The sequence below is a fragment of the Lacerta agilis genome, chromosome 11 (genome assembly GCF_009819535.1).
Source record: "Lacerta agilis isolate rLacAgi1 chromosome 11, rLacAgi1.pri, whole genome shotgun sequence".
NCBI classification, from domain to species: domain Eukaryota; kingdom Metazoa; phylum Chordata; class Lepidosauria; order Squamata; family Lacertidae; genus Lacerta; species Lacerta agilis.
The window spans coordinates 44,671,731-44,815,909 of NC_046322.1; the positions used below are offsets into that span (position 1 = coordinate 44,671,731).

The 144,179-nt window shown below is 42.3% G+C and overlaps 2 protein-coding genes across 2 annotated transcripts; both read left to right on the plus strand.

Moving 5' to 3' along the window:
* The first annotated feature begins 3,603 nt into the window (after positions 1 to 3,603).
* Positions 3,604 to 73,863, plus strand: HSD17B4 (hydroxysteroid 17-beta dehydrogenase 4). Its single transcript, XM_033163746.1, has 24 exons — positions 3,604 to 3,745; positions 10,764 to 10,817; positions 17,139 to 17,246; positions 19,524 to 19,583; positions 21,086 to 21,107; positions 21,203 to 21,249; positions 22,027 to 22,111; positions 23,018 to 23,205; positions 27,535 to 27,626; positions 28,525 to 28,549; positions 29,277 to 29,405; positions 36,414 to 36,520; positions 38,317 to 38,553; positions 40,325 to 40,376; positions 40,842 to 40,913; positions 41,935 to 42,038; positions 43,943 to 44,008; positions 53,452 to 53,521; positions 57,209 to 57,315; positions 57,932 to 58,018; positions 60,824 to 60,901; positions 62,332 to 62,470; positions 72,369 to 72,496; positions 73,442 to 73,863. Exons 1-24 carry the CDS (start codon positions 3,688 to 3,690, stop codon positions 73,529 to 73,531), a joined length of 2,205 nt encoding a protein of 734 aa, XP_033019637.1. The 5' UTR covers positions 3,604 to 3,687; the 3' UTR covers positions 73,532 to 73,863.
* A 10,895-nt stretch (positions 73,864 to 84,758) lies between these two features.
* LOC117054945 (DCN1-like protein 5) lies at positions 84,759 to 85,620 on the plus strand. Its single transcript, XM_033164196.1, has one exon. The coding sequence runs from the start codon at positions 84,759 to 84,761 to the stop codon at positions 85,461 to 85,463; it is 705 nt and encodes a 234-aa protein (XP_033020087.1). The 3' UTR covers positions 85,464 to 85,620.
* The last annotated feature ends 58,559 nt before the right edge of the window (positions 85,621 to 144,179 follow it).

Sequence of the window (144,179 nt, forward strand, 5' to 3'; positions counted from 1 at the left end):
GTGTCAGCAGAACAATACTCCCCCTAGTGGGGAGGAAATCAGATTCTGATACAGTATTCTTATCAGAGAATATGCAGCTCTCTTTTTTGCAGGATTACATATATCCCTTACACGTCCTGTGTTGGGGACCACCGGTCTCGAAAAATGCAAAGACCCCCTTGTGTAGTTTAATTTAATTTTCATTCGTTTTCAAAAGTTTCAATAGTGTGTGTGTGTTGCTACTTGTATGGCTTTTTGAGGTTGACAAATAGAACATTAAAAAGGTTTTGAGATTTATATTACTGTGCAGGGAGCCTCGGAAAAAAGGCCTGGTTTTGGGTTGGGAATAATTACAAAAGCAACAGCACGAGCATTCCTGGCCATATGCAGAGGGCAATCACCCCCCCCCTTTCCATGTCCCCATGAGGCGGCCGCAGTCATTCCCCTTCCTCCTCGTCGCCGCCAGCTGCGTCCGGGCAGGTCGCGTTTCCCACACCTGAAAAGAGCGTGCCCTGCCGGCCGCCGCCGCGCCTTACCCATTTGACTCACAGAAGACGCCTCAGCAATAAGAGACGCCATCTTGTCTCGCCGACAGAGCCCTCGAAATCCCCGCGGCCCGAGCGAGGAGCGCTCCCATTGGCTAGCTGGGCGGAAGAACTCGGGAGGTCACGTGCTACCCCAACTGCCAAATACGTCGTTTCGAAGAGTAACTGCGCATGCGCTCTCTCTCTCTCTCTCTCTCTCTCTCTCTCTCTGGCTTCTTTTGCAAGAAAGCGAGCCTCGCGAGATTTGAAAGTCATTTTTGCAGGCACTGTTACAGAAAAGTACCATTGCGCTGCTTTTAAAACACTGATGGGCGGCTAGTGCATTACCCCCCCTTTTTTTTTAGAACTTCCGGAGCAGCTGCCGTAACCTTAAAAGATTAACCGGTTTATTGTGGCACAACCCTCTTTGTACGAGGCTTGGGTTGGGCTTCTCGGTATATAAAGAAAAATCTGCAGCGTCCTTAACAAACGACAGTGCCCAGAATTTGTTGAGGGAAAGACTGTACTGTATTTCGAACGGATGGTGGCTTTTCGTCCCAGCAGTAACCTGAAACTTGAATAGACTTGGTTATGTTAATAGCAAATAGTCTCCAGTTCAGACAGCTTAATGACTAACATATGGATTATCACATAAGCTTTTGTGGACTATGTAGTTCACTTAACCGTATGCATGCATCTAAATTTCCATATGGAAATTAATTAGAGTATTGCTCTACTATCTCATTCTGTGACTAAATATATAGTCTAATGTTAAGCCAGCTTCTCTCCCATGCAGCCTAATAAGAGAACAGAGGAACACTAAAAGTTGGCCCCTGTTTTGTTACATTTCAGTTGGTCTTAACAAATATTGTCTGGCCATGAATTTTGGATAGTCTTTACTTTTATCCTGCATCTTTCACTTCTTGGCTACGAAGAGAACGGATGGACCCCATCTTCCAGTTCCACAAGTAGTAAGGCATGCCTCATACCAAGCTTTGCATCTCACATTTCTTAAACTTTTAACATCCTCTGGCGAACCGAAGTTTCAAACATCTGTAGGTCTCTTTAACTGAACAAATTGTCCCATGACCCAGCCAGCAGAGTTGACAAGATCAGAGATGCCTTTTCTGTTTCCATTTGAAAAGATACATCTGCAGTGGTTTCAGTAACCGTGAACTTGAAAAACTGCAACATAGCAATAACTGAAAGCATCTGGCAAAGTTTTATTTATTTATTTATTTAAAAGACTGCTTCAGTTCAGGAGACTTTTTGCCTTCTCAGAAAACACGTGTGCAAATTAACAGAATGCTGCTGGTATTCTTTTATAAATAAGTTTTCCCAAGCCTTCCTTCCCCTAGAACTAAAACAGCACAGGAGTTTGATGCTGCAATTCTAAACCCACTTACCCAAGAGTAGGTAAAGGTAAAGGGCCCCTGGATGGTTAAGTCCAGTCAAAGGTGACCATGGGGTGCGGCACTTGTCTTGTTTCAGGCTGAGGGAGGCAGCTTTCCGGGTCATGTGGCCAGCATGACTAAACTGCTACTGGTGCAGGTTGGACCGTGACATATGCTAGAGCACACTGAAATGCCATTTACCTTCCCGCTGCAGTGGTACCTATTTACCTACTTGCACTGGCATGCTTCCGAACTGCTATGTTGCCAGAATTTGGGACAGAGCAACAGGAGCTCACCGCTGTTGTGTGGATTCGAACCACCAACCTTCCAATCGGCAAGCTCAAGAGGCTCAGTGGTTTAGACCACAGCGCCACCCATGTCCCTTTTACCCATGAGTAAGCCCCATGGAACTTTGGAGTAGACATGTACCCTATTGTGCTGCGAGGCACAAATGCAACACACATTTCTATCCACAGCATAACCTACACATCCTTTGCCCTACCTATAATTACTTTTACACCCATTGCCAGTTTCTACTCCAGCCTTTCCCAGCCTGGTGCCCTCTGGGCTACAGCTTCCATCAACCCCAGCCAGATCAACCATTGGTGAAGCATGATGGGAGTTGTAGTCCACAACATCTTGCCGACAGAAGGTGCGCTTCTGCTCCTCCATGAACCACCTTGCTGCATTTACAAGGAATCAGATTTCTTGGTTCACATGGGTGCTGCCATTTTTAAATATCTCCTGGGGCGCAAGTGAGAGCTCAGCTGCTGGTTCAAAACGGCCCTGCCACTTACGTTTTTCATTCCTGAAAAAGGGGAAGGCTTCTCTGCTTTTACCACCTTTTGTTTGAAAGTGCTCAAGCACCTCTGCATTTAACTTTAAAGGGAAGGACCTTCAGAGGGTCTATGCCAGTGATGGCCAAACTTGGCCCTCCAGCTGGTTTTGGACTACAACTCCCATCATGCCTAGCTAACAGGACCAATGGTCAGGGGTGATGGGAATTGCAGTCCCAAAACAGCTAGAGGGCCGAGTTTGGCCATCGCTGGTTTATGCCGTTTCCAAAACTTGGATCTCGGACTACAATTCCCATCATTCCTGATCATTGGTCTGCTAGCTGGGGGATGATGGGAGTTGTAGTCCAAAACAACAATAACACGGGGATCTAAGTTTGGGGAAATTATGGTCCATTGAAACCGATCGTTAGTACTGTACTGCAGGCATGTCCAACAGGTAGATCAGGATCTACCAGTAGATCACTGGACATCTGTGGTAGATCACCAGTAGATCAGTGGCTCCCCCCAAAGAAGCTAAAAAACTTTGGCTCCCCTAAAAAAAACTCAACATCTTTGCCCTGCACCCCTAAAATGACCTGAACCACAAAAAACAGGGCTTTCCTTCTTTAAAAAAAGTTCAATGTCACTTTCCTCCACCCTAAAGAAGCCCAACAAGTTTTACGTGAACCCCCCAAAACAGGGATTTCTTTCCTTAAAAAAGCTCAACAACTTTGACCTGAACCCCCCAAAAGGGGGTAGATCACTGCTAGTTTTTAACTCTGCGAGTAGATCGCAGTCTCTTGGGAGTTGGCCACCCCTGCTGTACTGTATTTAAGCTGCGCGGCTCGGAGGAGGAGGAGGAGGCGGCTGCTTGCTCCATCGAACTACAGTTCCCAGAATGCAACGAGCCAACTCGCGCACGCGCTCTTCCCTTGCCCTTTGGCCGGCTTCTTCCCCGCTTACCCTCTGCGCTGTGCAGCTGGGGAGGAGTGTCTCTCGAGTTGCTGAAGCAGCATGTCCGCTCCGTTGAGGTTTGACGGGAGGGTGGTGCTGGTGACTGGCGCAGGGGGAGGTAAGCAGCAGCGACCTCGAGGGCTTTAAAGGTTGCTTCTTACGGTAGCTACCTGCCCGGGTGCAGGTAGGAGGGGGCTGCCTGCCTGCCTGCAGGGTCTGCAGGCGCGGGTCCCAGGCTGCTAGGTGTGTGCTGTCAATAATAGGCTGCAATTTCTTTGCGAGCTTCTTTTTTGGGGTCGGGACTAAAGCTGTACCCTCTTACCTGGGAGCAAGTCCCGCTGGGATCTGCATTTGAGTAGACATGTATTGGGCTGCAAAGATCCTCTATGCACTTGCCTAGATTTCGTTTTTGAGTAGACACTTTTGTACTGGAAGATCAATCTAGTTTCTGGCAGTGTCCACGCAGATTCTTCTGGAAAGCTCACGCACACAGTCTCCTGTCGTTTGTTCCCAGAATTTCTTGTTCAGTGAGACCCCTTTTATATGCAGCTTTTTTTTCTTTTTTCTTTTACCTGATAGGCATTCATAGACCGTGTGTGTTGAGAGTGTCAAACTAGGACTGACAATACCCAAAATCAAATACTCAGTGATGAAGTTCCCTTTCAACTACTTACAGCCTCAGCCTAACCTGCTTCACAGGACTGTTGAGAGGACAAAAGTAGGGGAGAGGTTAATTATGCTCATCTCTTTTAGTTCCTGGGGGGGGGGGGAATATAGGTAACGAAATAAATAACAACCGCTAAAGGCTTTGCTTATCGCCACATCGGTTTGCAGTGAATTACGCAAGTTAATGATGTAATTGTTGCTGACATACGACTGCAAAATGGGATATTCTGGTCCTTTTACCTCCCCACCCTGCAAAACAGCTATTGTGACAATAATGACAATTTAAATTTTTTTGGAGTAAGTTCTTAAAATTCTTAAAAGGGGTAGGAAGTGTTCCTAACTTCACTTCAGAATATTGCCTAGATCCCTGAGATTGTGGGTGGAAATACGTGAGTTTCAAAACCTGCCCACTCACAGATGAAACAACTCCCAAGGAAGATGATAAACATGCATAACAAGCCAAGCCTGTATCTGAAGAAGTGTGCATGCACATGAAAGCTCATCCCAAGAACAAACTTAGTTAGTCTCTAAGGTGCTACTGGAAGGATTTTTTTATTTTTTATTTTGTTTCGACTATGGCAGACCAACACGGCTACCTACCTGTAACTGAAGCCAAGCCTGTGTTTTGCAGTATGTACTGCCACTAACTTCTTGAACCAGTCAAGGTGCCCTTAATGCAAAGTATTCTGATTCTAGAGTTAGTACCAGTGTTTTATCCTTCTATATTAGAATAATAAAATCATCGAATTGTACAGATGGAAGGGATCAAGGGTCATCCAGCCTGAGATTCAGGAATCTCAGCTAAACCATATATGATTTAATGACTTTGCTATCATATCTTTTTCAGTTATTATTAAAGCCATGTATCTGAACAGCCATCTTTTCAGAGTCAATGATTGCCAGCTTCTAGTATATATTCCTGTTATTGCTTAAAGCATAAGGGAAGATTTTCCTCCTCTATGGGCTAAGTGAAATCCAACTATTTAGCCCCACTACCTTGCCTCAGAGGACTTGAGTGGGAAGACTCAGGGAAGACGTGCCTCCTTTACCTCAGATAATACTAAATAATATTTTTGTTATTTGTACCCTGCCCATCTGACTGGGTTGCCCCTGCAACTCTGGTCAGCTTCCAACATATATAAAAACATAACAAAACATTAAACATTAAAAGATGGCTTCAGTGGGCTCTGATGCTAGGTAGGCAGAGGGTAAAATGCATAGGCTTGCCATACGTCAGGAAAATTCCTGGCATGTCCTGGTTCTTGGGTGTAAAAATGGCATCAGGGGAATTTTTCCAGGGAAAACCCGGGTGTATGGCAACGCGATGGGAAAAGCAGCAGAAACAGCTCACTATTTGGGGAGTAGGTCAACAATCTGGGTTTGTTCCTAAAAAAATAGCTCAACATTTTTGGCGTCTTCCTAAAAAAAGCTAAACAAGTAAGCGTGCGTCAGGAATTTTACTTTTTGAAATATGGCAGCCCTAAAAATGCAACACCTGGGAAGACCAAGAATGAGGGCAGGAAATGCCCTGGCTCTAATAAAGTACTTTAGTGTTTGTTTTGTGAGCAATTTTTGTAAGGGACTTTGAGAGCTTCTCAGGGCTATAAAGTGCACGGTAAGTATTCTTAATCCACAAAGCATTTTATGAACTGGCGCGTTTAGTCATTCAGTTCTGGCTTAGCGTCAGCACCAAGCATACTGGGACATTGGATAGTGCCCATGTGCCCTGGCACAGCCCACCAGGGCTGGTGCCTGCCTTGGTGGATGCCCTCAGTGCCCCTTGAGTCCCTCAAGTGGAAGTGCTGCTAAACACATGCCAATCTCCTGCTTGTGCACACTTGTGCGCTTACCCAGAAACAGCGGTGACACTGCTGTATTGTGAGTTAATTCTTTAAAGCATTTCTAAGTTGCTCTTTATCTTAGGGTACAGAAATGGCTCCCAGCCCATTTTAGTGCCATTGCCACTGGGTAAACCAGTAAAGGAGAGGAGGGCATTTATAGCCTAGCTGCTGGGGGGAGTGGAGTGGAGGCACTGGAGAGGGCTGATGGCCCCCACCCCCTGCCTATCCAGGGCCTCCCAAAATCTATAGCTAGGTCTGACCCAATTAAGCAAATTGCAATTAATTGTGTGAGTTTAGTTGATTCATTAATCACCTGAATCTTACTAAGTTGCTGCATGAAACTGCCCTGGATCTTTTTGCACGTGAGGTGTGGGAGTGCAGGTTTGGAATAAGGAGTCCTGAGCAAGTTGTTCAGCTAGATAAGCCATGCAAAAGAGGAGTTAGAAGAAACCGAGGGAGGGACATGAATTGTCCTTAATTAATAACTGGCTTGAGATACGAGTTTCGTCAAAGTAAAGTACGTTTTGCCAGGGCTTTGTTACCAGCTTTGGCACAAAGATCAGCTGAGGGAGAAGGTGTCTGTGTATCAGGCCACTTCAGGTTTGCTAGCAAGTCACATTAGCTAGTTATTTGGTGCCCATTGACTAGACAAACCATGAAATTGATGCATGCTTCAAGAGGGATAATGTGTCGCAGCAAAAAGCTCAAAGAGTCTCATGACACTGGAGTCTAACAGACCTATTGTGTCATAAGGTTTTTTAATGCATTTTTCAGTTTATACTTTGCCGTACATACATGCATCATCTTATCTTACTTCCCAGCCTATCCCTCATTGACCTCCTAGCACATTTTCTTTGATTCGCTATGTCGCCTTTCCTTTTCCACCTTTTCCAGCCCTACAATTCACTTACCTCCCCCCCCTGCTTTATCCCCACTTGAAAGTTTGCCTTGATTCCATCTCTTTTTAAAATATTCTCGAAAGCAATCGCACTCGCTTTTTTATTTCACTGTATTTTCACCCCAGTTTCTTATTTTTGCCGTCATACTCGCTAGTTCCACAAATTCTATTAATTTGTGTAACCACTGCTCCTTTGTCGGAGTAATCCTTTCTTTCCAGTTCTTTGCGTAAACTATTCTTGTGTCATAAATTTTTGTAGAAGCATTTGTTTGCTGCATTTAATTTCCCATTGAACTCACTGTTTACAGTTCTCCTTGCATGCACCATGTGTATATATTCTGAGTTATAGGCAGTGCTTTTTTTCTGGGGGGGGACCCAGGAGTACGCATACCCCTAAACATTTTGTGAATTTAAGTTTGGCCTCATTGAGGGGGAGTATTTCAATATGAGTAGGAAAATGAGAGTAGCCCTAAACATTTTTTTAAAGAAAAAAACCCCTGGTTATAGGTATAGAATGTATCCGATGAAGTGGACTATAGTAATAAGGACCAAAGGAAAATATCATAGACCAAAGCAGATCATTGATATGTCTAGCTCAAAATTGTCTATGCAGACTGACTGTTGCTCTCCAGGGTTTCAGATCGGTCCTACATGGAGATGCTCTGGACTAAACCTGGTATGTTCTACGCGCAGATAAGATGCTCTGATCTATGGCCCTTCCTGAAATGTTCAGGAAGTCCACAAAAGTTTATGCCATAATAAATTAGTTTTTTAAAGTTGCACAAGGCTCTTTGTTCTCCAAGATGCATATAAATGTTAAAGCTGCCAGTGTCGCAATGCACTCGATAACTGAATAGGGCATTGATTCTATTCACAGAGCATTTGTTGGGAAAACAAGTTCCCACACATACGCTGCACTGGTCACTTGCGAGTAACCGATTCTAATTTATAAATGCTTTTAAGAAACCTTAGATTTAAGAACACTGCACTACCAACTTATCTTTGTTGTGGGGGCCATCTCAAGAGTGATCTCATGAATTAGCCCAACAGTTGGGTATTGTGGGTTGTTGAAGTTGTATGTTGCTATTTTGCTTAGCCAAGTGCCTGTTCAAGTTTGTTTTTGAAGCCACTTCATTTGTATGAAAAAGGGCTTCAGGTTCTGTCTTTGCATTCTAAAAACTTTTTACAAGGATCAATTCATTCCCCCCCCCCCCACTAAAATGGCCTTTGTATCGGTAGTTCAATTTTGTAGTTCAATTGTCTATGGGATCAAGGCTGAAATAAAAATAGGAGAAGGACAATTGGATTATGTTATGGTGCAGTTGTGTACATGTTGAACAAATGGCCCTTACTGAAGAAAGAGTTTTTGCCTTTAGTGCAATATGAGGAAGGCAATCTAATGCTCCAGTCCTAAACTCCCCTACCTTGAGAGTAAGCCCCAGGACTTACTTCTGAGTAGACCTGGTTAGGATTGTACCATAATGAGATGAAAAGAATGCTTAGATACTCCTTTAAAAAAACACCAGAAGGTTTCCTATTGGGAATAGTACCAGGCAGTTTAAAGAAAGAAGATAAAACATTATACTTATATGCAACAGTAGCCGCAAGGTTACTGATAGCAAAAAATTGGAAAAGTGGCGTAATTCCAACAAAAACAGAATGGCTTGCCAAACTTCTAGAATACCACAATATGTCTAAAACAATGGAAGAAATTGGAAGGACCACAAGAGAAAGGGCGGACAAAGATTGGAAAGCGTTCAGATGATATTTGCAAAATTAAGTTGAAAAGTTAAATCTCCTATTATAATAAACAAGTTCCGTTATAACTATTGGATATTAAGCAAGTTAGACAACAAAGGGGAATTGCAAATAAACAAGAAATTGGAATAATAGTGTGTTAGAAGAAAGAAAAAGGATAAATGGAAAGAAATTACAGCTGAGTTGATTGGAAGTCAAGCACAGGGTGGGGGGTGAGGTGTTGAAAGGTGGTGGGAAGAGGCAGTAGAGTATGATGATAAGGAAGAGTATGATGGAGTGTTTGGTTTTTAAGATGTCTAGAAAGAATGTTTGTATGTTGTGTATGTCTTGTCTGTAATATGTGAGTGTATTATAAATTGTAACAATAAAATAAAGTATTTATTTAAAAGAGAGAGAGAGAGAGAGAGAAAGCCCCAGGACTTACTTCTGAGTAGACCTGGTTAGGATTGTACCGTAAGGTTGCAATCTCATACCCACACAGTCAGTGGGATTTCTGTGTAGACAGGTGTAGGATTGCACTGTCAGTTTATTTGTTGGCATCCATCTGTCTTGAAAGACAATGGAGTGTGCCTCTGGGGGTGAAGTCAAATTGCTGGAGTTTCACAGCGGCTGCTGCGGCTGCAGAGACTGGTAACTCGTAACTGCTGCCTCTTGTGTTGTTTTTGCTGCGTTAGCAGCATCGAAGTGACCTCTCTAGAGTGTAGGCCTGGGCAGTGTACATGGAGGTCCTGGGCTGCTCAGACGGCAGGACCCATCTCTTGGTCTTGCTGATGTGGTCCAAAGGAAAACAGAGCAATCATTTGGATGCGGGTAGCGCTGTGGTCTAAACCACTAAGCCTTGGGCTTGCCAATCAGAAGGTCGGCAGTTCGAATCCCTGTGATGGGGTGAGCTCCTGTTGCTCGATCCCAGCTCCTGCCAACCTAGCAGTTTGAAAGCACGCCAAAAAGTGCAAGTAGATTAATAGGTGCCGCTGTGGTGGGAAGGTAAACGAAGTTTCTGTGTGCTGCTCTGGTGTCGGTGTTCCATTGCGCCAGAAGCGGCTTAGTCATGCTGGCCACATGACCCGGAAAAACTGTCTGCGGAGCGGACAAGCACCGGCTCCCTCGGCCTGTAAAGTGAGATGAGCGCCACAACCCCAGAGTCGTTTGCGACTGAACTTAATTGTCAGGGGTCCCTTTACCTTTACCTTTTTACCTGGCTGCAGGAGTTGCCAGAAAGAGGCGTACAAGATGCCATCCCAACTGTCTTAGGGACTCTGCTCCAGATTTGTGTAGTGTTTACCCTTCAACCTTTTCACAAAGATGTCTCACAAAGCAGCAGGTACGGATTTTTCCTCGGGGTTTACTCCCAAAGCCTTTCTCACGAATGAGTATAGCTGCTATTTTGGGTGAAGATGAGCATACATGCCTGGAAATGAACATACACTTGCTGTATGTTCAGAAAACATATGCATCAGCATACGTTTTCAAACTACTTCCCCCACCACAGTCTCCATGACGGAGACATTTTCTAAAATGTTCACTGATGTTAAACTTAAACTTGCAAGGCTACCATATTAACTTGGGAAGTAGTAGATTAATCTACCAAGTTTATTTTCCTTCACTCCATCCATCTTCCCAGAATGAACCATGGCTGCCTAATTTCCTTCTCTACTGCACAGCTTAGTTACATAGATTGTTCCAAGTATTTCTGCAGATGAAAGGACTTAAGCGATTAGCTTCTTCTGGGATAGCCCTCCTGGGAACAGGATCAGCAAGTAAGCCAGGAGTACTGATGACATTCGATTTGGATATCTCTCTCTGAGCCTCTGCTTGATTCCTTTTATCAGATGATTGCACAAAACATGGATGTGAAACAACCTCAGAATAAATGTTCCTTCTCTTGTTGGGTTATCCACACACACAAACTCGACTTCTTTTTCAGTTTTCAAACTGTTGAGATTCTAAACGAACTTCTTTTTAATCCCTGGTAGGTCTGGGCAGAGCCTATGCCCTGGCATTTGCTGAAAGAGGAGCTTCTGTGGTTGGTAAGTTATTTACTTTAGTTCTTTTGCCAACAACCTTTGCCATTTGTGATTTTAAAACGCTGCAACTTGTCCCAGCAACCTTTGCACTTCATTTATTTATTTATCTATTAATCGTTGCGTTCCTTACTTGTGGAGATCCACTGTTAAGCTTTTCCGTTTTAATTTCTCTGACCTAGTTTCGATGGCAAGACAGCTAGGGGTTTTACTTCTTGCCCACAGGCACTACATGTTTATGGGGAACCCAGTGTTAAGTTGGAGTGGTAGCTAGTTGCTGGTAAAGAAATGTTTCCTGAAAACAAATGCACTTGCGGTTCCACAATGCCACATGCAATATTTTAGAAGAGTGTTGTGTGTGTGTAATTTCTTTCATTTCATGTTAATGGTGCTCATGCAACACTGCTGGACTTTAGTAATTAATTGGCTTGTTTTTCATAGTTGGGCAACAGCAACTTCATGTGATTCATTAAAGGGAACTAAGCAGTTCCTGAGTGCGCATATACGCACATAGGTTAGGAACATACTGGAAACTCTGGAATGTGTTTAATATATTGGAGGATAAACCAAGTTATGGAAGGATCTAAAGTCAACAGCAATATAAATGTGTGTTATGGATTAAGTCCTCTTTAGCTAGCGACACTTCAAGGCTTAAGACTGCATACTAAACTAGGAAATAAAACTCACTGCATTCTGAGTAAATTACTTCTGAGTGAAAGGCTTAGTTTTGGCCTGATAACCACTTGCGTTCCATCTTGAGTCGGCAGCAGCAGACTGCTCCTTCTACTTGTTGGGGCACTTTTCAAATTGCACAACTTCTAAGTGTGTGTTGAGTTTTCACGTAGCTTTACATAATTTGAAACCTTGAAATCTGGAGCAAAGCTCTTAACACATGGCCAGAGAGCTCTTTCAATGAGTAGCTGTAGTTTCCCAGGATTGCACTTAGATGCCATTTCAATGCCTGTTCAGCAAGAACATTTTGAGCTTCGGTTTTAGCGGCAATGAACAGAAGTTCATGAATTATGCAACATTTTTAGAAAATGCTATAGCGGGAGTGAGTTGAGCACATTCTATTTAATACTCCACTCTGTGTGTTAAATTTGTTGTTGTTGTTCAGTTGTTCAGTCGTGTCCGACTCTTCATAACCCCATGGACCAGAGCCCGCCAGGCACGCTATATGCCTGTTGCCTTTGTCCATTGAGTTTTCTTGGCAGGGATACTGGAGTGGCTTGCCGGTTCCTCCTCCAGGTGGATCACATTTAGTCTAAACTCTCCACTATGACCTGTCCACCTTGGGTGGCCCTGCATGGCATAGCTCATAGCTTCCCTGAGTTATTCAAGCGCCTTCGCCACGACAAGGCAGTGATCCATGAAGGAGATGTTAAATTTAGCTCATCCTAAACTGATATGGGTGCATAGTGAGTTGCAAATTTGCACCATGTATCATTAACCCTGATTAGGGTTCGCTTCAAACCATCATGTATGATTTTGGTTTGGAAGACAACCATAACCACAAGGCTAACCATAGTCAGGCCATTTGAACATCACAGCAAACTGCAGTTAGTGCTAAAAACAAGAAAATGAAAGGGAAGGAAGATTGGAGGAAAAGGAGGTAATGTCTGAGGGGATGGCAATTGATCATGAATTGAGTCAGTGACAGAAGTGTTGGTGGACCTGAATTAAGGCATAGAGAACATGTTTTTCAAATGTTTAGATAGCTCAGAACCAAGCAGAATTGCAGGCTTCGTTAGTGATGTAGCCAGGAATTGCTATCCTATTTGCTAATGGCAGTGGGCAACTCTAGCAGTTGATAAATGGCAATCAGGAAAATAATATATATCACTCATATTCTGATTTGCAGCTCACAAATTCACAATACAATCTAAAAGTCCTGTTTCGCATTGCAAACTGCATGTTGCAGCCAGGGCTTCCTTTCTCCATCGTTTCCACTGCCGCAGCTCCAACAACCAGTGCGACAAGCTGTTTAAACCAAGCAGTTGTCAAAGCAGCTACAGCACAAACTACGCTAAAAGCTTCAGAAATGTGCGCCAGTTCCTTTTCATTTTAGCTAACAGCTGCTCTGAATTACGGCTTTTATTCTGGAAGTGGTTAAAGTTGTTTGAAATGCGAGCCCTAGTCATTTTTAATGTAAGAATGTTCAAAACATACTCAAAAACAGAGGCTTTGCAGCAGTTAGAACAGAAGCCTAGTGAACCAGACCCTTCTTAAGTTGGCATCGTATTCCAACTTCTTTTGTCCTTGTGATTCTCAAGTCTTTCAGTACAAGGTTTCCAGCCACTTCAGTCTAGTTTAACATGATACACTTTCAAACAATTGTTAGCCTTGGGGAAATAATCCTAGACATTTGCAGCAGAGACGACTTGGAGATCTATTGTTATTACCTCAGGTCCTGCCTTTAATGCCATATGTTTTCTGCATAACTGCCAATGTTTTATAAGTGGAAGACCAGAATACTACAAATATATTCAGCGCATAGTTTCTATATATGCATAGTTCATCTGTGAGTTGTGCAAGTCTCGGTCTGAAGGCACGTGAGGCCTTGCAACACTTAAGGAAGTTTAGGACTGGCTAGTGCCTGGTTGGGTAACAGCTGGGAATCCCATGTATACAGCCTTGGGGTCAGTGATGGAAGGCAGGTGGCACCATAAACATAAAAATGAAATAAATAAAAATAGTCTTTCAATGTGGCTTTCCAGAGATGCCAAGTATACAGGCCCTGTATACATGAAGGAGCGTCTCCACCTCCGTGGTTCAGCTCAGACACTGAGGTCCAGCTCCGAGGGCCTTCTGGCGGTTCCCTCACTGTGATATTACAGGAAACCAGGCAGAAGGCCTTCTTGGTAGTGGCACCCTCCAGGTGGAATGCCCTTCCATCAGATGTCAAGGAGATAAGTAACTATACAACCGATAGAACACATCTGAAGGCAGCCCTGTATAGGGAAGTTTTTTAATGTTTAATGTTTTGCTAGGTTTTTGTATAAAGGACGTGGGTGGCGCTGTGGGTTAAACCACAGAGCCTAGAGCTTGTCGATCAGAAGGTCAGCAGTTCGAATCCCCACGATGGGGTGAGCTCCCGTTGCTTGGTCCCTGCTCCTGCCAACCTAGCAGTTCGAAAGCACGTCAAAGTGCAAGTAGATAAATAGGTACTGCTCCAGTGGGAAGGTAAGCTGCTCTGGTTTGCCAGAAGCGGCTTAGTCATGCTGGCCACATGTCCCGGAAGCTGTACACCGGCTCCCTTGGCCAATAAGGCAAGATGAATGCACAACCCCAGAGTCGTCTGCAACTGGACCTAATGGTCAGGGGTCCCTTTATCTTTAGATTTTTGTATATGTTGTAAGCCGTCCAGAGTGGCTGAGGCAACCCAGTCAGATGGGTAGGGTACAAATAATAAAATTATTATTATTATTATTAAGATGGCTACTTGAAACTGGCACGAAACAGAAATATAATCCTTGCCTGTCAGTCCATCTGTCTGTCAGCTACAGAGCTTACTGTCCTCCCTGACTATTAATCAATACCCATTTTGACATTTGTAATGCTAATACAGATATGCATGTTTAAGCCTTGTACAAGCAAATAACCACCCACCCCTTCACCCCCAGTTTTTGATGTTAGAAGTATTTGTAAAAATAGGAACATTCAGAAAATCTATTCATTAAAAAATAATAACGGTACCCACTTGTAATTGGTATCTTTCTGCTGTTAGGGAAGGGCCCTTAAATGAGTTTGACTAGAGGTCTGTTCGATGTCTCCTGTGAAGTCTCCTTTTTTTAGCTTTTGCGATCTGAACATGTATTGGAGCTTCCTCTGACATGACTTTCCTTATTTCAACTTCAAGGCTACTGCAGAATGAATTTTGCTGTGGGGGAAAAAATAGGGTGTGAAATCAAGAATTAAAATTGGCAAGGCTCCCTCTTCCAAGCTCTGTTACAGAGGACATTAAATCTTCTCAGTCTCTGGAAACTGCTTTGATTTTTTTTTTTTTGTCATCGCATTAGAATTGGTAGTCATGAAGACTCTTCCCTTCTCCTTAGATATCTGTGCTTTTACCCAAGGCAGTATGATTCTGAATACCAGAATGCAATCCTATACCCTCTTACCCACTGAAGTCAATGAGACTTGCACCCGAGTAGACATATATAGGATTGCGCTGTAATTAAATTTGAGATACAGACTTTTTTCTTCACTCTACCCCTCTCTCCTCTCCTTCTATCACAAGTGAAAAGAGTGAACGATACAACCGGAACTTTAGCTTACTGTAACATTCTATAGGTTTCCCTTTTGTTTTATGCAATTCTAGCTGCTGCTGTCTGTGGAAATCTGCAACTCACGCACCTCACTAGAGATCTCAATCTGTGTAACTTGTAACATGCATGTGATTCCGTCTACTGTTGGATCAAAGATTACTCTCCCTTCAGTAAACTTGTTTGTGAACGCCTGGCTTAAAATTGTGCTACTGTGCTCCACTTCTCATTGATGAGCTATATTCTTTATTGGTTTCTAACATCGTCTACTTGGAAGTAAGTCCTATTGAATTTAGTGGAGCTTTAAGGTAAAGGTAAAGGTACCCTTGACCATTAGGTCCAGTTGTGGACGACTCTGGGGTTGCGCGCTCATCTCGCTCTATAGACTGAGGGAGCCATCGTCTGTCCGCAGACAGCTTCCGAGTCATGTGGCCAGCATGACTAAGCTGCTACTGGCAAACCAGAGCAGCGCATGGAAACGCTGTTTAGCTTCCCACTGGAATGGTACCTATTTATCTACCTGCACTTTGACGTGCTTTCGAACTGCTAGGTGGGCAGGAGCAGGGACCGAGCAACGGGAGCTCCCCCCGTCACGCGGATTCGAACCGCCGACCTTCTGATCGGCAAGCCCTGGGCTCTGTGGTTTAGACCACAGCGCCACCCGCGTCCCTTAGTGGAGGTTACTCTCAGGTAAAGTAGGGTTGGGATGCAGCCTTAGCCAACACTTAGACTAGTAAAATGATTTCAAACAGACCATGAGGTGTCTGCATAAGGATATTAATTTTATGCTATCCCCTGATTCTGTGTATTTTTCAGAACAAATTTTTTTATGGACACCTTTTTAATGTACTTCATTAACCCTGAAGAATTATTGAACGCAGAGGCAAATTTCTAAATTGCATTATTTAGTTTGACCACATGGGGGTAATGCTGCTTCATAAATATGATATATATACATATCCGCAAGCACAATTTGCTTTCCTTTTTGAGCTCTCCTCCAAGATGAGCTGCTTTGAATTATTATTACGTAACCTGGATTTTCTGCATGCTCTTGTTTTCTGTCTGAAAATATGCAAATAATCCATGCATGTTTCCTACAGTTCAAAAGCACTGAATTGCAATGATGAAAATAAAACTGTCTCAGCCTGTCTATGAAGTCTAATTAATGCACTGCAGGGGAAGGGTAAAAAAAAAAAAAAAGATTTTTCAGAATAACTGCATACATCCATGATATTGGGGGCTCTTGTTTTAAGTACTGAGTGTGCTTTTTAAACAGAGACTGCCAATAGATTGCCTTCATATGGTCCTGAAATACTTTCTCTCACCCTGTAAGCTCTTGTTGGGTTTCTGACAATTTCAGCTCGTAAGTTTATATGTAGTCTTAGCCTTCCCTAAGGTATCTGATTACAGAAATGCTCGCTGTGCCAGAAATATTACTTTAAATGTCCCAGAGGCATCTGCTCATGATTTTTCAGTCTAGGAAGTGTTAGTTTAAATAAAGGACATGGAACCTGTGACCCTCCTGATGTTGTTAGACTCCAGTCCAATAACATCTGGAGGACCGCAAGTTCCCTATCCCAGATTAAAACTTAACATTGGCAGACTAAATGCGTACTTATTCTGACCCATATACAATGGTACCTTGGTTCTTGAACTTAGTCCATTCCAGGAGTCCGTTCGATTCCTGAAACGGTTCAAAAACCAAGGCACAGTTTCCGATTGGCTGCAGGAGCTTCTGGGTTTGCAGCTTTCGGGCGCCAATTTGTTTGACAACTAAGCCATTCGGGAACCAAGGTATGTTGGTAGGTATGTATGTACGTTAGGTATGGCTCACACATCTTGATAAGTATGACTTTCTGGCATGTTTGCACAGTCACAGTTCCCATTGGGGAGTTCACTCTTGCTTTGCTCCGACCCCTGAGCTTTTTAGCTTGGCGCAGAATGCCAACTATGCCAAGGTTTAGCTATGCGTGTCATCTGAACCCAGAGTCATGGTTAACATACTGTAGGAGCCAACAGCTGGTCCTAACTCTCAATACAATCTTCTCTGTTTTTTACCCAGTGAATGATCTCGGAGGTGACTTCAAGGGACATGGAAAGAGCTCGTCAGCTGCTGACAATGTTGTTGAAGAAATAAGAGCCAAAGGTGGAAAAGCAGTGGCCAACTATGGTATGTTTCTCCCCTCTCATCTCTATCCTCCCTTCCCCCCCACCAAGAAAACATATGCTGACAAAGCTACTATTTCTAACTTTTGAAATATGTAAATCCAGGTGAGGTTCTTAGAAGGGTCTGACATTTTGGCAAAATTATATAAAATCATAAATGAAATTTTAAATGACTATTGCACCATTCTATTGACCATTCTAGTGGTTACCTAGAATTTTGCTTGACAATTTTTTCCTAATCTCAGAACTCGAAAAAAAAAGTTTAAAAAAGTTTGGGAATTATTGCCACCCAGCTGAAAAGTTAAGAGTAAGGTAAAGGGACCCCTGACCATTAGGTCCAGTTGCGGACAACTCTGGGGTTGCGGCGCTCAGCTCGCTTTACTGGCCAAGAGAGCCGACGTACAGCTTCTGGGTCATGTGGCCAGCATGACTAACCCGCTTCTGGCAAACCAGAACAGCGCATGGAAACACCATTTACCTTCCCGCCTGAGTGGTACCTATTTATCTACTTGCACTTTGACGTGCTTTCGAACTGCTAGGTTGGCAGGAGCTGGGACCGAGCAACGGGAGCTCACCCCGTCGCGGGGATTCGAACCACTGACCTTCTGATCGGCAAGCCCTAGGCTCTGTGGTTTAACCCACAGCGCCACCCGCGTCCACTGCGCCACCCGCATTAAGGTTGAGAGTACACAATATTATTGGGTCTGTTGTACCACCTGTGACTAGGTGGTCAGAATGTGGAGCCATGAACCATAAGCCCACGCATTTTGGAAAGATTTAAAGTTATGCGATTCATTGCGGCTTTGTAAGTGTGATTCACTTTCCGGCGATTGTCGTTTTTGCAGCCAGTGCTGTTCAGAAGCATGCTGTACGCTGTTGCATTAAATGAAGACGTACACTTTTAGCTTACCTGGTGCGGATCATGAAGGCTAATATTTATGCTGAGTCCTTAAATGGTAGCTCCCTTTCTTTATTCTTTTAGCACCTGGGTGCTGCTTCATTGTGATCTATCTGGTAATTTCTTAGTGGCCAGGGCTGAGCGTACTGTTCTCTATTCGCAGCGCACACCGCTGCCTTTTGAAAGTGGTTTCCAGTCTTGAATTTTATAAAAGCTTAAGTCCACACACAAATGTAGCTGGCACAAGGCATGCATGTATTTACCCGCAGCTCCCATCAACTTGCACAGACTATGGCAAGCGCTGTGAAATGCATGTGCAACTGTGTGATGTATGATGACCCTTGTGTCAGAAAATAACCTGCAACGTGTCGTGAAATTTATTGATCGATGTCCTTCTAGCTTCAAGGCACAGCCAGGAAACTGAAGATCACGGTCTGGTGCTTTAAATGAGCTTAGTGTTTTGTCCATCTGACACATGCAGTTATCCTTAGATACTAAAGCAATTTGTTGCTTACTTGACTTTAGATCAGGCTTCCTCAACCTCAGCCCTCCAGATGTTTTGAGACTACAATTCCCATAATCCCTGACCACTGGTCCTGCTAGCTAGGGATCATGGGAGTTGTAGGCCAAAAACATCTGAAGGGCCGAGGTTGAGGAAGCCTGCTTTAGATTGTGATGTCTGAAGCCCAGGCATTGGAAGATATTTGATGCGTTAAAAACCACTCAAAATGCTGCTTGTTCCCACACTTAAGCCTTTTCTCTTCTTTTTTGGTTCAGGGTCTTAAATATGTGTTACCTTCCAAGGACATGTGCACATACAGTGGCTTGGATCCAGACAACAGCAGTGCACATTGTGCCATATGCAAAGCAGGGTTTTTTTTCTGCTCCATACCCCCTAGTGCCTCTCTGCAAATTTACTTCTGAGAGCCAGGAGACCCCTCTGGAATGGCATGTGCCGGAGGGGCTGCAGCTGGGATGGGTATTGGCACTCCCTGCTATGAACATGCAGAAGTGGCTTCCACTCACCCAAAGAGCACGTAGGATCCAAGCCAGTGTTTTCTTCCCCATTTCGGCTATTCTGTCTATCCACAGGTATCTATTTGTGCGCGTAATGTCTCTGGTAATCATGAATGCAGCAGGAAGAAATTGCAGTAGCTGCAGTCGCAGGAGTTACTGCTGTCTGTGGTAATCAACTTGTTTATGCAAATGCATAGCCCAGATAGTTTGTGCGTGAGCAAAATTTGATGTGTAAGGGCCTCTAGGGATCACATTCAGGTTTTCTAGTGTCCTGCTTTCCACCAGCATGGGTGTATTCGTATTTAACTAGAATGTTATCATTGCTGATTGAGGTTTAAGTTCTTTTTCTATAACTTATTCCTGCAGATTCGGTGGAAGCCGGCGAGAAGCTTGTGCAAACTGCACTGGATGCTTTTGGGAGGATAGGTATGGTTATTTTTTTAAAAAAAGGCAACAGAGCACTTCTGTCCTAAATGGAGGTTCAGGACAAATTTAGGGGATTCTAATTCAATTAGAGGTAGGAAGTGATTTTGGGTTTCCACCTCAAAGCACTGCTCAGCATGGTCACTCCCTCTGTTCCGGTATGGCTCCAACCTTGATAGTTTTGATTTAGGGGATGATAGGGGCTCGTCAGAGTCTCTCAAGCGTTTGTTCTGACCCATACTTTCCTCAGGCCAGGGATTATACGATTATTAAAATAACATAACACTTAACACACAAATAAGATATTTAAGACCACCAGAAGATGGCACCGCGGGTGAAAGCTCCTTGGATGGATACTAATAGTGAAGTTTTCCTCTCCACTACAGTAAAATCCACTTACAACATCAGTCTTTCGTGGACACCTCACACCCAGTTTGCTGAAGCTTCTTACAAGGGAAGTATTGAGATGTGTCAGCCTCAAGATGTCGAGGGGGCAGGGTGCCAATTGTCCTGGCTCCACTGGCCTCTCACAGCCCTCTATGACAGCAGCCTGGGCACAAACAATGTCTTATCCAGGATTTCTAGCTGCCCTGATTTGTCGGATGCAGCTCATGAAAAGGTTTCTGTATCCACTTGAGTGGCGGACAGCTGCATGAAGGCAACCTTTTGTCATCAAGAACCACCCATGGTATTGATGAGAAGAGGGAGGATTCCGGCTCCCCTGGGAGCACCATGCGGGCATCAGGGCATTTGAGGAGTCCTGTCCTAAAGCTACTGGGATTAGGGCCGGACTCTTAATCTCTTACTCATTAGGGGCCAGCCATGTACATTTTTGAATGTCACTACACAGGTGCGTGAAACGGCAAGGCAAAGTTTATGGGGCCACTTCAAAATACGCAAGGAGTATTGAATTTGAATTAACTCTCTTTTTCACGTTGCAGCAGCGTTATATATTCATGCTAAGTTGTCTGGTGGCCTGAACCTTGGACTTTCTGTTCTAGCAAATGCTTAGGAAAGCATGCATCAGCAAGTCCTTGTCCTTTGTCTGAGAGGCATTGCTTCATTTAGATATGCAAGTGGCCCTGAATTTGAATGAGGCTGCTAGGTCAGTTACGTTCCAAGAAGCGCTGTGTTTGCCCAAATTTTAGTAAGTGTTCATTCATTCGAAACAAAAATGTGGGGCGCTCTTTTCTCTCTTGCCAGTCTGTTACAAGTGGCTGGGGCAACCCAATCAGATGGGGAGGATACAAATAATAATTTTGTTGTTGTTGTTATACCAGTCTAATGTGCTGCAGCCAGAGACCGGAGTCACTTCCAGCCTTTAACAAGTGCAAGCATTTTGCATTTCTGAAATGTACTCTCTCTCTATGTCTCAGGACTGGCCAGATTTGCTAAAGGCAAAATTAAATGCAACTCAAGTAGTAGTAAAGATTTTAGCATGCATATCAAAACTATGTATAGAGTGTATATATCTATATAACATTTTGTGTGCATTTATTTTGCAGACATACTTATCAACAATGCTGGGTAAGTAGATCTGAATGACAAAAACCCTTTCTTCTGCCACAGATTCATTACGTTGTGACTGCTGTGATGATTTTGCTTCCTTTTCTTCTATTTAGGATACTGAGGGACCGTTCATTCGCTAGAATTAGCGATGAAGACTGGGGTGAGTTGACTAAGTAGCGAAGCTCAATGACGTGGATCTGTGGTGGGGAACAGAATCTGGTCGGTGGGGCATATAGTTATCTCCCAACATCCTCCCACCACCACCATGTTTGACAGGTGGGTGGACCAGCCACCTGTCAATCACCCGATGCAACAGTGATATCAGGTGACCCATTTTTGCCTACATACTTTGAAATGAAAGAGTGAGGCTGAAGGCACAGCCTGCAAAGTGCCATAGGTCAGCTGATCATTGGGCTCTTCATAAGACCTGATAACTTTCTAGTGTTTAGCACAGAACTTTCCAGGTGTTGCTGATCATCAGCACCTGTAAATCTCTTTGGGCTGAGCCATGTATTTACCTGCCGCACACCTGATGTCGTATATGGTGTTGGGTTTGGCTGAAAAGACGTAGCAGGCCAAATGGGACGCTTTGGTGGGCCTAATTAAAATCACAGACTGAAGGTTCATCCTGTTGGCTTAGATCCAAACTGAGGTTCCATTGATGGAGCAGAGCAGACCAGAGTTCCACTAATAGGATCCTTCTTCCAACAGAAGCTATTATGGTAGTTTTTGCAGATCTTACCTTTCCTCTGCAGACCCTTTGAAAATCTGTTCTGAAGTGTTGGGGGACCTACCGTAGCTGCACAAGAGGGGGCACAGAGGGCTAGTCAGACTCCAGGCCATTGTTCCAAAGAAAAGCATCCATATTGCGCTTTAGAATTAACTGCCTTTACTCATTCAGGAAACACATGCATTAAACTGCTTGAATTCCTTCTAGATATAATTCACAAAGTTCACCTGAGGGGGTCTTTCCTGGTAACCCGAGCTGCATGGAACCATATGAAAAACCAGAACTTCGGCAGGTGAGTAGATTGGATTGGTCATTGAACATACTGCCGGAGGGATCCAAGACTCTGTTGAATTAATAAGAGTTGAAGTACTCTGTGGTTATGTTACCACCTGTTTCTCTGTAAAATCCATGATACTTTAATCTTAAAAAAGAGAGAGAGAGAGAGAGATTTCACCTTTCTTTTTAAAAAGGAAAAAGAACCCTAAGGTGGTTGACAACCATCAAAACCATGATGTAATGGTCATTAAATATCAGCAGTAATAGTTGTTGTTGTTCAATAATACTAACAATAATGCTTAATAGCCGTAGAGCACTTGCATGCGAGGAACCTTGAATACTGGTATTATCTTGTTGCCCTCCATACAACAGCCCCCTAAGGGATAACCAACATAGTCCCTTCCAGATGTTATTGGACTACAATTCTCATCCCTGCCCATCGGACATAGTGGTGTAGGAATGATGAAAGTCGGCAACATCTGGAGGGCACCTTCTTGGCAACCGCTGTACTAAGGTTAGCCAATATTATTGCCCCAAATGGCCAGGGAGGGGCGTGGGGCTGAGTGAGAATAAATTTGCTATGAGCAGTCATGGTAACATACCCAAGTGTCTCTCTTAATCGTTGCCATTTCAGTAGTTTGTGGGACACTACCCTGAGATAGCAGAATACCTCCTATCTGCTAGTCACTAACTTGCACTTCCAAAACCTCGCTACAGTAAATGACTTGGCTGTTCTCTTACTTGATAAGAGGAGAAATCATTTTGCCGCTATGTGAAAAGCCCGGTGCTGTTTGCTGACTTGCCCCTTCGCATCACAGCATTCATTTCCCTTGCTTTTACTGGCCTAGTCCCCTTGTCCCCTTTCAAAGTGTTTTCTTCCACGACATATTGATGCAGGAATTCACTGCTTTTTGTTTTCAAGAATAATTATGACTTCCTCTGCTGCTGGGATATATGGCAACTTTGGCCAGGCAAACTACAGCGCTGCCAAACTTGGTCTTTTGGGTCTTGCGAACACACTTGCAGTCGAAGGCAGAAAGTACAACATCCATTGCAACACCATTGCTCCCACTGCAGGATCTCGGCTGACACAGACTGTCATGCCTCAGGGTAAGCAATTTAAATGTTAGCAAAGTGGCCGATTTAATATCTCAGAACTGCTCAGCTACTTTTCTGTTCCTGACATTTCTTCCATTTCAGGTGAGCTTTGGATGTGTCGTTAAATCACTGAAAAGCTGACAAAATTACATAGGATCACAGAGTCAAATGTTTTTCCTTTTCCTTTTCTTTATTTGTTATGTTAGTAATATTCCACTTCTCCTCTAAGGAGCTCAAAGAGGTGTACATAATTCTCCCCATGTTATCCTCACCACAACCTTGTGTGGTAGGTTAGAATGTGAGTTGTTGACCGGCCCAAAGTGACCTCATGGCTGAGTGGGAATTTGAACTGAGAACACTAACTACTGTTCCATGCTTCTGGTGTGTCCCTAACTACCCTGAATCAAGAACAGACTAGAACTTAAAATGTTATTTGTTTTGACTGGTCCCCAGCAAGTGCAGATTTTTTTGAAAAGAAGGAGAGAGAAAAAGAACGGGGGGAAAATGTAACAGAGAATAGATCTACCATTGGCTCTTTGTCATAATATTTAAAATCAAAATTCTGGACCTGGTCGTTTAACTTTGGGTGACAAGAAATTTTGCACTAGCAGCATGCCTGTTTCTCTTTTGCAGTAATGATACCTTTTCCTGGATCACTGGACAAGCTGTTGATGGCAACACAGTGTCTGGGATTAAATGGAACTGTAAACTAGATTAAACTTTTGGTCTAGTCCTTCAAGGAACATAGAGATGAGCTGATTCCGGTTTCCCTAGATTTCAAAGGGAACAAATTTATGCAGCCCACTCACCACAAGTGCTGCATAAGAATTTTAGAGAAGCACATGATTTTATTTTTTCCAAACAGCAACTGAGGAATGACTCAAAACATATTCTCACAAAGCATACTGGGAATTAAATAGGCCTAGGCTCAGTGAAAGTGAGGCGAGGCCTGAGAAAATTTCCCGCCCCCTATTTGGGGACACACCCCTTTTGACCACCTCTTGCCTGGCAGTGATGGATTTGACTGCTTCTGTATGAGACCACCAGTGCTGCTGATTGTGGGGTTTTCAAAGCGCCTTCCGTTTGCTTCATTGCACGATGCTTGCGATGCTGGAATAGATGTGCTTGTGTGTGAAGCTCATTTTAATCCCGTATCTTCATATCGTTCCTCTTGTCTTCCAAAGACACACGCAGACCGCTAAGACTCGGAATCAAGCTTTTGGTCTTTGACGTGCTGTCACTTGAACTTATGCATTAAGCGCAACATTCTGCATTGATGCATTTTGGAAATATATTTCTTTCATATCTTGTATTAATAATTCAGAGCCCAGTTCTTAAATGAGCGATTCAGCCCAGTGGCTGCTGCAAACCTTCCAATATCTCCCTATTTAAAAAAAAAAAAGAGTTTAATTTATTTACCCTTTGGACGTGTGTGTATTTCACCACTTTTAGCAGTATTGTTTCAAGCACATCCACAAATACAGCATACAGTGCTTCTTATGAACCAATTTAATAGTTGCACGATCCATTAGGAGAAAACAGTTAAAAGCTCTGCATCTGATGCAAGCAAGGTTATCCGCTCATAAATGGGGAGAAAAGACTGTTCAGGACAGAGTGTGCGAGATTCACCCTCCTGAATTGTAGCAAGCTACGGTTGTATCATCTTTAACTGGATATGACTTTCTGCCTGTTTATGGCCTTTGTTCTAAAGCTAGGAAGCAATATGAGATACAACGGCATTTGTGAAGTCCCAATTCCCTTTCTTCCCCCAGTCCTAAATATATTAATCTTGAAGTGTTACTTTGTCATCTTTCCCCACAGATATTCTTTTAGTGTCTTGCACAGACTCCCATTTCATTTCTGATTAAGGTTAAAGTTGACATTTACTTGAGTGTACCAGGCATAAACATCAAACTCTTAAGTGCTCAGAAAAAAAACTGTGCATGTTTTATATATAAAAAAGTAGATGCCAAAAATTTTGTTCATCACTTCACTTAATGCCACATGGGTGACTTCTAATGTGAACCTGTAAGGGCCAGTATATTTTATGTGAGCACTATGTTACTGAGCTTTTAAACTGAAATTTCAGTTTTCAGCATGCGTTCTTCCAAAGTGACAGTGGAGGTTTTAGGGCACTGCAGCTGGTTCCCTTGCACTGGGTGCTGAGAGGAGGGCATCCCATAAACACTTGCCCGGCTACAGGAAAGAGCTGTAAAGGCTCTGACAGGGTCCTAGAGCCCTTCCACCTTCTTCCCAAAGCCTAGTTAGTTCTTACCCAGCTTTGGGAAGGAGGTAGATGGGCTTTGAACCCTGCTGGAGCCTTCATGCCTCCTTCCCAAAGCCTGGCATGGCAGAAGTGCCTCGCCGTCTCCGGAGGAGGAAAAACTTAAACACGTTGCAGAGTTTCCAAGAAAAACGTTCAAAGGCAATAGTACTTCATCCAGCAGAGCTTTACTGCTACTGAAGGCAAATGAGCATAATGGTCACAAATCCAGTACATTCAGGACTGGCAGAGTCCATAAAAATCCAGTTGCAACACTTACAATAAAACTTACATTACTTATAATAAGACTAAACCTTAATGCTGTAGCACACAGTACAGAACACCAGAACAAAGAGACGGAAAAGAGAAAGTAAAGTGAAGCCCAGGCTCCTTCTGGCTTATTATAGTCAGCATGACCTTGACAGAAAGATAACAGAACCAATTTAAACCAGCTGTACTCAGCTTCCCAGAAGAAATAACCCAAACAAGAACCTTCTGCAAGATTCTCTCACACAGAAAGAAACTTTCCAGAACACTCCTGAATTAACCAGAATAGGAAAGATCTATGTGCATCAGATCAATACTTTCTGTTCTAAGAAATGCAAACTGACAAAGATGGCTGCTGGGGAGGGTGCCAAATTTTGACCTAGCTTAGGGTGCCACAGTACCAAATTCCGCCACTGAAAGTATGTATGTTAAACATGTTAGATGTATTTGCCGAGAGTGATGATGTTGCATCGCATCGCATTGCAACAGGAACAGCAAGAGGAGATTGCATGCCAGACTAACATTGATACAGGCAAAGCTAATTTGGAAGGGTTTTTTTTCCCTCTTGGTGCACGTGCAGCAACATTTATTGAATTTGTCAATATACTTCATAAGCTACTTGCTCCTGCAGCAACCATATTTCTTGACTTCTATAGGCTTGCCTCACCATTTCTTGCCTCTTTATGGCATATCTGTTCTTCCCATGGATCTTTGTAAAATCCATGCGGTATATGTAATAGTTAGGGTGTCATACTAGGACCTGGGAAGGTGGGACTCAAATCGCCACTCAGCCATGAAGCTCACCGGGTGGCCTAGGACCAGTCACGGACTCTCAGCCTTACCTACCTCACAGAGTTGTTCTGAAGATAAGGGGATGGGGAGAGCCAGGTATAGCTCTTCGGAGGAAAGGTGGGATGATACATTGAAATGTGTCCCAACTTCTATCTCTGTGCCATGATGCCTGGATGAAAACTCCATGCTGGGTGTCTTTGGACAGCAAGTTATCACTTGCAATGTTTTATTTTGTACACCACATAACGCTCTTAAATTCTGAAGGCAGGAAGAGAGGCAGTATGTTTTCGAGCACAATTCAAAGTGTTGGTGCTGACCTGTAAAGCCTTAAACGGCCTCGGCCCAGTATACCTGAAGGAGCGTCTGCACCTCCATCGTTCAGCCCAGACACTGAGGTCCAGCTCCGAGGGCCTTCTGGCGGTTCCCTCCCTGCCAAGGTTACAGGGAAGCAGGCAGAGGGCCTTCTTGGTAGTGGTACCTGCCTTGTGGAATGCCCTCCCTCCAGATGCCAAGGAAATAAACAACTATCTGACCTTTAGAAGACTTCTGAAGGCAGCCCTGTTTAGGGAAGTTTTTAATGTTTGATGTTTATCATGTTTTTATTATCTGTTGGGAGCCACCCAGAGAGGCTGAGGAAACACAGCCAGATGGGTGGGATATTATTATTATTATTATTAATGCCCTGCCCAAGGAGGTTACAGTCTAAAATTATGGGGAAGTGAGGAAGAGAAACAAGGATAACAAAGGATGGATGTGAGCATGCACTTACAAGTATCAGTTAATCCTGGTATTTTATCTCTTTGTATGCAACCAGGATGGGGAAACTTGGCCCTCTAGATGTGGTAGGACTCCAACTCTTGTCTGCCCTAGCCAGTTGTGGATTATGGGAGTTGTAGTCCATCAGCACCCCGAGGACAGCAGTTTTTCCATTCCTAGTGTGCAATGTCTGTTCTAGAGTGTATAGCATTTATTTATTTATTTTTGTAAACTTACGTTATTTTAAACTCCATCTAACCTAGATATGCTGGATGCTTTCAAGCCAGAATATGTGGCTCCTCTGGTTCTTTGGCTTTGCCATGAAAGTTGTCAGGAGAATAGTGGACTGTTTGAGGTAAATATCCCTGTATTATCCTTTCCCAGCCACAAATTGTTCACATGGTCAGCTGTGAATCTTTGAGAAGCGAGAGTTAAAGTGAGGTACATGTGTGTGTGTGAATTAGGGTGAATAAGCTAATCAGTGGGGAGTGATACCTGAATTTACATTCCCAATATTGGGTTTGCCTACCCACTTAACAGCTCTCTTGAAGCTAGGAAAATAATATGTTAGGATTAAAGATACATGTGAAAGAAACAAAATGCAAAAAATTAAGGGCAATGTTCAACCAAGTTGTACTCAGCGTAGACCTGTTGATATTAACGAACCTCACTTAGCCATGTTAATTAATTGAATACCACACAAAGAGTATACTGTATACTGTAGCTGTTTGACATATTGGCTACGTTCTGATTATATCTCAGCTTAATACATAGATAATGAATAAATCTTTTGCTTGCCGGTTCAGCTCCCCAGTTCTTGCCTTCACAACAATCAAACCAAGAAGCCTCATATTAACCATTGTTTCTTGTTCCATCAAAACCAGGAAACTATGATTAGCTGCTTTGGAACAGACTAGGATGTTCAACCAAGGTTTGAAGCTGGTTTAATATTATGACTTGTTACAAAGTGGTAACCATAATTTCCCATTTCAGACAAAGCAGGTGATGATAGTTAATTAGAGGCTTCTTGATTAGATTAGCTGGAAAAGGAGGACTGAAGAAATTGAGTGGGTGGGCAAAAGTTCTATTCATATAATCTCCTTATTGAACCAAGATATGATCATCTGAATTGGGCTATTGTTGTCATCCCTATTGAAATGAAACATACTGCTCTCTCCAGTATGGCTAGAAGTACAGTTCTGTCACTGCTTGCTTTTTGAGGTTATATTAACTTTTAAATTTTTATATTGCAGGTCGGAGCTGGATGGATTGGAAAACGTAAGTGGTCTTGTACAATCTGGTCTAGTACTTGCAAAAGAATCTGAATTTAATACGAAATGAAATCTTTATGTTGTCATAAAATAGGATATGGAAACTTTAATTTGTTGCCTATTAAGCCTAGGGGTATTTTTAGCCATTTTTAATCTACTTTAGCAGTACCACGTTTTGGTAAGTAACTGTGGATTGAGCCCACATTTATACTACAAAGGCATATAGTATTTATTAAGAACAACCCAATAACCCCTCCAACATGTTTTAAAAGTGCATATAGTGGGGCAGTTTGCCGTACATTCATGAAACAGTTCCTCAAAACCTCCATCTCTCTTAACACTTTATGGGTGTTTTATGGGCACCTGCTGTTTTTGGTAACTGAGGGCAAGTGATGGTGTGTTTTTATCAGGTCTTATTTGAAATTGAATAAGGGGCTTTTATCATTCTTACAACTACTGTTCTCTTTAAGATTTCAAAATGATGCAAGCTAGGAACGCAGATGAACAAAATGGCAAAAAGCCATATTCAGCGAAGCTCTCTTACTTAAAGGTCTGAGCTAGAATTTCTGCTCAATGTGGGGGTCTGAATTATGTAAAAATCAGGTTCCGCTCTTGGCAGGGAGCGATAATCTAGACTTTTGGTTTGATGGGAAAGGCTACTACTTTTACAAGGAAGCAGTGGTCCTGCAATTTCAACAGTTGATGGCTATCTCTTCCTATCACTGTTTGCTTAGTACGCTGGGAGCGATCGCTAGGAGCCATTGTCAGACAGAAGAACCAGCCAATGACACCAGAGGAAGTGCAGAATAAATGGGAGAAGATCTGTGACTTCAATAATGCCAACAAACCTCGAACTATCCAGGGTAAGGGCACTTAAAATTCACTATACTTTCTCAAATAATGGTGTGGTCTTCTTTTCATTGAAGAACCAATTTTATTCTTTAAAAAAAAAAAACCACCCAGCTAGACATCATGGTACATGACTCATGTTGCACTTTTGGAAGTGTCAGGTCTTATCATAATGCATATTAAGGGAAAACATGAAACTCTATTTCTTTCCCAGGAGTTTCCTAGCTTTCTTGAAGAGTAGTCTTAGATATTTGACACTTGTGCTTGGGTTCTGATAGATTGGAGTAGTCTGGCAGTGAGACTCTTAGGAGCTCAGTTTGCACTAGGGCTGAACAATGTATTGATATATTGTCCCAAACCACTTTGAAGTCCATATTGTGATATTGGTTTCATAATTTTTGACCTGGCAATATATCGTGAATCATAAGGTGTGTGTGTGTGTGTGTGTGTGTGTGTGTGTGTGTGTGTGTGTGTATGCTATGCAAAAATCACAATGTGAGAAAAACCGTGAAGCCAGCCAATTTTACATAGTTCCATCCTTATTTCAGACATTGTTCTATATCAGAATATTGAGATATTTAGCTAGTGATATATCATGATGTTGAAAACCAGATATTGCAAAGCCCTAGCTTGTACCTGTGATGAACAAATTGGTGGAGCTAAAATAGTCTAGATATGGCAATCAGAAGATATGGTACTCGGCATTTTAACATTGCAAGTAGACTTCTTCATTTCAGAGCATATACTCTTGATTCTAGGAATTGAAAGCAGCAACAGACAAATGAAACATTTAGAAGATATCCCTCCCCCCCAAAAAAACTCTTAAATACAAATTGTACAGTGCTAAGTCATACTTGGAAGAGACTTGATGGGCCTTTAAGTTTGTCAGAATCAGGAATGCTACCCTTTTTCAAGGGAATGTTCATATCTGATTCCAGTGAAGATGATTTTTGATGATATATTTATGAGTGGTGGTCTAGTTGATCAGATCCTAGAAAGTTCAGGTTTTAGCTTTTACCCTTCAGCATCATCATAGGCTCAGTTGTGGACCGTGTTGAAGTTTGTAACCAAGTTTTACCTTCTAATAGTGTGGAGGCTCATGGCTACTAACTAAAAATAAAAAGTGGAGTTCTAGCTACACATCCCAGCCTCTCTCAAAATAGCTTATTAATATGCCCCATGCTACTGGTACAGCCTTAACAGATGATGCTAACACAGGGATGCCAACTACTAAAGACTAAGGGAAGAGCAGTTGGGTAGATTTAGAAGGAGAGTAGGATGCTCTCCTCTCTTGATCCCTCAGTTAAGTCCAGTCAAAGGTGACTATGGGGTTGTGGAGCTCACCTTGCTTCCAGGCCAAGGGAGCCAGTGTTTGTCCACAGACAGCTTTCCGGGTCATGTGGCCAGCATGACTAAACCGCTTCTGGCGCAATGGGACACCGTGACAGAAACCAGAGCACATGGAAATGCCATTTACCTTCCCGCCGCAGTGGTACCTATTTATCTACTTGCGGTGGCGGACTTTTGAACTGCTAGGTTGGCAGGAGCTGGGACAGAGCAATGGGAGCTCACCCTGTCGCAGGGATTCGAACCACTGACCTTCTGATCTTTAAGCCCAAGAGGCTCAGTGGTTTTGACCACAGCGCAACCCACATCCCAGCAGACACTCTAAGCCATACGATCCCCCTAGTGCAGCACCAGATTATTTTTTTGCCAAGCACTCATTTCTCAAACTCACCCCGACTTCTCTCTTCCATCCCTGTGAAGCCAGGCTGGTCCCTAGAGGTGGGAATCGGCCATAATGTCGTTACTATTTTCCATATGGGCTGAGCGGCTGATGTCTTGTTCATAGAAATAATAATATAAGTATGCGTTGAATATTCTGATGGAATAAACTCCACCCAGGAGCTACTCTATTTTGCTTGCTGAAAGATAAACTAGTTGTTAACATTCCAAGGGGAATATAGCATGCTCGATCCAGTGTGCTGTTACATTTTTCTGCTGGGTGAAGAATTCAGTTATGTTCTTGGCTGTGGTTTGGATGAGAACGTGCCTTTGATTAATCTCTCATCTGTGAGAATTAGCAGAGAGGCTGGTAAAATGCTGCTGATATCTGACATCCTAATTCATTTAATTTTTCAGTGGAACGACATTAGAAAATTTCCCTCGGTAAGAAAGCCCCTTTCCTTAGTGCCTCAAGGCACCGAACTGTTAAGTAAGGAAAACTAATTAGAGTATTCACATTTAAAAAAATGAAAGCTGTGTTACTTTATATCTGCAAGTTCAAGCTGTCCCCAGAGATTTCATTAAAAACTATTACCAGCATTAATGTAAGTAATTTGATGCTGTGAAAACCTATTATATACTAAACTATCATATATAATTATACAAAAAAATGCCAATTAGTGTAATCATTTACCTATCATTTGCGAGAATAGCCTAGAATTAGAACCACAAAATGTGGCTTGTAATGAGGTGTGTGGCTATTTAGATGCTGAGTGTGTAGGCCTGATTTTCATTTACCCCAGATTAAAAAGCACTGAAATTTGAGCTGTATCATTTTCAAAAAGTGATTTCTTCCTCTATAATGATCTTACTCTAATTAGGCTTAGGTCTTAGTCGAGGAAGGGCAAAACGAGAGGGTTTTTTTGTGTATCTTTGGCTGGAGTTACAGCATATTTGCCTCCAAACATTATTAAAGAAACTAATAATGAATTCTAAATTAATTTATGGTTGACCCCCCCCCCCCCATTTAGATTGAAGCTGATTCGATAGCTGGTCCTCTAATGACCTTCCAAATTTATTGAGGCAAAAAGTTTGGGCGGCAGTATGCTATGTTGGTGTGTGCATGGCAAATGACGTTTTAAAAGACTTCTAGGCTCTGATGTTCACATAGCAGCTTCTGGCAAGACACTCTATGCTTGTTCAGGCATTTGCCTAAATATGTGAAGCATTAAACTGGGATAGGGGTAAAAGGTAAAGGTAAAGGACCCCTGACAGTTAAGTCCAGTCACAGACAACTCTGGGGTTGCGGCACTCATCTCGCTTTACTGGCCGAGGGAGCTGGCGTTTGTCCGCAGACAGTTTTTCCGGGTCATGTGGCCAGCATTTCTAAGCCGCTTCTGGTAAACCAGAGCAGCACACAGAAACGCCGTTTACCTTCCCGCCAGAGTGGTACCTATTTATCTACTTGCACTTTGACATGCTTTTGAACTGCTAGGTTGGCAGGAGCTGGGACCAAACAACGGGAGCTCATCCTGTCGCGGGGATTCAAACCACCAACCTTCTGATCAGCAAGCCCTAGGGATAGGGGTACACCCCCCGAGTCCCACCCCTTTCAGACCTTTCTGCTAATTGTGGGGGGGGGGGCTAAGTGTAGCTGGCATGCTTGGGGACATGGAGGACAAGACTTGCATACGCTTCACTAGTGCTCTAGTCCTCGGTTTAATGGCCCGTCTTGTTTCCTCATGAAGGGACCAGGCCCTTGACAAGTAGAGGTCGACAGGGAAGCATTGTACACCTACCTTCCAAAAACTGAGCATTGCTGTTGGTTAGGAGAAGGATGAGGTACAGGGAGGGAGGCATGGAATGGGCAGGATTATTGGATTCGCACTGTTACTGTGCTGGCACTACTGCCCACCCTTTTCCCTCTTTGGAACTGGCAGAGACGCTCAGAGTTCAGGAGGCTGGCGAGAGAGAGAAACACACACACACACACACACTTTTCAAGTTTATATATTTCACTAATTTTATACAATTCACTAATTTTACAGTCATTTTGACATTTCGAAACTTGACTTCCTTCCCCCTCTTTCTGCGGTTCCTTAAATTAATTTTTAATATCTTCTGCATATCCAAATTAACTTAATTTATTCATCTTCTTTAAATATATACTCTTATGAAGCTGCAGGTTATTACAATGATCCTACCAATATTTTTATCTGTTTACAATTTATATGTAAATATTCAAGAAAACATATATATATATATATATATATATATATATATATATATATATATATATATATATATATGTATGTATAGTTATCTTGATTTTTTATTTTATTCTTCCGGTAAGTTTCGCCATTTCTGCATGTTCCATAAGTTCTTGTATCCATTCTTCCTTTGCTGGGACTTCTGCTTCTTTCCATTTTGGGGCAAGTCACATTCTTGCTGCTGTAGTAGCATACATGAATGGATTTCTATACGTTTTAGGTAGTTCTGTCCCTATAATTCCCCGAAGAAAAGCTTCTGGTTTTTTAAAAAAACAAAGGTTATTTTAAACATCCTTTTCATTTAATTATATATCATTTGCCAGTAAGAGGAGGCCGGCAAAAGATGTTGTGCGTTGACAGCCACTGCCCTTAGAGAAATGTCCATTATACAGTATAGGCATAGGCTCTCAAAGTTGTGAAACAAATCAGAAATTTCCCAAAATGTAGATGTGAAAGTGGAGAAACAGAACGACAAACGTGGAAGGCTGCGGTATGCTCAGTTTCCCTGCCCCTTTGTCGTCTTGTCCTTCTTACAAAGGGCTAAGTTTAGCCTCATAAGCGCTCCATGAGGGAGGTAGAGAGAAAGAAAGAAAGAGAAAATGCTAGGTGAAATTCAAACCGCTATTCCCAAGGTATAGCTGTAGCCATCATACTGCATTGCTAGTTCTGCTGTATAGCTCCTTTTGGGAAGAACGGTGGTTTAATAGATACTTTTAACAATCATCATAATAATGCTCATATCTGGCTTTTGCCTAATGCACCAGTAGCACTTCTAACATAGTGTATGGAGTTTGGTTACTGCTATGTTTTTTACTTGTCAGACTGTTAATGCCCAGGCTTGATAACCCCCACAGGGCACTTAAGTTTTAGGCAATTCATGTAATCCAATTTCCTTAGCATCTTGGTTGGAGACACTGGAAGTGTGACCTTGCATAACACAAGTTGCTCAGCCTAACTGCTAAAATATCATTGCAAATCTAATGCTGGAGGTTGTGACTGGAGTTTCCTATGCCAGGCAGCAGAAGGTCAGCGCTCTGTGCTATTGCAGTTCAACCCCCCCCCCAGCCGCCCCCTTTCTTCTTGTTTGTGTTCCCTGTGAGAATTAATATATAGGAGAAGATGCTCGCAAGAAGCGGAGAAGGAAATTGCATACCAGACAATCGGTAGGCCTAGACTGAAATAGAATAGGTGACAGATAACTATTTGCACCTGAAGTTGTGCTTTTGAATAATACTGGAAGGAGTCATAGCTTACTGAGAGACTTGGCATCAAGAAGGCTGCAAGTTCAGTCATTGACATCTGCAGGTAGGGTTGGGAGAGACACCTGTCTGATCCCCTGGAGATTCCCTGCCATTTAATGGAGATAATACTAGATGAGCCAGTAGTCTGGCACAGATGCAAGGCAGCTTATTGTGTTCTGAAGTTATATGTGGGGGAAAGAATAGAAGTTGATAGAGATGCTAAACACAGGGGGGGGGGAACCTTAGACCTTTGATGTAAGTACTGGAAGACTAAAAATATACCAGCTTTGGAAGAGGTGTTCAAATACTTTGTGGTGCTAAGCTGACACCTGGAAGTATTTTTAATTTGCCATTTCAAGTACACTTTCTCCTGTGTCTCGATTACAAAGTTAACACTGATTGTTTCTGATTTTAATTTAAGCAATATTTAAAGGGTAGTGGGGCATATTTCGAGAGCTCTTTTTGCAAACTGTCCACTCTTTTAAACAGTTAGCAGGTTGTGAGGAAAGGGTGTGTGTGTTTGGGGTGAGGTGTGCTGTGGGTGACAGCCCTAAAATGGCTGCCGGGGGGGGGGGGGGTAGGTGTCGCAACTCCGAATGAAGGTGGTGGGATGTGCTGCATAACACAAAATAGCTGCTACATCTAAAAGAGCATGCACGGGGGTGGGGAATCATAGGACCACGTAATCGCACTGGCATGCCCCGCCCCCCATCAGTGGGGGAAAAGGCATCCACACCAGCCACCATCATTCTTGCTCACAGAAACAAGAGAGCCAGTGTGGTATAGTGGTTGAGAGTGGTAGACTCGTAATCTGGTGAACCGGGTTTGCGTCTCCGCTCTTCCACGTGCAGCTGCTGGGTGACCTTGTGCTAGTCACACTTCTCTGAAGTCTCTCAGCCCCACTCACCTCACAGAGTGTTTGTTGTGGGGGAGGAAGGGAAAGGAGAATGTTAGCTGTTTTGAGACTCCTTCAGGTAGTGATAAAGAGGGATATCAAATCCAAACTCCTCCTCCTCCTCCTCTTCTTCTTCTTCTTCTCCTCCTCCTCCTCCTCACATCTTTCCTCTGTTCAAAACAACTAAGGGTTGGTGTCCAATTGTGTAACCCAGCAAAAAGTCGGCATGTTTAAGGGGAGATGGGTTGATCTATGTTGCAGAGGCCAAGCCAGTGGAAACAGGAACTGAGCAGAAAGAGCAAATCGTATCTCTCATATTGTGGATTTTTGAAGGGATATTTACTGAGACCTTTCACAGGCCCTGTAGGAAGTACAGTCGTACCTTGGATCCCGAACGCCTTGCAAGTCTAACGTTTTGGCTCCCAAACACCGCAAACCCGGAAGTGAGTGTTCCGGTTTGCAAACATTTTTTGGAACCCAAACATCCGACAGGGCTTCCACGGCTTCTGATTGACTGCAGGAGCTTCCGACAGCCATTCAGAAGCCGTGCTTTGGTTTCTGAACGTTTTGGAAGTTGAATGGACTTCTGGAACGGATTCCGTTCGACTTCCAAGGTACGACTGTACTGGCAGGCACTGGAGTCCACAGGCAGCATATTGGGAACCTCTATAATTACTATGTGAGGGTTTGCATTAACAAGTGCAATGTAAAGCATGCAAATGGTTATGAGGCACTGTGTTAACTTCAAGAATAAGGGACTTCGCCAAAAGTGAGGTTGAAGTGCCACGTTAGCATTTTGTGACGGTTGTATTTTTGCTTGGAACGAAGCTGTGGAAGGACTTATTTTTGTTTGTGTGTGGTTTCAAAACCATTTCCCCTCTGTATTTCCAGAATCAGTCAGCATGCTGAATGATGTGTTAAGTCAAATAGAATCCCAAGATGTCTCCCCCAATCCCACAAGCTACAGTGCATCAAGATCCTCTACAGACTTTGACCCTGTAAGTAAAAAATGCTTCTGCAAGGTACTTGGCTTGAAGATATTCCGTTGCCTGGAGCCAGGAAAAACTACTGTGACACATGAATCGGAAGATGCAGTGTACTGTCTCAAAAGGTCAATTTTAAAATGTGAGCTGGAGAAGGCACTGCTCCCCCCCCCTGTTCCCTTGTATGCTATTCCATAGTGTAAAGTAACATTTATGAGAACTGATTAGACTAGAGAATTTGCTACTTCTTCTCCGAAGAATCCAGACACTCTAGTTCTGCAGGTTTGCTAGTCAGGTGTAATTTCTCTAGGCATTGGTCTGTAGGGCAAAGTAACATCTCTTTCAAAAAGTTAAAAATAAATGGTCCCTCTGTTTTGTTTTGTACCGCAGCTGCTAAAATCTAGCGTCACATTTCTCTTTAAGTGTGTGTATGTGTGCAGCAAACATGCATTTTGAAAAGCTTGGCATAGTTTGTGGACAAAGATATGTGCTGCCTTAAGGTTATTAGTCCCTAATGGGCTGCTGTCTCACTGGGGAAAGGGGAAGGCTGTAGCTCAGCGCATCTGCTTTACATGCAGAAGATCTCAGGTTTACCGTAATCCCCAGCATCTCCAGGTAGGACCATGTATGTCCTCTGTCTGAAACCTTGGAGTGCTGTCGACAGTAAAGTGTAGACAGTAGCAAGCTTGAAGGAGCAATGATCTGCATTGGTATAAGGCAGCTTCCATTTTTTCTCTACAAAATATGACCATGGGGGGGGGCGGGGAGTGGAGTTTTGGATTTCCGGGCTGCCCACTGGCTTGAGAGCAGCTTCTCTGAGTTCAGGGAAGGCTTGAATGGAGTAAAAGTGGGGTAGTGAAGGCAATGCCCCCCCCCCAAAAAAACCCACCCCGAAGTAGTGGGGTGATGAAGACAAGCCACAGCTATGTTCTCCTTCACTTGGATGGAGTTGGAGGACCCTGTTTCAGGCAAGTGGAGTGGCACCGAGTTTTGAAATATCCTAGATTTGCGATACCCTGGAGCAGTAGTAGTTTAGACGTGCAACAGTTGTCCTAAAAGAGAATCGGTACAAAATATTTAACTGGCCCACGGAAGGGATTAGCTCTTCTCAATTTCCCGTCACCATTTTGAAGGTCAGCTAAGAATGATTTGCTGCGTTCTCGACTGGTATTCAGGTTGAGATATGTGTCCTTATATGATATATAAAAGAAAGGAGGAGATAGATACATTTTCTCACACATCCTTTACCTTTTCCCAAGTTTTGATATCAGTCAGTGGTGTGAAGACTTTCCTCTTTCGGCTGACCTATTAATGGTTGAAATCAAATTTAGTACGTTTGTATGAGATTTTCACTCTGCATGGGATTGAGTAAAAATTTTTTCTTCCTATTTATATTTCAGCCATACATGTGAACCCATAAAAGTTACTAGACTGTAAAACAAATGAGCATCTTATAAATTGGAAGCAGCGACAGGCGTCATGTGACACTCGTAGATGTTGTTGGATGTTCAACTCCCAACATACCCAGGGGTCAAAGATTATGGGAATTATGGTTCCACTGCATCTGGAATGGCTACAGATTCCATCTCTGGTTAATACACATTTGTGTTTATTTTATTTTATTTTTAGCATGCATATGGCCTGAGAGAAAATCCAATGCCTTCACCTTTTATAACAGCTTTCTCTCTTTGCCTTGAGGTGCTTCTCGTTCACCAGAGACAACTTGTTAATCACTCTGAGCTTGCTTTTGGTAGGAATGGAACATCTAAATTAATAATACTAATGTGCGCTCCTGTTTTCAATACCCACAGTCGCAGAGCATTGGCCAGAAGCTGCCTTCACTGTCTTATGAGTACAGTCATTTGCAGCCCATCTTGTATGCACTTGGCGTGGGCATGTCGACAAAAGATCCAGACCACCTGAAATTCCTGTTTGAAGGAAGCGAAGAGTTTTGCTGTCTTCCAAGCTTTGGAGTTATACCAGCTCAGTCCTCTATGCTCGGTGGTGGATTGTCTAGCGTTCCAGGACTTAATATTGATTTCACTAAGGTGAGTGTGAGCAACAACAATTGAATTGAATTGATTTTATGAATCAAACTGTTAGCAAATAAAACAAGCATGCATAGCAGATCCAGATTTAGCAACAGAGGGGAAAATTTTGGATATGCTAAAATCTAATGCATTAATCAACGGTAGTAAACATGGAGTCAATATAGCTTGGCTTTGAAATGAAGCAGCCTGCTTTGTCCTCATTTGCTGTTGCCTCAGATGATAGGTAAAGGTAAAGGTAAAAGGACCCCTGAGCATTAGATCTAGTCGTGTCCGACTCTCAGGTTGCAGCACTCATCTCGCATTACTGGCCGAGGGAGCCGGCGTACAGCTTCCGGGTCATGTGGCTAGCATGACACAGCCGCTTCTGGTGAACCAGAGCAGCACACGGAAATGCTGTTTACCTTCCCACCGGAGCGGTACCTATTTATCTACTTGCAATTCGACGTGCTTTCGAACTGCTAGGTGTTCAGGAGCTGGGACCGAGCAATGGGAGCTCCCCCCGTTGTGGGGATTTGAACTGCCGACCTTCTGATCCGCAAGCCCTAGGCTCTGTGGTTTAACCCACAGCGCCACCTGCGTCCCTGCCCCAGATGATACATTCCCTTAAAACTTTAGACAGTGATGAAAACTAGAACCTAGCAAGCCCAGCTGACTGCAACACATGGCAAATTCCAAATGCCAGTGGTAAAGAAATACTTATTACCTCCTCAACATCTCAACATTCCAATGTCAATCAAGATACAAAGGAGAAGCAAAGAAACTGAAAATAATGTGCTATGCATTTCACTTGCATTAGAGTAGGGGAACTATGATCCTTCCAGATATGGCTGGGCTACATTTCCCATCATCCCTCACAATTGGCCAGTCTGACTGGGGCTGAAACGGTGTGTGACTCTAGCGGTATCTGGAGGGCCTAAGGGAGTGGGTGGCGCTGTGGTCTAAACCACTGAGCCTCTTGGGCTTGCCGATTGTAAGGTCGGTGATTCGAATCCCTGCGACGGGCTGAGCTCCTGTTGCTCTGTCCCAGCTCCTGCCAATCTAGCAGTTCGAAAGCACACCAGTGCAAATAGATAAATAGGTATTGCTGTGGCAGGAAGGTAAATGGCATTTCCCTGCGCTCTGGCACTTGTCATGGTCCTCTGTGCACCAGAAGCAGTTTAGTCATGCTGGCCACATGACTCGGAAAGCTGTCTGTGGACAAACGCCGGTCCCTTGGCCTGAAAGTGAGATGAGCACCGCAACCCCATAGTCAAATTTGACTGGACTTAACCATCCAGGGGTCCTTTATTTGGAAGGCCACAAATTCTTCACCGATAACTTGCATCATGTTTCTCCTATGACGCATGAGAAGCCTGGGGAAAGTATCCAGAGACTTCAAACCTTCTTCTTTAATAGTTAAAGGGCAAAAATAATGTTAATGACCGCTCCCCACCTCAAATGGGGGGCACTTTTGTGGGGTCGCGTGCAGCCACCTGATCCTACACGATCCCCGGCAGTTCAACCTGGCTTCGCCTCCTCAAGCTGGATACCTGGAGGTTCCCGCCTAACCTCAGACAGTTAAGCAATCCCAGCCGGGGAGGTGTTGCCGGGGGAGTTGACCAGGTAGGGTTAGGACTGCCCTGCACACACAATAGAGGGTGGAACTTACCTGGGAGTCCTCAGTTGGCTCCAGAGCTTGATCTCTTTATTTTATTTTTAAAAGGGCAGCAGTATAGACTGCAGTTTTCTGACAGCAGTGCAAATGACGCAAATTTATGTCTTATTATAGGTGTTACATGGTGAACAATATTTGGAGCTGTATAAACCTTTGCCAACATCGGGTAAGACTTCAGCACACCTAATTAATGTGTGTGTGTGTGTGTGTGTGTGTGTAAAATCACATATATGGTGCAGCACTCTGTTGTTGTTTTTACCAAGAGTAATTAGTATTATTCTTCATGATCTCTGTACAGTTTCACGTGGAGTTTCTCTACCTACAAAAAAACAGCCCTCACCCCATTCTTTATCCAGGGAACTGATTCTCATATCCTCTCCCTTCAAGGGGAGGTTTTTTTTTATTGTATTATGCATTTGCCTGGGGCCAAAGCTCTGGTCCCACCTTCCAGCTCAGTTCTCGCTATTTAGTATGTTCTGCAATATACTTGATCCAAAATTCAAATCGTGCCATGCTATTCTTGAGCGTGTGGGGATTTGGTATTGCGAACTTTAGCTATTGATTTTCTTGGGAGGCCTGTGAGTATTTCTGTATTACTTCTGTGTCATTTCTTTTTCTTTTTCAATTTTAGGAAAACTAACTTCGGAGGCCACTATTGCTGACATCCTAGATAAAGGCTCAGGAGCGCTTATTCTCTTGGATGGTAACTCTCCTACTATGTGTTAAGAGCAAATGGGCAGAGAAATGAGTCTTTGAAATGGAATGAACCTTCCTTGAAGCCATCTCAGAGGAAGGCTTTGTAACAGCTGCTGGAGTCTTGTCTTGCCTTGAGGGCAATTTCAATATTATCTGGGTTTGCCACGCATCTAAAGACGTAGCATACATGAACTGGCCTCGATATTTTGCCAGCCTAGTTTAAAACCCCAAAGAGTGGTTAGTGTGCATGTTCTGTAATGCATTATAGGTTTAGGATATAAGAGTTCGGTTGTTGTTTTTCCAGAGTGAAGACTTTGTGGGGCCTACCCCTCCCCACAGCCAATCCCATATTTATTGCATTTACTCTGTATTCACATAGCTCGTATTTTATTTCAAATATCCCTATGCCACTGTTTAGTAGAGATTTCTAATGCAGCTTGTCATGTAAAATAGCAGAATTGCAGAAAATAGAGGAGCGTGGGTGAAGGATAATCTCAAGACAAGTGAAACAAGGCATATAACCAGCTTATATTAAAATGACAAAAGCCCAGGGAAATGAAATTGTCTGTGTATGGGCCCAAACTTAACTTCAGAAGGTAGGGGGACATGGAGGAAGACCCCTTAGAAAATGACCGCAAGGTTCAGGCGGCCTCATGCGGTTAATAAACTTGGGTCAGGGCAGTGAAAAGGAGGGACGTTTCAGTAGTTTTTAGACAGAAGCAAGGCTTTTTTTTAGAACTCATTTCCAGCACCTCTCAGGTGAGCGCCATTGCCATTCTAACTGAATGAGGGAGGTGTCCATGGTGAGTTCTGGCACCTCTTTTTTCTAGAAAAATAGCACTGGGCAGAAGGAATAGAGTAAAGGAACTTTTACTCTTCTCACCCAGTTCCCTGAAAATTTAAGTCAAAAGTTCTCCGTTGATTTCTTAGTTTCGCTCAACACTACATTAGTTTTTACTTTAGCATGCTGTAAACAGAGCCGCAGCTAATACCCTAAAATGCTTCTTTTTTGGCCTGATCTTGTCTAGTCAACACATACTCTGGAAAGGACCTCTTGTGCTATAATCAGTTCTCTGTCTTTGTTGTTGGAGCTGGCGGTTTTGGCGGGAAACGCTCATCTGAGAAAGCCAAGGTAATATGAGCTTTAAGGATTGGGCAACATGGGTAATTTGTGAATGAATTCAAAATGTATTTTGAACCAGGGATAGACAGCCTAAAGCCAGAGCATTCCAAATTGTGTGTCGCGACACATTAGTGTGTCGTCTGCAGTGTGTTGCGCGAACGCTCCCCACACTCCTCCCGGGGCTGGAAAGGGATTAGTTTAACTTCCGGTTTGCTAGTAAAACTGAATTACTGTGTTGCGAAATGTTGCATGTCTTAAAAGTTTGTCAACAACAAGAAAAGTTTGGCCTAAGGCCTGGAATCTGAATGTGACCCTCCAAATCTCTCTTGCCTGGCCCTCAGAACTCTGCCTAGGCCAACTTCCCTCAGGAGGGATGATCAAGAGCGTGTGGGATTGTGCGTTGAAACCACTGGTCCTAACTCTATAAGGCTGAGGTGTCTGGCCCACTCCATATCTGTGGGGAGGGGGTCAGGCACCCTCAATGTTGAGGGGGTGGAGGAGGCCAAGTGTAGCGCATCTTCAGTGGCCAGCTCCTTCTGAGCAATGGAGAGAGAGGAGGAGCTGCTGGCCATTGAAGCCTTGCCGTGCCGAGCTCCTCACGATGATGTGATGTCACACGTGCATGATGTCACACACATGGAATGCACGATGTACACATGACATCACACACACACATCGCACACATGATGCCATACGTGTGACATCACTTCGGCTCCCATCCCCCACTGAATTTTTTTCCAGCTCAAGTCATGCCCTCTCAATAGCCATCTCCTCCCCTTTTCATAAAACCTTCTGAGGCACGGGTGACCTGTTCATGCCTGGAGGACTGGCAGGCCTCATGATTAAGTCCTCATGATTGTTGTTGTTGTTGTTGTTGTTGTTAAAAATATTGATACTTATTCAGAGAGATACAAAAATACATGCCCATTACAAAATATATATTTTATAATCGGCTGATGTAAAACAACTACAGTGGTACCTCGCAAGACGAAAATAATTCGTTCTGCGAGTGCTGTCGTATAGTGAATTTTTCGTCTTGCGAAGCACCAACGGGAGAATAGCGGTTTGACGAAAAAAAGAAAAAAAAAATCGGAATTTTTTTCGTCTTGCGAGGCAAGCCCATTGAAAAATTCGTCTTGCGAGACAGCCTTCTGCTAGCGAATGCCTTTCGTCTAGCGAGTTTTTCGTCTAGCGAGGCATTCGTCTAGCGGGGTACCACTGTACTTAAGTCTAAAAAAAAAAAAGAACAAGGGCAGAAAGGAGAAAAGACAAGGGAAGGGAAAACCTAAAGAAAGAGAAAGAGAGAGAGAAAAAGATTAGAGAAAGATAAAGAAGAATAAAAGGAATTTTGGCGCTCTGCTAGAGCTAAATAGAGTATTCACTCCTTAAGATCCAAACACCCTATCTTAAACCAGTATTTTTTCACTCTTAAAATCCAGCTATGACAAGTTGGTTTTTTCTTTCACGCAAAAAGTCCATAAGAAATTTCCAATCCTTTGTAAATGTCAGTAATGGTTTTTCTCTAATTAGACATGTTAACGTCTCATCCTTCTCAGCCAAGTCCAATAGTTTTATCAGCCATTCTTCTATAGTGGGCAAGGCTGTATCTTTCCACCTTTGTTCATATAGCAAAAGGCAAGAGAAGTTCTCAAGCATCTTTGAGAGTGACCATTTCCACGAAGGAACATAGAATTGGCCTAGCAGCCATTGAAAACTGTATTCCCTATGCTGCTTGGCATTAAAACGTACTCTGTTTGAGCATCTGGGCTTGTAGTACTAGTCTCAGCGGTTTTGGCTGGTGGTGCCTGGCTCCTTTAGAAAGACTAGTCTCAAAACTGAGTAACATACAAAATAACCAGACATAGAATGTCACTAAGAACAGGGACATAGTGCTTATTTATCTTTATTTCCAGGTCACGGTGAACCCACCCAACAGACCACCAGATGCTACTGCCATGGATCTTACTACAGGAGATCAGGTAAATACTGTAGTTTAAAGGTAAAGGTACCCCTGACCGTTAGGTCCAGTTCCGGACAACTTGGGTTGCGGCGCTCTTCTCGCTCTATAGGCCGAGGGAGCCGGCATTTGTCCGCGGACAGTTTCCGGGTCATGTGGCCAGCATAACTAAGCCGCTTCTGGCGAACCAAAGCAGCGCACGGAAACGCTGTTTACCTTCCCACCGGAGTGGTACCTATTTATGTACTTGCACTTTGATGTGCTTTCGAACGGCTAGGTTGGCAGGAGCTGGGACCGAGCAACAGGAACTCACCCCGTCATGGGAATTTGAACCGCCGACCTTCTGATAGGCAAGCCCTAGACTCTCCTGCTAGCTATATATATATATATTCCTGTGAAGTTGGAGGTGTGGTATGGAGTCACCTGGTCGCCATAGGTCATAGGGATTTCAGGCAGGCGGGTGAGCAGGCTGATGGAAGAATGGTGAATCGCTTTGCTGCTACTCCTTTAGCTCACTTGGTTTCCATGCTAGCTTTTCCCTTCCAAACATGCATATTATGAAACAACTACATAGTCTACTTTCTTTTTTCCTATTCTCTGCACAGTAAGTGTTCTCTTCCATAAATCTTTGAGTAAAAAGGAAGTGTTGACAGAAGATCAAAACCAAGTCCAAAAGCATTTAAATTGTTAGCAGTTTGTGGAGAGATGAATGAATTAATTTCAGCTCTACAGGGGGACTTTCTACGTGACTATGGAGTTTAAAAGATCATCTCATTACTCTTTCCTGCCAATTATCAGATTGATGTTTTAAATCAATGAACAAAGAATTGTTCTGCTGAGGGATCAATCACACTATTGAAATAGGTGTTCAGTGACCCATGTCCCTCCCGACTGATACTTCTTTTTTCTTGTTAGCCCTTTCCCAAAATGTGTATTAAGAAACATTTTTCATAGAGACCAATGGAGAGAACCCTCAAGTGGTGATTTACAGTTTTTTTTTAAAAAAAAAAAAATACAATGAAGAAACTATCACTATCTGGCACCCTGAGTACAGAAGGAAATAGTGTGTCGTCGTAACACATGTCTTCTGTGATATTCTGTGTTTCTCCTAGGCAATAGGTTTGCGCTTAATAGAGCTTTAATTAACTTCAGTAAGTGACTTTTTTCGCAACTTGCAGTATTCGTGCTGGTTGTAAGAAATAGTGATAAATTGGGATTTTCATGAATATCACTTCAGTCTTAACTTGTTACCTTTGTTCTTTTCATTCCTGATTTTAATACTTCAGGACTTTGTTCTGCTTATTACTGCAATCAGACCTAAGAAGCCTTAACTGGCAAAATCTCTCTCTCTCTCTCTCTCTCTCTCTTTCTCTTTCTCTCTCTCTTTATGTTTAGAAATTAACTATGCTTCACGCACTGTAGTTATGCAACATCCTGTGAATGTATGGGAATATGCATAGTCTCACTCAAGTTGTGGTTGAATCTAGTTTTTAAAAAAAGAGGATTTTAAATATTGATCACAACTTTTCCTTTATATTCGCTATAAAACCACACCCAAGATTCTGTAAAGTGCAGAGTTTACACCAGCTTTGCTGGCTGCCTCAGACATGCTTTCGCCTCTTTTGATTCTTTTGCTACCTCAAATGCCCTTTCGTGGGGTTTTGGAGTTACACAAGAGGACTGGCCTTAATTCACAACGCTGCTTCTTGTTAATCTGGCAGATAATCTTGTGTGGGGAATTAATCCCATATTGGGCAGAAGTAATTCTATCTTGTACACACTCAGTAGAGTCCCTTGGCCTGCCACTGATTGCCAGATGATGGAAAAACACTGAGCCTTGGGAGAACATTTAGTCCCTTGTTCTTTTCTCCTTTGTTGAAGGGATAGCCATCCAGCAATTCAGTTCATCTTTATAGATGCCTTGCTCTGCTTCAAGTCCCTTACTACTACTACTACTACTACTAATATCCCACCCATCTGGCTGGGTTTCCCCAGCCGCTCTGGGCGGCATTGAGAACATATAAAAACATAATAAAACATCCAACATTAAGAAGTTTCCGATACAGGGAAGTTTTTGTAACAATTTTGAATGCAAACATTCCTGGCAAGGTCACATTTGTGTGTGAGAGCTTATTAGTAGTCTCACTCACATGCGCACACACCACACTTTTGTTGTGTATAGCTGAAAATTCAGGAAGTCCCTTGTGCGTGAAGTTAGATAAATTTGCACATTTTTAGGCAACACATGTCCTTTTCAGAATGCACTGAAAAGTCAGGGGTTTGTAGCCTTTCCCCCTTTCATGCTAAGCACTTCCGAATTTAGTATATGCAGCTATCTGATGTAGCATAGCGGCAAATTGCATAATCCTCAGCATATATACTCGGAAGCAAGTTCCACCTTGCTTCAATGGGATTTAGTCCCTAGAAAGTGTGTTTGAGATTCCAGGCTAAGAGTGTGAGGTTTGAGCCATGAATCCACTGCCCCGCATCCACCCCAATCAATTATTTTTGCCTCAACAACAACTTTTTCAGGGCCCAGTAGGGATTGCAGAGAAAATGTGTGCGAAGCTCTCCGTAGAAGTAGAATTCCTCCTCGGGAATGTAGAAATCAAACCGTGGACACAGTTTTATTACTTTACTCTCTCAGTCAATAAAAAACTTGATACTGCGGACTGCTTTGAGCCTATTTAATAGTCATTTTCTAATACGAGGGCCTTAAAATACGTTATCAGGGTAGCTCGCAATAAAGTATTGTATGCTGTGAAATAACTAATACAATAAAATAAGCTAAAAACCGAAATTCACTAAAATCAGCCTCTTGGATAGCAAATCAGTGTTTTGCTATCAGTGTTTTAAAGCCCAACAAAAGTTTTAAAAGCTGAAAGCCTGTTAAACAACAACAACCAATGCTTTCACTTGGCACCAGAAAGAAATTGGAGTGAGCGGGCCAGTATTTTAGATGCAGTCTTTAGGTATCAGAACCCTTTTCTGGGTTTCCTTGCTAAGGATTCAGAGTACCGACAAATACCTGTCTGGACCCAACTGGTGCTTCAGGTAACCTGGTGCTAAGCTGCAAAGGGCTTTAAATGCAAAAGCATTTTGAATTTAGCTGGAAAGCTCTGTTTTGGTTCTACAGCAGGGATCGCCAGCAGGGGCGCTTCTGTTGTGGATAACAACATTATGGTCTTTGGCCAGGGGTGGTAGAAGTTGTACTCTCCAACACCTGGAAGATGCTGCTTTGATTCCCCCTGTTACGCAGCAATTGCATGTGTTTATTGTTCTTGATGTTATTATTATTATTATTTGAATTTATATACCGCCTTATACCCGGAGGGCTCAGGGCGGTTCACAGAACAAAATCAAAACATAAAACCACAAAATATATAAACAAAATAAAAGCAACAACCCATTGACCCCCCCCCCAAAAAAAACACCATCCCACCACATTTTAAAAGGGCATTGGATGTCAATCAAACCAGCCAAAGGCCTGGTTAAAAACGTTTTTGCCTGGCGCCTAAAGGTGTATAATGAAGGTGAACTTCCTTTGGGAGAGCATCCCACAGACGGGGAGCCACTGCAGAGAAGGCCCCGTTCTCGTGTTGCCACCCTCCTCGAAGAGGAGGCACACAAAGAAGGGCCTCAGAAGATGATCTCAGGGTCCGCATAGGTTCATATGGAAAGAGCTATTGCGGCCCTGATAAAGGAGGAGATGTGTGATAGAAGTATACATAGTGTGTAGAAAATGATCAGAAAGAGGGTTTTCTCCCTCTCTCATAGTACTAGAATCCCAGGGCCATCTAATGAGGTAATAATAATAATAACTTCGATCAGGCATCACTCTTTATGTTGTGAAGTTATTATTTTGAGCCCTAATATGCAGGTTTCTCTGGTGTCTTTGTTAACAAAACTATTTGTTTCTGAGAAACACTTTCCTAATATGTAGCAGGCCCCACCTTCCCACTTCCTTGCAGTCCTTCATTTCGTCATCCATGATCCACAATAGCCATGATTAGAGGGGAACTTGCAACGGACAATCCCATTCAACAGCCATCCCTTTACGCCTATTAGTATCGGCTTTTGTGACAGCAATAGAGTTACTAGCACCAATAGAACCCAAAAGAAAACGGGGGGGGGGGGGGATGCCTCTGGTTAGTACTTGGCTGCATGTAGAAATGCACAATTAATCCAATTTAGAACATTGTAATCGATATCGCGGCCATTACTTTGCTGCTTCTCTTTTGTGTTGCTACTCCGAATCGAGAGATAAAGCTTATTTTGATGGCGTGGTTTCAAGTGCTTGCCTTGGCAGAACGTAGTGGAAAAGAATGAACCACTTTGAATTTATCTGAATGGGAACAGCAGATGCAGCAATCACTCAGGCCTGGAATATACAGATCATAAATACAAAGGTTTTGCTCGCGTATGGAATCGTGCACAGTTGGTTTCTGGAATAAATCTTAGACCAAGAGTGTTCATTTCATCCCAGTGCAGTGGAACTTGCTACCAGACTGCCGCTTCTTGCAGCCCAAGGTAAAGTGAGAAATCTTGGACAGGAACATCTTGCAGCTCGCTCCAATTCCTGTGTTAACTCTTTGTTTGTGAAAGAGTTGGTGCTGGCATGGGAAGTAGCTGCAAGTTGGGCTCCTCCTGTGTATTACGGGCCTTCTCTCATTACCTTGCAATGCAGGTTACGTGCAAAACAGCTTCCGTGCCGACACTTGCAGGCTATGAGAACTGAGAGCTGTTCTGTGCACTGGCCAAAATGAATTGTTTGATGGAGGTGACAGAGTTTTGCACTGTACCACTTTGGCCTGCCAGTTTGGAGACGGGTGGATTGCACTTTTCACTTCTCTTCCTGTATACAGGCGAAACTCAAAAAATTAGAATATTGTGGAAAGGTTCATTTCTTTCAGTAATTCAACCTAAAAAGGTGAAACTAATATATGAGATAGACTTGTGACATGCAAAGCAAGATATGTCAAGCCTTTATTTGTTATAGTTGTGATGATTATGGCGTACAGCTGATGAGAACCCCAAATTAACAATTTCAACTTTGGGGTTTTCATCAGCTGTACGCCATAATCATCCCAATTATAACAAACAAAGGCTTGACATATCTCGCTTTGCATGTCATGAGTCTATCTCACATATTAAACTCCAGTAGCTAATGAAAACAATTGCTTACATAAATGGACTTTTTCATGATATTCTAATTTTTTGAGTTTCACCTGTATTGTAAATGAGCATATCAGAAAGAAAATAAAGCTTTCACATAGCATTCTCCCTGGTGTGCTAATTTTACTACATGCTGAAGCCTTGTTATGCAGGGAAACATTCACTCTGAACTGCTTCTTTATAATGTCAGGTATCTACCAAAGATGTGTCATTTTAGGCTTTTATGCACCTCTTGCCTATCTGTTGTTGGTTACCCTTGCCCTCTCCCTTCTATTTAAATGCTGACAGTGGTAAAGATTATAAACTCCTTGGAGCCAGCCTTTTTTTCATTGTTAGTCCATTTATTTATTTGCTTGTTTGTTTGCCACCCATCTGACCGGGTTGCCCCAGCCATTCCGGGAGGCTTCCAACAAACTAAAACATCAAATACAGTAATAAAACATCAAACTTTAAAAACTTCCCTGCCTTCAGATATCTTCTGAAAGTCAGATAGTTGTTTATTTCCTTGACATCTGACGGGAGGGTGTTCCACAGGGTGGGTGCAACTACTGAGAAGGCCCTCTGCCAGGTTCCCTGTAACCTCACTTCTCACAGTGAGGGAACCGCCAGAAGGCCCTCGGAGCTGGACCTCAGTGTCCAGGCTGAACTACTGTGTCATATACACTGGTGGTACTATATTGGACCCCTTACAGTTTGACAGTTTTCTCTTCAGGAAAATGTCACAAAGATAAAATTAACATATCCACCCCCCTTCAAGTTCTAGTCCCAATCAAATTGACACACAATCTTTTTTTTTGGGGGGGGGGGCAAAAGTTAAAGATACAATTCTTTTAGTTGGGTCCTCTGCCCCTGAGTATCTGTGTTTTGTTACCAAAGTATTGCATGCTTTTCCAGAGAAAAAATATTTTCAGTATGGAGATAGATTGTATTGGAACACCTGCTATTGTGACAGACCCCACCCTACCCATTCATAAAACACTATATAAAATCAAAAAATCCTTCCAGTAGCACCTTAGAGACCAACTAAGTTTGTTCTTGGTATGAGCTTTCATCTGCATGCACACTTCTTCAGATACACACGAAAGCTCATACCAAGAACAAACTTAGTTGGTCTCTAAGGTGCTACTGGAAGGATTTTTTTGATTTTATATTTTGTTTTGACTATGGCAGACCAACACGGCTACCTACCTGTAAATAAAACACTATGTGATTGTATAACAAGATTGCTGTTTCCCTTAGTTTTGCCAGTGACCTTTATTGTTGACAGCAGGCAAGACTGAAAAATTGATGCCGACAGGTTGAATATTGCCTTTCCTCTTTTGATCTGGCAGAACTCCTAAATTGTTAGGAAATAAAACTTGACAATTTGTGTTATTAATTGGCGAGCAATCCAACCATATTATGACCAACTTCAGGCTAATGCTGCTAATCAACTGACTTTTGTTATGGTCTAAAGATGGATCGGTTTTTATATGCTAATTGAAATAATGTCATTGTTGGAGCAGTGCAGAAGTCAGAGCTTTTTGCATCTCTGCCTTTGCAAAGTCTTGTATTTTTTAAAGACTATTTACTTGTTGAATTAAGACACAGTTCAGAAGATTTCATTCCCCATATGGCATCATTGGCATAGCTATAGTCGAAGCATAAAGAAGAAGTAACCAGTTGGGATATTGTTAAGTCTAGGAGATTTACTAAATGCCTGTTGCCCTGGTAGGAGTTCTGTCCATGTGAAACAGCTGTTCTGTGCCTGCATCCTCACACTGGCTCAATCTCCAGAGGCAAGTGTGGATTAGCAGTCCATCCACCCTCCAAATGCAGAAGTTGCTGCTTATATGCTTCCATGGTGGGCAAACTGAATCTGGACTCATAAGCAGACAGGGTATGCAAACTGAGACCCACTACACTGTGTTCGTAAGCCAGAGTCAGGTCACACCAGCACAGAACCTATGAGTCCTCCATTGCTCTGTTCCTGTGACCCCATTTCATATGCTGATGTCTCTGTCATTGCACATGTCATTAATTGTACATCAACATATTCTGTATGAGGGTTTCTGGATTTGCTTCCTAGCACAGGTAGGGGCGACATAACAGACACAATCTCATCTTTTCTGGTTGTTTATACCGGGGATGGTGAACCTGCTTGGACAACTGCTCTCACAATCCCTGACAGTTGTTCATGCTGGCTGGAGCTGATGTGAATTGGAGTTCAACAACTTCTAGAGCCATGGTTCCCAATGTGGGGCACATGCCGCACAGGGAGGCAATTTTTTAAGGGGGGCAATTTGAGAATGAGTTATTAACAGTTGAAGCCCTTTTAGTCTTCCTCCACGTGAATAGGAGTTTACTTTTTGAATAATAATTATATGTCACGGGGGGGGGAGCACCAGGATTTTAGAGATGCTTAGGTGGAGCATGGCCAAAGAAAGGTTGGGAAACCACTGTTCAAGAGGGCCACACATTCCCATCCTTGCTATTAATAAACAAATAGAGAGGGACAGGGTTACTTGTGGAATGTCCCCTGAATTATCGATCTTGAGCCATGTTCTCACTGTGGAGAGTATCAGAGCCTAAAGAGTTAAGTGCTCTGCTGTGACGCACTGGTCACTGTGTGGGCAGTTCACATACGGGCTTTTGGTCTTTGTCTGTGTGTGCTGTTTTTCTTGGTTTCGTTTTCACCAACCAGAGCAGTCATGGAACTGAGCACTCCGGGAGAAGATTTTTTTTGTTTTTGTAAATAAACTCAGCTAGTTAAGAAGACAACGCTTCTGTGAATTATTGCTGTGCTGCCTTGGCAGTTACACACAAGTTTCCGCTGTGGCTTTGAACTCTGCTAATAGCCAGGAGTTGGCAGGCACAGAAAGCAAAGCAAAGCAACGCAAGCCTGCCGGACCCTAGTAAACGCTACAGATTGTGGAACACCCAATTTCACAATCTAGCACTCACAGCCTCACTGACTTGACCCTTTCGAGTCAGTATAACCTTGTAGTGTGAGTGTTTATGGATGTTAAAACTGTAGTTTAGACAGTTTGCGTGTTATCTGTCCATTTGACCCCGGAGTCACAACTTCCAAAAAGAAGGAGAGTTTCTGAAAAAGTCAGAAATGATGTGCTCGTAGCTCTCTTTAAACTTTGCAGCAACAAAAAGCATTTGTACTGTGGTGAAGAAATCCCATGCATAAGCTTGAGTTTTGTTCAGTCACACGTGTAATCAGGTAGCGTATGGGAAAGCGTACAGTGTGCATACAGACTACGGGCTGCCCAAAGGATCGGTCTGAGGAGTGAAAAGCAATAAGAAGTGACGTGAATGAATCTCTGAATGCTGAAGGTTTCTGTGAAAGTAACAAATACTGAAACTCTGTGGCTCTCGGCTATATTTAAAATATCTCCCTTGATTTTGAAGAAGTGTCTTTAAATATGACTTTGGTGCAACCACAAAGCCGTGCACACACACTCACGCATATGAATTCTATCCTATGTACAACAGCAAGCTCTCATTTTCTTGGGTGCTAATCCTTAGGTAACCCAAAATGGGCACTATCCACACCTGCGAGAGATGGCAGCAAGTGTGTAGAACCCTAATGTTTGCAGAACTAATAAAAACATTTTAAGACAAAAAAGGTGGCCTGAGCATGTGCTCAGTAGGCTGACTCTTTGAAGGGGAGCCTGCGGGGAAGGGAATGGAATGGCTGGCTGGAAACCCTGAGCAGCAACATTTTGTTGCAGACCTCACCTAAAAACAGAGCTCTGAATTCAGTTCTTTATTTAAGATGGACACAAATGGCATGTCTTGTTTTACTGGATTGCTAGTAGTTGTGAATCATTTGAGCAGATGCTTTAAAACGAAGGTTGCGTTTCTCCACCGCCACTGCCCTTCTGCCTTGGCACATTCAGGTGGGCATTTATTTGGGCACTGCAGTATGGAGGAGTTATGGGAAATGGTAATTCCATGCCCCCCCCCCAAAAATCTTGTCTTCAGCCTAGCCTGTCTACTGGGTCAAGGAACGCAGCTGTGCTGAGCTCATTATGTTTTATTATGGTGTCTTATGACAAACATCTCCTATCTGTGTTTTGCTTGCTGCAATTCATTGTGAGGTTCTTTGGATATTAATTGTTTTGTTCTGTGATGCTGGCCATAACATTTCTTGAACATTTCTAGGCAGTATGGAAAGAATATCAATTGTTTGGCATATAAATGAATAAAACTGTGCTCCTGGCAATGAAAAAAAAAACATGTTACAGCTGTTTTCAGTTGTTTAATGATTCCTAATATTTTTTATTTTTTTATTCATAGGCTGCTTTGTATCGCCTGAGTGGAGATTGGAATCCTTTACACATTGAACCTGGTTTTGCTGCCCTTGGAGGTAAGTTTGAAGGAGCTCTCTTTTGCTTTATTTTATTGATAGGAGTCACAAATGCCTTTTCAGCTTTTTCAGCAATATTCTTTTTTTTTAATTGCATTTAAGGTTTGAGAATTAACAACTGCTATCCTGAAATAAAAAGTTAACCAAATGTTGAATTTTCAGCTGGTAACTGGTATTTTTGAAGTATAGGTGGCTTTCCCATAATTTTGAGTTCTAAACCAATTATTTCATTATACCACTTTCCAGGTGGTAAGATTGCAAGTTGTAGTTATCTTTTTTAAAAATATATTTATTGGTTTTTATAAAGCAAAAACAACTACAATGCAATCAAACGTAAACACAACAATACAAACAAACCTACAATAAAACATACCTACAATAAAAACAAACCTAAAACGACAACCACAATACAAAACAAAAAATCCATTAATTATAACTAATAACTGTCCTTAACATTGTATATTGACTTCCTCCTATCTCCTCTTCCTGTGTTCTTTGTCTATCACCTTTAGTAACTTCTAAACATCTTACATAACCTTTTTTACTATAAAACTTACCTAATTAATTAATCTTATTATCTTAACTCTTATTTCATCTGTCTTAAACACTTAACCTAACTCTACGTCTACAGTCTAACTTTCCTTCCAAATTATATCTAATTTTCAATCATACAGTAATTTTTAAAATACAGTTTAAATTTCTTCCATTCTTCTTCCACCGCGTCGTTCTTCTGGTCGCAAGTTGTAGTTATCTTTTCCTGCCTTTCATTTAGCTTACTTTGGAACCTTGCTCCCATGAGGCATATATAAACCAAAATTCAAAGAGATACTCTTAGGCACTGAGCGTGTCTGCTGCATTTTATTTAATTTTATTTAGCTTTTTTTAGCAATGGCACATCAGAAACAGTTTAGGGGATGTTCACACATTACATTTAACAAGTATGCAATCTGTGTACAAAACAGTTGAGCTGTACACTTGTATAAGTATTCACATTTAACGTTGAAAAAGTAAAGAATCTTTGTTCATGTGTACTCAAGAACTGAGCTGTACAAGTCAGCAAACACACACTCTTTCATATGTACAAGGGTGAAGGCAGCTTTTATCAGTGAACAAAGCTTTTCAAATGTGGTTTTCTATAAAGTATAGCAAGAAATAGTATAAAGTTTCTATAAAGTATAGCAAGTCCAAAGTCTGCTTGAGTATACTGAAATACCCTGTGTTCCTGTGCGGCAAAAATTGACCTCTTTGTGCCTTGTCGGTCCACCATATGGAGAGTTGCCAATGCAGCACACATAATTACAATGAATGTAAACATAAAACTAACTATGCGCTGGCAGGCTATATTTTCTTGGTTTCTTGCGGTAGGTCATTTTCATACTTCTGTTTAAATTTCCTATCGATTTTTTTAAAAAAAAATACAGCGGTGGTCACAGAGAAGGCTGTAAGAATGTTTCAGATTTATAGGAGCTGGTATCATGTTTTGATAATTCAAAACTATAAAGCATCTTGTGGCCTGTTAAAAACAAAACAAAAAATGTTATGAATTGATGAGGTGGGCTGTGGTCCGTGAAAACTGATGCCAAAACAGATTTGTTAGTTTTAAAGAGGCCACAAGATCCACTGCTGCTTTTGCTACCCTTCTGGAAAAGGATTAAATTTGAAAGCAATTGCATATGGTTCCCTCACTTTGCTATATATAGGTGCACGCAGATTGAGCAAAAGGTTAAATCTTCCCAGCTATTGTGACCCATCATTATGGCTGATAGGTACCTCAGATTCCATTTTATCCATATTTTTTTCTTTCCCCTCTTTTCTTTGCTCCCACACCTCCCTTTATCTGAAGATCACATTTGTATTCCACCTTAATGTTGTAAAAGCACCAAGTGCAGCTGTCCATGATAAACAAAACATATAAACCAATCCAATAACAAAACTAAACAAATTTTGAAAACCGACTAAAACAGCAGAAATAGCAACACTAATTAAATCAACCATCAAGCACCTAAAACACTGGGGAATTCAACATTTTACTCAGTGCCAAATATGCTACAAAACTTGTGCCATTCAGGACTTACTGGGAACAATGTTCCATTAATGGGAAGTCACTAGACACTCACTGTCTGTCTGTCTCACTCACTCATACACATAGGCTGCTATATAACTACAGTGGTACCTCGGGTTACGAACTTAATTCGTTCCGGAGGTCTGCTCTTAACCTGAGGTACCACTTTAGATAATGGGGCCTCCCGCTGCTGCCGCACACTGGCACGCCATTTCTCTTCTCATCCTGGGGCAAAGTTCTTAACCTGAGGTACTACTTCCGGGTTAACGGAGTTTGTAACCTGAAGTGTTTGTAACCCAAGGTGTTTGTAACCCAAGGTACCACTGTACTCTACAAAGATTAATAATAATAATAATAATAATAATAATAATAATAATAATAATAATAATAATTTATTTATACCCCGCCCATCTGGCTAGGTTTCCCCAGCCACTCTGAGCAACTCCCAACAGAATATTAAAAACACGATAAAACATCAAACAAAAACTTCCCAATACAGGGTTGCCTTCAGATGTCTTCTAAAAGTCAAATAGTTTCCTTGACATCTGGTGGAAGGGTGTTCCAAGAAGGCCCTCTGCCAAGAAGGCCCTCTGCCTGGTTCCCTACAACCTCACTTATTGCAGTGAGGGAACTGCCAGAAGGCTCTTTGAGCCGAACTTCAGTGTCCAGGCTGAACGATGGCAGTGGAGACGCTCCTTCAGGTATACTGAGCCGAGGCTATATATATGGGGGAATCCAGGAAAAGGTCTCACAAGCTGATCTTAAGGAAGAAGAGAAGAAGAAGAGAAGAGTTTGGATTTGATATCCTGCTTTTCACTACCCGAAGGAGTCTCAAAGCGGCTAACATTCTCATTTCCCTTCCTCCCTCACAACAAACACTCTGTGAGGTGAGTGGGGCTGAGAGACTTCCGAGAAGTGTGACTAGCCCAAGGTCACCCAGCAGCTGCATGTGGAGGAGCGGAGACGCGAACCCGGTTCCCCAGATAACGAGTCTACCGCTCTTAACCACTACACCACACTGGCAAACTTCAGGTGCTAAGAGCAAAATCATCATTTTTGCATTGTATCTAGAATCAAACCGTGAGCCAGTGAATATATTTTTCTCCCTAGCCAAATAGCCCCTTCTTAATAATCGGTTTGCCTTTTGAAAAAAAAATGAGGTGAAGTGTCTCCAGACTTTATAAAGGTTGTAAGAGGATGCGATACTGCGGACATTTTATCTGAGCATCTCTGCTTACCCCGTTTTTGGTTAACATCCTCTTCAGGTGTTACTGGCTTGGAAAGGCCACAGGAGTAGAACGGGACGTTGGAGCCACAAATTTAGCCTCACCTTCAAAGTTGTGCAAATTCTTCCACTCCCTTGCATGGTGAATATGAAGTTCTGCAGTGGCCTTTTCTATCTGGAGGCAACTGAGAGCCCTGGAATATTTTGGTTTTCCTCATCATGAGAGTGGCTGGTAGAGTCATGTGACCTTTGGGGCACCTGTATTGCCTCTTCAAGCCACTAATTCCTGAAAAGGCCTTTAGCAGAGTATGAGTTAAATGCAGATGATCTTTGGAGTGCATTTCTAAATGTAGACAAGTTGTGTAAGAAATGCAACACTTTTTTTGTATTCTCTTAATAGGATTTCAGAAGCCCATATTGCATGGACTTTGTTCTTTCGGATTTGCTGCCAGGCATGTTTTGAAACACTTTGCAAATAACGATGTGACCAAGTTCAAGGCAATTAAGGTCTGTTAATGCTTCTCCTGGGATGTTTTATGTTCACTGCGAGCTGAAGGCTAGTTTTCTTAATTGCACTTAAGATGCAGACATAAAATACGATTCGTTGTGTCACGTTGACACTTGATTTGATGTTACCTTACGTGTTTTACATACACTGTATGTTTTCGTTTGCTGTTTATGTACATTAGAAACGCCTCAATTACACTGTCTGTTTTCTTGTTCTATTTATTTGCAGTAAGTATTTGTCATTTTTCAGCCACAAAGTTTGGGAAGCAATTTACATAATGTAACACAATTTGCGTAGTGGCTTACAAACGTATTTTAGAGAAGTTGTTTACAGTTCCATTGGGGCAGGCTTGCATTTGTTGATGCTGCCCTTAAAATAAAGGGAATCGGCTCCTACAGCTCTTTCCACGTTCTTAATGGTCTTTAGAGGATGGGGTTTGTCAACTTCGGTGGCAGTGCTTAAGCTGAGTAATCCAAACTTCATCTTTCTACAAGCAAACACTTAAAGCGAATGTGAGGGATAACAGCGATAACAGCCATAGCAAAGTGTTTTTAATATTTCATAGGATCCCTCCCCCATCCCTGTTAAAGCATACCTATTCTTTCCTTGTGTTAGGTTCGTTTTGCAAAACCAGTTTACCCGGGACAAACTTTGCAAACAGAGATGTGGAAGGAAGGAAACAGGATTCATCTTCAGACCAAGGTCAGTAGGGTGAAACCAAGATTTGTGGCAGTTAAAACAAAACAAAACAAAACAGTACCCTAGGATGGATCTCTTTCTGTGTGCATAAATCCCATTCATTTCGTTGGGGATTGAGTGGATGGAATTGTATGCAGCTAACATATGATTCCCCCATCTCCCCGGAGAGTATCTGTAAAGATCCCATGTCAAATAACCACACAATGTCTTGCTAGAGTGGTGCATGCCCTGGTTATCTCCCACTTGGACTACTGCAATGCGCTCTATGTGGGGCTACCTTTGAAGGTGACCCGGAAACTACAACTAATCCAGAATGCGGCAGCTAGACTGTTGACTGGGAGTGGCTGCCGCGACCATATAACACCAGTCCTGAAAGACCTACATTGGCTTCCAGTACGTTTCCGAGCACAATTCAAAGTGTTGGTGCTGACCTTTAAAGTTCTGAACAGCCTTGGCCCAGTATACCTGAAGGAGCATCTCCACCCCCATCGTCCAGTCCGGACACTGAGGGCCAGCTCCGAGGGCCTTCTGGCAGTTCCCTCACTGCGAGAAATGAGGTTACAGGGAACCAGGCAGAGGGCCTTCTCAGTAGTGGTGCCCATCCTGTGGAACACCCTCCCATCAGATGTCAAGGAAATAAACAACTACCAGACTTTTAGAAGACATCTGAAGGCAGCCCTGTTTAGGGAAGTTTTTAACGTTTTATTGGATTTTTAATATTCTGTTGGGAGACACCCAGAGTGGCTGGGGAAATCCAGGCGGATGGGTGGGGTATAAACATTATAGGAATAGGAATAGGAATAGGAATAGGAATAATTTATTATTGGCCAAGTACATTTTCCAACATACTTGGAATTTGTTTCGGCTACATTGCAATGTAAACATACAGACACTGTTCCTCTCACAATACAAAGAAGTAAAGAAACCCCACCCATATTTTACCTCCCCTTAAGCTATACAACTATGAATTTAACAATTTAATGGCACAAGGGAAAAAACTATTCTTGTGCCTGGCCGATTTTGTATATGAAGTCCTGTAGCGACGTCCAGATGGAAGTAAATCAAGCAGATGATGACCGGGATGTAAAGGATCTGCTACAATTCTCTCTGCTCTCTTCCTTACTCGGGTAGCATAAATTGTCTCTATTGAAGGCAAGCTAACACCAATTACCCTTTCTGCAATTCTTACAGCTCGTTGGAGCTTTTTCTTGTCTCTCTTAGAGGCTGTACCGTACCTTTATTATTATTATTATTATTATTATTATTATTATTATTATTATCATCATCATCATCAATCATCACTACTATATTGTCCTTTACCTCAGGCAGCAAAGGGTCTTGGGCCGACTAGGGAAACCAGGTATATTTATGGCCAATGATTGAGTCTGCTGACGACAAGGGTAATATTGGACTCAGGAGACTTTGGAAGTGGAGTCAGTGTAATTTACCATTTATAGTGTCTGCCAAGACCCACGTTCAAATCTCCACTCAGCTCACCCAATGACCTTGGGCCAGTCACCTTCTCTCAGTGTAACCTACCTCACAAGGTTGTTGTGACAGAGGGACAGAAACCTCGTGTGCCACCTTGTGCTCCTTGCGGCAAATACATGTGATCATAAATTGGGTGTGGAAGTGGGAAGTTAGTTCTGTACTAAAGACGTCTGGGAACAAGCGCAGGTAAGGCCTAGGAGCATAAGAAGCTACATCTATCAGGTTGGATTGTTTGTCTACCTAGTCTAGTATTATCTCACCTGCCAGCATCTCTGCAAGGTCCCAGGTGGAGGTCTTTCCTATCATCTGCAACCTGTTCCTTTTAAACTAAAGATCCCAGGCATTGAACCTGGGACCTTCTGAATGCAAGCGTTGTGCTTGGCCACTGAACCACAGTCCATCACTTGTCCATCACTCGGAATAGCTACTCCACTTCCTTTGCCCCTGAGATTTTTTTCCCCTTGTCATAAACAAGGCTGAGATTTCTGGAAAGCAGAATTAGAATAGCTGTTCAAAACCTCAGTTCAGTGTGCTCAATCTCTTCCAGGCCATTAGCACACTACTATTTTTTTAAGGCAGACTTTGTTGGCATCTTTGAAAATGCATGTAAAGAGGGTTTTTGATAATGCTGTTGACCTTGAGTCCCTTGGCGTCTCTTCCCCAGTCTTCGTGGTTCTATAATCTGTTTTTGGAAATCATTTTCGTTCCCTTAATTTCATAAAAGACCCAGAGTGGTAGATAAACTGAAAACGGCGATTGCCCCCGAGCTTTAAAAGTAAATAAAGATGTAAAAAGCAGCAAACAACATTTTCTTTCTTCCTATCCTTTTTTTTATAGAGCCAATTAAATAGCAGCAGCTTGTTAAACACTGGCAGACTGCCCTCAATGTTTATTCATACACAGTATGTTTGGCTAAAACATGCAGCCCTTTCATTGACAAGTCTGTATTTAATATTTGAAATGATTGGAGCTGATTATTTCCTCTCTGCTCTTGTGGCTTTTTAACCCACCAGAACATTGTCACTGATTGTTCTTAGGTTTTCTTTCATTAAGCCATACTTGATTTTATGAAAGGATGCAAGCAAAATGGTTCTGGCTTTAGGATAGTTTGCTTAATGATTCCCCCCCCCCAACCCTTCCTTTCCTGTTAGCTGTTCCTTTGCTAGATTTGAATTGTGCAATTTAAGATGCAAAGAAGATCCTTAACTTGTTCTAATATAGCTATTGTCCTGTTTATAATTTTTATTTCCACACTTTTCAAACAACGCACTGGTGCTGTAGAAATTGCTTATATTTGATGTTGTTGTTTTTTTCCAGGTCAAAGAGACAGGGGAGGTTGCAATTGGAGGAGCATATGTCGATCTCACCTCATCCTCTGAACAGCCTTCAGCTAAGGTAGGGAAAGTGTGAGTTGTTGCTTTGTATGATAAATTCGAGAACAGTTTATATGCTACATTGAATAATGAAAATGAGTTGGATAGAAATCTAGTCACGCTTAGAGTAGACACATTAAAACTGATGGGACTTAAGTTAGTCATGAAATGGTAATAATAGCAGCAAACCTTTGCATTGTGACCCAAATCCTCCACCCTTCCAGAAAACAATTTCAGTGACGTATTTAAATCCAGCCAATTTGCATTCTTTTGCTTAATTTTGCATAAATCCTGGCTTTGCAAGTCATCAGGAGAGGAAATTGGTTTATATACAAACCACTGAGGTCACTCTCCCTAACCTGACCTCTAGAGATCGTGCTGAGCAGCTCCTCAGCTATCCCCTGCAGACCCTTCATTTTGCAGAAGACATTGCCGCCACAGATGTTCAGTTCCATATTTCTAGTCATCGGGGCTAGCGACATGGCTTCTGTTGTAAACGAAAGCAGAGGATTCTCGTGTAAATCCAGTAGCATTAGTCTCCGTCCCGTGCACTTGTTTAATTGATTGGTTGGACGGGAGGATGTTTGAGTTGGAAGGTTTGAGTGTTTGCGTGGAAGTAACTAAAATATGCCCAAAATATCATCTCGGCCCTTGTATACCCAGCTGTGTTCTGCAGGAGAGGGCATCTTGCCAATACCATTTCATCAGGAGCTTGATTCTACATGATGTAGGAATTGGGCCTATTAGCATTTTGGCAGGGGGGAATTGGAGCTTATAAGTGTCTACCCTTTTGAATGCCCTCTTGTTACCTATTATTATTATTATTATTATTATTATTATTAATTTATTAATTACATTTATGCAGTGCTTCATACAAAAATATATCAAAGCAGCTTATATTTCAGACAGGAGCTGCCTTTCCTATCTTTTCAGCCTTCCTTTTCCCAACCAGCCATTTAAGTGGTGGGTTGGTTTTTTTATTTATTTATCCCAGTCTGTTTCCCCATTAAAATTGAGCTTGTGATTCTGTTTTCATGTGTTTTTTACCACTGATGTTTTTTTGTTGCTGAATTGCTTGGAGATGTTTATAAATGGAACCACTTTTGCATAGTCTAGCTGAATAAAGGCTTTAATTGATGTAACACGTGGCTGTGAAGTATTTCTACCAGGAAATACTGCTAGAGCAGTTTCCCATAATCTTTCATCTAGAAATCTGTCATTTGCCCCTTAAACCCTTCCACTTTTCTGGCAAAAAGAGTAGGAGCATATTGAGCTCTTTTTCGAGGTGGGGAATACGCTACCTGGGGCCTAGAACACCACAGAATAGGGCTACAGAATATCCTTTAAAGAAGGAAGCTAGAATTCTCTCTGTCTGTGTGTGCCGTAATGAATCACAGGATATGGGTTTGGGTGTGAAATCCCTCAATGGCCGTATCTCTTTGTATGCATTAGGTAGTAGGACTCAAGAGTGACCTTGTGTTTGGAGAAATCGGTCGTCGCATCAAAGAGCTTGGCAGTGAGCTGGTGAAGAAAGTAAATGCCATATTTCAGTGGAACATCACTAAGGACGGAAAGACTGCAGTGCAGTGGAGTAAGTCGCAAGTTTAATTAATTTACGGAATGCCTTATTGCGTCCTCTAATGAAGTGAGAAACCTTATGTGGTTCAAAGCCCTGCTAGACGAAAGGAATATGGCAGCCAAGGAAGGTTCTCTTTCTAATAAAGTGAAACTATATTTTATTACAGTAGGATGTGTGGCGTTGAAATCAAGACTTTAGCATCTTGTCACCTTAGAGCTGGTGTGCAATGAGGTTGCAATGCAAAGTGTCCTAGTTCAGATATATCACAAAAGGACCCTGTCCCTCAGTGACAATATTTGCACAGGGGATCATGCTGCATCGATTTGTTGCAAAGGTTACAGTGGTGACGTGTGCAGTTTTGATGGTCAAAGGTAAAGGTAAAGGGACCCCTGACTATTAGGTCCAGCCGTGTCCGACTCTGGGGTTGCGGTGCTCATCTCGCGTTACTGGCCGAGGGAGCCAGCGTACAGCTTCTGGGTCATGTGGCCAGCATGACTAAGCCGCTTCTGGCGAACCAGAGCAGTGCACGGAAACGCTGTTTACCTTCCCACCGGAGCGGTACCTATTTATCTACTTGCACTTTGATGTGCTTTCGAACTGCTAGGTGGGCAGGAGCTGGGACCGAGCAACGGGAGCTCACCCTTTTGCAGGGATTCGAACCACCGACCTTCTGATCAGCAAGCCCCAGGCTCTGTGGTTTAACTCACGGCGCCACCCGCATCCCTTGATGGTCAATTTCAGAATTTGTATAGTGTTGATGATCAAAAGCACTACACAAATTCTGAAAATTCTCTTGTTTATTTTCTTCCTCCTCCTCTCTTCCTTGGATAATGTTTTCCTTTTCATATTTGTCACTGTAAGACATTGGCTTATTGCCCCATTTGCAAGCAGATGTAATCCACAAAGCAGTTTGACGCGGAAACAATAGATAATACTTTTTGTTTTGAGTAAGACACATCCATGTCTACAGAAATATTCATTTAAGGCTCCACTGGTCTTCATCTCGGTTTGGAAACTGAATCCTGAGTATTTAGATCTGACTCAATCCTATTATATGCTGTTAACAATGAACTAGATCTCAGTAGATCGGATTAAATCCCAGTTCTCACATTATGCCTGCCCCCTCCCGCATATGGGAGGATCACGCTAATGCTTCTTCGGCCTAGCAGTAAATAGCATTTGATGATCATCATGTAAATTCCCTCTTATACTTTCTGTCGTCATTATCCTCTGTTCTGATCACTCTGTTGTGCTAGGCAACATTAATATGTTATCTCCAGTGGCAACTGCGTTTTTATTTATGACTATTCCACATTCGTATTTATGTATGGTGTTCGCTGTTGATGCTAAAAGTGCCGTGATGAAAAAACAAAGTACTGTACATGAAACATGCATGCCTTGAAAGCTCCTGTTCTTCTGTGCCCATGTCTTTCCTGTTCATAGTGCAGAGCTAGGTGTTGTTGTTTTTTAAAGGAGGCTGAATCAATGAGTTTGAGTGATCGATCTCTGTTGCAAAGCAGCGGTGGGGAACCTGTTCGTCTCCATGGGCCAGATCCTGACATTATGTGATTGACAGGTGGGTGGCTTCCACCACCGCTCCAGTTATAGGGAACCCTGATGCTTCTCCTGTTTGTGTGCAAGTCAGAGAAGCATTGGGGCTCCCTCAGCTGGGGGGCAGGATGCCTTTTGAGGCAGCAGAGCTGTTCAGCTGGGGGAGGGCAAGATACCTCTTCCACCCCACCCCCCCAGCTGAGCAGTTCAACGAAGCCCAAATGCTCCTTGGCTCGCAATTGAGACTGAGAGGCATTGGGACTCGCTCACCGTGTACGGCTAGGTCATGTATCTTGGAAGAAGCAGCCAAGATAAATTCCAGTCATCATGATATATCAGCATATACTGATTGCTGAGGTGCTTTTATTTATTTTAGGAAACCCCTAAAATTGTTTCCTAAAAACCTGCCTAAAAATTCCCCCCAGATATCACTTCTGCCTTTGGAATCCCAGTAATTTCTGGGAAATCCCAGGTGTTTGGCAGCCCTAACTAAACTAAATAATCAGAGGGTGAGTTGTTGTTCTAACAACAGCAGCAATTTGCTTAGCTATTTCCCCTGCTGGACTTCCAAGATGAGACATGAATCCCAAACTGATAAGGCAAAATTCACTGAAAACCCTACCTACAAGCAGTGGAGCTGCTTGATGGTGGAGCAAGCCATTTGTGTGGGGTCTCTCTCTCTTATCTCTCTCTCTCTCTCTCTCTCTCTCTCTCTCTCCATCCACAATTGCAAGAGCCCCAAGAAACGATGTCAGGGGTGTTTGCCCAATCCCAGCTCACTTGCCACCCAGAGCACTTTCACAAGTTGTCCCTTGCTGGCAAGCAATCCCTGGTCATGAGCAGAGGCAGGGTGATTCGTGGATCCTCATTGTGGCTTTCACTATGCAATTAACATGATAAGTGAGTCCCTGGCAAGTTATAGTGCCGCTGACCCCCTGGGTGTGTTCCGCGAACCCCCGGAGTCCCCGGACCCGTAATTGGGAACCACTGCTTTAGTATGTTCTTTAACTTGTGCTTTTTATATGTTAGTGAATCCTAAGCAACACAGGCATTTAATACAATGTTCCAAATAATACAAAAAACACGTCAACTAAAAATGCTGATTATCAGCCATATATGAAAGATACCAAGATTAATTTAAGTACAGAAACAAAATCATTAAATTTCAAATCTCCATGTAAGGATTTAGTTGGTTGACCCAAAAGAAAAATGAATTTTGTCCATATAGCTAAGTCTCTCTCTCTCTCTCTCTATACATACACACACACACACACACACACACACACACATATATATATATATATATACACACACACACACACACACACACACACACACATATATATATATATATACACACACACACACACACACACACACACACACAGGAAACTTGAGAGAAAGTAGTTGGTACAAAGTCTTCTAAAAGTTTTGAAAAATATCAAAACTAATCTTTAAGAATAATCGAGAATACCTTTTTTGAACATCTTCTATGTCAGAGAGCCATCAAAAGTAAAGAGCATTGGGAATTTCCTTCCCTTAACACTAAGAACGAAGCAGAAAGATCCCTGTTTTCTTATCTCTTTCCTTCCATTTTCAATCCTGAAACCTCGTACGCTGAAGCCATCTAGGTCAGCAACTCTCATGGGGCAGTGGAAGAAGAAAACGGCTGCAGACTGTGGTTATTCAGTGCTTCATCATATAAGCAAGCACTGCTGGGCACATTTAGGCTTGATATAAACACCATTCAGGCATTCTGCTCATGTGTGAAAAGCCGCATGCAAGTAGCGGATGATCATGCGAAGCAGTTTCGCCACCTCTGTCTTGCATCTCATGGAGGTTGAAAGTCTGAAGCGTGGAACCTCTTGTGGAGACTCTTTATGATTTAGAACTCAGATTATTGTGTGGGGAATATCTCCATGAGTAGAGGATGTCTTGACCTCCATGAGTTGAAAGGCAAGGGACAGAAGATGATTGTTGCGCTCGTGCCCATTCACCATGCTTGCAAGTAGGTTTTATTTGTGACCATAACACTTGACTAGGGCCGCAGATTGTTCAAGACCTTTTATATGCCTGACTTCCAGCCTGAGGAGTATTCGTATAGCAACCATACATTCCTGTCGCTCTTCCTTTTATGTAGCCTTGAATATCCTCTTCAAAAGGTTATAATGTACTGGGCCTCTTTTGACGCACAAATGGCAAATGGCAGCTAGATCAATTTTAATCTAGCTTTATCGTTCAACCTGCTTCACCCCCCCCCCCCCAATCTGACTAGGTTCCAATTAGGGCTGGGCGATGTATTGATACATCGTCCAAAATCAGTTTGAAGTCCACGTTGTGGTAACGGTTTCATCATATTCAACATGGTGGCATTTCGCGAATCATGATGTGTGCGCATGCGCTATGTAAAAAAATTGTGATATGGGGAAAACTGCGAAGCTAGCCGTCGCTTCTTTCATGATTCCTGCTGCCCCTTTGCTCTGTAAAAACGTGTCTGTTTTAGAACCCTAAGCAGTTGCAGTTGCCAGGACAGTACCCTGTTTGCCTCTACATAGCTCCATCCTTATTTCAGACATCGGTGTATCGTGATATTTAGCTGGTGGCATATCACAGTGTTGAAAACCAGACATTGCTCAGCCCCAATTCCAATATGCCTGCCGGTTTCCACTAGGAAGGGCAACGATAATACTAAAATCTCACAAGCTTTTTGTTAACATCGATGATGTTGGACTTTGATTCTCTTGGGATCTGCTTTGGGCCTTTGCTGCTAAAGGTTTGCAGCTAGATTTTCGCCAGCGGTGCCTTTGCTTTGATGGGCTGCCTTTGTTCTCCTGGCCTACCTGCTAGGCCTCTTCCCATTGATAAATCCACGTGGCTGCTGTGCCTGCCTCTGCGCTTCATCTTTTGGCTTGTCGCTTCTCCCTTGGCTTTCTTCTCTGGTGTAATCTGCCACGGCTGCTGTTGACAGCACTAGCAGCCTCCTGGACCCCTGCTGCTTACAGCCGTTGTGGGTGACGGCCAAATCTCTGGCGTCTTCAACTGATGTCCTTAGGCTGAATGTCAGAGGAATAAATGACAAGAAGCAGCCCTTAAGGAAATGATTTGCAGTTCTGGTTGACACGGCCAATAATTTTATTCTTCCCAAATTCACAAGTGCCAAAAAAGCTTTTATTGCTTTGTGCAATTGACTAGAACCTCCCCCCTTGTATCATTCCATATCATGCCAGCCTCTTCATTTTGTTACCATCCTTCAGCAGCTGGGACATGTGAACAGGAATTAATACTCGCGATGGAAGTGGAAATTCTTCTGCATAAATGCAGAAGAATAGCAATAAGAATTCCTTTTATGGAATGCATTTGAGATCTTATCAAGACAATTCATTGTTTCCCTCCACCATTAATAACAATACTACTAATAATAATACTAATTTATTTGTGCCCCGCCCATCTGGCTGGGTTTCCCCAGCCACTCTGTGCGGCTTCCAACAAAAGATTAAAAATACATTGAAACATCAGTCATTAAAAACTTCCCTAAACAGGGCTGCCTTCAGATGTCTTCTAAACATCAGATAGTTGTTTATTTCTTTGACATCTGATAGGAGGGTGTTTCACAGGGCAGGTGCCACTACCAAGAAGGCCCTCTGCCAGGTTCCCTGTAACTTCGCTTCTCACAGTGAGGGAACCGCCAGAAGGCCCTTGGAGTTGGCCCTCAGTGTCCGGGTTGAACGATGGGGGTGGAGACGCTTCTTCAGGTATACTGAGCCGAGGCCATTTAAATCAGAGACCATTTAAATCAGAAACTTATTTCTCTAATGGTAAACTGGTCTTTACCAAAAGGCCTCCTTCGTGGTAATGAAAGCAAGACTATTTAGCATTTATATTGCATATTGTCCAAAATTTCTCCAATGTAAACAGGGACGTCATAGTCAACAACAGCAAGAAGAAGAACAATGATGATGATGATGTTGATGTTATTTATGCCGTTCCTATTTGACTGGGTTACCCCAGCCACTCTGGGCATCTTCCAACATATATAAAAACATAGTAAGACATTAAACATTAAAAAAAACCTTCACTATACAGATGACTTCAAAAAGTTATATAGTTACTTATCAATCAGGGATTGATAACTGCATACTCTCCAACATTTTTCCAATGACAACAGGGACATCCTACCATATCATCTAGCATCTATCCATTGAAAATAGGGACGTCCTAAGGAAAAGTAGGACATTCCGGGATCAAATCAGAAACTGGGACGGCTTCTGTAAATCTGGGACTGTCCCTGGAAAATAGGGACACTTGCAGGGTCTGATATTGTGCTTTAGGTGTATTCAAGGCACTGTGATTGTCTACTCTGAAGTAAGTCCCAGTAAGACTTGCTTTCAGGTAAGTCTGTATACAGGATTACAGCTTCAATTGTACACCAGCACTGTATGGTTAGCTAATGCTATGTTATTTTACAAATGGCTGGCAGAGAGGAAAGTGGCTCAGCTAGTGAGTTTTTGGGTGAATTGAAATTTGAACCAAGCAGTTATCCAGTATACCATTAAATGGTTTCTGTTGCAAACCTCCCTGTGATGGTATAGAAATAATAATAATAATAATAATAATAATAATAATAATAATAATAATAATAATAATAATAATAGAAGATACTTGTCGCACCCTACTTTTTCTCTGAAACAGCTGGCAATATTTCTCCATAGGAACCCTATCTGTGAATATCTTATATTAAGAAAAGATAATTCTTTTTTTTAATGAGTATGGTGGTATTGCAATGTGGCAACGTTCTCATCTTCAGAAAGGGTGATGTGAAATCATTTAAAGTGTTTTATGCAAAGTTCATCCTAAACTGGAGAAAGTTGTGGGTTTTTTTGTAAAGGGAAAAAAAAACAATAACTTTATTGGAACCCATCAGGTAAATGCTGAAGTCTTCTGTATTAAAATTCCATGTAAAACTGCTTCAGAGATATGGTGTGTTGTGTATCATATAGACAACATCTCGCAAAGGCAGTTCTTAGAACCAATACAAGCACAACCTGTTCTTTGTGAAGCTGTTATTCATAGGAAAACCTAGAAACAAAGAAAGCAGCTTCTAACTTGTCTCGCCAATGGTAAAATTGCTTGGATATCATAATTAAAAATGTCAGGTCCTTACAGGAGCATTAGCTTGGCAATGGCTTTGTTTTTATACACTCTAGCAGGGGCAGGAGAGAAGAGAGCGGCTCTGGAAATTTGCAAAATGTGAAAATGAATTGGCAGAGCAAAATCTTGTCATAACATTCTCCATTGCAAGCTACACGATACCTGACAGCTTATATACCCTGTAGTAGATCATTTTGGCAGTGCATTTTGTGCAGGAAATAGGACTTTGGGAGAACGGACATTTTGAGAAATTGTTGGTGTTCCGTGAAGAAAGGAGAGATACTTGGCTAAGATTTAAGACAGTCTTGAAATGGAACATTAAAAAAGCACTATAGTACAAAACAAAACATCCCGCGTCATATCCTGTATTCTGAAGGAAGATAGGACACTGATCTTTTTTTAAAATAATAGTTGGCCCTGAAATGTAACACAAAAAGATTAAATGTGAATACTGCCTTCAATTTTTTTTCTTTTTTGCAATAACTATTCTGGGAAAAAATCCATACAGAATATGCTCCCTTCGTACACTTATAGGCAATTTTGTGTTCCACTTGGTAACCTTTTTAGCAGGATGCAGAGGAAGGAATCCAGCATATTACTACTGAACTTGGCGATACTGAAGTACTACTACTATCTTTACAGCTGTGACTTTTTCAAGCACAAGAGTTCGGTGTAATAAGCGATATACGTCCTCTATCTCAGCAGATAACTTCCTGTACTGACAGAGAAATTTAGTATCTGTCTGTCTTCCTCTTCATTTTCCGGGGAGAGACTGCTTGAGAGTACCAATCAAAGATTACATCTTTCCTACTAACTGCAGCAGTATAGTATAGAAAGTTCTTGAGAGGGGAGAGATGAACTGTAAAACCCATTTTAATACAGACATTTATTTATTTATTTATTTATTTATATTATTAGATCTATCCTGCCCTTTCTCCTGTTGCGGCCCAGGATTCTGTACGCATAGCATGGTATTTAACTAAGTTTTACTCAAAGTAGACCTATTGGGAGGAATTCAATGTTGTACCCAGTCAGATGGGTGGCACATAAAACAATAGCAGCAGCAGCAGCAACAACAACAACAGAAACAGAAAGCAACCACCACCACCACAATGATCAGCACAACAAGAAATAATGGGAGATTTTAAAATTTATTTAGGAGACCACTGTAAGCAAACATTTGTTGTTCAGTCGTTCAGTCATGTCCGACTCTTCGTGACCCCATGGACCAGAGCACGCCAGGCACGCCTATCCTTCACTGCCTCCTGCAGTTTGGCCAAACTCATGCTAGTAGCTTCGAGAACGCTGTCCAACCATCTCATCCTCTGTCGTCCCCTTCTCCTTGTGCCCTCCATCTTTCCCAACATCAGGGTCTTTTCCAGGGAGTCTTCTCTTCTCATGAGGTGGCCAAAGTACTGGAGCCTCAACTTCAGGATCTGTCCTTCCAGTGAGCACTCAGGGCCGATTTCCTTGAGAATGGATAGGTTTGATCTTCTTGCAGTCCATGGGAGTCTCCTCCAGCACCATAATTCAAAAGCATCAATTCTTCGGTGATCAGCCTTCTTGATGGTCCAGCTCTCACTTCCGTACATCACTACTGGGAAAACCATAGCTTTAACTATACGGACCTTTGTCGGCAAGGTGATGTCTTTGCTTTTTAAGATGCTGTCTAGGTTTGTCATTGCGATGAAAACATTAGCAGGATTCTAATAACACTTGTAATGTAACAAGCACTATGGATAATATGGACAGATGCAAAATATAGATTGTGAAACGATATGCAGCTGAAAATGCTGACAATAGGACCCAGGGAGGGGATGGTGGGAAGTCTTGAGATTCAGAGAAATCTCTACAGTATATATGGATATGCATTTGGTATTGTTACAACTTTACATTTGTAAAATCAAATAAAAACAATTTCAAAAAACCACAACAAACAATTATTATTATTATTATTATTATTATTATTTATTACCTTTGTGCTCCTGGCTTTTGCTCATACACCAGTTTAGTTAAAACCATCTCCACATCTTGTGGCAGTCAATTCTATTAGCCCACTCCATAAATTAAGCTCCATATGTTCGAAGAACATTGGTGGAGGAGGTTGTGCACAATGGACATCGCACTTTCCTCACTGGCTCTACCCCCCCCCCCCAAGACCTTCTGCACATTGCCAGAAGGTCCGAAGGAGGAACCTATACATGTTCAGATGAATAGATAGTACAATTTGGGACCCTGGGTCACCTGGAGGAGCCTAACACGTTCAGCTGAATTCAAAGGTTCCCCCATTTGCCTAACACACTGAAGCCCTGGAGTGGAGCCAACGGGCAGTTGTGACTTTGAGGGCAGGGCCAGCACAGAGCCCAGTTGCTTAAGTGAAGAAATACTTCATTTTGTGTGTTCTGAACCTGCTTCCAGTCAGGGATTTCACTGCCTTCTCCAAGCAGCACCGTCATTCTGTGTGTGTGTGTGTGTGTGTGTGTGTGTCGCCCCCCCCCCCCAATCGCAAATGGCCTGGGAAATAAATGTTTTAAGGCAACTCGCAGAGATTGTGGCGCACTTCTCTGGACCGAGCCAACGCTTTTCAGCAGAAGCAATTTCCCCAGGTAATTAGCTATTAAAGCATACGTACAACCTCTTCACTCGGATGCTTAATGAGGGTAGGTTGCGGGATACGGTGGAAAGCCGAACAGGTTGTCATACTGTGAGGAAGCTCAAAGGACCCAAGTGTCTGGGGATAACGAGTTTAAATGGGGAGGTGCATTTGTTTCATAAATTGAGCCACTCTCCGTTGAAGCATCCCCACAGCAGGTAACTCAAATGACTGAACAGGAGGCAGGTAATTAGGTAGACTTCATTACTTCTGTGTTAATAAATTAAAATAATTTAGGAACTTATATGGTTGGGAATCTGGGTGTAGTGATAAAAGAAATGTTTACTTTTGTCTTTTTTCTACTTTGATAATGTTGAGCTCTGGAGTGAGTGTGTGTGTGTGTGTGTGTGTGTGTGTGTGTTTGCTTGTTCAGCCTAATTAAATTCAGGAATTAATCTCATTGCTGTTAACCACTGTTGTCTTGTATCTTTTAAGTTCCTAATGTTCTGTGTGACTCTCTTCTTGATAAAAAAAGGTTCTTAAAGGAACATATAACATTCAGTTTTTGCTTTTTCCATTTTTTTTTAATTAAAAAAACCTCTTATCCATTTCCCCCAGCCATAGACTTGAAGAATGGCTCTGGAGACGTGTACCAAGGACCAGCCCGGGGGAAGGCCGACACCATTTTCAGCTTGTCGGATGACGACTTTGTGGATTTGGTGCTTGGCAAGATCAACCCACAAAAGGTACAGGTGCAGAATTCATGTATTAAAGGAATGACTTTTAATTTGCAGGTGCTTAAGAGATGCTAAATCAACAAGCCTAAACAAAGGATGGCCAGGGCAGCAACAAGTTCCCATATCAAGAAAATACCTAACTTGTTACTCATCTTGGACATCTTGTTTCGGTTGTTACAATGCTATGTACAATACCTGAAGTCTGACCTCTCCCCATATAAAGTGTCCTGGTCCCTGCATTCATCATCTGAGTCCCTTCTTCGTGTGCCTCCTCCATGTGAGGTCCGGAGGGTGGCAACACAAGGACAGGTCTTTTCTGTAGTGGCTCCCCATTTGTGGGATGCTCTCACCAGGGAGGCAAAATCATTCCTCTTCAACTAGGCCTTTGGCATGTCTGGAATTTTCCAGACGTATGGCAAGCCTAGACATGACAGAATAGTGTGCACCAAGCCATAATGCTTAATTATAATAGTGTGGGTTTATCAACTTCATTTTGTGCATCCTGGAAGTGATACATTGCTGAGAATTTGCCTCTTCATGTTCTGCATGCTGTTAAGACTGGCTATTATGTATAGCCTAAGAATTCAGCATCAGCGTTGCTGAATTGATGGCTATCGTGGTAATGTGATGCATTTCCTTTCTACCCATGGTAACATTTTGCAGTGGGCAATATGAGACTTTGCAGTCTCATAGCTCTACACTCCTAACTGTGGAATGGTCCAGATCTTCAAAATCACTATTCAGAATTTATTCTATTCCTTCCCTTTAGTTCAAAGAAACAACTCCTCCTGGTGATTCAATAGGTTTGACCCCAATTGTCCACAGCAGATGCCGCCATTGTCCCCAGTTAATTCCTCGTTGTCGCATTCTCTTGTAACTGTTCTTTAAAAGTGCAACTCTGGAAGAGCAGAGACAGCCTCTTTAATTGTTTTCCCCCCACTCTGCTTGCTGCAGGCATTCATCTCTGGCAAGCTGAAAGTTAAAGGAAACATCATGCTGAGCCAGAAGCTGGGGACGATTCTTCAACAGTATGCAAAGCTGTGAGTTCCCTGCTGGATTGAGTTCGCCTGGGAAGAAAAAAGGAGCCGTTTCCTTTTTCAGATCAACAACCTGAAACCTTTATGCAAATCCTGTCTTAGATAACTTCTAATAGACTTTATTGCTAACTCGCAAGTTGCCTTGATTCTTGCGGATACAGAAAGTTGGTGTGGATGTTGATGGGTTTAACATGATCTTTATTCTTTCTTCAACGCTGCAAGCATTTATACCTTCCTTATACCTTGTTCCTTGGAGCTACTTCCAATTAAAACTCATCCAGTTAATATATTTCTATATGAAATTTAAACGTAATTCAATAAAACATAACTTTGATACCATCCTGTTCTGGGTTATTGTTGTTTAGAAGCCTAAGCCATATTGCTCCTGTTACTTGGAGGGGCGGAGTCTACAATTATGAATAATATGTGGGATTTGTGTCTTGTGCTTCAGTTTGTAGATTGCAGGGATAATCAGGTCAACAGTTGCAGCTATTTATTATTAGACTATAATAGGTCTATCTGATCTCCATAGCAATAGGATTATTCTCTGAAAAATGAGGTGAATTAACCTATAGTAACTTGGCCACCTCATGAGAAGAGAAGACTCCCTGGAAAAGACCCTGATGTTGGGAAAGATGGAGGGCACAAGGAGAAGGGGACGACAGAGGATGAGATGGTTGGACAGTGTTCTCAAAGCTACTAACATGAGTTTGGCCAAACTGCGAGAGGCAGTGAAGGATAGGCGTGCCTGGCGTGCTCTGGTCCATGGGGTCACGAAGAGTCGGACACGACTGAACGACTGAACAACAACAACAACCTATAGTACAACTACAAAACCAATGAGAGTTACAATAACGGTACTAAGGATGGGTCAGAGAAGGAATCATTTTATTACCCGTGTGACATAGTGCTAAACCACGGTTTAGCATTAATTGCACAGCCGGAGCAAGCCAGAGCAAACCCTTGGGTCTGCACGCAACAGCTCTTGCCCCACATGCCCAAGAGAGGAATATTGTGTTGTTTTTATAAAATTTTCTGGTGGTTTTAAGTTCCTGAATTTAACCCACCAGAGATGTTTGCAGACATGCATCCAAGTGTGTTATAGCATCATGTTCACCTCCAAATTCCACAAATTGCAGGAAGGCAAGGTTATCTATCCCAGCAATGCATGCCAGACAATCAATCAATCAATCAATTTTTACTTATACCCGCCCATCTGGCTGCGTCTTCCCAGCCACTCGGGACGACTTCCAACACAATATTAAAAACACGCTAAAACATCAAACATTAAAAACTTCCTTAAACAGGGCTGCCTTCAGATGTTTTCTAAAAGTTACGTAGTTGTTTCTTTCCTTGACAACTGATGGGAGGATGTTCCACAGAGCAGACGCCACTACACCCTCAGTTTCTCCACTATAACTTTTTCAGGACTCTTTAAGATTGCATGACTCCTCCAGGGGGGGGGGATTCATAATACAGTGGTGTCTTGGGTTACAAACACCTCGGGATACAAACGCTTCGGGTTATAGGCTCTGCTAACCCGGAAGTAGTACCTCGGTTTAAGAACTTTGCTTCAGGATGAGAACAGAAATCGCACCGCGGCAGTGGGAGGCCCCATTAACTAAAGTGGTACCCCAGGTTAAGAACGGTTTCAGGTTAAGAATGGACCTCCAGAACGAATTAAGTTCATAACCAGAGGTACCACTGTACATGGAGTTTAAGCATTAAGGTATATAATAATGAAAAATAATGAATCTGGATATAAAATGTGAAATTGGCAAAACTAGGCTACAAGTCCCACTTAGCTTATGATGCCAATCTCAGTGTTGTTTTTCCTCGTACTTTCAACCTATACTTTCACGTAGGCTTTGTTTTGCTGTTTGTTCAATATGCTCTAGAGTTAGTGCTGTCAGAAGGCAGTAGCTAGCTTGACATTAATTTCCTACTTTACATGTGATCTGGCCTTTTGCATTTCCTCTTGACGAAATGCAGCACAAATTTTCATCTTGGGCCCTGAAGACTTAGGATAGCAGGCGATTTATTGGAGCAAGTATCCTTCAGCATCACTTCTGCAGACTCCTCTCTTGTCAGTCTCTCGCTTCACTTTAATCGTCGGTAGTGCTGAACGATGTTGCCCTGCAACACAGCTCCATTAGCCCTCCAGGTCTGGAGCATCTCTGTTTTCCTTAGACTAGTAGTGCTGACATATTCATGGTGTCCTAATTGTCAAGTCAGGCTGCTGGCAGACACTGGCAGATAGCAATGGGCAAAGCCATCAGTTTCTATGAATTCCTCATTTTTCCAGTCTTAAAATCAGTTATCCACATTTCCACACCAGTTTGTGGGCTGTTGTTTTTGAAGTCCTCCTGGATATTCACCAGCATTTTCATGCAGGTATCTCCAAATATACATGTTTTCTTATGCAATTTTGCCCAATGTACATGTTTTTGCAAATCAGTTTCCCCCAATATAATCCACCTTTTGTGTTATTTTCACTAATATATGCATACAGAATCTGGATTTTGGGGTGCACTAATTGGCTGCATTTCAAAATTGGGATAAGTGCCCATTTCAAAAGGGGAGTACATTTCGGTTCATGTGTTGCTTTGGAAAGAGCGAATTTCGCATTTAAATGTGAATTTAATCAACCTACCCGCCCCTCCATTCCTACTGGCAGATGATCTATAAGAACAGGTCTGAGGTCTCTTGCCTGGGAAGGGGGTCCCAGGCATGTTTCAAACTGGTGATGCTTTAGAAAAACAGAAGGATGCTATGTGTTCTGTAGCATAGAATGAAGTCAATACACTGGATATTTGCTAAACTGCAAGTTCTGCTTCCGAAAATGGGAAAGCAATGGGTTGCTTTAGAGCTGTATGTAAAAAATAAAGTTGCCTTGGAATAGCTTAGATCATTGGTTGTTGTTGTATTGTCGTTTAGTCTTGTCCGACTCTTCGTGACCCCATGGACCAGAGCATGCCAGGCACTCCTGTCTTCCACTGCCTCCCACAGACTCATGTTGGTAGCTTCGAGAACACTGTCCAACCATCTCATCCTCTGTCGTCCCCTTCTCCTTGTGCCCTCAATCTTTCCCAACATCAGGGTATTTCCCAGAGATCCTTCTCTTCTCATGAGGTGGCCAAAGTATTGGAGCCTCAGCTTCAGGGTCTGTCCTTCCAGCGAGCACTCAGGGCTGATTTCCTTCAGAATGGATAGGTTTGATCTTCATGCAGTCCATGGATCACTGGTAAGCTTGTCCAATTTAAGTTTCTTTGAATGCTTTCTCTAGCAAGGACTTTATGCATTTCCCCCTGTCGTCTGCATTGTCGCCTTATGCAGCTCATTCCCATTTCCTGCAAACCAACTGAAGCATTACAGCTCAACATCCTTTTAAGTGACCCATTTAATGGCCTTTTAAATAACACGCGAGAATAGAAGTGAAATAGGGGTAAAGCCCGTAATGTGTTTTGCCTTTGCTTCAGCCTGGCTTTGGGCCTCTGGCTGATCTGCCTCTAAGCCACTGGAATTTCTCTTAATTAGGTTGTTCCGGAGGATTTCACTGCCCCTAAGAACTGTCCTCGGGAATTACAGACATTTGCGCTTAAATGTCGACAGGTGCATTCCTTATTAAAGAATCGCTTTAAAAATGAATGTGATGATAAAAGGACGGGAACTTTGCAGCCCTATCTGAGTAGTAGAAAAGAGAGGACATTTAAACACCTCCATCTGCTATGCAGAACACACACACCCTCTTCCTCGGGGTACCACTTGGCTTGGAGCACCAACATAGCATCTCAGGCTTCGGCATTTATGTGTCATCTGCAAGTGACATAATTACTGTCACATGTACAGAGGCCCTAATTTTCCCCATGATGCTCCCCTTAGTGTGTTCGTCATGCTGTTCTACAAATTTTGTAGAAAAAGTCAAATCCACAATTATGGATTAAGGGGCTTTAGAAAAGGCTGTCAGTGTATACTATACAATGTGTATACTGATTCTTGCTTTACAATATGTTTTTATAACCCTTGAAGCCCACATTCTAAGAACGGTGAAACTAGTTTTGCGAGCCCTTGGGATTTAGGCTTATTGCTCTTGAACAACCAAAAAAAAAATCAGGGCAAATTTAAAATAACGTGAAATTGTAGAATTTAGCTGACTTCTGAATTTGTGCAAAACCCTGCTTCGGTTCTGGCTATGGGGCTCACTGGGGAGTGATGAATGCTTGACACCAACCCTGGAACATTTCTCCCATGAAAATAGAGACATCCTATTTCACAACAACAACAACAACAAATTTAATAATTTATACACTGCCCGTCTGACTGGGTTGCCCCAGCCACTCTGGGTGGCTTCAAACATATATAAAAACATAATAAAACTCTGAGGTGTTATTTTTTAAATTTCCTATACACGCCTGCCTTCATATGTCTTCTAAAGGTTGTATAGTTCCTTATATTCTTGGCTTTGGGGGTCGCATAACTCCATATCCTCCAGTGATTCTCTGAAGAAAATAGGGGTGTCCTAAGGAAAAGTGGGACATTTCGGTATCAAATCGGAAACCGGACGGCTTCTGTAAATCTGGGGCCGTCCCTGGAAAATAGTGACCCTTGGAAGGTGTGCATACTCTGCACGGTACACAAATCGGAAACCGGACGGCTTCTGTAAATCTGGGGCCGTCCCTGGAAAATAGTGACCCTTGGAAGGTGTGCATACTCTGGACGGTACACTATTTTTGAAGCAGCCAATGGATGGTGGAGAGAGACACATATTAAGGTAGAGGGATGCAGGTGGCACTGTGGTCTAAACCACCGCTTGCCGATCAGAAGGTCGGCAGTTTGAATCCCCGTGATGGGGTGAGCTCCCGTTGCTCTGTCCTAGCTCCTGCCAACCGAGCAGTTCAAAAGCACACCAATGCAAGTAGATAAATAGGTGGAAAGGTAAACGGCGCTCTAGTGGGATGGTAAATGGCATTTCCATGCACCCTGGCACTCATCACAGTGTCCCATTGCGTCAGAAGCGGTTTAGTCATGCTGGCCACATGACCTGGAAAGGTTATGTGGACAAACACCAGCTCCCTCGGCCTAAAAAGCAAGATGAGCGCCACACTCCATAGTCGCCTTTGACTGGATTTTCCATCCAGGGGTCCTTTACCTTTACCTTTTACCTACATATTCAGGTGTGAAGGGGAGAGGCGTTCTCCAAAGTGATGAATATGGCTGACTGCTGAGTTATCTGATCAGAGAGACAACCTCTCTAATGAGAGAGAGAGAGAGAGAGAGAGAGAGAGAGAGAGAGAGAGAGAGAGAGAGAAGGCAATATGCAAAGAGTCTGACAGCAGACACCATAATGGACTAGCTGTTTACCCAATGATTCACATTTATTTCCTCTGTAGAATAACACACACGCACACACACACACACACACACAGTCACAGGCATTTCCAAGGCTTAAAAAAGGCGATTGGATGTAGAAAGCAAAAATGCCTGTAAAGTAGTTCAAATTGTTTTTTTAAAAAATGAAAGAACAATTCAAAGCTGTAGAAATAACATCCTTGAAATTGCATTTAAAGCCTAGGGTGCCATAATTATGAGAATTTCCTCAAAAGGAAAGAATTCAGAAACGTTGGTTCCCGGAGGAGATGGATTTCAACTGACTTGGTGCCAATAACTTACTCAGTGCAATGACTTGTCTGGCTGTACTGATTGGGCAGGGTCCCTGTGCTCAAGGTAGCTGCAGAAAGAAGGCCCAATTGCTGGGGACAAGGTGAAAAAGTGTGGCCCTGCTCCACCATCAGCACTGACACTCACTGCATGTGAGTAATGCATGAGCAGGGCTAATAATAATAATAATAATAATAATAATAATAATAATAATAATAATTTTATTACTTATACCCCGCCCATCTGGCCGTGCCTCCCCAGCTACTCTAGGTGGCTCCCAACAGGATATTAAAAACACAATAAAACATCAAACTTTAAAAACTTCCCTAAACAGGGGTAATAAACCATCCTGGAACAGCATATGCTTTACACAGCTGCAGTTCAGTTTAAACAAGTGGTTTTGCACCTCTGTTCCTGCCCTTCTTTCTTTCTATTCATCTTCTATATATATAAAATCGTAAAAGGTGGGTGTTTTTACTGTACCACCTTTCCCCGTAACTGCCTGACCGATTCTGTTCAAATTTGGACACAACGTTCCATGGGCATATGGGAAGGATCTTACATAGTTAGATTGCAAAAATAACACACCTAACCCAGGTAAAAATTGGGTTTTGTGCCAAAAAAACGCAGCGCCCTTCTGTGGACGGGACGCAGCATAACACACTAAAAACATCTCAAACCCCTCCTCCTCCTGTTACTACGTCACTACCTCCAGCCAATAGAGGGGCACGCCGCTCACAAATGCCGCTGCTGTCTCCGGCGGCAGCTGTAGACCCACGCAGGCAGGAACAACCTTTGTGCAGTTGGCGGCCATGGCTTCATTGGGTGGGGAGGAAAAGTGAGATAAAACGTTGCTTCCGCCATCTGCGGTGTTACCTCAGCCACCTACAGAGCCAGGACAGGCAGAAATGGCACTCTCAAACCTTTCAAGTTTCCGACGCTGCCTCCACTTACAAAACAGCCAGGGCGGGCAGAAACGAAACTTACCGTCATTTGTGGCGGCGGCAGTAGCGGCTGTAGAGCCAGCCGGATAAGAAGCAATTTATGACGCCGCCTCCACCAACAAGACAGCCGTAGCGCCTGCAGAGTCGGCCGCAAAAAAAAACTTCGGCCATTTCCGGGACTCCGTCTCCACTGAGAGGAGAGTCTGGATGCCCGGAAATGAAATGACCGCCATTTATGGCGGTGCCCAAAGCATCTGCAGAGCCGTAAGTAAACCGCGCATCCTCAACTTCAACAAGAAAAAGTGTCGGTAAGCATACACTTCCACTTTTGCACTGCACCTCCCTTTCCCATTTCACCAAATCAGCCGCAGCAACGCGTGGCCGGGCCAGCTTGTAGCTTATAAACTCATTTTGCATTTAGCATGATACCGAGTGGATTAATGGTGTTGAATTTGAATTACTGACTGTCGTTTTGAGATTTGTGTTTGTGCTTATGGTCACCTGTGTTGTGCCTCCTTTCACAAGTGAAATTGGATTTAAAATGTTACCCCCCCAAGCAGGTAGCTCCATGACATATCTAAAATATCATTTCGTCCCTTATATACCCAACTGGTTTTTGAAATGCAAAAACACATTTTAAAAATAGCTGTCTGACCATTCTGAATATGGGAAGCTTTGGTGGCAAATGTTCGACATAGGAACTTTATGAGGAAATACAGCTTATGCCTGACCTTTCATCCACACTTGCCACCCCCTCTTCCTCCCCAGTTTGTGTGAATTCGCAATTCATCTTCAGCCAATTCTACATGCTCACAAGCTGCCTTAGAATGACCTAATATTGCATGGCCTAACCCAATATTGTATTGTGTGTCCTGAAAATAAGGAGGGCAGTGAAAGTTCAACACAATTTTTTATTTCTCTTACCCTCTATTGACTGGCAGCTTTCCAAAGGTTTACAGAATATGAATGGCAGGAAATTGGCTGGGGAAGCCGGTCTGCATTTGGGCCAATTTCATTTGTGTTGAAGTGGCCTTGGTTATCTTTGGAAGAACTGAAAGCTTGTGTCATTCTTTTCTTATTCGCTTTTATTGTAGTCTGCACTAGGCTATTCTTGGGAAATGAAAGGATGAACAGGGAGCCCCTTACAGAGCTGCTCCGAAGATTGTAACACAATGAACACGAGCTGCTGGCTTGCCTGTCACATTTCTCCCATGAGTAGAGTTGTGAGGACAACTCGTTTTCGTCTGCAAGATCACCCTCAAGCTTAGCAAGACTTGATCCTCGCAGGAGAACAAACATCCATGGAGATTTCTGGACAGGTTCATTTAGGATTGCAGCGGAAGGAAGGATGCAATCTTGCTATATGGCTAATCATTGGTTAGGATTCTTTTCTTTTTGTCAGGTTCACCCAGCCTTGGAAGAGACACCAGCGTTTTAATTTTACACTTGGTTCCCCAATCCTGTTAGCATCTTCTGAATGCTTTTAAGGAGGATTTTCCTGTTGGGGTACACACTGAAACATCATCGGTCTGGTATAGGGAATTTGATTGCAGTGCATGTAAATCCCTATTCCTGAGAAAATTAAATTTTGAATGCAGAGTAATGCATCTCTTCTTAATGTTTCCCTGTCTGGGATTTGTGCTTTGTCCTTGCCTTACCTTGGCATTCTTTCTTCAAGATTGAAACGCCCCACTTCTAACATATGATGCTGTTGCCTCTTTCACCGACTGTTTTGAAAATACTTCCAATTTTTCTAGAGAAGAAAGGACATGGCAGATATATATTTCCATCTCTATCTGAGATAGAGTGTTTGCCCCTGCCTTCAGATTTATAATCTAAAAAGACATGGCACAAAAGGAAGACAGACTGGGAGGGGAGAGGAAAAACGTGAGCTCATACAAGTTCTTAGTTACAAGTTTCTTAGTTACAAGTTTATTCATTGAAGATGCTTGTGTCTCAGCTGTGCTGATGGAGTGGGCCTGCATCCTTGTATCTTCCCTCTGCAGCAGCCAGGTTGATGCAGAGAGCAGCCTGGATTCTTCAGAGAGCTGGTGGTGATGCAATTCTTTTCCCGATACAAAAATGGACAAATATACATGTTTCTTTTATTTTAAATATTTCAACATGGTGAAAGTAGTTTAAACGGAAGTAAGTATAAAACTCATAGAGGAGAAAGGGGCAAACATAATACAAATCAATTGGTGAACACCATATCAAAAATGATTGGGGTTTTTTTTATTTGCAGTTGCCTCGCATTACATTTGACATTTAGTGTTTGTAATACATGAATACACATCTATAATAACTTTTGTGTAAGTTTTAATTGGCCATTTAATGGTTCTGAAAATGTAGGCCAGCCTTCCCCGATCAGGTGTCCTCCGGATAGTTTGGAATATAATTCCCATCAGCACTAGCCAGATCGCAGCACCAGCTGTGCTGTGTGAGACTCATGGGAGTTATAGTCCAAAACATCAGGAGGGCATCAGGTTGGGGGCTGTAGGCACAACTATGAAAACGGATGACAGAGTTAAATTTACTCCTGAATAACCCTAATGAATAATAATAATTGACAGTACTAGTAATGCTGAGAATTATTATTATTATTATTATTATTATTATTATTATTATTATTAACAACTCCAGAAGATCAGACATGTTGCAACAAAAGGGAGCTCAGACCTTTTAAACGACCAGTGTATTTATTGTCACTCCATTCATTTTCTCATTTCATTTATTTCTCTCATTCCTCCAAGGAACGGAGATCCCCCTCATTTTATCATCGCATGTGATGTCAATTAGGCTGGAAGACTGTGGCTGGTCCCAGTCCACCCACTGAGTGAAGATCTGAATCTGGGTCTCCTCAGTCCTAGCCCGACACTGCGACCACAGTGATGTTCTGTGTCATTTTTCAGTTTGTACACAATGTACTCATTTCCTGAAAGGGATCCAGGTGTTTTTCTTTAAGATGACACTTCTCTCGCAAAGGATAGCGTGGGTGCCCCGATTCACTTGCCAAAGTTGCCGTTGTCAATTTGGAGCTCGGTTGCTTGACGGCTGCTCCCACCTGGCAACCCGTTTGTGTGAATAATAAGACGGCTTCCCAAATGACCTTGGCTTGTTTCTGAGTATATTGCACCCCCTCTCCTTTCTCTCTTTGCACTTTCAAATGTAGTCGAAATAACTAGAAGTGTCTGAAGAGCCACTCATGCAAATTGCTTGCTATGTGGAGCTGCCTCTGTGTGGTAAATTGAATGAGTGAATCGAGCCTCCGTTTTGTGACCAGGAGCAAAATCCTATCTAGTCTAGTCATTTTTACTGTGAAGGGTCTGTTTATCTGTGTGCATGGGTGCAGCGGATGAGTGTTCTCCTGCTATGTCACCCAAGTTTGGGAATATCCACTCCTTTTGGATGGAAAGGATTCTGAGAAGTCATTGAGTTTTGAGAGGACAAAATTCCAGAGAAATCCATGCAAGCTGTGTGCTCCCTGCCTAGGATTCCAGCTTCAAAAAAGCAAATTAGTGCAAGCTCTGAAGTATGCGGTTGGATCTACCTTGATCTTTTAAACGTTATTAAATATAATGCTCTATAACTTTTAATGGCAGTTCCCTGCTCTGATTTTAATAACACATTTAATAACGTTATAAACCACGAGTGTGGATCTGCCCTGTATCTTCATATTATACTTTCCAAGTAACTGAATTCTGGGCTGGAGTTGTAGGTTGGCACAGTTGGTCAATTGCTGAGGCCCACATATCCTTGCAGATACTCCCAACCAAACCCCAAACCCTGCTGCTGTTCAGCATACATAGGGACATAGGAAGCTGCCTTAAATTGGGTAAGACCATTGGTCTATCTTGCTCAGTATTGTCTACTCCGAAAAGCAGTGGGTCGCCAAGGTTTTAGACAGGGAACGTTCCCAACCCTACCTGGAGATTATATGAATTAGGGCTGGGTGATATATCAACGTATTGTCCAAAACCAGTTTGAAGTGATATCGTGATATCAGTTTCATAGTTTTTGACCTGGCAATATGTCATGAATCATGATATGTGTTGGGGTTGGGCGATATATTATCCAAAACAGGTTTCAATCCATATTGGTTTCATAATTTTTGACCTGGCAATATATTGCGAATCATGATGTGTGTGTGCGCGCTGTGCAAAAATCACAATGAAGCCAGACAATGCCTCTACATAGCTTCATCCTTATTTCAAACACTGCGATATATTAGCACAGTGTTTTTCAACCACTGTTCCGCGGCACACTAGTGTGCCGCGAGATGTTGCCTGGTGTGCCGTGGGAAAAATTACTTTATATGTAGTCAATATAGGCACAGAGGACCAGCGTTGCCACCGCCGCCGCTTCTCCCTCAGGAAAGCTCTTTATTTCGCTCCCCACCACAGTATCCCCCTTCCCACGCCTGAATCTACCAGGCGCGGCGGCGGCGGCGGCGGCGAGCTGAGAGGAAGGAAGGCAAGAGCCGCGACGGCACCGGCAGCTTCTCCGCCTCCTCCTCCGCCTCCTCCTCCTCCTCAGCTGCGAGGGAAGGAAGAGGCGGCGGCTCCCTCCCCCCTCCCGAGGGGCCCCGCGGCCCTCCGCCTCCGCGCCCCCGTCCGGGGCGAACCGAGGGAGATGCCCGTGAAGAAGAAGCGCAAATCCTCGGGGCAGGCGGGGGACGAGACGGGCCTCAAGAAGTGCAAAATCAGCAGCTACTGCAGGTCTCAAGCTTCTAGTAAAGTGATAAGCGGTGAGGAGCATTTTTCAAGCAAGAAGTGCCTGGCTTGGTTTTATGAATATGCAGGTGAGGATGAAGTGGTAGGGCCAGAAGGAATGGAGAAATTCTGTGAGGACATTGGCGTTGAACCTGAAAATATTATTATGCTAGTTTTAGCCTGGAAACTGGAGGCTGAAAGCATGGGATTTTTTACAAAGGAAGAATGGTTAAAGGGGATGACCTCATTACAATGTGACTGCACAGAAAAGCTGCAGAGTAAATTTGATTTTTTGCGCTCGCAACTGAATGATATTTCAACATTTAAGAATATCTACAGATATGCCTTTGATTTTGCAAGGGATAAAGACCAGAGAAGTCTGGATATTGACACTGCAAAATCTATGTTAGCTCTTCTGCTTGGAAGAACGTGGCCTCTGTTTTCAATATTTTACCAATACTTGGAGCAGTCAAAATACAGAGTAATTAACAAAGATCAGTGGTACAATGTGTTAGAATTCAGCAGAACTGTCCATGCAGATCTTAGCAACTATGATGAAGATGGGGCATGGCCTGTTCTTCTTGATGAATTTGTGGAGTGGCAAAAGGTTCGCCAAGCATCATAGCAAGAGCAGCTTTGAAGAAGGTGCTGGATCTTGTGATGTTGCAAAAACTGAGTCAAAACCAAGGGTTGCGTTCACATCCTTATGAACTTTAGTCATTTTTTCCCCTTTTATTTTTAAAGGAAGCCTTGTTACATGTGAAATGGGCATTGAACCACACCTCATCTGAGACTGAAAATTGGAGGGTTTCGTCTTAAGTTTCTAGCATTTCAGAACAATAAAGATTCAGATTTGTAACAGTCTTTATATATATATATATATATATATATATATATATATATATATATATATATGGGCACAGAGTTATTTTTTTAAATATTTTCTAATGGTGGTGTGCCTCGTGATTTTTTTCATGAAACAAGTGTGCCTTTGCCCAAAAAAGGTTGAAAAACACTGTATTAGCATATTGTGATGTTTAGCTGGTGATACATCACAAAGTTGAAAACCAGCTCTGTCCTGATTTTGGATATTATGATATCTCAGTATATTGCGATGTTTAGCAGGTGATATATTGCGATGTTGACAGCCAGATACCGCCCAACCTTACTGAACTTGGGTCTTTCTATTTGCAAGGCAAGTGCTCTACACCCGAGATATGGCCCTCCTCTTTCAGGTCCCCGGCAATGCTGTCTGCTGACCTTCTTTCTCCAAGCATGCAAGCAGAGGAGATGGTGAGGAGACTATGGGTGGTTGTGATGTTTGGATCCAGAGGGAGAGGGAAACTGAATGAGAGCAGAGGCAACAGTGGTCCATTCAGAAATGGAGACTTGGGTTGAGAGCTGGCACTGGCTATGTGGCATTTAGAGATGCACTTTGCAGATGCTGTCATTATCAAGCAGTGATGAATCCCTAAAATGCAATTGGCGTTGAAACCTTTATTTCTATTGTGTCGTGTGTATGTAATAGGGGCAGCTTTCATTCATGCTTCTGATGGCACCGAACACCCTCATTGTCTGTTGGAGCGGCCATGGTGGGTTACAAGAGAAATGTGTGAAGCTGATAAGAGATTATTCTACAGGGTAATTAGTTTTTAGTTACATTCTTCTGAGAAGGCAACGGGACATGAATGTTATCAGTAATTAATATATTCTGCACTATAAAGAATGGTTACTATGTTCAACAGAAATAGTGTATCTTTGCTTTTTAATTGAGTCAGAGAAAACGCTGCACCTTATGATGATCTATTATTTGGTTCCCTTTTTGATTGTGAGGGTAAAAAATGCAAATAAACACTCAGTCTGAAATTCTAATTAGCTGAACATTCATTGTTATGTGAAATCAGAGGAAATAATTAAACAGTGACTTAACTTTGGGCATACTTTGGAAATGGAGATCCGTTCTGGGACTTGCAAGAAATGACTTCCGGAAAAAGGGACTGTGTTAGTTGAAATGCTGTATCTCCATGCTTTTTATCCGAGGCTGCTTATCATTAAGACCTGCGCTCATGTTGATCTCATTTTGGGGGCATGCACTTATACAAATTTATGTTGATGGTGGGCCTCTATAGCTCCCCATTTGTGCACAACAACGGCAGTCTGAAGAACCCCAGTGAATTTTTCTACTCTTATTTACAGTGGTTTTGGAGTTCCACCCAAATCTTCAGAGGATTTGTCTGAGCAGGAATCTTCATACACCATAGGAACCTAAGCAGATGCCACAACTAGTTCAGGTTTGTTGCAGCTGCATCTAGTTAAAGCCTGAGGGATGACCTCAAGTTGTTGCAGCCTGAGGACATGGACAGTAACATCCAGGCGAAGGAGACTGACTGGATGGTCCAGAGAGTTGCTAATGCTTTATTATGCGAAGAAGTTATGTCCACTGCCTTCAAAGAGGTTCTCTTTTGATCCAGAGGTTTTAGAAAACTTTTGAGAGACCAAACTATGCCTCCCGGTGTATATGGTGCTCCAGGAGGCTTAGTTTGGTTTCAGAATCGAGATTTAACACTAAATACCTTACTTCTGATAGATGAGCCACCATAGAGGGCCATGAAAATTTGTATCCTGGGCTTTTTAGACTCCTCTACCCATGTACTATGGGACGCGGGTGGCGCTGTGGGTTAAACCACAGAGCCTAGGACTTGCCGATCAGAAGGTTGGCGGTTCGAATCCCCGTGATGGGGTGAGCTCCCGTTGCTTGTTCCCAGCTCCTGCCCACCTAGCAGTTCCAAAGCACGTCAAAGTGCAAGTAGTTAAATAGGTACCGCTCCAGTGGGAAGGTAAACGGCATTTCCGTGCGCTGCTCTGGTTCGCCAGAAGCGGCTTAGTCATGCTGGCCACATGACTCCGAAGCTGTACGCCAGCTCCCTCGGCCAGTAACACGAGATGAGCACCGCAACCCCAGAGTCGGCTGCGACTGGACCTAATGGACCCTTTACCCTTTTACCCATGTACTATCTGAAAACAAAAGGGCACATTGGTTGCCAGATGTGATTTCTCTCCATCTATCCTACCCCGTTATTGCCATTTAGTGTTGACAGTACTGAGACAGATTGACCAATGGCCTGTCTCATTGTAAGGCAGCTTCCTATATTCCTCTGCTCTTCAGACCACACCATTTCACACTATCTGAGCTATTGTTTGTATCCGGGTTGTAGAAATGCTACCTGCATAGAGGAGATTACACATTTCTTAATGGCCCACAGCTGGGCAGTGGGCAGGGAAGGAGGGGAGGTTCATCATAACCTTAAGGGGTCTGGTCCTCCTGGAAAGACAATTTTTCAAAAATACAAGAAAAAGATCCTTTCCAATCACAAGGAATTTATTTTCCAGCTGGGTATGTATGTATGTATGTATGTATGTATGTATGTATGTATTTATTTATTTATTTATTTATTTATTTATTGTGAAGGGGGAAAGTGTTGTTCAGTGAGCTTAATCTATTTGCTGTAATGTAACCTTCAAACCCAGAAATCAGGATGGTATATGTATATATATCAAAATACATGGAAAATAGAATCTCTAATGGACAGATATCTCTTTTATGTGATTGTAACTGTGGATCACCTGAATCGCTGCACCACATACTCCTTAGCTGTCCTCATTATTCCTCGCCCCATATTTAATGGGATGCACGGGTGATGCCAAAGAAACCAAACTGAGATTTCTATTGAACGACGAAGATCCATCTAGATCACGCACTGTGGCCAAATACTTGAACAGAGTCTTAGCTCTAAAGAAGAAAAAAGGGCTCTGATATGGTCAGGAGAACCCCACTAATCCAGGAGCCAAAATGCGAAAACAGATAGTTGGACAGTCTGTGCTTTTATTTAGTAACGAGCAGAGGGTTTCAGCCTCTGGCGAAGGTTTTAAATATTATAGGTTGTTTTGGAATTGTATTTTTATGTGTTGGGCCAATGGCCGTAAATAAAAACTTACTTACTTACATGTTGGGTTGAGCTGTAGTGACTTACTCTCAGCACATCTCGTGAGCTTCAGGCACCCAAATTCTCCTCTCCCGGATTAAAGCCTAGAACTCGTCAAATTTCACCACATTGGTCCCCTGATTATTGTATAACTTACCCACCTAAACCTTGCCAGCAACGGCCACAATAAGGCAATGGAGGGCTTGTCTTTGAGTTAGGGCTTTAATATTTGAAGGGTTTAAACATTTTGCACATCTTGTTGTATTCTAGTGGTTTGTTCCATTGTAAGGCTTTGTGCTGATTCCATCGTTTTCCTCAAACACTGTACCAAGATAACAGCTGCAACGTTTGTATAAAGCAATACCTTCCATTCTGAAAAACAGGTTAAATTTCATCATTCAGGGGTGGGGAGGGGGATGAAACAGAGGCAGGGAAATAATAATAATTAAAAAATCTCACCAGAAACTCTGATTCACAGTGTTATAATGACTTGCTTATAGATGTCCTCTGGAGATGTCCTTTAGATATAATTTTGGATGATAACATGTCTGACTATTATGCATTAAGCAATTACAGCAATTATATCTATTCTGCTGGTTTTACTGATCCAGATGCTAATTCCATTATCTGTTAGAATCAGAACCAGTGATTTGATCATATCACCGTAAGCAATTAGCAGAAACAATGTCACATTAATGACTTGGTATGAGGCTTACTACACATTATGCAGTATCTTTCAGAGGCCGCATCTAGTAATTATAAGATTAGGATAGCTTTGTTTCTGTCTTAATTTTTGTAATTTCTTATAGAGATTTGCTAAACACCTTTCAATTAGGATATTGGTGCTGTTAATTCCGGACCAGCAAGAGAGATGGTTGGGATAATAATGTTGTTTCAGGTTTTTATTTTACCATTTGTTCCATGAAATGACCTGGCAGCAAAAGATAAATTGTTTGGGTCTCTCCTCTCCCAACGTCTTTCTTTTCTAGTGAGCTCTATAATTAATTGGACCTGAGTTCTGAACAGAAAGAGGTGTTATGTGTTCTCAGTTCTAAGGTGGGAAGGCAGCCTGTTCTGGATGGCATTGTGTTCCCTTGGAAGGAACAGGTCCATAGCTTGGAGGGCGTTTTGGATACCAACCTTGTTGCTGAAGGCTCAGGTGGCTGGGCGTGGCTATTCCCAGTTACAGCTGGTTTACCAGCTATGGCCTCTTTTGGACAGAGCTAACTTAGCCACTGACAAACCTAGACAGCATCTTAAAAAGCAAAGACATCACCTTGCCGACAAAGGTCCGTATAGTTAAAGCTATGGTTTTCCCAGTTGTAATGTACGGAAGTGAGAGCTGGACCATCAAGAAGGCTGATCGCCGAAGAATTGATGCTTTTGAATTATGGTGCTGGAGGAGACTCTTGAGAGTCCCATGGACTGCAAGAAGATCAAACCTATCCATTCTCAATGAAATCAGCCCTGAGTGCTCACTGGAAGGACAGATCCTGAAGTTGAGGCTCCAGTACTTTGGCCACCTCATGAGAAGAGAAGACTCCCTGGAAAAGACCCTGATGTTGGGAAAGATGGAGGGCACAAGGAGAAGGGGACGACAGAGGATGAGATGGTTGGACAGTGTTCTCAAAGCTACTAACATGAGTTTGGCCAAACTGCGAGAGGCAGTGAAGGATAGGCGTGCCTGGCGTGCTCTGGTCCATGGGGTCACGAAGAGTCGGACACGACTGAACGACTGAACAACAACAAAACTTAGCCACTGCATTCCCTGCTCTGCTAACTTCCAGAATTATTTCAGCATCTGAAGAAAACTTTGTAAACTTCCAACTGGTCCAAAATGCAGCAGCTAGATTACTTTTGGGTTTCCATTCAGAAGCCGCATAAACTATTTTAGAACAAATGCAACGCTTGGCAGTTAGTTTCCAAGCCGGCAAACCCGCTCCATTTAGATTCAGGTGTGAATAAGCCATATTTTTTAAAGCTACAGCAGCCTCCGCCACATTGTGATTCTCAATGGGACACAGACTCTGGGGTGAGCTCCTGGAATCCCCTGGAATCTTGCCACCACTTGGCAGTGAGTAGGGGTGTATGGGAAACAATCCGGAAGATATTGTTACGAGGAAATAGTGGCATGTCTTTGTCAGTATTGTAATGTCTCATTCTCACATTGCATAATGTTGCGGGTTGCCTTTAATTACTTAATTGATGCATGAGTATGGGAACTATTTAAATGTCTCCTCCCTCTCTCCTTCCCTCTCCCCTCTGCTGAAGAAGATGGATGTGAGAGTTGTTTTGTTATTTGCTTTATAAATAAAACCTTAGATGTTACTTTCCAACCACAGTTGCTTCTGCTGCACTTTGCTGTAAGAGACTGAGTTTGCTATATGCATATGGGCTTTTAATGCTCACAACGGTTATGGGCCCAGACTGTGTTGCTGGACTGTGTGCAGACTGTGTTGGACTGTCCTCAGAGTGTGTTCCGGACTGTGCCAGATTGCTGCGTGATTCCTGGCAAGAAGTGTCTCGGCTGGAGGACAGTGGAATGTAACTCAAGGTCAGCTGCTGCTGCTGCTTCAAAGGCAAGTTTGTCTGTTTGTTTTACTGCCTAATTAGCAAGGCTGTGTAGGAGAGGCAAGCCGGTCATAAGTCTTTGCAGCATTAAGAGAAACTGTTTCATTGGCTGATAGGAAAACCAGAAATGGATCATGCGCAGAGCCAAGCCGGTACTTTTCCTTTTCCTCTGCTTGATACGCATAACTATTCTTCATGGAATTTGCGTATGCAAGGCCTGCTGCTGAAAGAGAAATTATGGCATGTGATAACAGACACAGCACCACAGCCCAATAGTCGTGGATGGGCTGCTTGGAATAATGCAGATTGCAGAGCCAGAGGCACAATAATGACAGGTGTCTCAGATGGCCAGTTAATTAATCTGCAAGGAAAAGATTCCGCCAAAGCTATGTGGAATGCTTTGAAAGACATACATTTACGAACAGCAGCTGGTTCGGCGATTATCTTCTTCAAGCGGTTGTGCAGACTAGAATTGCAACCTGGTGGAGACCTGCAGTCTCATATGGCTCAATTAAAATCCCTGAGGCAGGAATTGAGTCAGAGAGGGGTGAATCTTTCTGAAGACATTTTCTGTTTTTTGATTATAAACAGTCTAGATCAAAGTTATGATTCGGTAGCTGCACAGTTAGCAGTTCTACCAACAGCTCAGCTCACTGTTGATCATGTGTCTGCTGTTTTGATGAATGAAATGGATCGAAGAATGGCTGTAAATCACAGACAAGGACAAGCTAGCAGCGCTTCAGCACAAAGCCCAGATAGTGTAACTGTCTTAAAGGCACAGCGTTGCTACAATTGTGGAGAGCTGGGGCATGTGCAAAGATTCTGCAAAAAGCGTGCAAAAGCCAAGCGTGGTTCCAGAGGCAGAGGGGGAGGCAAAGCCCAGGGACCCCCTCAACCAAAGGCTATGATTACACGTTGTACCAGTCAGCGTGTGCAGTCAGCATTTGTGATAGATTCGGGCACTACGCGGCATATCTGCAGAAATAAGAGTTTGTTTGTCCAGCTTGAGTTGCAGAAGGGCACGATTCATCAAGCAGATGGAGGCTCACTTCAAAGTGAAGGACATGGAACTGTTTTCTTGAAAAGCCTGAATACAACAATAAAGAATGTACTGTTTGCTCCAGATTTAGCTGATAACCTGCTGAGCGTGTCACAGCTTACTGCACAAGGGTTTAAAGTGTGTTTCACCAAAAATAAGTGTCAAATAATGAAGCATAATAAGCTTTTTCTTTATGGCAAATATCAAAAGGGTTTGTTTGTTTTGCCTTATCGTACTGAAGCAAATGATGTTGCTAAAAATGGTGAACAGTGTTGTAAGTTGTCTGTGAGAAAAAATGAGAAGTTACATGATAATTGCATACATGATTTTCACTGCAAATTAGGGCATTTGCATTTTCAGGGCGTGGCCAAGATGCCTGAAATGGTGGAGGGAATGACTTTGCGAAATTGTAAGTATCACATGAAATGCATTTCCTGTGCTGAGCACAAAGTCAAAATGGCTCCCAAGGGTAAAATATCTATGAAGGAAGTGACCGCGCCTTATCAGTTTTTACATGCAGACCTTGTTGGTCCTCTAGCGCCCTCTAGAGGTAACTCACGGTATTTTTTGGTTCTGATAGATCAATTCTCCAGATATGTTTGGGTTTATATGTTGGAGAAGAAAAATGATGCATTTGAAAAATTTAAGAATTTCTGTGCATGGTTAAAAAATGTTCATGGCACGAAAGTGAAATGTTTTTTCACAGATAGAGGGGGAGAATTTTGTTCAGCAGTTTTTGAACAATTTCTAGCTGAAATGGGCATAGAGCACCAAGTTGCTTGTCCGCGTTCCCCATGGCAAAATGGTTTATGTGAAAGAGTTAACCAAACACTCCAGCAGGGCATGAAGACTCTACTTCATGATGCCAACCTGCCAGATGTTTTTTGGGCAGAAGCACTGAATTGTTTTACATATTGTTATAATCGCAGGCTCTCATCAGCCATAGGCTGTACTCCTTATGAAAAGCTATTTAAGAAAAAGCCTTTTATTAAGCACCTTAAAATTTTTGGTTCTGATGTATGGGTGCATACACCACAAGATAACAAGATGGGCAAACGTGGTTCGCACGCCATATTTCTTGGTTATGAAAAAGGTGCATATCGTGTATTAATGACTAATACTAAGACCTTAAAGCTGACAAGAAGCATTGAATGTAATGCAAAATGGGATAAAGTAGGCATTTTTCAGTGTTACCATGATGCAGATCAGGAGCCTGATCCTGAAGAGGAAGAGGTTGATAGAGGTGAAAATGTTGCTGAAAATTCTGATAGTGAGACAGACATGGGAGATTATAAGAGCACTAAAGAATTCCAAAGACCGTCTGATGAGTCTCATACAGAGTCAGAGATACCACTCTCTACTACTCCTGAAGATTTGCATAATATACGCAGATCTGAGAGAGCCACAAAGGGTGTTCCACCTAAGAGATATGCACAGGAGTATGCTAATGCAGCCATAATTGATACAGCTGTTGCTAGCTGTTCAAAACAAGTTTTTGAACCTGCAAACTTCCAGGAAGTAAAGAGTTTATCTTCAGAGGATGCAAAGCCTTGGCTTAATGCCATAAAGGCTGAACTAGATTCCCTCCATAAAAACAATACTTGGGAATTAGTTCCAATGCAACCTGGCATGAAATTGATTGACAGTCGTTGGGTCTTTAAGGCCAAGACTGATCAGCATGGAAATGTGATCAGACACAAAGCCAGATTAGTTGCACGTGGTTCCTCACAAATTCCAGACCAGGACTACCACGAAACGTATTCTCCTACTGTAAGATTTGAGAGTATACGATTAATGCTAAAAATTGCTGCTGAGGAACAACTGAATGTGTCACATCACGATGTAAATACAGCTTTTTTGTATGGTAATCTGGACGAAAGCATTTACATGGTACCACCTGATGGTATTCAGGTGAAGCAAGGAATGGTTTGTAGTTTAAAGAAAGCCCTGTATGGACTAAAACAGAGTGCCCGCTGTTGGCACACCAAATTGACACAGGTATTGTTCTCTCTAGGGTTTCACCAAGGTATAGCTGACCCTTGTGTATTTGTCAAAGAAGAGAAACAACAAAAATTGTATTGCATATGTTTTGTTGATGATCTTTTGTTTCTATGGAAAGATGAGACTATGTACAAAACCATATTAGCCAAGCTACAAAAACACTTTGACATGAAAAATCTTGGTAAAGTGACCAATTATCTCTCTCTGGAAATAGAGAGAAACCAAAAGGGTGATTTTCTAGTACATCAAACAAAGAAGGTTAATGATGTGATTGCTAAATTAAATTTAAATGATGCCAATGCTGTTGATACACCAATGGTTACAGGTTTTCAACTTGAAGATAATGATAATTTATTTTCTGATGTAACTTTATTCAGAAGTGTGTTAGGCAAACTAAGCTTTATTGCTAGGTGCACGAGGCCAGATATTGCAATCAGCGTAAATTTGCTTAGTAGACATGCTAACAAGCCAAATGTACAAGACTGGAAAGCGTTAAAGCGCATTGCTCGCTACCTAAAAGGTACAGAGCATTATAGGCTAAGGTTTACAAATAAGAAATCTAAAGGACTAGAAATATATGCTGATGCAAGTTTTGGAGATGATCCTATGGATGGAAAGAGCACTTCAGGTGTATGTTATATGTATAATGATTGCTTATTTGACTGGTCATGCAAAAAGCAAACCACTGTAAGTCTCAGCTCATGTGAAGCTGAGATTAATGCACTAACATACTCGCTTATGGATGTTGAGTGGATGTTACAATTATTTAAGGACATGAAAGTAGAAATATCTAGTCCTATAACGGTGTATCAAGACAACAAATCCTGTTTGGCTTTACTGAAATCTGAAGGGTGTAAGCAGAGAACTAAGCACTTGCAGATCAGACTGTTACATGCAAGAGACTGTATTCAGAAAGGGCTGATACAAGTATCATATATGCCAGGAAAAGAAATACCTGCAGATTTGTTGTCAAAGGTTGTAAATAAACAACAACTGGATCTATATGTACAGATGTTACAGATGTACTAGATAATAATGCAATGTTATCATGAAAAGGGGGAGGATGTCAGTATTGTAATGTCTCATTCTCACATTGCATAATGTTGCGGGTTGCCTTTAATTACTTAATTGATGCATGAGTATGGGAACTATTTAAATGTCTCCTCCCTCTCTCCTTCCCTCTCCCCTCTGCTGAAGAAGATGGATGTGAGAGTTGTTTTGTTATTTGCTTTATAAATAAAACCTTAGATGTTACTTTCCAACCACAGTTGCTTCTGCTGCACTTTGCTGTAAGAGACTGAGTTTGCTATATGCATATGGGCTTTTAATGCTCACAGTCTTTGAGTTATCCCCATATCTGAGCCGCGCCCCAAACTTAGCTTCTGTGTGGATGTTTCTTTAGGGAAAGAGAGCTTGGATGTTTGACCACAGATGTTGCTAATTAAGATCAAGCTCTCTATAAAAGGCAGGCATGTGGGATGGGAAAGGGAGCCTCATCACAGACCCAAGACTAGGGTGCTGTGAGTCTACATGCTTATGTGTCCTTGCTATCCACTTGAGGGGCTGCTGGAAGCAGATTGAGAACATTTTGGGTATGTATGCTTTGTTTGGTATTTGTTTAATAAAGCTGTTTTGGTTCCCCTTCCACCTCCTCATTTCTTTTGTCCTGGTATCCTTAGAAAGAACCACTGCATTTGGCAGAACAAGGGGTGGCACATAACCATTGTAACAATATGCAACAACCACCATTAAAAGACCTTGCTGCAACGGACAGTTTAGCGGTCAAAGGCCTGTTTAAATAAAGAAGTATTTGCCTGCCGGGGAAAGTTGAGCAGAGTGGGGGCCAGCTTAGCCTCCTGAGGAAAGGAGTGCTACAATTTGGGGTAGCTGTTGAGAAGGCCCTCTGCTATGTCCTCACCAAATGTGCCCATGCAGTGCCAGATTTAGGGTGGTGTGGGCACTAAATAATAATAATAATATCTATATTTATATGTGTACCTACTGAGAAGATCTATTAAAAAGTGACTGTACCAAAAGGGTTTATTCATATAACCGAAGTCCATCTGTGATGATGATAGGTCTGACAGAAATGTCTTCCCTGAAGATCTCAAAACCCACACAGGGAAATATGGTTCTTCAGATCCAAGCTGTGTAGGGGTTTATAGGTCATAATCCACCCTGATATGAAGCCTTAAATGACTTGAGACCAGATTGCCTGCTCCCACCCAAGCCTGTGGCTGCTAAGTTCTGCCTTGGAAGCAGTTCTGTTGGTCACCCTACCTTCAGACATGAGGCTGGTGATGACATGTGACAGAGCCTTCTTGGTTGTGATGCCCCAACTCTTCTGTGCTGTCAGCAGGAAAGGCTTCTCTGGTACCAACTTGGATGTTTTTCCATCACCAGATGAAAAACTCTTTATTTACCTAACCCTTTTAGACACATTCGTTATATACGGTATACTGTATGTGTGTATGAAACCTGTCTGTGAGCTTCTGTTCTGCTTTTAATTCATGATGCTTTTACATGACATATTATTGTATCCTGCTTTAATATTTAAAACGTTATGTTAGCCACTTGTGAGTGAGGTATTTACCTGAAAAGCAGGATAGCCATTCTCTAAATCAGGGGTAGGCAACCTAAGGCCCGGGGGTCGGATGTGGCCCTATCGCCTTCTCAATCTGGCCCACGGACGGTCCGGGAATCAGTGTGTTTTTACATGAGTAGAATGTGTCCTTTTATTTAAAATGCATCTCTGGGTTATTTGTAGGGCCTGCCTGGTGTTTTTACATGAGTAGAATGTGTGCTTTTATTTAAAATGTATCTCCGGGTTATTTGTGGGGCATAGGAATCCGTTCACCCCCCCCCCTCAAAAAAATATAGTCCGGTCTGCCAGAAGGTCTGAGGGATGGTGGACTGGCCCACGGCTGAAAAAGGTTGCTGACCCCTGCTCTAAATGATGAAATGTAGACTAGGAATGACTAGATTGAATAGGAATAAGGAATAGGAATGGGAATAATTTTATTGGCCAAGTACCAACATACTTGGAATTTTGCTTCAGCTACATTGCAATATAAACCTACCTTATACAACACTATTCCACTCACAATACAATAACTCAGCAAAGGAACCCCACCCATAACTGGCCCCCCCTTCTGCTACATAACTACGAATTTAACAATTTAATTCTCAAATCCCATAACTCTTACAGCACATGGTTACTCAGAAGTAAGCCCCACTGAGTTCAGTGAGAATTATTCCCAGGTAACTTGGTATGCCTGAATCTACTGAATGACTCTGACAGAAAGAGAAAGAGAAGATTGCATTTCTATATAATTCTACAAAAGTCTGGTGCTCGGAGAGACTTGTCATAGTCCTTAGGACTTCCATCCCCTACCTGCTCCCATGCTATTATATTTTTTTGGCTATTTCTGCAAAAGCATACTGGACTCCATTTCTTTAGTGTATAACAATAGATTCATTAAAGAGGTGTTCGCTTTCCTGCAGTGTTCCTTGCATGAAATATTGTCCCAATCAAGCTTGCCACATTAAAGGGCAGACTGGAATTCCCCGCTACAAGTAAATTTGCATGTAATTAATTTACTGTCTTGAGTGCCCCCACCCTTTAGCTTTCCTACCTCCTGGGATCTATTCTCACTCAGCCTTTCCTCATAGCCATAGATTTAGAGACACTGTGCGAGGTTAGAGTTCCAGCCCAGCTGCTCTCTTACTCCCCTCGGCATTCCAATTAGCTGGTTTTCATCCTTCAGCATTTCTAACTATCCCAAGCATTTCAAGGCATCATGCCTTAGAACTAGACGTTAACACAGATACACGATGGCCTCTAAAAATAGCAGCCCTGTATCATATTCCTCTTCCCCATGTTAATCTCGAGTACCTGGGCTGCCTTTGGATCTAGTTCAGCAGTTGCAATTAGTGCACATTGCTGCAGCCAGACTGCTTGTGGTGACAGCTCAGCTCTTCGTCAACATAGAACACCAGTATTGAAAGATCTACACTAGCTGCCAATATAGGCTATAAATCTAAAGTTCATGTTTTGATAATATAAAGCCCTAGATCAGGCATCCCCAAACTCAGCCTTCCACATGTTTTGGGACTACAATTTCCATCATCCCTTACCATTGGTCCTGTTAGCTAGGGATGATGGGAGTTGTAGTCCCAAAACATCTGCAGGGCTGAGTTTGGGGATGCCTGCCCTAGATGACATGAGATCCATGTGCCTGAAAGACCACCAGCTTCCTTATATACCTGACTAGACCTTGAGGTCATTGGGGGATGTGTTAAGTATAGCAATTTAATTCACTGAAATTGCAAATGCTTGTATGCATCAGTATGCATTTAAATTTGATTGGTTGGTAACTGAATTCTAGAGAGTCCTCTAGTAACTCTCATGTGATTAGCTAACGTTGGTCACATGGGAGGTATCTAGTGAAGGAGAGACTACAGTTTATGTGATGCAAGATGACTGTGTTTTAGAATCCACTGTGAACACTGCTAAGTTGAGTAGAGTGTTGGAGTGTTTCTTTCCTGCGTGAAAGAAAGAGAGCAAAGCTGCAGGAGAAGGTAAAAGTGGAAATCTCTCATAGGAGCTGCAACTGAGATACTAAAGGCTGAGTGCTGAGTTCTGGAAAAGGAGGAAAATAAAGTTGCTTGGAAGTTCGAAGAAGAGACTTTAAACCCATTCTGAGATAAGCATGCGACTGTAAATATTAATTTTTGATTCATCTATAAGTTTCTGCAAGCAAAGGTTTTGAATGTTAAAGTCTGGACATTGGTTTAATTTCCAAAGAAGGGTGTCAGTCACATACATAATTTGAGCTTCTTAGCTACAATTTCACTAGTCTTATTTCAACAGGATACCCTTTTCATGGGTGTCACAGTTCTCTGAGATACGGTACATGGTGGCTCATGAGAAGGTCTTTTCAATAGTGGCACTCCAACTTTAGTTGGTCCTCTACAACAAGTGCTCTTAGCACTAATGCTAATAGGGCTTTAATGCCTGGTAAAACCATCGCTATTCCCTCAACCATTTGGCTTGGCAGATGTGGTTACGTTGTAAGTTTATTGTTTGATTTTATATTAAGTTGTATTTAGATGTCATGTAGTTTCATGGTATGTTAACATTTTTCACTCTGGGATTGCATGAGCAGTGAAGAGCAGGTTGCAAACAAATGCATAAAATACCAAAAAATGTGCAATGCGATATTGCCACACATCATGGAGCCACTCTGCTTCCTCGATGCAACTTGTGAGGCCTGGAGAACTTGAAGCATAGCAATGCCACATTTGGTGCTTCAGGCAATTACGATATAGGCTACCTCCAGATTAAGAGGAGGCAGCATGTCTTTGAATACAAATTGCTGGGTGGCAAATGGCCAGTGCTATTTTTCTAGAAAAATAGGTGACAGAACTCAAGAGGAACGCCTCCCTCACTTTCTTAGGATGACAATGGCACCCACTTCAGAGGTGCCGGAATTGAGTTCTGTCAAGTTCCAGCTGAAGAAAAAGCCCCAGAAATGGCTATCACCCTCATGTGTTGCTGCAGGGTTCCCAGAGGCAACTGTGGGTACCATGGGAAACAGGATGATAGACTAGACAGACTTTTGGTCTAATCCAGCAAAAATCCTCTTATGTTCTTAATATGGGCAAGAGGAAGTGATGCTGTGATGGGTTTTTATGGCAACAGCCATAAGTCTCCTGCCACGTCTGGTTCTACAAGCTTCATCCGCACTCCCATCATGCAACTATAGAGGTGTGAGAATGAATGATAGTCCTTTGCATGACATTGACACGGACTCAAATGCCGGGCATCATACCTTTTAGTTGATTTGAGGAGCTGAACAAACAGGGACGGCATAAACTGATCCATTATGCATATCTGAAGCAACAAAGGGTAGTGTTAGTAGCTAATCTGCTTTTGTCTTGCTCATACTCGGAAAACCTAAGCCAACCACAAAGCCTAACAGGAAACAAACGGCAGCACGTTCTTCATTCCCTTTTGGAAGTAAAATGCAGAAATATGTATGAATTTACTTTTGAGTTTGCAATATCAAATTTACAGCTTGAACAGGCTACGTTAGACGCAGCACTAGTTGTGCCATGAAGCAAAGTGAAGCAGTTGGCTTCAGGCAGCATAATGATGGAGGAATTCTGGGGCCTGAATGGTTTAGAAAGACGTTTCGCCTGGTTATGGGGCATTTATTCCCTGCTTCCATTGCCAAAATGCCCATGACTCGCCAAGGGCATTTATACACACATTTTATTTCATGGCATCAGAGGTGTTTCTGTGTGTTTATTGAAGCAAGTGAAGAACATTTTAATTCTTTGAAATTAGGTAAGTTTTGGTTTTACGGGGAGGTGGGTGGCACTGTGGTCTATACCACTGAGCCTCTTGGGCTTGCCAATTGGAAGGTTGGCAGTTTGAATCCCTGCGATGGGGTGAGCTCCCGTTGCTCGGTCCCTGCTCCTGCTAACCTAGCAGTTCGAAAGCACGTCAAACTGCAAGTAGATAAATAGGTACCGCTCCGGCGGGAAGGTAAACGGTGTTTCCGTGCGTTGCTCTGGTTTTGCCAGAAGCAGCTTAGTCGTGCTGGCCACATGACCCAGAAAATCTGTCTGCGGACAAATGTTGGCTCCTTTGGCCAGTAAAGCGAGATGAGTGCTGCAACCCCAGGGTCGTGTGTGAATGGACTTAACTGTCAGGGGTCCTTTACCTTTACCTTTAAAAATATATATATATAAAATAAAATAAAAATGTCCATTAGCACCTTAGAGACCAACTAAGTTTGTTCTTGGTATGAGCTTTTGTGTGCATGCACACTTCTTCAGATACAGTGGTGCCCCGCTAGACGAATGCCTCGCTAGACGAAAAACTCGCTAGACGAAAGGCATTCGCTAGCGGTAGGCTGCCCCGCAAGACGAAAATGTCAATGGGGCTGCCTCGCAAGACAATTTTTTTTTTTGCGTGAAAATGTCCGTGCTCCATTGCCGCTTCGCTAGATGAAAAATTTGCTCTACGAAGATACTCGTAGAACGAATTATTTTCGTCTAGTGGAGCACCACTGTATCTGAAGGTAGTCATGCTGGCCACATGACCCAGAAGCTGTACGTCGGCTCCCTCGGCCAGTAACGTGAGATGAGCGCCGCAACCCCAGAGTCATCCACAACTGGACCTAACGGTCAGGGGTCCCTTTACCTAATAGATAATAATAATAATAATAATTCATACCCTGCCCATCTGGCTGGGTTTCCCCAGCCACTCTGGGCGGCTCTCCCGACAGAATATTAAACAGAATGTTTCTGTATTTTCTTTCTTGTTAGAATTCTATTCTCTCTTTGACAGACGAATGTGGGGTGTAATGGAAGCAAATGATTAGAAGTGAAGAGTGATGCTCATCTTACACTGTTCTTATATGCCGGAGGGAATTTCTTTCTGTTGCAGCAATGAAAATGAGACTAGCCTTGAACTCTGCTGGCCTTGTCTGATGGGGATGCATAATAATGAAGGTTCATTTCCCATGACATTTTTTTAAGGTGAAAGATCTCCCAGGACATTACCTTTTTATATTTTTCATATTTGTATTGTGCTTTCCCCTGTACAGTTTATTTCAAGATCCAATGCATACCAGACTTAAACTCTTTAACCTTGATTTGCAGTCTTGTTTAATCCTTCTCTTTCACTTGCTGTAACATATTCTCAAAGAGCTGGAATTTGTGGGTCCCTTCCCCATGGAGGGAAAATCACAAAAGCCCGACATGGTATAAAATACTACAAATTTATTTAATCAAATCACCTTTGATTTTTGCAACTGCACACTGCAGACTGAAGGCTTCCAGGGGATTCCATGTTTTAGAACAGGCTTTGCCATATTAATTTGTGGCATATTAACTCATGGAATTTCTTTAAATTATTGGTGCATTACTGGTGCATCCAATAAGGTACTGTATCTCATTTCCAAATGTCCACAAGTATGAACAAATTACTCCAGCCCTCACTAGCCTGGTGTCCACCAGATGTTTTGGATTTCAGCTACCATCATCACTGACCTTTGGCCATGCTCTCTGGGTCTGATGGAAAGTGTAGCCAAAACAGCTGGAGGTCACTATGTTGGCAATGGCCAAGTTACTCCATGGCAAAGGATACATGACAAATTTATTGATTCAAGCAAGCTAAAATCTGTAGGAAAGCTGGAGTGGGGACAAGCAACCATAATAACAAGGAATAAATGATTTTCTAATGAGGTAGAAACAATGCTCCACCAAAAGATGCCAATAATGCTTAGCAACGTACATGGCTGGCTAATTAGGACTCATGTCTGTCTGTAATGACTACCTATAAGTTTGCAGTTAATTATTTTGCAAAGCTGTTAACAGAGACAAGAAAGCAGTGTGGCTTTCTCATGGTCAATTAGAGTGAACAACACAGCTCTCATAAGAAAAGAGAGAGTTTGATGGTTATTTCAGATGCCCTTCAAACCAACCATGCTGAGCTTTCTCCTGGGCAAGACTTGCATTCAAACTGTAGATAGGTTCCTGCAGCGGGGGGGGGGGGGTAGGGGAAGCTGCTGTGACAATTCAGGACTGGGAAAAAATGAGAAAAGGGAAGCTCCCTGTTGCATCCTGCCTGTTGAGTTCAAACCAAGAAGCAAATGGCCAGAAAGACAGATTTGAGTTAATTGCTAGCCAGTGGGAGTCGGGGACACCCCATTGTAATGTGTGCTCATGAAAAGAATAAGCTGCCTGAGGAAGTTGCAGAAACTTCTCTCTAGATGATTTCAAGAAAAGGTGAGAGTGTAATTTAGGAATACTTCAAACTAGGATAATCTGTTTTAGAGAAAACACTTGCATTTGCATTATATTCAACACCATTTGGTGGAAAGGAAAGATACAAATCTAACAAACAAATGAATAGACTGTGTTGGTACATCGAGTCACATCTAACTGGATTAGTTTTATCCTTTTCATTAATGTTAGAATAGGATCTTGTTTCTGGCCATGCCTAAAAGTCAATGGCAGACGTTCTTCGTAGCCCTTTGGGGGCTGCAAAGAAGTTCAGTCAGGGGAAAGGAATAAGGTATAAGTTCTTCTGATGCTTTCCAGTGGGGTCTGGGGAGTTCACTTCATCCCACAGTGTCATGTAATTCCGTTTTGAAGGCAGAACAGGAGCTAACTGGGAGTGTGCCCCCCACCATGGATGAGCTCCATTACTGGCATGATTTGTGGAAGGTTCCCCCCTCAATTTGGATAATTGGCATTGACCAAGAGGTGCTCACGAAGCATCATGTGCAAATGAGCTGCAATCAATCAGCTGCCAAAAGAACGAGGACTGGTTTTCTGAAGGTATTTGAATGGTTTTCTGAAGTTTGTGAATCCCTACAATAGCCATGAAAAGAAAAGGGGGGTGACAAGGTGCTTTTCACTTTCTTGTGGTTTTCTAATGGTCTTTTTCTCCTATCGTCCCCTACATAATGAAGAGACGTGTGTAGTTGCTACTCTGTTTGATACTTTGTAAAAAAGGGGGGGGGTGATCTACAATGAATTTAATAAGGTTTTGTTATGCCACCCCCTCAACCAAGGGTGAATGGACCACCTCTGGACGGGGGTGTTGTTGGAGGATTGCAGTGAGAGAAAGAAATGACCCACAGCTGGACAGTTGTTGAAGAGAGGCTGAATCTGAGAAAATATTTTTCTGTGTGTTGTGTGCCGAGAAGGAATTGCAGAGGTGAATTTAATGGCAGAAGTCTGGAAAGTTCACTCTGCGAGTTATTTATGGCTGTGGCTCACATGTTAGTTTGATAACAGCAGAATGAAATGGAATGTGACCTTGTACCACCCAGATAAACACTGCAAAGAACTGAACTCTTTCAACACACCAGGTCTGGAATAGAAATGTAGATGAAGAATACACATGTGAAATGGATTATACACATATAAGATGAAAACGAGGTAGTTGTCTGTAAGGTGAAAAAGCAGACAGCTGGAAGAATGGCTTAATGGCAAGGGAAGGATGTCAACTGGAGATTAAATAAGAAAGGAAACAGCTATGAGGAAATACCTTGGACATATGACTGCAACGGGAGCAGGAAACCTGATTTTAAGAGATTGTATTAAATCAAAGTAATTTGGTTTGATGTGTAAATAATTTGGAAAAATCAATGAAAATAATTTTTTAAAAAACAAAAAAACATTACAATGATCTATTACAGTATGCTGAGCAAAAAAGCATGACAGAAACCATTGGTGTGAAATCTAAAGTGAATGTGAAAGAGCATTTTAATGACCTGAATATTCATTTATAGTTCTATGAGCCTGAAATGCTTGAATTTCTTTAAATTATTGGTGCATCCGATAAGGTATCTCATTCATTCCATCTTTAATTCCCTCACCCCATAACTAAGTGTGTTCTCTCCTTTTTAGTTCAAATTTTTAAGATTGTATGCATTGCTGTAAATTGGTGTTGCAGGCACGCCATTATATTTCACAGCATAATTTGAAGAAAATCGAAATGAACCCCAGATATATGATAGGCTTCTCATTTCTCTTTAGGGAAATAATTCAGTGAGCCAGATCATGTTCAATTGTCTTAAGCTAGCTGCTTAAGAATAATTGCAAAGTAAATACTTTATTTCAATGCACTTCTAGGTAGTGGGGGAGATATACAAAAGGAGATGAGGAACATTTCTGATTATTTATGACTTAAAGCACACATTTCTTCAAATCTCCATGGACCCTACTCTTCATTCTACATAAGTTGTTAGCGTGTTTTCTATACGGACCCTCACAGCATTACTTGACATGATGGAAGCCATTTTGCAAATCAATGCTGACTGAACCAGCTGTTATATTTGCTGTGGGCTGTAGCTCCTGAGTTGCACAGCTGCTTCAGGTGGAAAGCTATTAAATTTTCATTTATGCTGGCATCTCACTAGGCCCATTCCAAAAGTTCTATAGTTGGAAATGATCACATTCTAAAACAATGATCTTCACCATAAATCCAGATATCTTAAAAGTAAGCTGGAGTGTGCCTAGTTCTGTGTTTTCCATGCATTCCTTGCCCACTAAACTAATTTATGATATGGAGGACCACTATTTAATAAATATTCAGTTTCAATGTGGACTTCTATATTTTGCATTCATTTGTATTTGTCGCTCTGCTGTTAGTAGGCTGATTCTCTCATCCCAGTTGCTGGTAATATATACAGCCTGGTGAGAGAGTGTTATACATGCAAGGTGTGTGAAATCAGGCATCAAATGAGTTTAGTGTTTGCTAAAATGGAGCAAAGTGGGACAAAAGTGGAAGGGGGTTAAATGTGACATAAGTCATGAAACTATGACCTGGGGGACAATCTTAGACATGATGCTACTTGTGGCTATAGATCTGGTAGACATTTTTTTTAAAAAAAAACCAAACAATAAATACATGGTGCAAGAGAGAGACCACAGCCTTCATTGTGGTCCCAATCCAAAATCAGAGCAGTGCTAGCTGAAAGAGGGCTCACCGGTAAGGTAGGGATTGCAGCGGGACAAAGTATTAATGATTGGTCCTGCACTAACTTGGCCCGGTACTGCTTCCCCTGCTTTCTTTTAACATGTGTTTGCATTTGTGTGTGTGTGTGTGTGTGTGTGTTCCTGTCATATCTTTAGGCTGGACCTGAGAGAGGTGGATGCTTGATTCAAAACAAGAGAGAGAAAGGTGCTAGTGGTATTCAACCAAATTTTACTCACTGTAGCCCCACTGAAAAGAATGAAAATGCCTAAATTCTGTCCATTAAATTCCACTGGGTCTGCTCTGAGTAAAAATTAGCTGAATACCACCCCAGGGTTTAAAACTTAACTTAATCCTGGGTGAAAGAGCACTGAAAACAAACACATCCATACAAAAAAACCCCAACAAACCTGGTCAGGTGATTAATACTAATGACTATTGATTGGATGCTCTGACAATAGCTGTGAAATATTGCTTTGATGAAGCAGAGGGAAGAAAAAGGAGTCCCAGGCATCAATCTGTGATTTAGAATTAAAGTCTGGAATAAAAAAGTTCAGTTGAAGGAAATGCTTTCTCCCAAGATAATTCTTTATGGCTTTTCACAGGCTGCCCAATACCAAGGTTAATGCCTTTTGGATGTTTTCTTTTTAAACTACCTCTTGCTGATTAGTTCATATCCATTTGTTTTGTTTCTCTGTTTCACAGTGCTTTGAATTTCTTCAATTTTGGAGACAAAAAAAAAATCCAATTAATCTTTTGGCTCTAAATGGCTTTAAATGTTTGGTTCAATATACTGAGGAACAGAATAGCAAAAAATTCACACTGAAGTTCTGCTGGTTCTTGCTTTCTGTTGCTCTGGGTGGTCTTCCAACACTTTGGAGCATATTTTGGAGGATGGGGGACTGCAAGGGCAGAGAAGGTAATTGGTGTGCATTTCCTCCTCCTCAACCACTGTCAGGAGCAGTGTGTGAGAAAAATTACACTAAGGGAATACTTCTGCTAGCAAGAGAAAACTCAGGACCCAAGGCAATTAAAAAATGCAATATAAAAGTGGAAACAACAACAACAACAACAACAACAACAACAACAACAGAGCTGTCTAATCAATACGCAGGGGTCACCAACTTTTGGAGAAAGGGCCAAGCATGCCAGTCACAGAATGGTTGCTGTAGGGGTGTGGCAGAATACAAAATGGCTGTTGTGGGGGCTTGGCATAACATGAAGCAACAGCCACATCTACCGGGTGAGTCTTTTAAAAGGCCCTTTGGAATATGTGTACTCTGTATCCACGGGGCCTCTTTTAAAGGACTCACCCTGTACAAGAGTTTAAAAAGAGACAGGGCCACCAACTGATGTGGATGTACAGCTGGGAGACACATCAGTTGAGAGTGTGGAGAAACCCCCCTCCCCATGGACTCGGAGGTCCGAACGTATCAGAGAACAAAGGGGGCAGAGAGGGGGAGGAACTTCCTGTTGGCGCACTCCCTGCTGCGGAAGTAGGAAGACGGATTCAGAGTAGACAACTGGCCTCCTTGTGGAGACCTGTGTTTTTGTGATCGCAACATGAAGCTGTAATAAAAGGACTATAAATCTACCAACCGCTCGTTAATTCTTATCTGTGAAGTTACCAAAGGGAGGGGAGCTTGACAGGAATCCTGGCATCCAGTGAAATATGGACATGTTTAAGCAGCTATGTTCAACGTAGAAGAGGAAACCAAAGTTTCTCATTTTTCCAACCTTAAGCTTAATTTTGCACATAATTTTGTGATTTTTTTTAAAAAAAGAAATCCTCATGAGAATTCAGTGTTTTAGTGTGAAATTATCCTGATACACCTGTACACATTTTTTTATCCATTTTTGTCTAATATATGTAATTTTGAAAAGCTATTTTCCCTTATAATGCATTTTTGTATATTTCCACCAATATATGCATTTTTATGCACACTTTGCCCTCGTGTATGCTTTTCGATACACTTTACTTGGCTGGAAAGCTGCACTGCAAAATTCACAATTCCAAATGTGGAAGGGTGTTTCAGAATGTGTATTATTTCAGATAATTAGGTAAGTTCACCTTTAAATACAAACTGAATAAAGTTTTTTTCTCTACCCTTAGTTTTGTTTCAAGAAGATGGCAACAATGAACTTCTACTGTCTGTGTGAATGAATGTATTCTCTTTCAGACTCAATCAATTTAGTTTCTCTTTACTGAACCTAATACATATCTGAAGGCAGCCCTGTTTAGGAAAGTTTTTAATGTGTGATGTTGTATTGTGTTTCCCCCCCTTTTTTGTTGGGAGCAGCCCAGTCAGATGGGCGGCATATAAATTAATTGTTGTTGTTGTTTGTTTCAAAATCATTCTCCTGTTGTCATATGACTATATTTTCCATCTTCTTTGCCTTTCAAGGTATTTGGAATCCCCAAAAGTGTTAGTGATGCGGAGATCTCTTAACTGCTGGGTGCTGACTGCTCAAAGAAGCCTTATTGCTCCTTTGCTGTTTTGAGCTTGAGTATAATTTACACCCTTACCTTATGGCCTGGTTTAAATCTCTGCCTCCAACTTGACTTCACTCAAAGATCTAAACAAAGACAGTATCATATCCTGGCACTGAAAAAAAAAAGAAAAGAAAATTTCTCTCCCCCTTTTGGTTTTCATTTCTCAAAACATCCACCCTCAAATAAAAACCACGATACTTTAATTCTTTATTTGAAGGCATTTATTAATTAAAATTTCTGAATTTAGTTCTTGCCTTCTTGCCAAAGTATCAAGGTGGCTAACCATAGTAAATATTTAAAAGTAACAGGATTGAGGCAGGCACGTGTACATTTACCATATACAAAAAAATTTGATTAAAATGAATGTGTTTTCCCACAGGAATGCTGAAAGTGTAGGATGAAGTTTGATATTCTCATTGAGATTTTGCTGAGGAAACTACTCAAAGCCAGAAAACCTGACTGTCTGCAGAAGAATCTTGCAGTGATTCATTATGCCCTAGTTTTGCCCACAAGCTGGCTCCCTTCCAAGGCCACATCTTCTTAACACTCTGCACGCGCGGTGAGAAATGCCACCATCTCGACTTCCCAACTGCTGAGCCAAGAGGGGAGCGTGCCCAGCTTGAACCTAAGATGGCTATACATAATTTGACACCTGTGATAATTTGAGCAAGTTCAAAGGCTTCCAGAAAGCACTTTCCTGCCACCTTGTTAATCATCCGTTCCATAAGGATGAAAATCCAACTGTTCGGAATGTGTGACAGCTGCGAAGAGCCTTAGCAAAGCTTTCTTGACTTGAAGCATTTTGCTCATGCATCTCGTTTTCATAATGCAAAAACGGAGAATGCAGGATGTTTAACTTTTCAAGAACTTGTATTTAGCTTTTGATCAATAGTTGGGTGAATCATTTAGGAATAATCAATCTTCTCCCCTGCAGGGAGTTACCGTGGAAATATCTCCTAATTTTCTGTCTTTCTTTTGTCTTGGCCTGAGTCCATTATAAGCAAATCTTGATCTCTATCTGAGCTTCCATATTTGCATTTTGTTGGCTCCAGGAAGAAAAACAAAAATGGATTGCAATCTTTCTGGCTAAGATTAGGCCGAGGGTAACAGATGTTCCTTGACCAATTACTCTTAGACTGTGTTGGATAATTTCCACCTTTGGGCTCAGGTGAAGAAAGATGGAATTGAATGTGAGGAAAACATACTTTTTGCATAATAAACTAAACACCTCCATAGTTTCAGTTGCATGAGTACTACTGACTGGCTTCTCTAGCTAAGCATTTAATGCTGCATGAACTGTTTACTCAGAAATGCACCAATAATTCTGACTGCAAAAAATACCTTGGCTGCAATTCTACACAAAGATAGCGTTTGAGACCACTGGTTTCAGCAATCTTAAGTAAGCCTAAGGCTGTATTAGACCATGGTTCTTGAGGCTTTGCCATCTTTTAGGTATCCTAAACAAAAAAAATCAAACATTAATGCAAAAAACAAACAAACAAACAACCTAAAAATGTAAATCTGGCTGTATATTACCATAGACCATGTGCTCCAATCATCCCTTCTATAAAAATTAGAGCAGGGGTCAGCAACCTTTTTCAGCCGTGGGCCAGTCCACCGTCTCTCAGACCATGTGGTGGGCCGGAGTATATTTTGTAAAAAAATAATGAACGAATTCCTATGCCCCACAAATAACCCAGAGATGCATTTTAAATAAAAGCACACATTCTACTCATGTAAAAACACCAGGCAGGCCCCACAAATAACCCAGAGATGCATTTTAAATAAAAGGACACATTCTACTCATGTAAAAACATGCTGATTCCTGGACCATCCACGGGCCGGATTGAGAAGGCGATTGGGCTGCATCCGGCCCCCGGGCCTTAGGTTGCCTACCCCTGAATTAGAGCATACAATTTCAATTTTTTTTTGCTTTGGGAAGGGAAAATTAATTCCTTATAAGATTGTTTATTCCTGACGGGGGAAAGAGTTATAAGTGATACACCTTAATTGGTGTCGTGCATGCATAAACCAGAAGAACTGTAATCCTTAATTCTTCCTCGAACACAAATTGTGCTGCTGTTCTTCATCACCTGGCCCTTCGATATATGCATACATGTGTGACAAAGTGCTCACATTCAATGGCTTTTAGTTTCTCTAAAAGTAGGTTTAGCATTGCACCCAGAGATTAATCCCCCTTTCTCTCTTTTGAGATGCCATTTTCAGTCCCTTCTACCTATTGGCCCTGGTGATGTGTGAAAATACACCGTGGTGGACTTTGCACCTCAAATTTCAGTGGTGCCTTGTGCAACACTAAAATTCGGCGCCCCCTGCCTCTTGCTCCATTCTATAGCACTGTTGTGACATTCCTGTAGTGTGGCGCCCAGTGCGGCCAAACCAGTCCCTCTACCCTAAGACTGCCTCAAAAGATACATACTGCATACCCTCCAACTCACTCTGGTCAGTGTCCGAAATAAATCGATTCATTCATTCCTACCCTCCAACATTTCTCCGGTGAAAATAAAGACATAAGGACACCCTAAGGAAAAGCGGGACATTCTGGGATCAAATCAGAAACTGGGATGGCTTCTGTAAATCCAGGGCTGTCCCTGGAAAATAGGGAGACTTGGAGGGTCTGATATTGAGCGTAAGAGGAGCAAGAAACATCTATATATTAGGCATTTCAAGTTCAGCCTACTGCTTAATAATCTGTGGGGCAGTTAAATTTTGCGGCTTTGTTACAGAATAATTTTCATCTGTTTTGGTTCAAAGGATACTCCTCTTTCAGATATATCTGAACCACCCTGCACTGTGATTTTGTACACAATTCACTTCTTTTGTTTGCTTTAGAGCTTCTTATAAAAGCTGTGATGTGCATTCTTATTTCTTGGACAGTGTTGTTGTGAATGAATATATACCAGTTTCATTATCAATTTTTATGACCCATTTGAGTAGGATCAAGTCATTCCAAGGAGCATAAAAAATAAATATAAAGTAGTTTGAGAAAGCTGGGGTATGAAAATTGTTGAGTAGATGGTTTGAAAATGAACATATTACAAGTTCCTTACCTTCCATAAAGCAGTGCATTTTGGTACTACAGTGTATTAGCAGATTGCTAGTTCTATTGATATGTATGGAAAACGCATCCTTGCCTGGTCTAAAGTTTGACTTACACATTTTAATGTTGTCTACCCATTTTTGATAGATTAATGCGTTGCTGTTTCCAAGAGATTATTGTAAAATGTATTGACCCACTCTATAAAGCAGTACATTTTTAGAGCATTATTATTTTTAGAGCATTATTATTTTCTAGTATTGATGCTAGTAATATTTTTAACTGAGACACAGTGGATGCCAAAAAAGGGAGGGGAACCCCCCCCCCCCAAGGAAATAAAACTGAGCTATTAATGGCCTTGGTGATAACCAGGCTACCTTTAACAGGTGCCAGTAAAATAAATGAATACCTGTGCAAAATTGGACACTGCCAGCTAAAATCTATGGGTTGGATCCAAAGGTGACTTTGCACTAGCAGTTCCAGGATTTCCTGGAGGATATGAATCAACAAGATCCAATTCAACCTGGCTTCAGACGTGGTTTAGGGACTGAATCAGACTGACTCCTTATTGCACTTCGGGTACCTGATGAAGACTTGTTTCTTTATTCCACCCGGCGTTTTAATTGAAGCTTGATTTCATAGTTGAGAGCCAGTGTGATGTAGTGGTTAAGAGCGGTACACTCATAATCTGGGGCAGTGTTTTTCAACCACTGTTCCGTGGCACACTAGCGTGCCGCGAGATGTTGCCTGGTGTGCCGTGGGAAAAATTGAAAAATTCAAGAGAATTACTTTATATATAGTCAATATAGGCACAGAGTTAATTTTTTTTAACATTTTCTAATGGTGGTGTGCCTCGTGATTTTTTTCATGAAACAAGTGTGCCTTTGCCCAAAAAAGGTTGAAAAACACTGATCTGGGGAACCGGGTTCGCGTCTCCGCTCCTCCACATGCAGCTGCTGGGTGACCTTGGGCTAGTCACACTTCTCTGAAGTTTCTCAGTCCCACTCACCTCACAGAGTGTTTGTTGCGGGGGAGGAAGGGTAAAGGAGATTGTTAGCCGCTTTGAGACTCCTTCGAGTAGTAATAAAGCGGGATATCAAATCCAAACTCTTCTTCTTCTAGTTTTGACTGATTTTTGTCTTTTCTCAGTTGTATATTTTTGGTTTTCTCAGTAGTAATGTACGGAAGTGAGAGCTGGACCATAAAGAAGACTGATCACTGAAGAATTGATGCTTTTGAATTATGGTGCTGGAGGAGACTCTTGAGAGTCCCATGGACTGCAAGAAGATCAAACCTATCCATTCTTAAAGAAATCAGCCCTGAGTGCTCACTGGAAGGGCAGATCCTGAAGTTGAGGCTCCAGTACTTTGGCGACCTCATGAGAAGGGAAGACTCCCTGGAAAAGACCCTGATGTTGGGAAAGATGGAGGGCACAAGGAGAAGGGGACGACAGAGGATGAGATGGTTGGACAGTGTTCTCGAAGCTACTAACATGAGTTTAGCCAAATTGCGAGAGGCAGTGAAGGATAGGCGTGCCTGGCGTGCTCTGGTCCATGGGGTCACGACGAGTCGGACACGACTGAACGACTGAACAACAACAACAACAACATTTTTGTACACATCTTACAGACTATTGTAGTTAAGTGTTATATGAATTGTTTAAATAAAGAAATGAATAATGCCGAATGTTTTCCATTAAAGGTTGGCAGTCCATTAAAAAATGGATTGGGAGAAAACCCAGGTCATCCTATTGCCCGTCCTTGCCCTAGAATCTAGATATTTCATACACCGTATGATGGGCATGGGATACCTGAAAATGTTCTTTGTCTCAGTCTGTTCCCCAAACAATTGATTCTGCGGGTGGGCTTTGCAGGTACATTTCACAATGATGTATGAACTGATTCCTCAGTTCTTAATGTCAAAAGAAAGCTGGATGCTTTGCTATGATTGTGTCACGGGAAAAGGTTGCAACAAACAAAAGAGTGAGCAGACATGAGCCCGTTAACATTTGCAGAACATGTCACTGACTTTTCGTGGAATCATTGCAGCATTTTATATCTTTTTTTATCTTTTCAAGTGGAAAAATGCCCTCTGTGGAAATCATCCTTTGTCACGTTTGTGTGTGCAGTGTGTTCAACGCTTACATAAAATGCTTTGCAGATGACTAAATTTTTTTTTTAGAAAGACCTGCACTTCCTTGTTTTCATAATACCTCACGGCGTTCATTGGCATGGTCTCAACCCTCGCTTTGCGTGAGTCATAGTAAAGATACTGCAAAGCGTAGGCCCGAGACCTAGCTCCGAGGGCCTTCTGGCGGTTCCCTCACTGTGAGAAGTGAGGTTACAGGGAACCAGGCAGAGGGCCTTCTCAGTAGTGGCACCCGTCCTGTGAAACGCCCTCCCATCAGATGTCAAGGAAATAAACAACTATCTGACTTTTAGAGGACATCTGAAGGCAGCCCTGTATAGGGAAGTTTGTAATGTTTAATGTTTTATTATGTTTTCATATATGTTGGAACCCACCCCCCCGAGTGGCTGTCAGTTGGACGGAGTACAAATATTTATTTATTTAGAGGTGGTGAGAGTAATTTGTGAATACAGCTATGTTACTTTAGTTCTTTAAAATGTTTCTGTACTCTCCTTCAGTTTAAAGAAAAAAATCATTGAGTTTACAAGAACTCAAATGTTGTAATCCATAAAGCAGCTTACGGTACCCAAAAAGAATCACAGCATATATATATTTTTAAAAAGTACTTGAGTGGTTAAAAGCTCCCCTGTCCAAAATAAAAAGGTTTGTGTGGCATTGTTGAGGAGTAAAGGGAAGGATGGCTTTGGTGGGGTGTGGGTGGCAAGCAAATGGAGCAGGTGCTGTAGCTTCTAGTAACAGTAATATACGCTTAAAGAGAAAAAGAAGATGATAAAACCCAATGCCTTCTGTTTATATGGTAGCCGCTTAACTCGGGACTCAGCTACGTTGGCAAAGAAAAAACACTTTGTGCTTTGTTTATGCATTCTCACCCTGTGACACCAGATGGCGCTGTGGAGCTCTGTTTTTGCCAGCCTGATTTCTCATGCAAAGTTTGCAACTTGTTTAACTGAAACGCTTCTTTGATGTCCAGCCATGGATAGTTTGCTTATACCAGAGCACCTCTAACCTGGATTTTGTCTTCATGGGTAGCCTTTTAGCTCCATCTGTGTCTGAGGCTGGAACCCACCTAGAGCTTCCAGCTGAGGCTCTGATTTCTTAGGATGCAATGACAGCGTGTTCCTCTGACCTCTTCAAACAATTTGGCTGAAGATTGCTGCTGATCAAGTGGGCTTGTTGTCCTCAGGTGGGAGTATTTTTGAATGTAGATGTGCAACTGGAGCAATCTTTGGGAGTCAATAGGCAAATGTGAATGAATTTGAATGCTAACTGTTTTTTCTTTGTGACAGAAAGAATAACTCATCTTTATTTCATGCGGTAGCTCCTCGGTGCCTCTATAAATTATTAAGTCTCTTTTCTCAGAGTTTGCCAAAGTATCAAAAAATAATGTAGCCTGAATGTTCTGAGATGAGGGGAGAAAAAGTAGTTTAGCTCTCTCTCTCTCTCTTTTTCTTTTTTTTTTTTTGGAGGGGGGAAGAATCTATCAGATAGCCACTTGATGGAAAATATATTCATAGCAAACAGCTAGGTATCAGGGTCAAATTACTAATTACTGATGCCTGTGAGATGGTGTAAAACTGCTTATTTTTTTTGTCTGTGGTTCTGGCAAAGAATTGATCGAGAGCCTAATCATGCAGTTATGCACTTTATGAAACACCACTGCAAATTTTTATTTTAAGGAGTTAGCAGTGGTCTGGTGAAAATTGTCCGATCTTCATTATAAGTCATGGTGCAGCAATATTAAAGCAGTCTCAGTATGGCAACCCTACTGTGTAAACACAACCTTGGTATATATTAAACTTTCCCAACCTTGTGGCCTCATGATGTTGTTGGACTACAACTCCCCTTAGCTTCAGACAGCACAGCCAATGACCAGGGGTTATGGGAGTTGTAGTCCAAACTGCCTAGAGGGTGCCAGGTTGGAGAAAGTTTGCTGATGGCAGACGTTTCACTTCATCCAGTATGTCTCAAAAGCTCTCAGTAAAAGAGCAACTATCTGAGCTCCATTTCACTTTGTTTTCTCTCTTTCATATAATAGGCCTTCATAACATGCGTTCATAGATCTGCGCATGCCATTACTCCATGCCTTTAGAACAGATACTGGTACTGGTGGACTTGTAAAAGGGTAAAAGAGTATTGCAAAATAATCCATAATGAATTGGAAAAATATTTAAAAGTACTTAAAAAAAAGAAAAACAAATGAACACCAGAGTCTTTCAGACTGAAATTCCCAGGTGTCAAAAAAGGTTATTTATGTATGCTACTACTGCGGCCTGTGTTTTGTTAGCCCCAAAATGGAAAAAGAGCAAAGTTCCAACTAAAGAAGAATGGCAACTTAAACTGACAGAATATGCACAGCTTTCAGACTTAACATATAGAATAAGAGAACAAGAAGAACGTACGTTTAGAGAAGATTGGAAAACATTTATTGAATATATGGGAATGAATTGTGTACAGCTGAAAAATGCTCGAAGCGTTAAGATAAATTCAACAGTGTAAAAAAGTTTTTATGGATGGAATAATGGAGGACTGAATGGTTTAGTTTTGGTTACAGGTAGGTAGCCGTGTTGGTCTGCCACAGTCAAAACAAAATAAAATAAAAAATTCCTTCCAATAGCACCCTTAGAGACCAACTAAGTTTGTTCTTGGTATGAGCTTTCATGTGCATGCACACTTCTTCAGATACCAAAACATATTTAGTTTTGGTTAAATATGCAGGGATTTGTGATATGCAAAATGAACCATGGAAAGAGACGAAGGGAAGTCATTGGTATTTTAAGGATGTTTAAATGAGTATTTTAAATTGCAAAACAGAACATTTAATAAAAATTAGAGAGAGAGAGAGAGAGAGAAAGAGAGAGAGAGAGAGAGAGCAGATATGATCAGCTGAAGTAACACAATCAATATAGAACAATTGTGCTCTCCCAGTGCTGCTCTCTGAACTTGGTCATATTGTTAGGGCGATAAGCACTGAAACACAGTGTCTTCAATTCCTATCCCATGCTCTGAACCCGGCCAATTAGACTCCCTTTGTTTTATTTAATTTAATAAGCCAAGGGGAATAGAGGTCAAGAGGGCACATGACATGGCCACAAGCATCCTGTCCATATCACCGGGCTGCAGAAACTGACAATGATCCCGCAACACACCAGACTGCAGCATTGGATACTCTGAACGAAACCGCAAGAACTGCAGAGTTAACTTCCTCTGAAGCCGAGTGACTTCACCCTCAAAATGTGCAGCCAGTTGACGATCATGGGTCCTTAAATGTTCCCACAATGGGAGCCAGCAACTTTTGTGAATGTAAACTATGGTATTTTATTGAAATTGTTTTATGGTTTTATTAAACCACCTTTGTGCCTGGAAAGACATCCTGAAATATTTTGAATAAACAAATAAAATATAAAATGAAATAAAAAAAGGATGAAAAGGAGACAGAAGGTGAAGGAAAGGTTGAAAAGAAGCACTGGCAGGCAATATATATGAGGATGTCTAATACTGTACAGTATAGCTTAACGTATGTAATATATTTTTTCTCTTCTGTTACAAAATCTACGGAGGGAATAATTTTAGAGAGTGTGGCTGAGGGGCTGTAGGATGCAGGGGTACCAGCTGGGGGGAGGGACTTTGGCCCCCTGAAATTTCCCAGCAGAGGTCTGGACCACCTCAATATTCCATGACAATGTGCTCATGTCACTCACACACATGCTGGTAGGATGCCAGTGGACTTTTCTTTGTAGATGGAGAGGGAAGAAGCCTCCTGGTTGCCGTGGTAGAAAGCCCATCCATCCACTGCCTGTTCCACATTGGAACTGTCCAGTGGGGTGCATTTGTTCAGCAAGTGAGGCAGATCCCTTGGACACCCTATGTCAGGCATGGAGTATCCTCTCCTCCCTCAGTAGCATCAGAGGCAAGAAGAACGAACAGTTCGTATTTTATGGCTTTTTATTCAGTCATCTGGTTGCAAGACAAAAGATCCAGGTCTCCACGCATAGGAGATGTTGGCTACTCTGAGTCCCTCCTCTTCCGTCTCCAACAACCTGGAAACCTATGGGAAGTCACAGGAGTCACATCCCTCCGCATTCTCTGTTCTTGATTGCAGAGGGACCAGCGAGCCCTTGGGCTAGGGTCTCCCATACTCTCCAGAGAGGTCTCTGCTGTCTGCTCTCTAACTTCCCCTCCTCATCCTCCACTATCTCGTAACTAGGCATTTCCTCACTCAGCTGTACCTCATCCCTGTCTCCCTCCTGAAACTGCTGGAGACAGGGAGGGCAAAACTTCCCACTCCTCCTCCTCTTCTGAAGGGAGCTGATCAGACAGAGGGCTCATTTCCCATTCCTCCTGTTCAGTCCAGTCCCTCATGAACACTTGGTGGTCCTCTTGCCCAGAGACAAAAGGGGTGGAGATAAGGGGAAGCCACAGATCCACAGGATCCAACGCCTTTCTATTCCTCCCCATTGCCCTAATATTCCCCCTAATATTCCCTCAGCACAAACCCTGGAGATGACATAGTTAACTATCCCTTTGCAGCCAGTGGGAGAGAAATTAAGGAAAAACTGAACTGCAGCAAAGGTGGTTTCTCTGCCACTGCCCCCAGTCTCCACAGGATTGGTCTACTAGAGAGAGTCTTAACCTCATTTAATACAATGGCAGCTCTGACTGTGAGTTGTTTTCTTCTTAATGTTTATGTATTGATTGTTGTTCTAGCAATCTGGTATTTCACACACTCTACTTGTCTTAATTATTCGCTCCAAGCACTTCTTTATAGTATTGTTGTCACATATCTAAGCACTCTGTAACATCTCCGTATCCGGGTTGCTGCAAAAACCTTATTATAGCTATGTGAAGTGATTGTTTCAGCAATCACTATATCTGCGTCTGATGCGCAGTGCTCTGTTGCTATTTTTTTTTAAAAAGAAAATGTCATTCATTTGCTGATGATTTGTTTCTTCGCTTATTTTTCTTTTTGCAATCCATTTGTTCTATTGCTTTATAAATGCACAGCTTTGTTAACCAATATGAACCACTTCTTTCTTTATTCATATGGTCAACTCATTTGCTTTGTCTCTATCTTAGTGAACATCTATCTGTCTATCTATCTATCTATCTATCTATCTATCTATCTATCTATCTATCTGCCATTTATCCATCTATCAAACAGCTCACTTGCAACAGGGTTGCATATAATGTTATGTTTTTAAAATTCATCTCGTGGTTTCCCTATATTCAAACTTTTAAATCTTCATTTAGCCATTTGCTGTTGGTTAAGAGAAGATATTTTTGTTTCACTAGCATTCCACAGATCAAGCCATGACTGTGTGACGTTAACATGCCCAGATGAAATGCTAATTTCTCATTTAGGAACCAGTATCACAGCAGATGGGACGCGGGTGGTGCTGTGGGTTAAACCACTGTGCCTAGGGCTTGCTGATCAGAAGGTTGGCGGTTCGAATCCCCGCGACGGGGTGAGCTCCCGTTGCTCGGTCCCAGCTCCTGCCCACCTAGCAGTTTGAAAGCACGTCAAAGTGCAAGTAGATAAATAGGTACCGCTCTGGCGGGAAGGTAAATGGTGTTTCCGTGTGCTGCTCTGGTTCACCAGAAGCAGTTTAGTCATGCTGGCCACATGACCCGGAAGCTGTACGCCGGCTCCCTCGGCCAGTAATGCGAGATAAGCGCCGCAACCCCAGAGTCGGACACGACTGGACCTAATGGTCAGGGGTCCCTTTACCTTTACCTATCACAGCAGAAATCTGTGATGCATAAATATTTTTGTTTGTTTTGGTTTTATTTAGCTGAGTAGAAAATTCAAGGCTACAGTTGCATTCCAAATGCTGGGCTGGTTTTCACTTCTAGTTTTAATATAGTAACCTCCTCACAGCTTGAAAAGCCTTTGCAATTTTGTTAGAGCTGGTGAATTTCTCCAAGTTCTTGCTTGGAAACTATCTCTGGAGACTTGTCCACCTCAAAGGAATGTGAGCTTTAAGAGCTAAAAGTCTTTGGCTTAGATTGAAATTTGATTGGGAGAATTCTTTAAAAAAAAATACCCCCCCCACCTTTCCCTCCATTACACCTTTCTTTCCACTTGAAACCTTATCTGGCTGGATGGCAGCATCAGATGCATCTACAGTACATGCATGAGAGGGAAAGCAGGACATTGGTGTGCCAGGCAGCCCAGGACAGACCTGTCACCCTAGGGGAGAAGTAGTTCTCCAGAAAGTTCACCTTTGGGTGGACATCTACCATGGACCATCAGATGTTTGGGCATGCTAGTTGGCACAGTCCAACAGGCCAGGGAAGGGGAGGGGACAAAGAAAACACAACAACTCCATCCTTTTTGAGGAGCCATATATCCAAAACATCCTTGAGCTCCTGGAATGATTTTCATAATTCTTGGGGTGGTGTTAGGATATTTATTGAGCCATTTCACTGCACCAGACTTCCAGGGAAGATAGGTTCATGGTAAGCTTGCAGTTGAAAATGCCCATGTGATCTTTTCTCTCATACAATGACCTGGCACCAAATAACAGCTTTAAGCATTCACGAAGAATTGAGCATATCCAGTGAGATTTTGAGCTCTTGTCCTTTGAATGGTAGGCTACTACTGTAATGCCATATAACTTTAGAAAGTTCCCTCAGTTTTAAACTGGGTTTGTCATGTGGTGGAAGCTACTAGTTAAGATATAAGTGCCCAGAGCCCACTAGGGCACAAGGAACTAGCAATGACATGGAACTTCGAACCCCAGGCAATGTGAGGGCTCTTCTCAAGTCTAAAGCACTGCAGGAAGGCATGAGTACCATTTTGATTTGCTTCCATAAGCTATTGTTAATTTGGTTTCTGTAAAAAAAAAAAAAAGAACAGCTACTGAAAAGATGTTTTGGAGCCTATTGAGAATACGCCAATATTGTCATGGAATTTTGCTCAGGCTTGACCTTCTCTTTTTCTCTATTAAATTTATTCCTAGAGGGAAATGTTGTTTACCATTCTCATTCTTTCCTCCCTCCCCCCAAAAAAACTTCACGCAGAATGATGGCAGAAGAAGAGTTAGGTTACCTTCATAGCAAATGGCAAAACATGGGAAACAAATCAACACTTAGGGCCCTAGGCTGTTTATTTTTATTTTAATAAAAAAAAACCTACACCCAGATTTAACAGAATATCCAACTTGGGAAGATGGAGGCTTTGAGAAGTGTCTGAGCAAACACCAAATTAGCATTTAGACAATATTGCGGTACTCAGCTGTAGAGCTTTACAATACCAAATTTAATTAATTTAAAATTTGGCAGAGATTCTAATAGGTAGAAGTAAAGCAAGCAAATAATTGAGCAAATGTGAGGTTTGCAGGAACATGTGTTGGAAGAAAACTAGTAGATCAGTGCCAAAGCACATAAGTTTAAAAACATGTAGCATAGACACAAAGCACTCGATGTATGTAAAGAAGAAGAAGAAGAAGAAAAAACATATTTTAACAGCAGCACTTTATTACAAACTGCCAGTTCTTCTAGGGTGAAGGGAAAAATTCTCCAACTCCTTTTTCAACAACAACAAAATGACATCTTAAAAAATGAAATATCATTGTGGATGTTGCATGCCGTCACTGATAAAGTGAATTGAGGTCCCATCACCCTTAAGAGAAGGTCCTATTCTACACAAAATATACGACGGAATGTTTAAAGAGAAAAACACAGGACTTGTGTTATAACACCAAATTAGTAAAAGGTAAAGGTAAAGGTACCCCTGACCGTTAGGTCCAGATGCGGACGACTCTGGGGTTGCGGCGCTCATCTCGCTCTATAGCATAGCTGTCAACTTTTCCCTTTTCTTGCGAGGAATCCTATTCGGAATAAGGGAATTTCCCTTAAAAAAGGGAAAAGTTGAGAGCTATGCATAGGCCGAGGGAGCAGGCGTTTGTCCGCAGACAGCTTCTGGGTCATGTGGCCAGCATGACTAAGCTGCTTCTGGCAAACCAGAGCAGCACACGGAAACATCGTTTACCTTCCCGCTGGAGTGGTACCTATTTATCTACTTGCACTTTGACGTGCTTTTGAACTGCTAGGTGGGCAGGAGCTGGGACAGAGCAACGAGAGCTCACCCCGTCGTTGTGATTCGAACTGCCAACCTTCTGATCGGCAAGCTCTAGGCTCAGTGGTTTAGACCACAGTGCCACCCGTGTCCCTCCACACCAAATAGTAGTAAATATAAATAGTTTAAAGATGCACCTCTAGAGACATTTACTCTGGAGTAGATCTCATTAATTGAAACGGATGACCTTTTGTGTTGATTTGCACAGGACTATACTAGAAATATACAAAAGACTGTTGCTTTACTATAAATATCTTTTTAATGCCTGGTGTTGCATTGATTGAAAGAAAGGAAGGATATTATTAGATTAACAAAATATTTTTAAAAAGCGGTTATATCATATTTACACCAATAAATTGTGGTTGGTACTTTAGTATACGTTCTAATCATTCTTGTTTTTCACTACAGTTAGACTATAAATCGGCAACTTGTTTCCTTTTCCTTGTAATGCCCTAGTTTATGACCTTTTCAGTGACTTATTCCTGTTTATGCTGGATCTGTGTATGCACTCTATATATTTCTCAGTGATATGGATAGAAATCTATATAGCACTACTTATTAAAGCAGATCCTTATACAAAGGATTATAGTAGAAATATTAGAGGCTGCTGAAACAATGACTTGGTTGGCATCTGTCTGTTTCGGCAGACAATTGAAGAATGCGCCTCAGGGGTGTGTGTGTAGAAATTCACTCTTAAAGATGTTGGATTGAACAGCAACTACACCACTACAAATGGTATAGCTTCGTTGGAGGGTTTTAAACATATCCCGCATTATCACTACCCGAAGGAGTCTCAAAGCAGCTAGCATTGTCCTTTCCCATCCTCCCCCACAACAAACACTCTGTGAGGTGAGTGGGGCTGAGAGACTTCAGAGAAGTGTGACTAGCCCAAGGTCACCCAGCAGCTGCATGTGGTGGAGCGGGGACGCGAACCCAGTTCACCAGATTACGAGTCCACCACTCTTAACCACTACACCCCACTGGCTCTAGGTTGGATGGTCATTTGTCAGAGATTCTTTAGCTGTGATTATTGCACTGCAAAGGGTTGAACTAGATGACCCTTGGGGTTTCTTTTGACTCTACAGTGCTGCCCGCTAGACGAAAATAATTCGTTCTACGAGTGTCTTCGTAGAGCGATTTTTTCGTCTAGTGAAGCACCAATACAAGTAGCGGTTTTTCGCAAAAAAAAAAAAAAATGCGTTTTGCGAGGCAGCCCCATTGACATTTTCGTCTTGCGGGGCAGCCTTCCGCTAGCGAATGCCGTTCGCCTAGCGAGTTTTTCGTCTAGCGAGGTATTCGTCTAGCGGGGCACCACTGTACCATTCTGTGGCAAGTACAGAAAGACCCCTAGTATGAACTCATTTCCCATTGCAACTGCATTGCCCATGCTTGCCGTTGCTATGGCTTTTTATCTCTGTACCTTTGCTTGGAAACATTTTTTTTTAAAAAACAAGGACACTCACTATGGAAGCTAACTGTAAGAGGTTACCTTGAATTTCTTACCTCTCAAGGAAGGAGATAAACAAACATATATCACGTATCATTGCTATAGCTGTTTGTGAGAAAGTCTTTGCTTAACAACTTAACAATGTTTAGCAACTCATGCGGCATTGTTCAATCTTGTGAAGTGCTTCTGCCGTTTTCCTTTGGTTCAATATTTCACTTATATTGGCAATGGAACTTGGAATGGAATCTTCTGAAGGCAACAAATCACTCCATTGGTTTTTATCTGGTTGTTTGAGGACGTATAATCAACGTTTCATCTCAAATGAATTCTCACCTGTTCACAGGCAGCTGGAGTCCAATCTTTGATCTACAGATCCTCTGCTTGAAGCTAGATGAGTAGCCAGTGAGTGGGAGAAATCGTTAGTTTTGAGGACATACTATACTGTATTACATTTCTGCAGCATAATTTTATATGTACTAATACACAAGAAGCGTCATACAGCTATATACATTGCTGTACATATCTGTTTATATTCTGGCTACTTTAGGAGATAAGAATGTATATCATAATACATATGTGAGAATTGTTCATATTTTAAAGCTCACCAAGCTTATTCAAATGTTGTGAAATGAATATGCAGACCAAAACACTACTATCCTTGGAAATTCACAGTTCTTTGGGATGCAGTTCTCCAATCAAATAATGTGTATAGGCCTTTATTTATTTATTCCATTAATTTTTCTACATTGCTTGATTGTAAAAAGTCTCAAAGTGGTAAAAGGATAAAAGCTTCAAACATCAAGAAAAAAATTCCACCATGCTTTAAAACATGCAAAAGTTAAAATACTAAACCAGATCAAAATTATCTCAACTTTCTAATCAAAATATTACAGGACAGTATACATTATATTACAATTAGAGGGAATTGTTTGAAAAAAATATGTATATCAAGTCAAATTGCATACAAAATATGGATATTAGGAGAATTTTGCCTTGAAATGCTGATGATTGTTTTATGAGGACTTAAGAAAACAAATTGCAGAATTGCAGAAATGTCGACAACTGAACTTATGACTGGAAAAACGATAAACCAAAATTGATTCACCCCCCCCCATGTCAGTATACTGATGACAATTCAGTCTATAATTATGGAGAATCTCTCCTCAAGTTTTGAAGTGGTACAAAGGATGGGCTATAGACTAGTTCAGAATAGTACCAATTTCTGGAAGGCTTGAAGGCACAAAGCAGGGCTCCACATTCTCAGTCCATGCAAGAAGGATGCCATGATCAATAAAATTGAAAGCTATGTCAAAGAGAATCCACAAGGTCCCTTTCAGTCCTGACTGGCACAAGGTCCCTTTCAGTCCTGACTGGCAGCTGGGAACCAGATTGCAAAAGGAATCTCAGAGCTGGCACCATCTACAAGTAAACTACTTTGACAACACACACACACACATTAGAATAAAAAATGGCACTCTGAAACTGAAGCTGGGGTTCAACTGAAGGCTTCAAAGGAGAAAAGAACAAAGTAGTGGTCTCTGTACTGACTCCTTCAAACAAACTGAACTGGGCCCTCATCCAGAGAGGAAGAAAAAGGTGCATTATAAATCAACCAAGCTAACATTTTCTCCTGGGTGTTCAATCCCAGCCAAAATGGGCAAAGGTTGAGGAGACATACTGAAAACAACAAGGTGGTTTCAGGAATTAGCATCATTAGGTACCTGCTGAAGCCCATGGCCCAGCAGGGGGTTCGCTGCCAATTCCTGGATCATCATGACCCTGCAGATTGTTGACTTTGATGTTGCTGTGTTATCTCGCTTGCTCATAAAAAGCATCACTATCCATATCTGCAGACTCATGAAAGAAGAGGATGATCCTAGAATGGCAATTTCCCGGAGTACAACAACAACAACAACAACAACAAAAACCCACTGAATTATTTTTGTTTAGCAACAAAGAAGGAGAAGTCTAGGCTTCAGCTGTTCTACTTCTTGTGAAAGATGCTTCAGATCTCAGGGCTCTCTGTAGCTAATAGATACCGTGTTTCTCCTAAAATAAGACACCGTCATATATTTTTTCCCCTCAACAAAAAACATTATGGTTTATTTTCAGGGGATGTCTTATTTTAACCTCGCCGCATCGGTATGCTGCATAGCCACGCCTCTCCAGGCTGTTTTAATGGGAGGTGTCGCGTCACTATGGCTTATTTTCGGGGAACGGCTTATATTTCGCAAATGCATAGAAATCCTGCTATGGCTTATTTTATGGCTATGTCTTATTTTAGGAGAAACACGGTAGGTGATCTTGAGCCTAGGTTAGGACTTGCAGGAAGACAGAGCATTTCATGATTTCAGGAAGAGTGGGCTTACTCCTGTCCATATCAATGGATGGTTTCAGCAGGAACGTCAAGTGCATTTTGTTGTAGTTTGTAAGCTACTTGCCGTTCACTTTCCCCTGACAACCTTAAGCCTTTAAATGACTGCTGAAAAGTTTTCTCTACTGCCAGGCCTATGCACACAAGTAAGAAAGCATCTTTCCATAATACTTAGTTAATGGTCTTTAATTTAATTTTTATATGTTTTATTATGCAGTATATATAGATATTATGGTAAACTGCTTTGATATTCTTTATGATAGGGCGGTATATAAATGCAACATCATGCTGCCAGTACGAACATTTTGGCTTGCCAGATGGAGTGATCTTCCTCTCCTTCCCCTGCATGCTGTTTTGGAGTTCTCCTGCCTGGAGTTTTCCCAACGAAAAGGGCAATGGTTGATTTAAAAGCAATAGACCCTTAAATGAACTCTAAGCCGTTTGTTTGGATTAGCCATGTTCTTTTCTCCACCTACACCCAGGTTGTCTTCCTTCATTGCTCCATTAAATCATCGAGTGGGCTGAATTCTGGTAGTCAGCTGGGAGAGAATGCCTTGGGGCTGTCATGACCACCTCCTAGAATAACTGTCTACTCCAGTTATCAATTAAGGTTCAATGTAACATCCTGCCAGATCATATAAATAACCACCCAAAGCTATTAGAAGAAAAGTCTGTTCCATTAGCTTCAGGGGTTGACTATCCTAATGGGTCAACATAAACAGGATTGGAACAGGACAACAAGGTCAATCCTTCATCCACAGGACATCCACTATTTGAGCTCCATGAACCAGGTAAAAAAAATGGTGTGGGTTGGGGGGAACTTACTATTAAAATGAGCACATGGTCAGCCCAGGAATTTTTCATTACCAGAACCAAGCTTGCTGTTCTATCACACAAAAATTTGCTCCTCAAGTTTTCATCCCAGTAGTTCCCAGTAGTCTAATTTAGAGGTAGGTGGAATCATTTTTGGCTGGGGCAACCCAGCCAGATGGGCAAGGTATAAATAATAACATTATTGTTGATGTTGTGGTTGCTCTTGGGAGTCAGAATCCTTACTGATCAACTGCAAATCACTCTTAAGATCTCCCAGGAGATCCTGATTTACCGTCGGTCCATCCCTACTGTAGATAAAAGAGGGAAAACTTACCTCTTAAGGTAAGTTTAGAGAGGGCAGCTAGGGTACACAATGGTTTGCTTCCTTGGTCATGTGGACTCAATACCTTGTCCGGCACAGTAATATCCGAAGTGAAGATGTAGGAGACAAGAACTAAGGGGCGCTCAGGATAGCAGTGAGGTGGTGCACCTTGGCGCCAGTAAAACATGGAGCAGTTTTAAAGCAGGATGCAGCTAACATAAACTCTGTTTCTGCCTGCAGATTGTGTTAGTTAGGTTGGGTTGATTGTCTTTTACATGTCTCTCTCTCACACACAGTTTCAGCAACTTGGTTCTGCGGTTCATTAAAACAGGAGGCGTCCAAAAATGCTGCGGTTCAATCTCCAATGATTGCCTTGCAACACGTTGGCTTATATAGTAAAGAAAAATGATTCCCTTCAGACAGGATTCAGAGGAAATTCCATGACCTGTGTTATTCTGGAGGTCAAGCAAGAGGCTTGTAGTAGTCCCGTCTGGCCTTAAAACTTATTAAAATCTCAGACAAAACAAGCTAAGAGCAATGTGAAGAGAGACCATAATTTTAAGCATGGTTATTTCTGTGATTCAATTTTGTGTTCTAACCTGCAGGGATGGAAGAACCAATGCAATCTTTCCTCTGTTCTTTTCTTTCTTTCTTTCAGCATCGTGCACTTGCTTCTCCAATTGTTTCTTAGGAAAATAATAATGTTATTGTTACATTTCTTCTTCTTTTTAAATGTCAATAATTTGGTGGTGACTCAGAATGCACTCTTCGAATTCAAGGCAGTCTTGCCCAGTGAATTTTTCTCCAATACTGTCAGCGACTGGATGGACAATGAGGGGTGGCGACTGGATACTGATGAGTGGACACCATGAGAAGCAGGATTGGAGACTGACTTGGAAGAATGGATCAGTGATCTGGGGGAGTGTCTAACAGTCAGGAGACAAGAGTCAGATGCAGGAGAAGTTGCAGATCAGAGGCGGAGTGAAGCACAGGTTCAGGAAGAGGAAGAGCTAGATCAGGCTGGTGTAATTGTTGTTGTTGTTGTTGTTGTTGTTGTTGTTAATTTATTTATTCCCTGCCCATCTGGCTGGGTCTCCCCAGCCACTCTGGGTGGCTCCCAACAGAATACTAAAACATGGTAAAACATTGAACATTAAACACTTCCCTAAACAGGGTTGCCTTCAGATGTCTTCTAAAAGTCAGATAGTTGTTTTTGTCCTTGACATCTGGTGGGAGGGCATTCCACAGGGTGGCCGCCACTACTGAGAAGGCCCTCTGCCTGGTTCCCTATAGCTTCACTTCTCGCAGTGAGGGAACCACCAGAAGACCCTCAGTGCTGGACCTCAGTGTCCAGGCTGAACGATGGGGGTGGAGACGTTCCTTCAGGTATACTGGGCTGAGGCCGTTTAGGGCTTTAAAGGTCAGCACCAGCACTTTGAATTGTGCTCGGAAACGTACTGGGAGCCAATGTAGGTCTTTCAGGACCAGTGTCCTGAACAGGACTGGAGACAGAAGTTGCAGGAGGAGGGAGAGATAGATTAGGCTGATGCAGAGTCAAGGACTTCCACAGCTCCCCATTCCTGCTCCACTGTCTCCCACAACCAGGAAAGGATTGAAGCATGAGGAGCAGAAACAGGTTACATGTATGTATTTGTCTTCACTTGCTGCGAGCAGTTCGTGTGCGGAAGATAAATAAACCGAGGTTGGGGCAGGGCCTTTCTGTGGATGCAACCACCTCATCGGATGCACACCTGGGAGTAGCTGAGAGACATAGGACTGATGGACATGCCTTTTCCTAACTTGTAAGTGTCCCTGCACTGGACATTCCTTGCCTGACAGCGCTGTGACAAATAGCCTGAAAGCTTGTTTATGAATTTAAAATGTCACATATTTGGTTAAATGACTGATCTACACACCTTTCCTATACTTAACGGTTCACTGCAGATGGATGAATCAGTTTCTCTCCTTGTTTTTCCCAACTTAAATTCAGTTCTCCACATTTCTCCAGTAGTTTGTTTTTAGCAACAACAACAACAACAACCATTCTGCATGAAGTTTTATCTGCATTTCAATTCATTAAATTTGTGTCCCACCTTTTTCTCAAAGGAGTTCAGGATGGCATTTTAAGGAGAATTTATCCTAATCTACACATTTTTGTATGCAATCTTTAAAAATAAAAAATAAAAAAATTCAAATTACAAACAATCATCAAGCAAAAAAGAAAAAATAATAATTCCACAAATTCCCATTGATTCCCCTCCTTCCATTTGTGGGTCCTTATGTTAACTTATTTCTCCTGCATCTTCTCTGTTAATTCTATTCTATTAAATCTCCATTACAACCATAGTCCAACGTTTAACTACCAGTGTCATTCCACATTTTTATATGCAATCTTGCCCAATATGCACATTTATGCAAGGAACTTCACCTGATATAACACAGGTGTTATGTTTTCGTTGTTATTTTAAGCAACATGTGCATTTTTATTGTGCATGTTATATGGTTGGAGAATTTCACCACAAAATCCAGAGAGGTGAGGATTTTGAAAAACAGCTCCCTTTCAGTTTGTGCATTGTTTTGCTGTCCTTTTGTTTGTTTGGGAAGCTTAGCACCCCCTCTCTAAACTGGAGGACAGTATGATCACCACTGAAAGTTGTAGATCAGAGAAGCCTACCTGTGTAATCAGGGGAGGTAAGCTATGTGGGGAGAACCTAACCTGCATGTTTGATATCCCAGAGGAGTGGTCTTGTGATCAGCAGCTGTCCCTGAGGAAGGTCTGTCTAGGGGGAAATGCCAAGAATGAAATCAGTCTTGTGGAGATCATGCCCCCGGAAGACAGCAAGGCATTGACTGCAATGTGTGTAGCAACCTTGAAACTTTCTGTGCTCCCAGTGTCTTACCTTAGTGGGACTTGACCTGATTCCTCCTGCCACATTCAGACTAAAATCAGGCTCCGGGCCCGTCTACTTTGCCAGACAACATTTATCAGTTGGCTTTCACTGGGTTAGGGATGGAGATCAGGAAAAGTGCTTTAAGGAAGGAAAAGATGTGTTGGAAAGCTTTTCCAAGGAAGCGTCCCCTGTAAAAACTGTCAACATCCAACCCCGCAAGCATGCATTAGCAGTGAAGAAAGAACAACAGCAATCTGTTCAGGAGCAGTCTCTGGGGAGTAAAGCAAGCAGAATAAGGAAACTGGCACTGAAGGGAGAACTGTGCTTATGATTTCTGATAGAAGAAACTGAAAGACGGGTCTATTCAGAGCTGATCAAAATAAATAAAAAGTGCACATAATAAGAAAAAGAAAATAAGAAAATGGATGCCTTCTGCTACATCTCCCAAGTTGGGGAAAACTCAGCTTTGGTTTGAAGACCAAGGACAGTAGCTGTCTTCTCCTTCCCTGTTCTTTTCATTGCCTAAACACATGTAAAGGTGTGCAGAGGAAATCCCAGTAGATGTTGAGACATCTAGACCCCAATAGATCAACCAACCCACTTCCCTTCTGGTTGGTTAGCCTGATCTTCCTGGCTTGGACAAGCACCTCTAATCATGGGACTCAGCTACACTAATCAATTATATCATTATAACTGTGTTCTAAACATGTGACACCAGATGGCGTTGTAGAGCTATGATCTGTCACCAACCGGTTTTGCATTGAGAGCTTTTATAGCATTTTCCCCCTATAGCATTTTTTAAAATCAGTGTAGATCCAGCCCATAAGGATTCAGGGTACAACTTTCATTGCCTTAAACTGGGTGGAAAGTGGGATGCCCCTGATCTTGGAGAAGTGCTGGAGAGGAGGGGAGTATCAGGAGTGGCTAACATGTGACTCCTTGGGTGGCTCCTCCAACAAAACTCAAGTCCTCTTTCAATGAAAGGACCCAGGGCAAACCATATATTGCCCACAATAGCTCACTGTGATATGAACCGTTTGCTTGTTTAAGTACCTGTATATTCTTCAGAATCTCATGTGTAACAAATCATTTCTTCTAAAGATCCTGAATATCTAGAGATTTCTTAAACATTTACCTTCAAAATCAATGAATTTCCCCACACATCATCTTTACTTTAATTGCAATCCTATACAGTGATACCTTGGTTTGCATACGTCTTGGTTTGCATATGTTTTGGATTACAAACATGTCAAACCTGGAAGAGTGTGTCCCAGCTTGCAACCTTTTTTTTGGATTATAACCCCTTTTTTATTACAAACAATTTTTTTTTGGAGGCCCCATTGGTGAAAGTGTGCCTTGGGTTACAACCTGTTTTGGTTTACAAACGGACCTCCAGAACGGATTGTGGTTGTAAACCAAACCCAATTGAGCTCGCCTCTAAGTAGATAAGTCTCTAAGTAAGTCTCATTATGCTCTGGGGAACTTTCTTCTGAATAGGCATGCATAGGATTGCTCTATTAATGAAGAGTAAATGCTGTGCATAGTCACTGCATTTTACAATATACCGTATTTTACGCTCCATAAGACGCACTTTTTCCCTCCTAAAATGGAAGGGAAAATCGCTGTGCGTCTTATGGAGCGAAGGCTTCGCTCCCACTGCCTCCCCCCATCCCCCGTCGCGTTCGGCGGAAGGTGGGGGGAGGCAGCAGCGATGTTGCTGGATCATGCCAGCACCTCCGTTCACCGAAAGAAGCTTCTTTCGGCGAGCGGAGCTGCTAGCACGATCCAGCAACATCTCCGCCGCTTCCCCCGACCTCCCGCCGAACGCGACGGGGGGAGGCGGCGGGAAGCAAAGGGGATGCTGGTGGATCGTGCCAGCAGCTCCGTTCACGGAGCTGCTAGCACGATCCACCAACACCTCCGCCGCCTCCCCCCACGTCCCGCCGAACGCGACGGGGGATGGGGGGAGGCGGCGGGGAGCAAAGGGGATGTTGGTGGATCGTGCCAGCAGCTCCGTGAACGGAGCTGCTAGCACGAACCACCAACATCTCTGCTGCCTCCCCCCATCCCCCGCCATATTCGGCGGGAGGTGGGGGGAGGCAGCTGCGATGCCTGCTTTTGGGATCGGTGGGCGGCAGGGAGGTTGGTAGAGGATTTCCTCCACCACCCCACGCGCTGCCCGCCAATCCCAAAAGCAGGCTTTTGGGATCGGTGCAAGGCATGGGATGGTGGAGGAAACAGCGGGGATGGTGCTGCTTTCTCCACCACCCTGCGCCCCGATGCCAAAAGCAGGCTTATCCCCTGTTGCCTTAAAGGGACATGGGGAGGAGGGGAGAAACCTTCTCCCCTCGTCTCCATGTCCCTTTAAGGAAGCGGGGATGAGCCGCTGTGAAGGGAGAAGGGGCTTCCCCTCCAGCACTCCCCTCCGTGTTTTTTAGAGGAGGAAAACCAGGAAAATATTTTTTCCTGGTTTTTCCCCTTTAAAAAACAAGTGCGTCTTGTGGTCCGGAGCGCCTTATGGACCGAAAAATACGGTACATTGCACTGTAGGAAACTGAATAAAGGAGAGCCGTCTTGAAATCTTACACTCCAGAAATCTTTTATAGTTTGCATCTGTTCTCCATAATTCTAACATTTTGAATTTTGATAAAAAAGAATCACATTGGGCATTTTCGAGACTGCGTGTGTGCTTATGAGCTGCTAAAATAACCATTTGATAAATTCTATTTTAACAGTGCAAGTCATTCTCACAGAAATAAAATTGCTTTCCTATAGATTACAGCAAAGTCTTGGCACTGAATATATTTGGAATCTGATAGTAACCTGCAAAAATGAAATTACTACTACCGCCAGCAGCAGCTTTGAATGTTATCCTGAAATGGATATATATATTGCAGCTCCCCCAGTGGGGATCCGCACAAGCTCCAGATATGGGGAGAGGTTTGTATTTGGCTACTACAAAATATGATAAATCTCTTTGGGTCAAGAAAACAAAAAGTACAAGAGGATATATAAATCACTACCTGCTTATTCTTGTCCTCTGTTTATGATGATGCAAATTGTCTTTTTTGGCCAGGCATAACTGACCACTCTATTACTGGAGTATACTCAAGCATATCCAGAGCCTTTTGGTCAGTAGTGATACCTCTTCCCTTGACTGAGCAAAGAAAGGAGAGGCACACAAGCCTCCATTAAATGCTATACCTGTGCGGCCCCCCTCCCCGCAACCATGCAAGCAGGGAGTGGGGAGATGCACAGTTAAGCAACACATAGGCATTGAATTTAGAGCAGGATGATTCAAACTTGAAGTGTCTTTGCATTGTGCTCATATTGCAGGCTGGAGATTGCCTGTTCTTTCATCTCTGATATGTTGTATTTTGATCATGAAATTCCCATTACGTTTCCATGTCCGTGCATACACATTAAAATGCATTTTTAACTCAGTAAATCATTCCCCCCCTTTTTTTTTCCCTGGCTGGCTGGTTCTTACTTTGTAGTTTTTATTTTTCTTGTGAGTGTCTCATGGTTTGTGACAGTTCAATTTTAGCCAAGTATAATTAATAGTGCTTGAAACATTTATTTTATAGCACCTTGCAAGAAGATCTACAATGCCTTTCTGCTTTAGTGCATTTGAACCAAATAGGCTCTGCATATGTTTAAGTACCTGGTGGAATCAGCAATTACTAGCTCTTGCTTGCTTCTCCCCAACAGGCTAATAGTGCGAGCTATATGCTGAATTGTGAATTATGGTGCCTAGATGAGGATAAGATTGCACCTAAATCCCATTTGGCAGCTCAATTCTAAATTATGATAGTGTAGTAATGATGTTACTGTTATATCAGTATAAATATGCCATTGCAACTGTGATGGTTAAGGGAGGAGAAAAAGAATGGGAGTGTTGAGGTCGGACCAGAGGAGTGACCAGATTAGCAGACATACTATTGATCCTTAATGCAACATTGCTTATTCCCTCCTGGCATTAAGAGGAGACAGTAGAAAAGCTCTTCTGAGCAAGTAATGCCAAAGGAATCAATGGAGAGTCCAGACCGGCAAACACTCCAGCCAAAGAAGAGGACAGAAAGCAACTTACTCAGGAACAAAACTTAGCACAGTGCCAGGTCTGTGTACATGAACAGACACTGATAGGAAACATGCAGTATGAGACATTTCTCCATGACTAGAGCATGGGGAATGAACAAGTGGAGTGGCTGTTTTGATAAGCAAAAAATGTCGAAAGTTGTATAGAAAGGGCAAATAAATGGGCAGCACAGCCTTTGATCCAGATTGGGATCCTTGTGTGTATGGGGGCGGGCAGGGGATGCTAACATTTTGTCCCTCCTATGGTCCTGATGCATAGGCAATGAATGGGAGTTGTCCTCCCACAATGCAAACTGGAGCTGTGTGAGGCCTGATTCTGATCGAGACCGCAACAGGTGGTGAACGCTTAAAACCCTCCTACCCCCCACCCCGTAGAAATGATTCTGAACAGGCTCCCCACCTGGAATTTTAAGGAAAAAGAACCCCACAGTATACATTGGCTCCAAGTACGCTTCCAACTACCTGACTTTTAGAAAACATCTGAAGGCAGCCCTGTATAGGGAAGCTTTTTTACGTTCGATGTTTTATTGTGTTTTTAATATTCTGCTGGGAGCCGCCCAGAGTGGCAGGGGAGGCCCGGCCAGATGAGTGGGGTATTATTATTATAAAGGTAAAGGTAGGTTCAGTTGCGGACAACTCTGGGATTGCGGCGCTCATCTCGCTTTACTGGCAGAGGGAGCCGGCATACAGCTTCTGGGTCATGTGACCAGCATGACTAAGCCATTTCTGGCGAACCAGAGCAGCACACGGAAATCCCGTTTACCGGTACCTTCCCACTGGAGCAGTACCTATTTATCTACTTGCACTTTGACGTGCTTTCGAACTGCTAGGTGGGCAGGAGCAGGGACTGAACAATGGGAGCTCACCCCATCACAGGGATTCAAACCGCCAACCTTTTGATTGGCTCTGTGGTTTAGACCACAGCGCCACCCGCGTCATTATTATAAAGACGCCGCTAAATAGCTTGTAACTTGTAGTTGGGCCTTCAAAACATCTGAAAGCATTCTGCATCAGGATTCCAGGTAGAAACATATCCCAGGAGTTTCTGCTGCTGTTGTTATCATCATCATCATTATCATCATCATCATCATCATATATATCCCCCCTTTGCCCCTGACAGGGACTCAAGGTGGCTTACAGGTAAAATAAGACCAGCTAAAAGCATTTTTTTAATCATTAGAAAAACACAATTGAACATTAATAGAATTAAAAAGTATAAGGGGTGTGGAGGGTTCCAGCAGGGCCGTGGCCCCGGGTGCAGATTTTTGAGGGGGCCTGAAACAGCCATCCTGAGCAGGCACCCCGGGGCAGCCTGCCCCAGCACTCCTCTCCTGACATAGGAGGAACCAAAGCTCATGGAGAAGATCACCAGGTTGGGCTGGGCTGGGGGCACTGGTGTGGGTGCACCTGGTTCCTTTCTGCCAAGTGCTTCATTGGTTGGCAGGACTCCCCCTGCACAGACGGCCAGGAGGTGTGGGGCAGCCCTGCTTTCCTCCAGTGCAGGGTGGGGTTGCTCTGGCACTGTTGGCAGCGAGGGTTTGGCTGCCATGGTGGGATCCTTCACCCTCCATGCCTTGCTCCTGGGGTGGGGAGCTCATGCTATGCGGCTGGTCCCATAGAAGATCTAGCACCAGTTACTTGAATGATTGGGCAAATGCCTGGGTCTGTGGCCCCAGAGAGCCCACCACTGCTGGCTCTGGCATCTCTTGGTGTTTTACTTTTCAAAACGTGTTTCAAAAACACTTTTTAGGGCTCTGAAGACAAGTAAGTCTCAGGTGAGGAGGCCGCAGCTGCCTTTATCTTCATTTGCTCAGAATACCTGAGCAGGTCCCTGATGCAGAGCAAGGAAAGATTCTGAGGAATACTGTAATTTGTTAAGGGTTCTGGGAATTGTAGCTCTATGAATTGTCTCCTAACAACTCTCAGCACCCTTAAAAACTATAATTCCCTGGACTGTTACAGTGCTTTAAATGGATGGTGTTGATGTAACAGTGTCCTTTAGTGAGCAACAGATACCCCTTTGGATCCTGTTAAAGAAACAAACCAACAAAAAAAGCCCACAGCTTAATAATACATATTATTTGAAAACAGCCTTATGCACCATTTCGAGTTTTCCATTGACCTTGAAAGTGCATTCCTGCACTGAAACAGACAAGGTTAATGGAAAGCCGAAAGGGGTACATTCATCCAAATTTGATGGCTTAATTTTGGATCATGAACTGAAAATGGATAAAACGTAAGCTTGTGCTCCGTTTTCAGCTTCATGTTGACCTTATTTGTTCCGGTGTGTAGGAAAACATAGGCACTGAAAACTTGAAGAGGTATTTGCGCGTCAGGAAACTCGGGCTGTTCAATTTATTTTTCTCCCTGAGGAAAATTACACCTGGTATTTTAGAATTCAAGCTATTCAAATCACTTCGCATTTAAACCCCCAGCGTTGTAAATACAAGTGAGAAGTTGCTGTCGTCCAAAACATTGGAAACTACTTCCTTGACTCTGCTTCATTACAATGTTGTCAGCAGCAGCAGAAGAAGTAGCAGGGCCTCACAATTTATACTGAGATTTGTGGCCTGTGAAATTAAGTAACACTTTGAAGCCCACCGGCTACATTTTATCCAGAAAGAAATATAATCCTAGAAGTGACCTTTCCTCTCTCAGGTATGTTTTCTCATCATAGTGACCTCTGATGCCAGTTCTTGAAACAGCAACAATAAAAAAGCTATTCATTTTCCTTCTATATCCTGGAACTACAGGAGCATAAACTGTGATAGCAATGAAAATGTTTGTTTGTGTTTTATAAAGCTTCACTTGCTCGCACCTTACAAATGTACTTTGGAAATGCCAAGATCATAATAAAGGGTGTGTGTGTGTGTGTGTGTGTGTGTATGTGTACAAATGGAAACCTGCAAAATGAAGTTGTGACGTGTGCATCCCTCCCCCCCCCCTTTTGGTACAGTCTTTTATGTTATATCTTAGTCCCTTTTAAATACAGTGGTGCCTCGCAAGACGAAATTAATTCGTTCTGTGAGTGCTGTTGTCTAGCGAAAATTTCGTCTTGTGAAGCACCAACGGGGGAAGAGCGGTTTGACGGAAAAAAAATTGCGAAAATTTTTCGTCTTGCGAGGCAAGTCCATAGGAAAAGTCGTCTTGCGAGTCAGCCTTTCGTTAGCGAATGCCTTTCGTCTAGCAAGTTTTTCGTCTAGCGAGGCATTTGTCTAGCGAGGTACCACTGTACAATAAACATCCTTTTGCTTTGAAACAGTTTTCTAACTTTTTATCTATATTGCTTCCTGTATTCCATTTTAAAGAATGTATTTGAAGTGAGAGAGAGGGAGAGGGAGAGGGAGGAGAGAAGCACTTTGGAAGGAAAAATATCAGTTCAGCTTTCCTGACCTCAGTAAGCCATCTTTGTTAAACCTAAAGAGAAAATAGCACTTACAATGAGAAACAGTGTCGGAGGACTCCATTTGTTTCCCTTAAACAGTGACCTTTCCATCCCGGCAGAATATTACACAATGATCACCCCTTTCCTCACACCTGAAAATGTTCGGCTGAGCGTTATTTATATGCATGCATCAAAATATACGATGCGTCTAGCAGTCTGAGCTGCTCTGGGATATTTTAAAATACCAGAGTGCTCCAGCTACACTCTTGATTAGGTTTGTAATTTCTGTTTTTCTTTCATCTATACTTGCTGTGATTTTACCCATACTTGGAGGCCACTTTCCAATCAAGCTGTGACCCAGTCTTGCTCTCTTCCTGGGCCTGTTTTGACTCACGGCTGGTGCATGCAACATCCGCAGTATTTAAAAGTGCTTGAGGCTGGCTGAGACATGTCCAAGAATCCTGCTTTATTTACTATGTAATGATCATTCCATTAGGATACTTGGATCAGTTAAATTTGAAGTACCATTGATGCCAATGGGTGAAGAAGCATGTGATTAAATCTCCCCACTTGAAATCAATGGGAGTGTAAAAGAACTGCCTGGGCTAGACCTCTTGTGCTTTACAAGGAAACAGAAAACCAGGAATGTGCTTATATCTCGCTTAATCAACCAAGCCTTTTTGGGTGGTCATTCACCACTATTGCCCCCTGACAAATACTTCAGACTTCCAAGCAATCCCTCAAAAATCCCTCAGAAATTTAGAAAGTCTTGCATGTTTATTGGTACGATTTATTACCTGGCCTTCGTCATAAGGTCTCAGCGCAGGCTACCACAATATAATCACATGATTTACTTGTTTTTAACAAGGAATGCAGTTCGTACAATTACAAAGAAGAGTTAACAGCATGGGAGGGGTGATTCCAGCTACCTCACCCCTTGCTGATGGAAGCCTTGGAAGTGGCTGCAGGAGAGATATTCTGAGCAACATCATACCAGGGGTGTTTCTAGGACTAAAATAAAATTGTAAACTTCCCTTGTTATCTTGGCTATTGGATGCTGCATGTTGTTTAAGTAATCTTGTTACGTTTATAGTACAGTGGTACCTCGGGTTAAGAACTTAATTCGTTCTGGAGGTCCGTTCTTAACCTGAAAATGTTCTTAACCTGAGGTACCACTTTAGAAAATGGGGCCTCCCGCAGCCACCGCGCCACCACCGCACAATTTCTGTTCTCATCCTGAAGCAAAGTTCTTAACCCGAGGTACTATTTCTGGGTTAGTGGAGTCTGTAACCTGAAGCATCTGAAACCCGAGGTACCACTTTATTGAAATGTGGTTTCTTTTGCGGGGGGATGTTATTATATTTGCTATTGTTTTGCTATATTATTAAGAAATTGTTTTTGTAGTGCTTTTTTTGAAATGTATTCCTGTTTTCTTTGTTGTAAGCCGCTTTGAGTGTGATTGAGGAAAGGCAGGAGAAAGAGGGGAGGGGGTCTGTGTTTGCCTGAGCTTGAGTCTGGACTAAGGCTTCTGAGCCCCTGTGCTCTGATTCGATACATGATAACCAGTCACACAGCATTTCAGGATTTGGGATTCTACCATTGGCCCTTAAACTCTGACTTATAATTCGCACCTTGGAAGTTTAGACAGTCAATCACGTTGGGAGTGGGAGTGGCCTAGACCTCCAGAAATGTATATAAGCAGTTGCTTTGCCCCTGTTGTCCATTTATGCACTTCAATAAAAGTTCTTGCTGTTATCGCTGTGTCTTGCCTTGTGGGAACCCACCGACCCTTCAGCACCCATTGGGTGAAGCATGCTTTTCAGCTGAGGACCTGGGACTCAACTCGGGATCCCTGTTAAGAACTCATGACTCCATGTATCATTTACCTCTAAAGATGAGGCCCCACAGGGCTCTCTCCTTGGTAGGAAATTGAGTGCCTTTTCCCACCATGGGAACTTGTCAAGTTCCAAGCCTTTGGTGAGAAAAGGCATTGGTCTGCACATCAATGAGAGCACTTGCCCCTTCCTATCCACCCCAAATTCTGCCCAAGCCACATGGATCAATGTGGCTTGTGGTGGCAGACCCTGTTTGTTCACAATGTACCTCCCTGCTCTTAAGCATGGCGTCTTACCTGACATGAAATATTTTACTTGCATATAGATGGTTCTCAAATAAATAAGGTGTCTGGGTCTATCCTTTTATTCACTGACAAATAGTTTGCTCTGCTGTTTTATTTAGTTCTTCATGTGTTTCTAGACACAAATTTTTCTTAGATTTGAAGTGCATTTTGTGTAAAACAGCTGTGATATTGCTATTCAGGAATGCCTCTCAATGCAAATACAAATAGTAGATTGTCAACTTCTCTCTAATTGGGCTTCCTGTTGATGTGTTTAGGAGTGTGTGAATCACTTGTTGTCATCCCTGAAGCTATATAATTCATACAGAATTTAGGCACTTTGGTGGAAAAACTGTGATACAGCCACTTTGCAAAGATTCTAAAACGAGTTTCAAGCCTTTGGAAGCAGTAGCATGGCATGCTCAGAATATGAAGTAGAAAGAAATATTTTAATTTGATTACTCCTTTATAGCAGTTTTCAGTGTGAAAAACATTATTCAGTTTGTGCATTACTTACCTCTTCTTATTGGATGATAAGAAGCCATCTGGTCACACTTAAAGGTTTGTTTATTTAATTGAGCAATATTTACAATCCCACCTTTCTAGGATAAAATCAAACACAAGGCTGCTTACTAAGAAATATATAAATGACAGCAAAATGTAAACAGAAATCTCACAATAAAAATTAACATAAATAAAGATGTCGTTATGGTTTTTAATGATGCATTTAGGGACAACATTTTTATCAAAAGCAGACTTAAAAAAGAGAGAGCAAAGACTCAACTAAAAAAATGTTTACTTGAGTAACAGTTATCTTATGAACCATTAAAAAATGAGCAAAGCGGAGGATTCTTGTACTAATAAACCTCTGTAGAAAGACTAAACTATTATATGGTTTAGGTACCACAACTGAAGATAACCTTTTTGTGTGTTCTCAGATGAGTCTTTAAACAGAGTGGGTGATCCTATCTTGGAACATTCACCTAGGCAGTATTTTTATAGCTTGAAAGTCCAGCATAATTAGTTGCCAGGGTGGTTATAAAAATGATTAGGTTTCACCGAAAAAACAACATTACAGCACCTTCCTAAATGAGGTGGGGTGGGAATGAACAGGCGGGTCATTTGCTGCTCCCAAAGTCCTGACAGAAAAGCACATTTTCCACTAGCACAGGCACATCTAGTATGGCTTGTGTCTCCTCTGTTTCATCCTATAGTGCTTGTTTGTTTTTCTGCACCAGAAAGGCAGCTGATGTGGCTCACTTGCTGGTATTAGTGGAAATTACCACCCTATGAGTTCCCACTATTAAATAATTGCCTTTGCTTAGCAGCACTGAACAGGAAGTGTTTCACAATCTGCAACGATGTTCTGGGAGATGCTGTCGTCGGTTGTCACTGTTGAGAAACCATGGTGTTCATTATTCTGCTCTAATACGTATGAGGTTGATTCTGGTAAAGCAGTCAGCATGTTATCAATTATTTCAACATATGAGTTTCAGAATAAATGGAATTTTTTCAATGGAAGACACATGAGTCAAAGAAACGCTTTGATTGTAAGTTCTATGTAGCATTCTGTTTGCAATTAGTGGTGTTCCAGATGTTCATGCATTTTAAAGGCATCTTTTACAGACACTTATGTTTCCCGTCAGAAAACACCAGTGGCTTATGTTCCAGTAACTGCCTAAAGAATATTTTTCTTGAAGTTCAACTTGAGCTAAGTAGAGAGGTTTTTCAGGTTGAAAAGAGAGGGTGCCCTCCCACCCTACCCATTCATACTAATTTCATTGTGTCATGTTTACTGTGTGAAAATGAACATCTTTCTCACAGAATCTTATTTACCTCTTGAAATGGACACTGCTATATTCTTTAATCTTTCCTCTTTGAGTGAAGGAAAGAAATACTTTGAGTTTTTGGCAAATAAGACATTGGCTTCTTTGAAATATAATCATCGCACGGTTGAGTTGGAATGGGTCCCAATGGTCATCTAGTCCAACCCCCTGTAATGAAGAGTTGCAGTTGACAGAGGACCATCCAACCTCTCTTTAAAAACCTCCAATGAAGCAGAGTCTGAGGTAGTCTGCTCCACTCTCAAACAGCTCTTACCATCAGAAAGTTCCTCCTAATCTTTAGTCAGAATCTGCCTTCTTGTAATATGAGTCCAGTGGTTTGGGTCCAACCCTGTGGAGCAGCAGAAAAGAAGCTTGTTCCGTCTGCTGCTACTGGCAGAAGGAACTCTGGGTTGCACCCGACTAAGTCCAACACAGATTAGACCCAAATGAAATTAATGAACCTAAGCTAGTTCCCTTTATGGTGCCACAAGACTCTTAACCATAGAACTGCGGTCTGTGATGGTCATCTAGTCATCTCCATTAACCCAGGTCTGCTCTGAGTAGGACTAACATTGGATGCAGCCCATCATGAATAAAATATTGCAAAGCACTCCCAACTCCCCTAGACTGCAGTATCATCAGCAAAGACAAGGAACAACAGTGAAAAGAAAAAAGCTAGGTATCCACCATGTGATGAAACTTGAGCAGTGATGTGTCCACTGCAGGCCTCTTTAAGATATGGCATTCTAAAGACACCATCATGGAAAAAGCTCTGTCTCTTGTACCTACTCACCAAATTGCGAGGCTGGTAGAACCCATGGAGTGGAGCCTATGATGCTGAATGTTTGGGAGGGTTTGTATGCTAGGAAACAATCCTTAATGTCAGCAGGTCCAATTCTGTTTAATCTCTTCTCTCTCTCCTTAAAAAATGGTTCTGGCCATCCTAATTAAGTCCTAAAAACCACAGAGCCTAGGGCTTGCCGATCAGAAGGCCAGCGGTTTGAATCCCCGTGATGGGGTGAGCTCCCATTGCTTGGTGTCTGCTCCTGCCAACCTAGCAGTTTGAAAGCATGTCAAAGTGCAAGTAGATAAATAGGTACCACTCCGGCGTGAAGGTAAACGGCGTTTCCGTGCGCTGCTCTGGTTCTCCAGAAGTGGCTTTGTCATGCTGGCCACATGACCCAGAAGCTGTACGTTGGCTCCCACGGCCAATAAAGCGAGATGAGCGCCACAACCCCAGAGTCATCTTCGACTGGACGTAATGGTCAGGGGTCCCTTTACCTTTGCCTTTACTTTTAATGGGAATTGCTTTCAAGCAAATATTGTTGAGAAGTGACAGCCTTGCTGAGACTTAAACGCCAGAAAACATAGGAAAACTTCTTCTAAGACGCTATATCCTTTTTAGGAACCAAAGAAACAGACACCATATACAATTTGTACACTTATATCATATAAAACAAGCTGAAGAAGGCATCCATGCCGAAACGGGGCCCTGTCCTGGTATCCCTGGTTTACATCTGACACGCATCGGAGAAGCTTTGACATCAATTTCTAAAAGACTCTTAAGGAAATTCCAATATGAAACTACCTTTGATTTAAGACTGTAATTCTTTACAGAATTGATATTTTATTTGGATTTACTCACGAGTAAACATATGTTGTTTGGTTAAAAATTTTTGGCCAGAGTTCTTATTTGGATTCTTTTTAGAGACTTAAATTACAGCATTTCATGTTTATGATAGTGTTTCCTTTGTTACGCTGATTTCTTTATTTTGTGGGACAACATGTGGCACTTAGAATAGAATAGAAAGAAAGAATAATAATTATCTCTTCTTTTTGGGCGCTCCTTTATGGAACGATGGCAGCTCATTCTTCAAATTCCTGCCAAAACCAATCAACTCACTGTGTTTATTAAATATTTTGTCATTTCTTTGGCATGGGCCCCATTCCTCAAAAGTCACTTCAAAATGTTTGAAGAAATGGTGCTGGTTTTACTACACATATAATAATACCTTCCTTGAAACATTGTGATGGCTGGCGCATGGAGCATATGTTGAAAACCTATCTGCTAAGTAAAATGGGCATAAAGCCCCTTTGGACAAGGTAGCTTGATGTATGCATAAACACTCCAACACCCAAAACCAGTCACTAAATTGAGATGAAAATGTGTAGGGTCTCCTCCAATAAGACTTAGGGCACCCAAAATGTAATGTATCTTTTCAAGGTGATAAGAGCAACTTGGAGAAATGAAGCTATGTTCTACTCCTCTTTCTTCCCATGGGAACTTGGAATGAGTCGCCCCCAAACAGAAGATCAGCACTGTCAAAATTGACAGTCCAACATCTGTTCTGCATCAGTCGGATGGGCTGGCCTACTCGCGCGGCAGATTGGGACCAGTGCATTAGACAATATACCAGAACTTTTCTTTGATGAGGTATCAGTCCATGACATGTCTTTGATAAACTGAATCTGCTGGCAAGGCAGCTCTGCTATGAATTTCATGTCAGATAAACAGTAAAATAAAAGGTTTTATTGACTACATGAGTTTAAGGAATCTTGGAGAAGTTTTCAAGCTAAACTGGCTGCTTTGTGCCTCTGGAAATCGTTGATAGAATGACAGTTGCTTTATACAGTTTTCAGCTGATAACCACTATAAAGATGGTAAAACTCTTCTAGCACAAAGAGACATTCAATATGTTGCTGCCAGCTGCTTATATTTCATACATAATGGAGAACTTTACTTTGGGGCCCTTTAGGTGTTAATAATAACATAATATGGGGGGAGGGAAGAGAGATAGATACCCAAGGAATTATGAGGAAACATTTGCTGTCAGTGGAATACACACTATATAGATCCAGATTCGTAGGATGCAAATGTTTTCAGCTGCCAAGAAAAACAATTTCACTTATATTTATTTCAAAGTGCTATGTTAATCTGTAAAATGATGGTGCTTCATGGTCTTTTGCAGTATTTTTCCTTTAAGAAAGCAAGCATAATCTTTGAATACAGACTTTAGAATATTGCTTCTTTGCATACAAAAGTAGTGAGAATAACTAACAGTGAACGGAACAGAAAATATTTTTATTCACCTGGGGGCAAATGTGTGAAGTATGCAAATGTGCACAGAATAAAGTGGTATGTGTTTTTCATAGACTCTTTTTGTCCCCGTCCCCCCACTTAGATTTTGCTGAACTGTA

Coding starts and splice junctions, on each gene's coding strand:
- LOC117054945 (XM_033164196.1), top strand. CDS start 84,759: ATGCCCGTGAAGAAGAAGCGCAAATCCTCGGGGCAGGCGGGGGACGAG.
- HSD17B4 (XM_033163746.1), top strand. CDS start 3,688: ATGTCCGCTCCGTTGAGGTTTGACGGGAGGGTGGTGCTGGTGACTGGC. Junction 3,746..10,763: donor GGTGACTGGCGCAGGGGGAG/GTAAGCAGCAGC, acceptor AATCCCTGGTAG/GTCTGGGCAGAGCCTATGCC. Junction 19,584..21,085: donor GGATGCTTTTGGGAGGATAG/GTATGGTTATTT, acceptor TTTATTTTGCAG/ACATACTTATCAACAATGCT.